Here is a 131,573-nt window from a genome sequence, read left to right as displayed (position 1 = left end):
AGAGAGAGAGAGAGAGAGAGACGAGGCTAGTATTAATATATGTAATGGAATGATGTACGTAAAAAATTGATAATTTTATCTACCAATCTGGAGGAAAGTGAAAACGAGTACCTTTTCTCAATTTTATGTGGGTACGTAGCAGTCAAGATTTTCAAATGGACACCTGTTAGAAAACTAGATATCAACGCGCTATGCTGGATATGTGAACGTTCTCTACTTCGATGCGAGCTTGCGTAACGGGTAGTTTCAGATGTACTACATATGTATATATGTGACAATAGTGAAATCATGTCAAATTTGAGGTGGACAGGGACGAGGTTTGTTTGCTCCATTGTGCCAAAGTCAGTCTGATTTTATGACCAATTTCAATGCCTGATCCCTTGCGGTCGTTGAGTTCTGCTTCGGAATTACTATCACAACGTAACAGTTTTTTGCTGTTGAGCTAGAATCTTAGCAGAGCGACTAATTTTCCTTTTGACTGCCATTATCCTTTACGAAAGTGAGTTTAAGTGCTTAAATTTCAGATATTCCTTCTAAAGTATAGGTCTAACTAACGCAGAACTAAATAGAATTCATTTAAATCGGCTATTTATAATCAGCTCTGAATTCACCTATAGCAACAAAATTTGGACACTAGCATGGGCCTGGGTCAGCTGGAGAGGATAAACAGTGAAAATTAAAAAAGAAAAGAATGGAAAAGTGGGAGCGTGGTTAACTTAAAAACGAAGAGAGCGGATCGAGTCGGTAACTCGAAGACCCAGTTAAATCCGATGCATGCCATTCAGAGGAACAGGTAGAGAGTCTAGTTAAATGGATTTACCAGTCTGTCGAGGGTCCAGCTTACACAACGGGGATAGTATCGAAAAAAACCACGACGAGTTCATACGACAATCGATTACCTAACCATACAAGCAGCCTACAGCAGCGTTACCTGCAAGCACTAAACAAACAGCTCGGGGCAAAGGGCAAGCAAACTAATAGCCTCATCTACGTGCTGGATACAGGTACCACCAAGGATCGAGAAGCAGCTGGTTATCATCAGTAGATTTCTTTGACGCAGGAGTAGCACGATGTATTGCATCTACATATTTTAGTTATGAATTTCCGTCACCGAACATGCATAAGTCGTGCATAATGGATCTCAGTCGGCCGCAGCGTGTCATCTCACCAGCGTTCTGTTGCCGAGAGGAACCATGTATTACGGTGCAAACTGGCCTCTTGGCTAAAGTACCCTCTCTATGGCGCTCGTACAGGACGCCGTACGAAACAAGCCAGAAAAATGTTGCAAAACAAAGTGGAAATGCTCGACATCACTTCACGCTGTACTGCGTTCATGTGACGTTGTTTGCCATGCGTCTCTTCGGATGGATAAGCCGACACTTCTAGCTCCCTAATACCTCCCTTAAGTGAAACTCTTGATGGCTTTCAGTTTGATGAAGAAGGCAAAGCTAAACCCGGAGTTCAAATTGGCCCGAGCTCATATAAAGAGTGTCTAGAGACGGTCACTTGTTTGCACGACATACTCCTATCTATATGTATATGTGTGTATGTGTGTCTCATGCTCATGTATGGGAACACGGAGCGCCTCTAAAGAGATAGTGTCAATTGCTACTTGGAGCAATTACACGATTTGTGTTAACGAGAGCTGGCAACAAACGATATGTGTAGAGGTGGAGTTGTCTGAGCAGCATAATACTAATGGTCATGTTTCGGCAGGTATGGACCTGGCTGAAATCTCGTCGGATGTACGTGGCGGACACGCCTTCTACACTGGATAACACAGAAAGGCACCAAACAGTACAAAACAACTCGGAGTTAGGACGGAAGAAGCTGTGTTTGAAACAAAATAGAAGCGATACAAAGAGCTGGAAAAGGAACGCCAAACATAGATGAACTAAAAGTTTGGAAAAAAGAAGTTAACACACCTGATTACAGATTAATATTACGCACGCGTATAGAGGTTGATATACGTATTAAGGGAGAGCGCAACGGGCGTTAGAAAAGCTAAGCAAAAAGATGAGCTAGAAAGCGAACACAGCCAATCTCCCTTCTCGGCCAAAGTCCGGAAGACTATCCGTGACACATGGCTAGCGTGGGTTGAATGGCCTTGTCCAATCAGTATCATGCAATGAGTTCTGCAAACGGCCCGGGGCCTAGCAACCTATGACGCAAAACAATTCCGACAGGCGTCTGTATAAATATTTAACTTATATATATTGACTAAATTTATCAGTCTATTATATAGTTGTCCACAATACATTCGAATGCTACTCTTGATGTCCAAAATGGTTTGTTATGCACGGTGACCTGCATTGTCATAAGCATTGTCAACGATTAGATGGTTATAACCTCACTGAAATTACCTTGATGCCAGCCACACTGGCAGGCATCAAACTACAACTATTCAGTAACTGTTCTTTCAACGAATCCGCGTTGAGGGGTGATAGATTTAATGAAACAAATTTCATACACGCGGTTAGAGGCAAGCCAATACTTAGCATGAAAAGTTGAAATATTCGTTTAACATAAAGCTATAAATCACTGACAATGCTGTTCTATAACGCAGCGATATTGACACTTGAAGCTTACATCAGCTGGTAAGGCTATTTACATAGCAACCTATACATCTAGCGAGTAGTAACGACGATGCTAAACCTCTGTCGAGCGGTTGCAAACATCACATTCGTAGCTACTATCATACCAAGTAACAACGTCACTTAGTATCGGATGTTTAGATACAAGCCATGAAAAGCCTTCCGGTAGCATTTAAACATTTTTTGCACTCTTCAATGGATGGATGACGACCCCTCGCTGACATCATATCTACAAATCACCAGAGCATCTATCAATAGGACTCAGCTCATGAACGCGTACTCGAGACCTAGTCATGACATGCCATCACTAAGAAACGTCACCCGGTACTGGACTGAAATGAAAAGTATACACCTTAGCTAAATAATGTGAACTAAATGTTTATATAAATCACGAATTAATAATTAAAGCGGTGCTACTAACCTTCAACATTCCAGCCTAGGTCAATCCAATGATCCTTTTAAGTTCTTTTTTCCTTTCAACATTTATAATTCTAACTAAATCCTGCATAGTTTTACGTGCCTGAAGCTGTCGGAACTGAGCTGCGTACGAGCCGGCCAAACACCCTGCCCCTCTCCAAAACGAACCCCCTTCAAGAGTAATCACACGTTTCGCTGGATGAGGAAATCGTTATTAAGTTTTTAACCAGTCGACCAAGTACTCATCATCTGACGCCCCTGCACCCATCTGCAAACGACATCTTTAAAACACCAAATCAATATTTCTGCCTATTGACGAAAAACACATTATACGTATTGAGCGTTCTCCAGCATCTATCGCCTATTGCAGTGGTTGAAGTGACTACATAAGTAGCACAGGTGTATTTGAAGGAAAGGTAACAAACAAATACAGTAGTAACCAAAAACATCGAATAGCACACAGACACACTATACTGCAATAGTCGAATCGTAGACATGTACGTAATCCAGCATTACTTCAATAAAAACAATCATATGGTCTGGTTACGTTTCTCAGCATAGAGATGCAAATACTTGTGTCGAGCTGTTTCTAACAATTGAATGCATACAATTGTCCTATTTGTCGCTCCGGTGACCGAAGGTTCCTCAAAGGACACGTACGATTATATATATCTTCATTGCAATGAGTCATCGTTCACTCTGTACGCCTCACTCAGCCGGTTGTTTTACGTATTTTTTTTTCTAAACCCGCATCAGTATAGTTGTAGCGCTATGTATTACATTGGACAATTTTTTTTTATCTTTCATGTGAGTTAGGACGAAGACATTACAACGGTTTGTCCTGGTGTGCAAACAGCGATAATTCTACAAGTAGCACCTGTGCATAGTAATATTGAACAACAGAGCTAACATATGCCAATAAGTATGTACACGATAATTAAGCAATGGCAACATTGCCTAAGCTGAAATTTTTCCATATGATTGGTCCTCGAAAAATTACAAAAAAACTTATAGGATAATTACAGTTAATTAGTTTTATAATATTATATATATATAATACGGAAAAGGCCCTAGCTAGCTGTAAACTCTAATTTTAATGACGTAACCGATGATGCTTTAATACAGTCAATGTATTAACCATAATTAGCTGAAGCCCAGCAAAGCTATCGATCTGATAGAAAAACCAAATTATGCAAAATGCATATAATATCGATCATCATCATCATCATCACCGATGTTTTTCGTAACGCAAGTTTTCCTTTAAATTTGGGGGGGGGGGCACCATCTGCAAGCCCCGGGGTGTTGTTATATTGTCGTCAAACGTTACTTTCGCAAACGCACATATTCACGTTCGTATAAACAGTCTATCTTGAGTAACTCGTAGATCTAAATAACGCCTCCTACATTTAGCTTTCTAATTCGTACTGTACATAAGGATTCATATTTTCCCCGGAACGATAAACCTATTGTCTTATCGTTCATCGCCCGCCTAATGTTTCTAACGAATTAAAGCTATGTTCTAAGATTTGAGAGAAACCTATATATCTAATGATTGGCTGATGATCTAGCTTTTCTAAACCTCTTTTCTGAAGTGTCATTAGAAAGCGTACCGTTTTGATATTAAAATCGATTTTTTTTAACTTCCGTAAAAATTCGTGCCTCTTCATCAATTGACATGCATAGTGCTGAAACAAAAAAAAAAGGTACATATATGAGAGCTTGAAGATATCAGGAACAACAGCCATCGAAATATGCCGATAACAGCACGTATAATAGCAACAAAGCGGATAGAAAACAGAAATGTGTGATAAAGCAACGATAGCAATAGCACTTGGGGCATCTGCGGACGAAAAATCCCAACAAAGTGTGCAAAACGTTACGATCAAAACGGTCGAGCCACAAAGAACAAACCGGCAGCATCGATAACACAACAAACACATAGAGCTTACGGACGATAACATCGATCCTGAGCTAATCAACAGCACTCCTTTGCTCGGTGATAAAATTATACTATTACCACGTCTATATTTTTTCTGGCTTAATCGAAGTAACCAAGATGTCTCAGCACAATGGACAGTACACCATTAGTAACAGTCGATACCAATCAAGCACAACAGGCCTTTAGAGTGATCGTAATGCCCACGGCAACAACAGTGGACAGCAAACCAACCACCGTATCGTTGGCTAAGAAAACGGTTGAACAGCCATATCCTCATGACAAGGTGAGCTTTCCTCCATGCGTAATCCTTACTCATCGATAACAACACCATTGAGGTGACTTGATAAAAAGTGCACTTGGTACTTAACAGCACCATGCAACTAGCAGTCTCGATCACCGTATAAAGGCCGCTAGCTACCAACGGGTGCGCACCTTGGGCTCCACTACCCCTGCAATAATTGGTGAGCTAGCGTCGCTCGACGAGTCAACCGGATACGGTAGTAATTTTACGACTATTACACATGTAATAGTAATTATCCTGTAAAGAAAACACAGATCGATCACTCGAAGAACATGGATGTCTACCGCGATTTTATTTGCACGCAATATACGTACCTAACATCAGCAACTAGTCGCAAGAATTGCATGAACGTGCATGATTTTATCGTAACATTGCATGATGGAACATAATTACACATAAGCCCGTAAATGCCGACTAGCAGTAAGTGAATTTCGGAACGGAGAACAACGATCCGCACTGTCTTCTCTGAACCGACGTCTGAATACGACCCGGGTAGAAGTACACGACCGTCGACGATGGTCCGAGACGGAAATATAATCGAGACTGCAAATGACAACGGAGATCTTCGCAAAAAGTTTTACAGATATTCATACTCCATATGCAGCAGACTTCGACACTCGTCAATCAGATGAAAATTAACGATACGATAAATTTGTTCTAACTAGCTGGTAGAAGTTTTTGACGCTTGAACCTTTCTTGGCCTCTTCATTTTCTACTTTCCATTTTCTCTCAGCTGTATGGCTAAGTAAAGTGCCAGTGATTGAATCTGTATTTAGTAGATGATGCAACAAACGGCGAGCACGTATCGACACGCAAACACAGTACACAACGACCGTAGAATACCGACAACAACAACGGCGGCAGCGACACCGTTGACGACATCAGTCACATCATTAATTAAGTCAGTCAATCAGGAATCACTGACTAATCGGTACGGCCGCGATGACAGCGATAGACAGTATATGTCTAATGAATAAGACCTACGGACACTAATACGATAACAAGATTGTAATGGATAGATCGATAATGAATGATTTCACTAACCCTTCATATGGAAGTTGCAGCATCCCGCATTTACTCAAATTACACTTTCAATTATCGTGGAAGTGTAGAAGCATCGTAACGACAACAACGTGAAGTGGTCCACTTCCACGCTGAGGATCCGTGATTGCCTGTTAGAAGAGATGCGCAGCTCAAAAACCGTCAAGCAGATGTTATCTTGGACCCACGTGGACCACTAAATTTCGGGTTACGTGTATCATCCTTGAGCGTTTTGGACTCTGTTACCAGCACTATCTGTCATAAACGATAAATAAAAATCCACAGCGCTCGCTACGAAAAGCGAAGGAAAAAGAACTAATGACAGACCCCGAAAGAACAGCGAGTGACGCTAAATGGGAAAGGAACAAGCAAGACTATATACACATCATATATCTTATAGAATTTCATCTACAAACTGTGACGGTATAAAAACATAATATATTCTTCATTGTTGTATTGTTCGTTGTCGTAGGAACTGAACACAGTTTAAAGGCGCTGTTGTTTGCCTTGCAGGACATACAGTAGGAAGCAGTCCTAATTTGCCGTTATTCGGTTTTCGGATACTGAGAAGAAGTGAGTGCCGCTTCTTTACCTCGCTGAATCCGAACTGTTTTCTCGTATTTAACGAGTTCGTCTCCTTAGGGAAGCGCGCATCGAAGCGCGACTGTGACCTGTCTATCACAGAACGCGTGACACTCCATTATGAAACACAAAACCATTAGAAAAGAGCTAATGAATTATTGGACTCATACAGATTCAATAGATCCACGGGGTACGCTCAACAGTACAGAACGTCTACGACAAGCCTTGTCGACAAGCTTGTCGTAGACGTTCTGCACAGTTCGACACAGATGTAGATTCTATTCCAGTTACTCTTGTTAAGGTGCCCTTCTGCAATTACTTCTGGCCGAGCTCAGCCCTTAGCAGATTCATTCGTAACCCGCCAACATACATTTATACATATATGAAAAAGCATACATTTATGACAATACATTTTGGAGAGAATTACGTGAGCATCGTCTAGTAGCGTTCTCTCCCCGACTCTGTCTTCCCTTCTCTAAGCTCTTAAGCTAAATGGCCGCGTAGGAAATTCGGCAAAGGAAATGGGGTACTATGTGAACCAGACCTTACCACCAATCATACAACAACATCGTGATTAAAGCCGATCAGATAAAGGAAGCAGATTTAGCACAAAATTGCCTACTAAAGAATTCAAATTTTATAGAAAATTGTATTAATTATGAAGTATGTCAAGAACGGATTATGAACGTGTTTGGATTATTTTGAGATGACACGGAAAGGCTAAGCTGCAAAATCTGGATAATATAAAGGACAGTCACAAAGCGTACGAGGAGTGTCCGTAGATTGTGATAAGCCGACAGATGCATGCAGACGCTGGGTTGTGGACGTTTTGTGGGCCGTTACATTCATAAAACGCGCTGAAGCCGTATTATGTTCACCGTTTCAATAGGTGCATTAGGTACTGTATGTAATTAATGTAAATAGCTACGAAGCATGTCTAACGTGTACTAGACAATGGATGTGATCCTCGTCTCGTATATTAGTAGCTAACGTCACTAATCCAGTTTGCGATTGTTACGCTGAGTAGTGGAAGTGAAGCTTGAGAACTATTCGACAGTTTATCAACAAAGGCAAGCGATAAAAACCTATGAATCTCTGTCGTGTCTATAAAGACCCATTGAAGTCAGTATTGCTAAATAGTAAAATTAATGCAACGAACTGGCTTTCATTATTGCTCCGGTCAGATTTTTCTTAGGATATTTTATAATCGATTTAAATAGGATCTGAATACCGCGTCGAGTCTTAACATTTACGGCAATTTATAGTTCTCCTATTAAGGCTAACATCCCACACAAGGGATAGGCCAGACCTGGTGTTCGAGTACCGAAGATACCCATCGAGAGTTGGACACATATTTTTGACGGCGTGCTGCACGATCACACCAACATGAATGAGCCCCTAGTCTTCTCGTAGCAACTCTTCACCTTAGAATTAGCTCAGAAATCGATATTAACTCTAAGGTTTAGATGAATCAATCGCTTACAGGGTGGTTACCGAAGCAAAACTTGTCACGAGAACTGGAACTTAATTTCTAAGATCGAAGTTAATGCCCGTTGACGAAAGCGCCGCTCAGAAAGAAAATGCGATACAGATGGTCGTCGAGCCGAAGCTTACCCTAATCGTCACTAAACGTAACTTGAATTACAGGCTTGTCGTCTAAGATGATCATTGTTATGCCTAGCGTTATCAAGCATCAGCATCTATACAGTTTCAATTGTGAAGATGGTATCAGTAAACGAAATAGCGATTAATGATAATCATTTATTTGATAATCACTCACCCTATCTGATCTCGTGACGTCCTCTAATTTATCAGAAATAGACTATTGTAGAGTGCACGGTAGCCACGCTGATATTCTGTTCTATATAATTACGAATATGATATAACTGTATATATAAATTATGCTACCCATCGACAGCAAGACGGCTGGTTTAGGGGCGCGCGCGTAAAGGAATCCGATTTAAGTTGTCCGTAAGTTGGCGATCGCACTTCGTTGTATCACGGTTATATGACTTACTATGTGCCGTTCAGTGGCCGAACCGCTTTTAAGTGGAAGGAAAAGTAAATGATGATCTTCTTTATCTACTCAAAAGAGTTCTCGCTAAGTGACGTTTATCATTGCATAGTCTAGCCTATGTATGTCAGTTCGGCTGGCGTCTTTCTTTGAGCTATACCTGAATTACAATGGACTAGATAATACTACGTTGGTCTCCGCCTGCTGGGTTCAAATCGACGTTCAGACAACCACATATGAGGACGTGGCGATTGATGGCCGGCTTACCCTAACAGCAGCTCGTAAACATGTCGGTCTTGGCAGGTCTGTTGGCTTTGTTGCCAAATTGCTGTTGGGATGGGCTGGCCACTAGCCAAAGTTCAATAGACGTGCGTGAATCCAATCGGCCTCCGTCAGATGTCGAACAGGCCCGCATGGACCTCACTGTTGTGGACGGAAAGAAATCAACAGTGACAATAAATATAATATTAATCGAACACCACAGACCGGAAATCCGCTACGCTTACGCCATGTTCAGCTGGTCCTATGCTCAGCAAATAGGTATGTTCCGCTTGGTAAATACAGAAATAATGGAGCTATGGGAGGAAGAACGTGATTGGAAAGATGACTATTAAGTTATTGTAAATCTGTGCACAACCAAAGTAAGGTACAGCCAATAGGCTCATGCGTTTACTCTACACGTGCAACGTTGTCAAAACAAAAACAAGTACTATGATAAACAATATGACGATCTTTTAAAGTGTTAATGGTAAATGTCAGAGCGAAAAGAACTGGCACACAGCCAAGCTTTACGACATTACGAGCATCAGCAGCAATAGTAGAATTATCTACCATATACCCCCATAAGTTTAACTTATTGGTTGCGCTAAATGTGAGTTGGAGTTATAATACGGTATGCTACTAGCGTGTATAAGATTCTAACAAAATGTATGATGTTGATGTTATTTATCAAATTCAAACGTGAGTAAAAAAAAAACACGAAAAATTATCGAAAAAAAAACGCAGTGAAATTTATCGCAGTGAAGTTGATCGATAATAGCTTACAATGTAATAGTAAGGGCTTCTATACATATATATTCCAATTTTTGACTATGTATCGACTTTCAACTGAAATATAACTATAACATGTGCAGATGAAAACGACAAACAAATATGGCGTTGACAGAATATGGAAAAAAAAAAAAGAACAAACAATGAAACTGAATGGAGAGCATGGATATAGGCTAAGACATACGTAGATACACTTACATACATCTATAAATACATACATATATAGTCTTTTTAACGCAAATTTTGAAATTTATATATATATATATGTTAAACCGAAAAAGCGTTGCGATACAATTGACCATACTGATAATAATGATAATAAAAATAAAAAGTATTATATTAGAGATTAGCAGAAAGGATACAGTAGCTAATGTTGATAGGCAGAAACGGGAAACGAGGTTAACTGAGGGTCCGATGGTCGTCTACACTATGATACTACCCTCTATTATAGAAAAGATGCGTAATTATAAACACTAAAAGTATAGACGATTGATTAGAAGTCTATATATATATATATATAGATATAGATAGTATGCGTTACTATCATAGGTTTCAGTACCTTAATCTTATAATAAGGACAATAACGATTATTATATACTATAAATAATCAACACAATTCTAAATGATGTAAGCAGAAAGAGGCGAAAAATTATAGACCTCTTTGGCAGCTGGTCGTCAATAGTTGGCTAATTCTGATCGAACTCAATGACTGAACACGATACGTACTCCTGTGCGAGGTATCCTTCACTAATGAATTTTTTTTAAGGAAGGAAGTGGCGTTTATCAGTGTTTAATAAAAAATTAGATGCGTTCAACACAAGATTTTTGTGCACTGAGGTTTTTTAATGGCGGATATCTAGATGACGGAGCTCTTCAAGGAAATCTACCTAGGAGATATCGTCCCAGTGGTTCCAGAAACAGACACATCTAAGCAGTTTACTCATCTTAATACTTCAGCATTACATTCAGCTCGTAAGGGCCAGCAATACGGGATTATTCAACGTATTTACCGTTCCGATAGCCCTGTTGATTAGGTCGAATCCTTTCGACATAAGTGTGGTAGGCACAATTGATCCTTCTATTAGGATTATTTTCGTGCTCCATCGGATGCCCAAGTAGATAACACTGAATTAACTGGTCAATCGTTGCGCGGTATCGATTAACTAGCAGCGCCCGAAAAACATCGATAAGGAAACTACGCAGGTAGGTATATAACAAACTATAAACTCGGTGCTCGACCTCGTGCCTATGGTAATAAAAGTAATATTTGTTTCATGATTGACAATCACGTGTAAAAAAATTTCTCACGTTCTTACTAAGGCAGATGGCATTCTATTAATGCTGTTATATAACGTGATCATAATCAACTCTCATATTCATTAGTAACGCTAATACGATAATATATATAGTGTAAAGCAAAACACTACTGCATGACATCTGCCCATGATCTCTAGACAGCGTCCTTCACGGAACGCTTTTAGCCTAAATCGATACCAAGATTATTAGCCCAACGAAGCGGCAGGCCTGCTAAAAATGATGGTCCCTTCTCATTTACATCTACTCTTATTCTCGCCCTTGGGCTACCCAATTTCGCTGTTGAATTCTGAATACGTCATTCTTTCTGTTAGTAAGTGATTATAGGTCAAGCCGTTCTTTTTGGGCAGCGGATGCGACCTAACTGAAGGAAAGTCAGTTAATTGCATACTTATTACTTTTGCAGAACTCTTTAACCCACTCTTTTGTCGATTTGGGAATGTGGCCAGGACCAGAGAGTGTGACCAATGGGTCGTCGGTTAATAAGAACAGTTCCTTATTGTGCCCTTAGCCGTACATGCAAAAGTCAGAATGTTCATCATGTCTTTAACTTTGAAAGAATTTGAAAAGACCAAAAGGTCTATTACTGGCAACACATATTCTTCGGTAGCTAATATGTAATATAGACACTCGATTGCTGATGTTTCGTGTTGAATGAAAGTTTTTGATGAGGTTGAAATCTCTGCTCATCGTAGATCACTACGGGGTAGTCGCCACAGTTACCTCGGCTTTTCCAGTTTCGGAAAAGTTAGTGGAAGTTTTTAGGTAATCACCGCTCAGCTAGGTTCTGCTCTATTATCATGCCTGATCATGATAAGTTCAGAAGCAACTGATTACGGAACAGCAAGATGAAGAACAGAAAGAAGTTCGGCTCTAGAAAGATAATCATAGTAAATTATGCAGAAATCGTTCGCTGAGGTTCCATCAGAAAACAAGGCGTTGAATCTCTTGTTGCTTGTTGGGCTGATGCCTTCATTTCGAACCTGCTGAAATTGTTCGTAACTTTAATTTGTCATTTTGTTCGTTCGTAAAGAGCATCTTGTGCAGATATTGTATACATTAATGAATCAAAGAATAAAGTTCATCGACAGGTAAATTTTATCTAGTACGCTACAGTTTTATTAACCTGTCCCTTTGTCATAACGCCTAGATAGAGCCTAGAAAATTTTGGCCTGTTTAAACAACGTACGGTACAGGTTTTTCATGTCATGCTTAAAAAATACAGTTACAGCGTTTAGGACAGTACTTGAACATCAAGCTAATAAATGACGTCTGTTTATCCAAGTCTAAAATATAATACCATACGCGCTATTTATACATGTACCTATCTGTACATTATACTTACCTGTTAGGTAGCAATGGCGGTAGCCCTACAGGCTGTAAAAGGGGCGCTGGGAGCTGTTCAACGCTTGCCGACCATCGTGTGGCTAAGCCATAACTTCAACAAGTACCGCGAAATTCAAATATTTACAATCAGCTATCGTGCCCATTTAGAAATAAAACAGTATACAAATTTCTGTTCGGTAGAAGACAATTTTTCTATTCGGAAGTTAGTAATTATCGATTCAAATAGCCGCGGTAATTTTTATCCATTGCCTATTCGTCGTATTATATTTAGGTAGTCGTTGTGCAGGCTAGATGGCGCTGAGGCTATACGTGAAAATCACATACGATTATTAAAAACGACGCATGCGATTCACTTACGCAAGCAATTTCTTTGGATTAATCAAATGCTCGATATGAGTATCAATCACATATCAGATTCGGCTCGAACTAAAGTAATATCTTATAAGTAGTAGGATAATTGGTCGGCTCGTTATGTTTTTACAATTATCCTACAATATCTTTTGTCAACGTTGGCAAAAATATTGCTACAGATCATTATCAATACCGGGGATTGTGACGACAGGAAGAGATCGTAAGCTGCACAGTTTCATAGATCTGTTAGAGAGACCACAGATAGACCCTGGCAAAAGCCAGCTCAGCTTGGCCCCTTGTAGTGAGACAAATCTTTCTTCCATCGAGACAAAACCTTCTTACATCGAAAAAAAAATAAGTAAAAAATAAAAAAAAAAAAAAAAAGGCTCTTTCTCAGTAGATCACGTAAAGAGGAGGAATGAGATTGACAAATAGTATCTATAGTTGCTAGCTAGAACGCTGAGTTATTTAATTTTAAATCTACGATAGATGGCAGAATCGTAGATAAACTCACCATTCCGCTACGTCGCCACCAACAGGCAAACAATAATTGCCTGAGGCCTGAACAGATCATACCATAGATCCAATACGTAGTTTGAATGTTTTTGTTTATGTACATGTATTTTATTCGCAAAATGCTTATTGTTATTATCATTGTCTTCTGCACAATGGAACCTTGAAAGTAGCAGCCTCAGTCGTCACTAACTCACCGCGACCTCGCAAATGAAAACCATCTTGAACAGGCTGATGAGCGCTATATGCTTTCGCCCAGTTTTTTTCCTACTAGCACTTTTTTTTTTTATTTAGCGACAGCATTCAATAAGTGAATATCAAACAAACCTAGCCTCTTCGACAGACTTGGAGTCGGCTTTTGCTCGACGCCTCAATGGCGTTTACAGTTTGAGCTAGCCTCTAACAGGCATACGCAGATCTAGATTTTTGCCGGGTAACGCCAAGTGGAATTGGATGACGCACACGATACGTATGCTAGATAGGGACGTAGTTTGTTGAGTTAACTTCAGCCTGCTGTAAGTAGAAATGTCGAACACTTGATACCCAGTTGCTATGTGGTACCGCTCGACAAACAATGACCTTCTACCATACATAAACGACACATCGGCAGGGCACCTGTAAAGGACATGCGTGAATGAGCGCTGGTGCGTATGTTGAATACACATACGCATATAAGAACTAGTGAGCCTCGTTACTGCATTTCAGAGGACTGCTCGGCTCTGTCAGAACATGACGGCTGATGCGTCAAGCGTCAAAATCAGTCTTCTTTAGGCCCTCAATATCGAATACATAATAAAAGTTAGTTATTAAATAAATAAACAAACACTCTAGTAAAGAAGCTCTTCCAGCTAACGCATTCTTGTAAGAGAAATATTGGTCGGACAAAGCACATGATTGTTCGAAGGAAAATAGACACGAAGTGCCATCTAGCCTATGTATAGCTGCTTTTTCTAGAAGTACGATCTATATCGTCTTTTGTGGTGCATTGAATTATTAGTATCGAGCTTCTTTCCATATCCTTCGACCGACCCACATTGATCTTACTTTGTGATATAGCAGAACCGTCCCTTCAAGCTCCAAATGGGCCCGTTCATTGCAGCTTTGAGATTTCTCCATGTTATTGTCTGCACACATTTTTGAGCAGTTCTTTTAAACTTTTCCCTCTAAAATACCTAAAAAAAACGAATATTCACTAATAGACACAAATAAGGTGCATACTGTAAGATGATAAATTGACGCTTCTCTTGCACAGTATCTATAAGAGCCACAAATTTTCAAAACGCAACGATTATCCTATCTTTTGTTGGGATGCAAAGTTTTCTTTCTAGACTAAAATCAATGAAATACCAGCATCAGCTGACATTCTCTTATGTTCAGCCACTCTTTGACAAAAGTTTAGCTTGCCCTTATTGCGCGAGTTCCGTTAACACCTCCGCCTCTAATGCACAGCGTTCCTGTCGACCTAACATTGGACTTCTACAGTAAAATCTGGCATTCATCGGCTCATTTAGATGAGCATCGATGGACTCGGTTGGTGAACTGATCATGTATACCATGACATTTGAATTCTGACAACTCAACCAGAGCGAATATTTTTATAATCGATATTATTATGCCCTTTACACCTATAATAGTTCAGTGAGTCACTGCAAATGCGTCTGTGGGCCTGCCTGATACGGACACGTACGTCCTACCGCTATCGAAGCTCGTGTGTATCTTACCGTCCAGCTACATAGTAATGGACAATCAAAGATCAGAATTGCCCCGGCGGCGGTTGCTAATTCCCATTGAAGCGTTTTGCCAGTTAACTCTCATCACTAATCAAAGCAAAAAGAACTATTTAGTTCGAATAGCGTATCATACTGCCGCGTGATAGTGTACACACACATAGAGATTCAGATGTACCGTTTGCGCTAAATGTCCGATCGCACCTGTAGTACTTACACTACGAGCAGCATTAAGGAATTTACCAACTCCGACTAAAGATTTTTATCGATTGGCGCCGTGTCCTACTAACAATACGCGTCCAGCTTTAGAAAGGCAAGCACGGACATTCTTGTCGTTCAGGACGAGTTTCTCTCATAGCATAGCTTTCATAGTAATCTGTCACAGTTGAATGAGCTACTGGATATGATTGAAATGAAGTAGTCAATATAGATTTAGTATCGATCATTGATACCTGTCAAAAATTGAAACCAATACACGGTGGAAGTGAAAACGGAAGCATACTTGTTTTTTGCGGCATGCGTACGATCGATACTTGCCACAGATGAAAACGCGTATAATTTTCTCGTTGTTACTGTCGCACCTAGATTAGGCCCATTGCCAAGGCTTTAAGTCATATTATTTCAAGAAATGTGCGCCATACGAGAAGCATTCTCTGTCTTTACATCAGTAGTTTTTGGCATCCACTATACCGGTCACAATAGTTCCATTCACCTGCCACTTTACGAGGTCAAGAAGTAGAGCTCATCAATGAGGCTGCAGAACCCCGCGGTCTAACTTACAGACGTGAACCACTCTGGACCAAAAATAAACTATTCCCGTCCTTGCTATGAGCTCGTTACATCAGGTCGCCATTCACAGAAAACTGCTTCCACTGTTCATTCATTCATTACTAACGATCTTACAAAAACTGACAAAAAGCAGGTTTCCTAGCAACATTTAATGCTAATGCTAGGCAGACGGTTCTACTCTACACCAGTATGAATTTCAACATGGAGTAACACGAGTAGCACATGCAAGGCCTACACACAATCGTCGCGAGTTCGCTGTTTACTGCCAGCCGCTAATCGTCTCCGAGCCTTTTGGCGCCTGGAAGTTCAGTATTTAATTACCTTCACTGTGATCGCGACCCGCACCATTGGCGCTGACTTACATCCTTTTATGCCTATGCCATAACCCTATGCTTCTTTACAATACGGATCAACTTTGCTGGGCCCGACGCTGCAGTTTGTTTTAGCCTTTTTCACTTATATATCCAGTCAAATGTTGATAAGTAGAGCCGCACAATTGAATCTAGGTTGACGGTAGTGCAGTTCCTTAACACTCATTCGAGCAGCTCTTCACTCTGTTGAAGAACCCTTCGCTTTTTTGTTTGGCCTTTCCGAATATGTTCTCCTTTTGCTTTGCATAATAATGCATCCACACGCACATACACAGATTTACAAGCAAATTTCGCTTTCGATACTTTTGTGTGTTAAAAACAAGTCATCGACATGCTTGAGAATCAAAATTAAGCGCAAACTATCCCATCGCCTTTAACGCTGCAGAGGCAAGCAACTCATGAACACCGAACGGACGGTATCGTAACCTAAGTGTCGTCCTGAACGAGGGCTGCTGCAGGACCACTTGTCCCCGCTACTGAATCGTACGTAAACTACAGCACAAGAACGAAAACGTCAGGTTGGCGACAAGAACTACAAATCCGCAACCTGCCCGCAGGGCGCAAATCGGCCTGACTGGTTCGGGGTAGAAAATGCGGGGGTTAAGCCCGTGGGAACTGAGGAAAGATCAAAAGCAAGGTGGCTCTTGTTCGCCAGAAATAAATGCGAAAGGAGGCGGTAAGGCTTATCGTTTAACCTGCCGAACCTGACAGCGTACTCCCGTTTTCAAGCGAAACGTGACCGCCGAAACAGCAAATACCTGGGAGCCGTTTGTAAACCAGCTTGTACGACTTAGCTTCCTTTGACGAGGGTTCCTCTGTGGAGCTTCAAGATATCCCTAGTATCTCATTAAGTATTTTAGATGTTTCATCTAAAATAGAAAAAAAAAATAAAAAGTCTCATGATTTTATTGATCATACTATGTAGCCGTAAAAAGTAACTTTTCAGAGGCCCATTTGAAATGAAAAAAAAACCAAGTTACAAAGATGGAAACAATGATTCAACTAAGCGCATTTCTAAGTTTAGAATGAAAAGTGAGTACTTTGAATATATGCATATATTCAAGGTACTAAATTTTCATATATACATATACGTATATGTAATACATATAATTATATGTGAAAAATATATGAAGCTGTCAGTTTTCGGACCTCTACAGTGAAAAAGATTGGCAACAAAATCAAAAGCTATATGGAATGCCATTCTGTATACTAGACGTATTATTCTTTTCATAAGAGCATTGGAATAGTAATTATCTACGTAGTAAGAGATGGATCAGATATCTTCACTGATCCTAAGCTTCTTCGATAATAATCAGGCTAAAGTTAAGTTCACTTAAAACTTCATCAAAAATGGCAACAGCCAAATGATTCTTAAGTACGTATTATATTCTTTCTGCTTTTCCCGATTCTGGCTTTTAGCTTATGAAATGCGCCCATATCCTATGAGACAGAACAACAAGGAGATCACAATTCTGCGTTGTCTGTTACTTACACTTGTGTTAGGATACGCTCATTATCTTCTAGGAGCGCATCTGTAGGTAACAAAATCACCCAAGCGAGAGGCTCACTGAAATAGAGCCTTTTTGATCCTGTTTCTTCATGTATGCTACTGGCTTGGTTATTACTTGATTTTACATACGATCAAAAAGTATCGAGTTAGCCGCTAGTTTTTTTGTGCCGGGATAAATTCGGAAACTTATATTTCTCCGACGATTTGTTTGAGCAAACAGCTCTTTTCTTTGAAACTCGACCCAGTATATCGTTATTCTATCTTATTTTTCCTTATAAAGTAAGCGACCGTACAGCTTGCTCCTCAGGAACCCATACGACGATAAGATACGAGCGTCCGCGTGTCTTAAAAGCACGTATTTACGTACACATAGCTACTGTTATACATACAAGATTTGCGCAAAAAGCATTTTGTACGCCATACATACCTATATGGTAAAAGCGTTAAATACATCTGTTTCTCTTCACTCTGGATAGTTTGATGGATATCTCCGTGGCGCGCCCTGTCGCCATCGTTGTCGACAAGAGTGGGCGAAACGTTCGCTCTTCCGCCACTGTCCTGTTTAGTGACAAGCGACTAGCTATACTCTTGGTCCATGTATCGTATACCACGCAAAAGGTGTCCAAAACAGAGTAATTTGTTGCGTCGTCCAAGGAGGCTGTTCCGTTTCACAAAGCTCTCTTTTGAGAAAAGGGCGGCCCATGACGGGCTACTACGATTCTTCCAGCGTCAAAGGGCTTCCAGCCCATCCTAGCACTAACGCACTGCACACCTGCATGATGGGCAGTGTGCCAATTAGTCCCGCGGCCGGAACTACTTTGCTTCAGGGTGGCCACCATCTACTCGGTGATATTCCTTCTCACGGTAACGAATGGTATACTGTTAACATATCTTGCGTGTTTTCTTTCCGCCAAACTGAATTCGTTTGCCAAGTTCTCCTGTAGGACTCAGTGCTCCTCGAAGCTCTCGTAATTCGCGGTGGTATTTCCGCTTTCGATGATCATAGAAACGGTGACTTTGGCAAAAAAATTTAGTAGCATAAAATTAGCAGTAAAGAAAGTCCAAACAATGGAAAATTTCGATAGATTAGAATTTAGGCGCATAACCCAGACAACTGAATGAATTAAAAAGCATGGAACACATGGCTTTTCACATGGTAATTGTGCAGAAACTAACACTCTATGCCTGTGAGCATAGGACAGTTATAGTTTATTGTTTCTTATTAACAAGATAATAATAATTTAATAATCAATTAAATAATTTTTAATAGGGAACATACTGTGCAGGCAAATTTACCAGTCAACGTAAGCTGATACGCATTTCCCCACGACTGACGACAAACAATTACCTGTTCCAGCAAATTATTCGGTTGAATTAAAATAGATTATAATCAGAGCTCAGTCCGCTATGCCTACCGTTATCATGCCAAGTCAAAATTGTCTTTATTAATTCGAAGAGTAGATGGTAAGAGGGCTAGATCCCATGAAGTTGGCGCAAACGTTTTTCTAATTTCCGCCGGACCGTTAGTAGTTAAAAATAGATTTATTTACCATGTGCCTGAAACCGCCCTGGCATTTGAAACTTTGATATAAGGCATAGCAAAAACCGGGGCGGGCCCATTTTTTGAGCCACATGAAACGAAAACCGCGCAATAGACAGTGGATTCCCATGAAGTGAGCAGTAAATCTGATTTCACAGATCTTATACATAGCAGTAGAATAACAACGTGGGGACGGTAAGGTAGTGTATTAGTGAAAACTTCCAGTACGTATTAACAGCAAAATTATAGTAGTTAGTACTTTCGCGGTAAAAAGACGTATGTAATCGCTTCCGGAAGAAGCACGCCAATCTCAACATTGGCCCGCAACTATCGGTCACACCTTGTCCTATTTGTTGTATCGCCGTTGCCTTCAGGCAATTAAGCACACACAGAAAACTAAGACTGATGTATACGAAGAAAGGATCGACCGTGGGCTATACCAGCAGCGATGCGGAACACCGTGTTTGACTTAACTGAGCGTAAACAAATTATATGAGGAACCGCAATGCGATTTTGCGGCATTTGCAGCGACACACTTAAGGTAAGACAGGTAGTTTCTAATGCTCAATAATAACTTCGCGGGCAGCCGCCTCCAAGGAAGTTCTATAGAAAGTTGAAAAACAGAAAAGCACAAACTAGTACCTAATAAAATGACGCACGTTTAATCTGCTAAACGTAAACTAGACTTTAATTCTTTCAAGCGGAATTTGTATAAGTCATAATAAGCCAGAGAGAAAAGTGGTTCAGCTTATATAGTCAACCGCTAATGGCCTCTGCCTTAGTAAAAGGTCCGTTGTGCATAGCACGAGGGAGTTTGCCATTACCGCCAAAGTGTTCAAATGGCCAATATCTAATTAATGCAATGCTACATTGCCTATAAGGACGTCCTGGACGCTTGCGAGCTGGACAGTGTGCGACCCTTAGTATGTGAGTATTGGCACAGCTATTCTAGTCGCACCGCGAAGAAAACACATACTGCTCTAGAGAAAATACCAGGATGGATTGATGCGCCTGGGCTGTAAATGAGCCCCGAAACGAGTTAAGTAAAAGAGCTTCTACCTGCGAAAAAAAAACCACGCACCTATCTCGCTCTCACTAAATGAAATAGCAATACGAATTAAGTAGTTAGTTTGATATCTAGGCGTTGCAATGAATCCAGGCCTTAAACGAGGCCTTATTGTTGAGAAAAAATAAAACAAATAACGAAAATAGCGACTAACATAGCAAAAATCCTGTTGAGACCGACGAAAGCTACACGGAGCAGAAAAACACTGTGAGCGACAATAGGTGACCTTACCACATTATTCGCGGCATCTACATGGGAACCGATGAGACTGAGGCAACATAAGCTGGAATTCCTGAAGTATAGCAATAAAAGTAAAACGGGCTTATGCAGCCTCAAGATAAAATGCCGCATTCGCCTAAGCACAGTTAATATACCAGCGAACACTTACTGAGGAAGAACCAAGTTAAAAAATAAGCCAGCACGAGCTAAATAAAAAAACAGGGCTGTGAACTATGAAAAGTGGCAGCGCTTGATTCCAGAGGGGGTGGGTTCAGCAACCGATCTCTGACATAGGCCTGTGGTTCAACAAAATCATGGCGACAGTACCCAACACGAGTCCTGGCTGGGCACAGAAGTTCCCAGAACTAACTGTAAAACATAAAGCAGGCTGACAGCTCTCCTTCGCATTGTTTAACATTTGAGCTCATTCGCATGGGATTTTACATTGTCAGAATGACGTATGGGACTACCTGTCGCCTGCATGATCAAGAGCAACCGTATATGAGCCTCGGCAATGGATGTGGGCAATGGATGTGGTAAATGGATAGGGTGATAGGTGACAAAACGAGCTCGAACGAGAAAGGGTAAGGAGAATCGCTTGGGACGTCGATAGGTCCAACGTAAAAAACGACCAATGAGCGTTTTAAGAACGAGCGCTAATGGGGCTTTATGTTTTATCACTGCATATCTATGCACGTGACACCTTTGGACTTGGGCTCAGCTCAAAGGCAGGCATTGAAAACTTGTTAAATATATATATGCATACTACCAATAAATAGTATGGTTAGCGATAGTGCTATTCATTAACGGGTACGATTAAATACGCATCCCTAACATTTAGCAGTTAGCTCAGCTACGTCCATTATATTACTCAAGGTCGAAAATCCTGCAACGTCTTCTTTTTCGTAAGGTAAGCAGGATAAGACGGGCTAGTTTGGGAAGTTAGTGGATTCCTGCTAAATGGCATGCCTCATCTTGTTCTAATCAGCTGAGCCGTACAAGCTTATATGGTTTATAATTTATTTAGATAGGCTAGCTACTTTTGTTCTATTTCTTCGTTGTTTTAAAGACACGAATTACAGTGCTTTTTGCTCGATCAAGGTCCCGTTGTAATTCAAGGTCCTTTGTTAGCTGTTCCACAATGCAATGTCGAATTGCTAGCTATTGTACTATCCACGTCTTGCCTGACCGGGAGTCTAGCTGAAATGTACTGCGTATGGCTAGTTCGGCGAACATACGTGCGGTCCTGATACGCTTTGTTGCTAAGTAACACTGCGTCAGATTCATTAGACACGTGTGGTGAATGTAACGATCCCAATTGAGCCATGACCTCACCAACAAATGCACCCAACTCACCACGCGTTCACATAATGATAAAGTAACTGGCGGTTGATCGTTGGCCGCAGGTTCATGAAAACGTTGCCTGTTTGGTAAAAGTCCTTATAAATATAGCATACGTGGTGGCCAAACATTTTTCTGAATACACAAATGTTAAAAAAAGTAAAATAGCCTCAAAGAATACCTAAAGTCCTGTCAATAGTCATATTGACGCTAAGAAACTCGATTTTCGCAAAAAAAATATTGTTTAATGCTGGCGCGGATCAAAAGCGCAGGCATGATCTCCTGCCAATGTTTTTGGTACAGAGATATCAGCGAACATTAGCGTAGGTCGTGTTCTGCCTGAAATTCACGCGAGTAGGACGTGTTTACTTGTATCTGTTCATTATACTAAATCTCTCATGCAGCCTATTTTTTTGAACGCGCAATGTTGACATGTGGCGCGACGAATTTTGTTATCGGGCTTTTGTTTTCATTAAGTTTCTTTTTCGTTGAAGAATCCTGCTTCATTGAATAGCAGAGCGTACTGTACCATCATGTAGTGGGCGTCATTTTCCATACTTTCTACAGAAAACCACTAAAGTAGGTTCAGTTGCCTATTACTTGCTTCTTCTTTCGTTCTAAATCTACCGTGCAGCTTGACTGTAACTTAGGCAGGTCATCATTAAGTGGAAAACTGTGTCTGACATTCAATCTGTATGTGAATCTGAATTTCATAGCAATGGCACCATTGATTTTCAGTGCAGTGACGACTGGTCGTATCGCCTATGGCACTTATCAAACCCCGCGGGAGGCATGGTTGAAAAGGCAATGAGACTGGCAAGAACACCATGGATCAAGGGATTTGGCACATAAAAGAGTTCCTTCGACCAAGGAACAGAGAAGAATACTGCAGCGACACGAAGCACAACCAAAAAGAGACGCCATTTCCCCAGGGGTTAAAAGGAAGCTGGCAACACCAAGCACACGTAATGCTGGCCGACTACAGCCGGTTGTTCTTGTCGCCAATGATGTAACATACCATGGCATGTACGAACCACAAACTAGACACAAGCTGGTGGACAAAAGAGGTGAGAGTGAAACGTCGTTGAGCTGCAAGGACACCCTTTGTTTTTTCTTGGTGCAAAAGTATTGCAACTCTGTTGCAATAGCCCACGTTTTGGGTTTTGAAAATCCAAGCCTCAATGCCGAAAAACTCTCACCAACGTTATCGTTGGCTAGCCTTCTTATGTCATGTGAATCGGAAGCATGCTTGCGTTTCTGGATTCGCATCGTAGTGCTCAGCTACTAAAAATGGCGATGACAAACCTGAAAGCCTCAGTATCAGTCTGGTACGGAGAATCGTTCCGGTAAAGCGTAAACAAATTTGAGCAGTGTAAAGCAGGGGAACTTATTTACGGGCTGTGGTTTCAGGCTGATGGTTAACTTGTCTGGAAATTCAGATGATGCCTATCAGGAGAAGATCTAATAATTATATCAAAAATATAATCTGTATATTCACTGATGTCTTATATAGAGTTTCGATGATCAATTCGGTTTTGTTCGCGCGATGATTTAGTAACAATAGGTTTCCTTATTAAGCTTAAGGACGCACGAAATGGTCTCGGCTCAAACTATAATGTAAAACATATTTTGCCTCGTACTGGCCTTAATACCTTAACTTTAGCTGACAACCCGGCCTACTGTCAGCGCAATTATGTACTAACTGTTAGGAAACTATGTTCATACGAGCAAGTTCAAAATAACTAAGTGTCATAAACGAAGACCTTCCAGCGTTTGCCGAATTGTTCAATTCTCATTGCTTTGTCTGGCGGGTAAAGACGATTACCACTCGACCGCTGGAAAAATCGTTCGCATAATGATTATACGTAGTTTCTACAGCGATCGCTTCCATGTGCAGTGAATTAGCCCTGTATTGTAAAGCAAATCTTGGCATTGTCCCCGTGAAAGTGTACCGGTAATATTCAAGGACACGTGGCCTGAGTTTCAGGCTTAAGTACATTTCGGTTCGAATCTATAGAAGCCAGTCGTATAAAGCGAGGTGTAATTATGGTCGTATCGGATGCCAAGTAGAAAATGATCCTTTGGACAAGTGCCCAATAGGGAAGAACGAAAACAATGGAGAAGTCTGAAGCGTTCATGGGGGCAATAGGTTCGCTAGCCATTTAGAAAACACTACAGTATCGATGGAGGATATAGAAGTAGCATACTATATTCACAGCCTCATGTTACGATGAAAGGCAGATGCAGTTGATATTTTGTAAGCAAGAACATTTGGCCTCGTAAGTGCTATAAATGGTTGCTTTCCTATACTCTATCGTACAACCATTTTTGACCGGGCCCAACACATAGCGCACTGTAAACGCAGAAGACTAAAACTAATTGATTTCTACTTTTTACCATGGCAAATCGTTAAAACGGTATAGATCGTTTCATAGCATTCACCATAACGTTTAAAATTCTTTGCATGTATGTACGTTTATACGAGACTATTTAAAATAGACAGAAATAGTTGTAGCTCTTTTTTTCAGATCTGGTCGAATATTTTTTTGATAGGCTCGGATTGGTTTAGCCCTGCCTGCGTCGTCTATACCTAAACCTGACCCAAGGGAAAGTTCCAAATCGAGCTGGAGAGTTAAGGTTGCACACAAAGAGTCGTGTATCTGATGCGGACGAAAACAATAAAGCAAATCATGATTAATCGTAGTTTGTCGCTGATATTTCCCTGCCAGCTGCGAATACTGCGGCTATACGGGACGCTAGGCGTTTTAGAACTCAACTGCTTTCAACTAGCATCGAGTAGTTCATCTATACGACGCCTGACGAAGGCTGACGAGTAATAAAGGGGCAATGTTGTGCATAATAATCATCATGTATTTTTTTCGCCCACGTTTTGACTAGGATTACGAATAAAATAATAAATCAAATAGAAAACGTCGTCACGACCATGAAAACATTTCCTCTGGGTATTTACTAAAGAAAACCACTGTTCTCTGAAAATATTCACATCGTTACTAGCTGCATAAGCACCCGCAGCTTTAAAAAACCCTGCCTTCACCCTTATTGTAGTTTTACTCTTATAACGCTCAAAGTTTATCGTTCTGTTTACTAAATACAGGACAAGTTCCGAAGCAGGTCACCGGGCGAGGTTCACAAAACGATGTTAGGCGATTTCGCGTGTAACCTTCTGCGTCATAGTTTAGTTTGAACGTCAAGTTTAGAGACCGCTGAAGTTTTGTGGGCTTTTCTTCTTTCTAATTCTTACGTCATATTATCTTCGGAGAACCACACAGGGCATAAACGCTGTGGTTCGGCACGCGCGTTTCAGCAAAATGAAGACATTTTGTGAGTCAAGCTTGCCCAATAAGCGAAGTACCTGAATGGAAGCCAGCTGAAAACCTGAGTTGAGAATAAGGGAAAAATGAACGGGGTGATTTCACCCAAAAGCTAGAAGTTCGGCATGGGGGAGCATCTCGAGGTGGAGATAAATTTGAGTACCGTGGGTTGGTTAAAAAGCCAGATGCCCGGGCTTTTGATGAGACTGACGTTGCTCAGTTAGCCATTTGAAAAGGGGCTCACGTGAAGGAACGCTATTTTCTAGTTGGATCGTCGTCAGGCTGTATGACCAGCTTTTCGGAACATACTAGGGGAAGAATACAATATAATTATTTGTAAAAAAAGTTTATAACGGTTTTGTCGCAGTAATTAGTCTAGTCATTAAAGCGTCGCAGAAGTAGCTATAGTAAAGTACGTTAACTTGAATTCTCACAATCTAACGAACCTCAAAAATGTGGATTAATATAGCTGACGTAGGCATCTTAAGCGTCTCTGCCTAACAACACTAAAAGATCAACTCTTAAGTTGGATGCCCTGTATGACGGTGAGTTATTAAGGATATTTTTCAAATAAAAAGCTTTGGTACAAAGTTCGTCTTACCATATACGTATATATATATATATATATAAGTTGCACTATATGTTAACTCGATTTCCGTATATGAGACTAAAATAATATTATTCATTATAATAAACAAGTCATTCGAGTATTTACCAATGTGCTATGTCAGCCTGCAGTACTATCTTTTCTGCCAAAGCTTGGACGGAGTCTAACTCAGTGCCCTGCGCTAGTTGGCCGCCTCGATTTGTTTCTATTTAGGACAATAGTTAAGCTTCTCGAAAAGTGAATTAATAACCCGTAGCCGCTGACGCTCTTTTCTTCGGCTTATTGGTTATTGTTATGGGCTAAACGATTTTGCATGGCAGATAACTCCAATAAACGCAAACACGAGAATTGTTAGATGCACCTGGAAGATCACAAGCCCAATTCACCCACTTTTCCCGTGCCAGTGGGGCATCGTGTCGTATCGTTTCATTTCTATCCATTTTATTTGAATCCACGATAATTTTAGATTTTGTGTAATTACGGTTCGGCACTGCGGAAGTTCCCGATTAATTATCGGAGTCAAAGGAAATAATCAAGATGCTATGATCAATATGGGCACGTGAGGCTTTTGCGATAGGTGTGAAAAGTTGATATTAAGAAATAGAAACTTGGTATATAGGCTATTATTGTTCTGAAACACAGAACTGTCCAGTACCATTGTGTCCATTGTGACCTAGCCGTTAGTTACTACTATGTTCCAGAGATGACAGCCCCAACATTGTGAGGCCTGTTTGCCTGAACAGAGGTCGCACAAGAGTCTGCCGAGCAACCGCATTTAACGAAGTGAGGAAAGTATCTTTTTCGCTTATTTCATTTATGAACCCAGTCGTGTTTAGCTCAGTGTGCCTATTATTAAGGATAGGTTTAATAAACGGAAAAGTAAATGAAACAAAATCTATTTCTTTACATTTTACGAAGTTCGCTGTTTAGAAAATCAACTTGCTCCTTTCAAGCTCGTACCGACACAAACCCGGTCCCGATGATGGCTGATAGCAAGGCTCTATCATAGCCTTCTTTGGCTCAATCATAAGCCATTGGCTCGAATTTAGATATCCGCACGAAAGGTATTTCCGAAAGGAATTTTTTCATGAATAAAGAACTGTTAGTAACAAGGCCAGAAGGTCAAATGGAAACTGCGTAACTACAGAGCGCACCCCATGACTTACAATAGTACCCCCAAAACACTTTTGAGTCAAAAAGCTCAAGGCACTGACGCCTGTGGGTCGGCCAGAAAAAAAAAATCTATTTTTAGGCCCACACAAACGTTGATGAAAGGCCTGGATATGGCGACGCACGAGAATTTCGAAACACGAGCGATCATGTGTTGTCAAGTCTCGTTGATGTTTGGGTTGCATTTAGCCCGCTCTATTTTTTGCCACCAGCAGCCGTCACTGTCAATCTATTATAAACCGATTGAAGCAATCTATACTATTTTCAACTATGCCGAGCTCCGTAAAGTGTACACCATTTATATTATAGATTTAGATTATTTGTAACGGATGAGCAATCGTCCTGGGGAGTTCTCTAAGCACTCCAGAAGCTCAGCGCAGGCCTTTCCTTTCTTTGGCTGCACTGAAATTGATATATAAATGATCGTTACGATCGAAAATGAAAAAAATAACTTTGTCGACAATTTGAGGCAATTAATAGTGTCTATACGAGCCCATTATTCAAATGCTTCCCTCGTTAAAGGCTATTACTTTTGTTTTCGATATTTAGTCTTTGTAAGATAGGGTACTGCTAATACCACACCACTAAGTTTCATTTGGAATTCTGTCTCAAACAGCGTAATCAGCGCCTCCGACCTACTATTCTGCGAGTATATAGCAAGTGCATTATGGGCACACAAAAAGACAAAATGTGCGTACCCTATCGACCTGTGTTTAGACATAAACGTTTTTGTGGCGAAACGTTCATGTTAAAAACAAATGGTACCTGATGGCTGGATTGCGAAAAAATAACATAAACAACAGTTAACAGCGACTAACTTCCTGGGCTAGCGGAGACGAACATCAAGAAACGAACAATTTGATTTTTTTTTTTTTTTTTTTTATGAAGGAACGACAATTGGCATGTTAATTGCATACAGTATATATCTTCATAAAAGCAGTTAGCACGCTTTATTTTATGCATTTCCCGTTTTGGTGTATAGTTGTGTCGTATAGATTGTAACTTTAAATTAATAAAAATTTGCTTACTTTCCCATAATTAATTTAAGCTGAAACCCCGTGTCATTTAGACAGACTATTCAACGATAATCTGTAAGCTTGAGAGAATGAAGACAAGCCGCATGAACGATAGATTTACTTATATCCTGATATTACTAGTGTAAGATCGTCGTAAAACGTTAACAACGCCTTCTGTCTTCTACGATCGCCGTACACCTTTCTCGAACCCTATATCAAAATCTGCATGGCACGGTATTACTCACATTAGCCAATGCTTCGAATCCAAACACTTAGCGTTCTCGCAACGTAATGAAATAGATCATCGAAGGTAATATTGCCTTTCAGAGTGTGGCATCAGGATACTAACGGTTCCTTGAGATCTTTTCTGCTGCCATGGCATTATATGAAACAAATCTACAGACGGAGAGTACGACGGCAGTACGTTGCGAAACGGTCACTATCTATTGTTTTCCTCCTTATTCGCAGAATCATACTGGTCTTCTGGCTTTGCAGAAATGTCTCAAAATGTGCACGATGTTCGCTACCGACTTGTAAATAGCATTTGAAGCCTTTGGGAGGCACCGATACACCGAACATAGCAGACTCATACACAGCTTAAAAGGATGCGTCGGTATCGGAGGTGGGAATAGTGGCCGATTTCAGATCTGTTTAGGCCTACCGATATGCTCGAGTATGCCAGCTCGCTAAAATGCTGTTTATCTGTGCCCCCAATACAGATTCTGGAGCAGAGGTTTTCTAGCAATGATAGCGACATCATCCCATCTGCCTCATGCTAGTTATACAAGATACGGCGGTGTGATGTAACAGTCATTTGCTTGTTAACGATTATCAGTAGTAGGCTTGACGTACTCCACATCCCCATGTAAAGAGCCGCAAAAAAATCGATAATTGGTAGAGGTGACACTTAATGATAAACGCGAATGGCATTGGCCGGTGCAGGGTATAAGCACTACGACGTCGAGCGATCGTTCGGGCTCTTTGTTTGTTTGCACGCGCTACTGCGCAATGAGTTTTTCGATCCACGGTGATAATGAAAATTTTAGTACGTTTTGACGCTTAGCTCAAGCGATATGGCTGCATCCTGAAATAGACTCAGCCATGACAATTTGCAGATACCACAAAAGGGCATTAATGTCTGTCGTCGTACCGTTTCAAAAAAAAAAAACGTCGATGTAACCTTTTGATGCACCCTACGGATACTTGTATTCTTCTGCGGTATAATTCTACGACACACTTTCCTGAATACAGGCACCGACATGAAATAGTCTGCCTCGTAATTTGTAAAGTACTTCCCATCACCAAAAAAAGCTTTAAATCCGGCTTGTGAGTTTACACAAGTCTTTCATGCATCGGTTCGTCCAAGCAATCAATTTAAAAATGGGTCCACTGCACCCATTAGATCTGCAAGTGACTAATTCTTGGCGATTCCATAGCGAAGTCTTACATGGCTTCCCTTCAGGGGTGCAATGAAAAATTCGCGTTTCATTTACGGTTATACATTTGCAACAACTTCTTTAAGATTATACAGTAATGGATCCACATAAGAGCTGAAAACGCTATTTCGGCATCGGTTGACCCGTTGTGGACAAGTAGTGCCGTTTTTTATAAGGAGGTCGTTTCACATGGTCTGTGCATCACTGTATATACACATGCATATCCACACGGCCAAATCAATCTTGATACCTTTGCCAACCACTCCATTGTCGATATAGCGTATCGGAGCTGTCGAGTCATACTCTCGCACGTTTCCACTGTGTACGACACATTCAACGGGAGCTTCGTCACCGTCAGCTCGAAGCACTCGACTCCCGATCTCCTCCCGGACTGTTTTCCGCTGTGGAGTCCACTGCTTGCGCCTCGTATTGTTCCACGACGGTGGTTTCTTCAACTCGGCTGTTCAACTCGGGACCCCCTATCATATTCGGTCAGATTTTATTGGATTCAGCGACGATTCGCGGATGGCCCTCCGAGTGCTGCTGATAGTAGTTTGGCCCTTTATGCTTTTGTCAATGTTCGTATTTTTGTCTTTTCTTCCTCCGCGAGAGTGTATAACGAATACTATACAATCAACAATGGCTGTTAGGCTTACTGTAGTAAACGAGCCAGGCTCGTTGGTTGGAAGCTAAAGGGGGCCCAAAATACCTCATGAGAGAGCCTATCGGAATAAGCGTTAGTAGCCGAGCTCTCGTGTGGGTTGGAGTGCGTCTTTCTCCCAGTAGACAGTGCCGAGTGGTGTTTGCAGTACCCAGCAGAGTGTGCGGAAAGCAACCACAAACACACACACACCACACACACACACACACACACACACACACACATAGTAGAAACCATTTATCTTCACACTACTGCGACGATCGTAACACACTTAACGCAGAGCTGTTACCAGCATTCTTCCAGCTGAGCTAACGAGACCCAGATACACAGTAGGCCAACGGCGTATGCTATTGTATAGGAGCATCATTAGATACCAAATGATCATTGGCATTGGGCAGCGCGGCACGTGAGTCGGTGCGTGACGATTGTAGATGCCAAGGAAGCCTGTTAATATACAATTTCTCCCCTTTGTGCGCCCCTAATTTCACCACGCACGGAAGTCTATCTGTACCGAAAAAGATTCTGCAGAGAAATAGTTGCTTCATGAGAAAACAAACAGACAATACATATTAGCAAAGTGTGGGAGGCACGACGAAATCGTTCGTATTGCCTGCTTTCGTAACGTACCTATCGGCAATGTGTCGGATACATGAAAAGTATGCAAAACTGCTAATGTGGTCATACATACATTAGATACTGGATCAACGTCTTCCATGTACCTAGCTGTCCCCACATATTCAACTATGGTCATAATTTTGTGCGTGTGTATAAGTATTAGTGTAATAATGAGGATCTCCCTTTCATTAATCAACAAGTCTTTTGCCGATGCGCGTCGTTGTGATCAGTCACTTTTCATTCTGTCTAATCGCTACGATTAAGTACGGTAACCCTAACGATTGCGGTCAAGGTAAGACGTCGTCGCACTAACAGCAACTGGTCTGGCTTCGTGGCGCCTTACTTTAATGGGAATGCTTAAAAAACCTGCCGCCTTCCGATGGTTCGCGTCACCCTCTTCATCTACGCAGACGAACAGCAGCTGCATTGACCACTAATAACAACCTATTCGTTAGTCCTACTATTTGTAACGGATCGCTGCCACCAGTAGAAACTCATATGAGTTCTGTGCGAACGTTACTGTTCTGTTTTCGAAACCACCTACAAACTACCTCTGTGTCTACTGTACAATATTTATCTCGTGTTTTCAATCGCAGAAAGATGTTGGATTTGTAATGAAGTCGCTCATCACTTCTGCTCTCATGTAGCGGAATTTTTCAGCGTGCCTGGGTAACCTCGCTCACTCCATTGAGAGTTTGCCATTCGAACCGATCGTGAAGGCAACAGCGAAATTCGTTAAAATCTGTCGACACGTGTCGTCGTTTGTTTTGTTCGAAGGGTAAAGAGATTTTTGCTGATCAATGCAGCGGGATTGGATACGGGCCTTGCTTCCTCACAGCCGTTCGTTATAATAACGTCGACATTCGTGGCCCACGTTCAGAACTGTGCATTTTCGAAATTATGCGCACGAAAAACAATGCTATCAATACTATTATACAGTGGCAACAATGGATGAAGCATGAATGAGTCTTACATACATCTCAGGTTTAACATAAGCGCGTTATTGAAAAAGGCAGAAGCTGGGAGACAGGAAAATTATAAACTGCTTCAACGTCCGAATCTGGGGTAACCCTGTAAACTTGTTTTAAGAGAACAGTTAAAAATTCAAACCTAAAAATCCACTGTCTATATTTACCAGGTAAACTTTGCAGGAAGAGCTACTAGAACGTGACGCGTCCGAGCTTGAATCCTCCTCAAACGTGCGAACTACGACGCAAGACAAAGAGGTATACTAAGCATATGGGCAGTTAATTTCCATTAATTCACTCAAAATGTTTAGATAAAATTATGTATATTGCTTTGTAGTCCTAGTAGGACAAAGAGAACACCAACACTTCGATTGTCATTATGATCAAGTTTATCACACCAGCTTTCAGATGTTATCTCGAAATTATCTACACCAATTGAAGCTGAATGGCGAATGCGAAAGAGCCATTCATAGACAAATAAATTGTCACCGATATACCCAAATGTCAGTGGATAAAAAAGAAAGGAAAATTCTCGGCCGGTTCTCAACCCATAGGACCCCCCTTTGACAATGTGAGGAAACGGTCTGCTAGCTTCCTCCCGGAGCCGCTATCTCGTTATTTTACTCTCTATACACACCACTAGCTTAGTATCTACCCGTTATAAAGAAGATTGCTCCGGATTATCGCGCCCGACCACCAGCAGCTATCGACACGCCGGAGCGTCCTCTCGCCCAACAAGCGCTTGGCCGGATGTCGGCTCTCGGCTAACACTTCGTACGCTATCATCGGTTTCACTGGTTTCGTAGCATTGCCTCTGATTGTCGTCTGTATCATGATGAAGCAAAGGCGGTGGCTTCAATGAGCCATACGACGCGACTCAACTACGGCTGACGATTCGGGCTAAGGCGATAAACGTCATTCGTGGATACTCGACTGCTGCCGGCTCGTCTCAGCGTACACTTCGATGACTGCGGCACAGGCGACGCTGTTTCAACAGTCACTGCGAAAAGATGTAATTTAGTCGAATTATCTGTGACGGCAGGCGTCAAGACGAATTTTGGCGTGCTCCTTCGTTTTTCAGTGACTGGGAACTCTAACCTGCAGAGGTATTATCTGACAGAGAAATCATTCTTGCCGTATACGAGTGCAGGTGGTGCGTGATTGATTACAAGTAAATTGCCACTGGACATTTACATCTTTCTGCAGTGAATTCGTCCCGTCAACTTCTGGTGACTGTGCTCTTGATCGTAAGTTCGTTTGCTTTGATAGAGGTCCGAAAAATAGAAGGGTACCTGAAGTACGTTTTTCTGTGACTTCGATAAGCTGCATCGTCAAATTAGTGACATATGAAAGGAAATTGCCTCAGCTGTTGTGATTCGTTACCGTATGAAAACGTATAAACATAAATGTAGTATTGTCATCAATATTCAATAGGTCTTGTTAGGATACTGCATACAGACGTAAATATAACTTATTTGTGCATGTCCATACGGATAAACTTGGAAGCGTCTCCTTGTCTGCTTCATGTCTGCGCGATGCGAACCCTGGACAAACTTTTTTTACAATGTTGTGTGTCGATTGTAGGACTTTGCGTATGCTTCAAGCAAACACGACACGCAGTTATTTATGGTCGTGATTAAAAATAAGCTACAAAAAATAAATGGAAGTAAGGTCTTCTCTTACGGGATAAGAGGGTCTTCGGGCATGCAAGCTAAATGGACTTAAGGTCCTTTCTAATATGGGATTTTAACTACATGTCGATACCGCTCACGATATCATTACTGGTTCCACATTTTGCTAGGCACCTTTTCTTTATCACTCACATTTTCAACAGGTAGTCTACGCTACAATGCGTAATAGAGTAGGAACGTTGTGGAATGTTTTTGCACAGCAGGCGGCACGATAGCCGATTCGATATGGAAGATTAGACCTTCTGTGTGCTACAACAGCACGATAATACGCGGATCGCTATATTCCGTTGTATTCCATTTGTCGAGCTTTGCTTTCTATCTTTTTTACTGGATAATGACTACGATGAGGCCAGTTTGGTCTGCAACCTTGACAGCCTTCAGACACTCGTAGCGTGCGTGTGGGCGGCCTATTTTTTAGAAGACACGAATGTCGTAGCCATTAAAACTTGATGTCACCACGTCCATCAGCTCCTGGCCATGGCTTGCGAATGACGTTGAATCGGAAAAAGGAAGAACCGGCGGCAGCCTCAGTCGAATCATTTCCGTTATGTTCTTTATCAGGAGAAAAAAAAGAAGGCAATAACAAAACCACAGAGACGCAAAAGGTCTTGTGTTGAAGGGCATGTTAAAGATCCCCAACAATCTTTACCTCGATCCTTGTCGCGACTCCCCTCATTCCCATGGGTTTGCCATAAGTGAAAAACAAGATAAGTGTCACGTTAGCGGAAACAGGTGATGTAAATTTAGGTTACCGAATAAAACCAGCTCCGCATCAACTAACCTTCAGTGATCGTTTACTTTTGTTGTGACGGATAAAGAGAAATTATCTATACGGATGGTTGTCTTTGCGGTTTCGCGCCCCTCTAAAGCCTGCGCCGGAAAAGTTCTTAGCCTCTAATTCTGGCACACTTTCGTTTTAATTTGAGTACTTTCGATGACAAAAATGTCCACTACTTTTCGCAAATTGTTGAAGTAGCATTGTGTGAATGACCGACCTTAAAGGTTCCTAGCTTGCGTCGCGCAATCCTCCTGAATTTCTTAAATCCCTTAGAGCGCCTTTCGCACAAACTGCTAAAACGACACGTGTATATATATATGGGTTTTAGGTATTGGGTACAGGCACCCACGCCCTTTGAGGTCAGATGAACCTATCAGTAGTTGTGAAGAAAGAGATCAACTAAGATTTTCTGAAAATGTGACTGATTCGAAGAAGCTCATAAGCTACGATTACACGTTAGTACGTATCAGTTTCGCCGGACGATTTACCATTGGAGAGTGAGTTTGTTTTAATTTTATTGTCGAATGTCTTCGTAAGAAAAGAAAAAAACTCACGTTCACGGCGTTGCGTTCCCGATACGGATGTAAATAACCCGTTATAGTAGTATATTGTATGTGGTCATTATTATCTATACAATTTCAGTGCCGCCTCAAGACGCGTTCGATATCACTGAAACGTTCCTAACAAGTAGCGCTGCTAATGCCACGTAATTAGATGTTTTTATGACCAATTCAAGTCCTCCTACCCCCTGCCTCTTGATGGGTGTGCATAGATAACGCTCAGCTGGAACCGAGTCATTGTTTGTTTACAGTTGTTAACTACCGTATATCTCCATATATAAGGCAATCATCAAACATATGTAATAAATGCGAACTGATGTCGTATGTAATTTAGGAAACCCGTTTCCCTGTCCGTCTGCTAGTTGACAGACTAATACTGTCTATTTCCTTGTACTTCGTAGCAGAGCGTGAAAAGATGAGAGTATATAAACAAAAACACTTTGCACCTACCTTTATGATAAATAACGATATAAGTCAGGTCCATTGCACGAACGGCGCCTGGAGGACAGTTCTAAAAAGGAAATTGTGTCATAAAAAAACTGCTGACGATGAGCTGCGTATTAACTTGTCCAACGTTTTCAATCAATCTGCATCTAACCTTAATAGCAGCAGTTATACATCTGTAATAAATTGAACATATTGACTATTTCACTTATATTCATTATTTAAATGGGTGTTTTTACCGTCTATAAAAGCTATCTGTTTGTGCCGAAATGGGGCATCCGGGTGACACACCTTAAACAACATCCTCGTTTGTTCTATGCAGAAAACAGAAACTGATTTCGGAAACGATCTAACGGTTGCTAGTGTTATATAGACACAAAGAGAAGCTGCAGACAATAGCTGATATATATATATATATATATATATATATATAGCCTTCGCCCGCTCGAATACACGTTGCCACTTTGTTTAGGTAGTAGCTTACTAACCGCGCTGTTCGCCACTGGCCTCTACCGCTGTTTTTTGCTCTTCACGCAAAAAAAGCTGGTACGTAGCTTTGACGTTCGCGAATTTTGGATATCTTCTATAGCTGATAATTAAATAGTAGTGGAAGTCAATGTTAAACGTTCGGGTGCTGTTAGATTGGGTTTCATTGGTTTTTTAGTCGTTAATACGTGTGTCTCATATGTTTTGCAGGCTTGATAATTACAACCTGCCTAGATTGCCTTGATGATTTGGTTAAATAAGTGCGAAGAGGTCTCTGGCGTCAAGCGCTTGCATAGTTGGTTCCTCCTTCCATAAACACACAAGGGTACATAGGGTATCATTCGTTTATTGAAGTGGATCTGATAGGGTTCTTGACTGAGTCCGTACATCTTCACTAATCGAAACAGCTGCATGTAGCCATATTCGTATGGAACACTTTCATTATAGGCGCCACAGCAGCGAATGCGCTTTTAGCTCTATTAAGAGCTTTTACGACGATCAAATCCTATAATCGTTACGTTACCTCTAAAAGATCTAATGACCAGCTAAGAGAAAGATCTCTCTTAAGGTCGATAATAAGAGGTGGTGTAGTTTGAATGACGGCGCGCATAACTCGCCCTAGCAGTTATCAATATGCGGCCATTGCTTGTTCAAATTTCAGCGTGGCCAAATAGTTACTATGGCATATAGTAAACGTGTCTCTTGGAGAAATCCCAAATAAATCCAACACGATTCACCGTGGCTAGGCCTTTTTTTTTTTGATATTATACTGAAGAAATAATTCTGAAAAGTTTGATTTTTGAAAATAAAACTAAATTTGCCATCGGGCGAAAACGTAAGCTGGGCTTATCATGCCCAATGCAAGGTGTCGTTGTTTTTATTAGAAGCTTATACGGCAGGTTAGAGCTTTCGAATATAAAAAGACCTTGCGCCTAAAATAACAGAGTACGTTTATAGGGCGCGAGCCGTATATGACGGTGTGCTATTCACAGTCGTGCCTAAATACCTAGCAAACGGTGAATAAAAAAAAAAACTTATTTGTGGAATCTTCAGGAACCTCGGCGTTTTTTAGCATGAGTACATTGCAGGCCGCAATCTGATTCCAGTAACATCAGACTTATGGAATTTTTCCAGAAGAGCGCAGGAAACAAGATCTTTTTTAATTCCCTTGTCCATTCGGCTCTAGAGATTGAAAGGACAATGTCTGATAGAAGAATGATGTCATGTCATGTCACTGGGAATTAGCACGCAGCCGAAAAACAACGGGAGGCAGTAACATACCGGAAGGTATTATTAGAAAACTAACGATTACTTGCTTCAGTTTGGGGTTCTGTCAGGTACGTAACTTGAAACATGGGTTTTGTTGGAGGTAGTATGTTTTCAACACTTAACTGACATATGTTGATGATATGCTGGCGGTAAAGCGCTCACTTGATGCTCACTGTGATTAGCCGTGTGCTCGAGACATCAGTGCTGTCCTATGCAGCTCTTCATATACGTCCTTTTGGTTACTCACCACGTATACGTTGCAGCCAATAAATAGACGGTTATCCGTCGCCACAAAGGTATTTCTTCGTTTCACTGCCGAGAAATGGAAATGCTCATCTGATGAACTGTCAAATTTTTCTGATTTCATAAAAACGAGATGTCCCTTTTCTTCACACCTGCTACATCCAGCTCTATCTGGCTTAATTACTACCGTGGCATCAGCGGCCTACATGTACAAATTGGAGCTATTCAATAAAGTACAACTGTCATTGAAACTGATTAAACCGGGGTTTCTACTCAACGTATTTTCTAACTTACATAAGAAAAATTGAGCCATTCGCCTTGCACCTATCTGCGACAACACACACCCAGTACAGGCGTCACAACAAATCACCCCAAGAGGAGCCAGGTGCTCAAGTGTTGATTAGATACCTCCACGGTCTGCAGAGGTTCTCACGTACCTCAGTGTAACAACGCTAGGTAGCTACAGTATGGTTCCTGAAGCAATTGGTTTTGGCCTGCTCGTGTGTACTAGCATATGAATATGAGTGAAACCGATGGGTGACGATGGCCAAAATGACTTGTTTGTTAAACAATAGAAACACATTTGTGGCCTACCTGAATAAGTCAACTGTTACATTGAAGTCGCATTCATACATAGAATCTACTTTACTCTAAAAGGCAAATTCTCATTTAAAAATATGTAGACTTTTCAGCGTTGTTGTATGGTGCATGGATGTATTGTACAGTGGATCAACAAACGAAGTTGTTCAAAACTGCTTTGTTTGTTGTAAGCTATTTGATCCGAAACAATTTGTACCTATGATCAATAACTTAACAGGTTAATAACTGAACATTCTGAGAGAACTTCTGCATTACCACCGTCTTTTAGTAATTATGTATGTATGTATGACTCGTGCTATTTGACAGTTTGACCTTATATTTTTCTGAAGATCGGCTAGTTTCTTTTGACATTTTCACCTATATGAGGTTAATACACCCAATGTCTACTTTAAATAAACTCAGTCTTTGGAGCAATCAAACTTAAAATTTGCTGGAAGGCCACTTATGCCTCGTGTAATTCACCTGTTTAACTACTGCGACTCTAAAAATAAATTGAAGCCAATAAGAGACGGAGTAAGATGAGGCGCTCATCAACTTGGCTGCTCGGTACGCGCAGTGCGACGGAATAGAGGGCCCACTTGGGAACCGAGATCAAGAAGAAACGCAGCGATGTCTCATCTAACTTTTTTGAACCAAGGACCGCAAAGAGACCTAAAAATGGTAGGAGTTTAGACATGATAGTCGTCTCATTCAGGAAATGCTTCGCGATGGTACAAGACGCTGCACTATTTCTGGCTCTCGAGGCTTACTGACTGGCTTATAAGACATACCCGCTGCTTCTTGGAGACAAGTGTAGCAACTTAACAAGTAGGGCTTCTGAAGAATCTGTGATGGTGTAAACCTGATGTCTCTTTCAGAACAAGCGGAGTTTAATGGAGAAAAAGCATTACTTGAGATGCCGCCTTTGTTAATGGTCTTCTTGATATTATTCGCTACGCTTCCAGGTGCGAGCGAAAAAAGGCTCCACGAAGTGATGCGGCCAACCACCAACGACCGAGCAGTTGTGTGGGTCAAGATGGTTTCGACACACAGAACCGCCGATGTTGTCAGGGGCTGTGCCCTATTTGCTGCTACAAAAACGTGATAATTAGGACATCAACAATAGCCATTTGTGACATTAGTTGGAATGAATCTATCAGAAAAACATTGAGCGTGACTTGTTTTAGCAGTAAGAGAGTAAAATAGGTGTAAGGCTATAAGAAAAGATTGAATGGCTTGTCACACACATACAGATGGAGCCACATATAGGAAGCCTTTTTAGGTAGTAGTTATTACCTAAACTGGTCAATAAATAGAGAACTTGGTTTTTAATAAACACGCGAGTACCCGCCAGGTATTCGCATCCTAAACGTAGCCATGTTCTTCTTCATATATATGCTCAGCGAGACTATACCTATCTGGCTATCGAAGTCCGTCTAGCCCTAATTTGCTTCATGAGAGGCCGTCTATGCGTTAGGCAAGAAACTGCCAAATCGAACCACCTATCAATCAGACGCATTGATCCGAAACGCCTGAAAGTGTGGTGATAACAGACGCACTTAGCCTAATACAGAGATTATAATGCAAGATTTCTGTATGAAAACCAGTTGACAGTTGGCCTATTGCAAAAGGACTCTGTGACAGCTTTACGAACGAAATGCGAGACGAAATTATATTAGAAACCCTCGTTTGATTGTGGACCGTATAAATATTGATAAATATTTTTTATAAACGTCCATTATAAATAATAATCTAAGTAAAGTTGTGTAGTTCGAGATAATTTAATACTCTGAATAGACGACTCGAGTTTTTGGCAGACTGTATTGGTTTAACGATGCAATATATAATTATTTACATAATATTAACTGATTCTAGCTTAAATGATACATTTCAATGTGGGTCTAAGATCTTACCCTAAGTAAATACATTTTTCACGGGCAGCTCATTTGGTGGCCAGGTACCGTTGACTCGTGAGGCAAAAAAAAAAATAATTATCAACTCTTAGATTATATTGTACGTTCCACTAACCTGATCACGAAATGTCTGTTATAGGTCCTTTAATAAACTACTATTGATAGTTCATGAAGCATAACCCGCAGGCTTAGCTTTCCGACTTCGTGTACGCGTCTTATGGTTGTATGACGCATTAGCCAGTGCTATCGATAAAGGGATACTATCATTAATCGTTTAGGACAAAAGACAATTGGTAATAGGATACGATTGGCCAGTGATCGGTCGCACCTTTATGTAGAATTTATTATTTTCGTTCGTTGTCTGTCTCGTCGTTATTTCACTTTGAAGCCAGCTTGGAGCAGATTTCGGACGGAGCTTTCACCTTGTCAACGCCCATAGCCACTGCCGATGTCAATCTGCGATGCCCGATCTTCCGCAGTTAGACAGCCAATAGCGGCTCAACAGACAATCGTGGCTCAGCATGACAAAGCAACTTGTTGGTAGGGAAAGACTGACCACCGCCCAAGCGGGCGGAGCTTGGCAAACACCCAACAACGAACCCAAGCTGAGGCTGAACATCGGATGAATTCAACTAAACGAGATTAGCTTGACAACAGACGAAATTTGTGATAGCGGTGGCAACTGAGCTAGCGCCGGCGAACTTACTTATCAGCTTGTAGATGGATAGGCGCACTCCTCAGCCTTTAACCAGAGGCAGCGTCCTGTGTACTAAGGGGTCCTACCCGAGCCAAGGCAAACCCGAGAGCGTTACGGCATAGAACTCTCTGCCGCTATGAATGCAAGAATTCTTTGCTTAGAGTTTCCTGTCAGTTTCACGCTGCTGGGAAGTATCGGCAAACGACGAAAGCCCCGGGGAGGGGTGTGCGCAACTATTTTTTATTTAAAATTTGTAGTATGGAAACAGCGCAAAAGGGTAAAACGAAACGTTGTGGACCATAACGACGGCCAGTCAATGGGGTTTGATAGTCTATGCTGTAACCAGCGTGGGCCTGCTTCTATGTATCGAACGTGCCAAGTTGCAACAAAGCTACCACGAACCGGAGCCGGCACAACTGTATTTTACTTAAACGTGACGAGAGGAAAAAGCCGACAAAGCGCCGACTGTCTGGCGTTGAATGTCGAAAGAGAAGTGGATTGTAATCACGTTGTGCTGAACCGTAGTTGAGTCTGGACTTTGTTGATGGCCCTTAGACCACAATGCCCTCAGGCGATGGCCAGCCCCCTGCGTGACTCTGTGGAATTGTAGGGTTCCACGGTCGGTTGTTCCTAAATAACAGTGGTACTAGTCCATTTATTGGGCTTTCACCCTCTTACCATAGATCAACTCGTGCCCTCAGTCTACCAGGTTCTATAGTCTCCTCTAACATTCGCTCACAATCTTCAAAAGCTAGTTGACCTGGCAAAAACCGTCGAAACCTCAATTAACCGCCAGCTTTATCAGAACTCAGAGAAATAGAGTCTCGGTCTTAGTCTCGGCCAAGAATGAAACATCGGAGAAAGCATGTAAATAGTGACAGGTTGTAACTAAGAAAATGATCGCTGTCATCATTGCAAGTTCTCCTTTAAATACGACAAGATACAGTGTTCAAAGAGAACGATGTGAAACTGTAACGGACTTCGTTTTTAAGCAAAATGATGTTTGCTAATGACTACAAAAAAAAAATGGCTCATCAAAAAATGTCGGCTCGATTGCAGGAATCAATAGGGAATATTGAAAAGGGAAAAAATTCTAAAGTATGAAAAAACTTCACAGCGTGATTAACAGTGATTCGCATCAAAAACTCGGTGCGTCAATCAGCCCATTTCCTCATAAAACGAAGGAACGTGACGTTTTCACTTACAGAGTAGGTAATTATCTGTTCATTATTTTGCTTGTTGCTCACACCCAATCACTCTGTAATAATGCATCTGGGGGTACGGGAAATGTCCGCTTGGGAAAAAAATTATATGAAATTAATTTCATTAGCTTTCCTGAATGACGCCTCTAATTATCTAACGTGAACCACTAATTCAGTGTATTGTCGATTGCTATCTATTAAAATATAAATATTTGCTTTCATATAGTGAACTCATAGAGACCTCAACCAATTTGGGTTCTGATAACTAAAATCGCAGTATTAAATAAGTGTACAGATATATAAAAGTCATGGCTCGTTCATCTTATAGAAGCGTTATTTCTACCATGGTATAACGCATACATAATGACGGATGCATCGCACTATCGCGAAACTTTCCATAAACTCAAAAAGTTTACATAATCCTACCGGTTGAAAGTAAGATTTTGGGAAAGGTTACTCGTCAAGCTAAGGACGCTTTGGTGAAGTACGAATTAAGGATGTTGAATCAGCCCAGGTAGTTGCTTGGCCCTTTGCACGTGAGCCGACTGAAGAACTCAGTTTACCAGTGAAGAATTGAGTGCCGGCGGTCTGACTGGCTATGGTCGATCAAGTGCAGAGTGCAAGAAAAAAGCTTCTTGACCACCTTTCTCGCCTGAGCACTCAGTGATTCGTATATGTATTCTACGATGTGCAGACAGCACTACGGAGTGCCTTTGACTATGCTTCTTTTATCCAAAAACTTTTGCTAGGTCTTATACCAAAGAAGGCAGTATGAGAACCGTACCAGAGACTAGCTTGACCGGCAGCAGTAGAAAAAGACAAAAGCTGTCTTTGGAAGCATTTTTAGCTGTCTCTTTTTGTCTTTCTCTCTGTCTCTTTCTCAGTCATATTGTTCCTCACGGGAAGAGGACATGTGTGGAGGCCTTCTTTGGGGAATTACGCGGCTCTATCGACTCCTTCGTTGCATTAGGTAAAAATATCATGCAGATAAATAGGGTAATACTACTGCCCTCAACAACACAAGGAAGGTTGACGAACAAGCGCTAGTTTGTATCTAGAGCTAAGCAGGATATCATTGAGGTCAGCGAAGCAAGTAATGCTCAATTGTTATCTTGGATGCCAGACAATCGAGCATTGCAAAAAGATGCTTCTTCCGTGCGGGCCGTAGAGCAGCGTACCGCGAAAGGCAGTGATGCAAAAGGAGGATGGTTAGCGCTAAATTAAGCTAAATGGAGAAACGAGCAGCTAGCTAGCGTTGTATAATGGTATGAAAATAATCCTTCTGCGTATATATGATAACTATGACGGCTTACTATTTAGTCACAGCAGGATTTTGCTGATTCTAGTTTACAGGTACGCGTTGCAACTTTTACAAGCGCTAAGATTAAAGCCACAATTGACAATTCACATGCTCCACCTTTCGTACGTATCAGAATATGGGCACTAATAAGATATCATTTGGTTCAAAGGACACAGCGTGAACGTTGCTAGTGGTCCATTAACAGGTCCTAACGCAGAACGATTAGTTCCTTCGACGTCGGCCTATTAGGCTCTGTTTTCAGTGGAATCGTTTGGTCGAACTGACAGCTCAACTCTACGACCTTTGTCCCGGAGCCCCAGTTACCTCAGCGACATTGACCCAATGGGCAACGTTGGAGAACTGATTGACCCAGTTGCCAGTAGCTTGGCTCCTGAACGAGCTAATAGCCTTATGGAAACAAAACACACTCTGCTGTAGTTATTTATAGATAATCTCGGCTCGATCTATAATACGGCTGAAGAACATAATGCAAAGGAGTCGATTTTAGTCGATGTAAACGATTGGCTCTGTATCGTTTGTAAACGATAATTTCACAAACGAACATTTCATGGGTCTTGCTCGATGGGCCTGCTTTGGCTTGCTGGTTAGAGGCGGATAGATTACAGAAGATTGATTAGCTTATCGGGCTTACATTGCCATAAAGAAGGGTGTATTTTTTTTACTTATTACGATCTTTCTCATATCTTTTCTCCTCGCAGGCTAAAAAGCTTGTCAGAACATTAGCAAATTAAAGGCTGCGGAATAGAAATACATGTCTACGTATATGATATATGCACGCCAGAATCGGCATGGGTATCTTTGAAAATTAAAGCGGTAATATAACGTGACCATGTGTTGAAAGGGAGATGATTGAATAGACTGCATCGAAGCCGGTAAGCAATAGAGAAGCTGCTGCCGCAGTAGCAGATCTGAATTGAAGATATAGCCATATTTATTTTACTGTTATCTAAAAAACAATATAACATTGCAGTGAAGAAGACATGTCTAGGGAGACAGGTTTGTAATAGTCTAGGCTGAATGGTTTTAAAAATCGCCACAGCCTTTACGGGAAATATGTGTGTTTTGTTATTCTACGGTCTAAGTGAAATGATAAATAAGAAAAAGTCATCTTTGAAAAACTTTTTCCTATAAGCTGGAATTGCTCTCGCACGGTGAGTCATTTTTTTGCGCGAAATAACGCCCTTGCGCCTATTAGGGTGATCATTAGATCTTTGGTATCTTCGCTGAGCTGTTTTTGCTGAATACGAGTCCATAGCATAAAGATCTGGTGTTGTCATGATTTAAGTTACACATAAAATGTCATTCATCAACCAAAAACGCATAGCTTACTGTTGTTTACCAGTCCTTCATCCACTTACGGGACGATGTTGCACTACTTATCATGTCTGAGCAGCCTTTACCGAATTCTGAAGACGCTGAAGTAGGCTCACAAAAAAAAGGAGAAGAAAATCCTTCGAAACATCACGACGCACTGAAACACGAGCCCCCGGGGGTAATGTGCGTTACATATTATCAAAGATTGAATTATCCGAAACAATGGCTAGTTAAGCTGTATGTTCCTCTTAGTAACCAAAAGTCTGCTACGACAAAAATGTACAAGTAAATGATACAAGAATATATAGAATGTATAAACTATTTTTGTCAACACGGCGACTCAAAAGAACATCTTATCGAAAACAGATAATTGGAATCCGGTAGTATAGCTGGCACGAGTATGATAAATAGTAAAATTGTGTCATAAAAATTTTCAAAGCTTCTTTAATAGAAAATAATATATTCAGCGTGTGGTTTATTTGTGTAGATGTTCTTCTTTTACGGTCAACGCCACTGGCGGTAGAACGTTAACGTAGTTATGGGCTATGTTATGAGTATGCTTGTGGTTAAATTCGTCGAAAGGATATTTAGTCAAAAATTATTGACGCTTATTTTGTCTAAGCACCCGTTGTCATTGTTGCAAGAATTTCTGATGTGTACACAGCAAATTGAAGGTTGGAACCTTTATGAGCCACAGACTGCTCGAAAACCCTGAGCCGAATATGCTCACAATTTCGACATGCTTTTGTCCAAAGTTAAGACTTAGCAAGTCTAGCCAGCCGAGCAGCGAACAGAAGGACAATCCAAGAGGGCCTGTGCCGCCTGGCCATATATGTAATTCAAATCAGCTTTGCCACAAACGTATCCTGTACAGGACGACAGCCTCCATCTCCTCACATCACGAATCAATGCCTAATCCAGGGACACGCGCAAACAAGTACGGATATGAGACATGATAGAGTTCAGTTCAGTCGTTTTTATTAACAGCTATATATATTTATAGAATGAATGAGGGCCATCACTCGGCCTGGCGTTAGCATCAGACATTCTGGTACTGGTTACGATGCCAGGCCCTAGAAAGTTTTAGTTCTCTGGTGGAATTAGCCAGAGGTTGGCAACGATATATAGACCTACGATCGTCTTGTTGCTGATTTCAAGGAAAAAACTTGATAGTAGATAGCGGAACCATGCCGATGTCGTCTTCTTCTCCAGTGGCTTCCTGATGCCCCTCGTTTTGCCCTTCAAAGGCTTTAGCATCGTATCATCGGCAGGAAATTAAAAATCTGCTTCTACACTGCTAACGGATGGTTTCCATTTCAGGTTTGTGGTCAAGTCGACTGTCATTGACGAAGAGTGAACAGAAGAAAGTGCCACAACGACGAGGAACACTTCACAGACGATGAATATAAAACCTACAAAAGCTCACATTGGGGGTCTGGTTACCGTCGCGTTGATGACAACAGGTAAGACGCTAAGAAAAATTAGACAACGGAGGCGTGGGGATCTCACGTTTGGAGGAACGGGATAATGACTCAGTATAACAACAAATACGAGTGAACACTGCGTATCTGTGACGTGGGTGCATCAAACGTATGCGTCGTACGAATCAATTATGCGTATAGGGTCTTTAATTAAACTCGTTATACAAGCCATTCGACTCGAGGGTTGGCGCAGGAGTGATCTATATAATAATATATTGCTTAACTTTGATTCGTTCAAATCGTCTAAAGGTATTCAGGCTTAATTACTGCAGCATAAATGAGTGACTGGCAGACGGTCCTGTGCAGCGGAATGAATACGATAAAGCCTTAATAATAATCTCAAAATACAGTAGATACAACATAAAATATAATAGATAATAGAAGATAATCCCAAAATAGGCTCGACGACCTTACACATACGCTCAAAGATGTTAATCAATAATTGCTCACTGGTAATTTTTTTAGTAGCACTTATAGAATTAAACTAATTTCAGCCCTGTCCAATTCATAAGTAAGAAGTTCCGTTTCTTTTTTAATAATAGTAATAATACTTCAACCTAATATATATACCTTCACTCCAAATAATTGCCCTATATGCTAAATGTTCGTTGGAACATTCGTTATTATATCAGTTTCTAAAAAGCCAATTCTAAGTCTGGTACGATCGGGTCACTCCCATTGTGCCCACCCATTACCCTTTGCACGTGTCCACTGCGCATCGAAGTTATCTAAAAGGGCCATACAAAGTTACTCCAGCACCAGTGGACGAATAGACTTGGGTAATTGCTGTCGCTAGCCCTAATAGACCGGTTGTGTGCCTGTTTATATCGAATAAGTGTTCAGATAGCCCTATCCAGGTAACATCTCGCGATCGCCGTCGTTCGCCCTTTATCATCGGACGAACGGATCGTGAAACCATTGAGCCACACTTTTATGCAACGCAGTTTCTTAAAACCCCTTTTAACCTGTTACTAGCGTCGCTAGTTGTTTTCTGTTGCCGCGTCGGGTGACTGCTAGACCCTCCGACCATTGGACCTGTCTCGTCTGCCAAGTCCTAATATCTGTTTAGAAAATAGACGACAGAGCAATAGGACGGGCAACAAGCCGACCGCGTTTCAGTGTCCTAAGCTGTGCTACTGTTAGTCGTTAGCATTTGACGGTGGAAAATACGAAAACGACGTTGTAGAGGAAAGAAAACTGTTACATGAAAACTAGTTATCGTGGGTATCAACTGCGGTTGGAACCGACAAGTCAATCAAAGTTGAGTATGTTTTATTCAAAGTTAGAAGTAGTTGTCGATCATCGGCTGGTGCGCGTCCTTTTCCGCTACAAAAACATTGCTATAATATGACAATACCATTATGCGGGTACGCGCTGTTTAATTATGTTGGTTCTCCTACGGGTATATTTACATAGGGTGCTACATAGGGAAATTGTCTGTTGCAATACGCGCGCCCAGATTAAAGTCTAACCCCTAATTTTTCGTTAAGATTGTCACATACAGATATTTATCGCCTCAGCCGGAACAATTTATCTACGTATAAGTAAATTTCTTATTGTATTGTTTTTGATTTCAACGTTATTATCAACTAAAGCAGCGAACTCTGTAGGCAGATTTTTAACTTAAATATACAAGTACGTGATATTACTGTGTATCTTTGTATCGAAGTTACTGTGTGCCGAAGTTTGTTTAATACATTAACCTAGCCGAAAAACAACAACTACAAGGCCTGTGAGCTCAGAGTGTGACTTTTATGAAACTAACCTATCATTTTTGTTTAGCACGTCATACCACCAAAGCTCATCGTTTTTTTCTAGGTAATGATAGCAGGTTTTTTTTCGGTTAAGTATATGCATCTATGTAACGTAGGAAGTGAACTTAATTAACAGGTAATTGGTTTCTATATCGGGGGCCATAGGTTTTTATCCGCTGAGCGCTACGGGAAGCCCGCATGAGCGGCAGCTTGCTGTCGACCTCTTACAGTACTACAATATCGTCGAGAGGCCAACGAGAAACCTCAGCCAGCCTGTAATCGTCAGAGTAAACGTCAACATACAAAAAATAATGAAATTGGTGCGTTCTATTCACCGGTTCACGAACTGGTTCACTGCAAACGGTTCACGATTGAAATTTTGTTTATAGAGACGACACAGATAGGCTTCTATATGAAGTATATAGGGTACGCTTCTGTATAAAGTAGATTACTTATCTTATAAAAGTGGTAAGTAATACGATTCAAATAATATCACCAATTTCAATGAATTTACGACCATAGGAAGTCCCTTTACCCCCCGCTTGTAATCGACGTATGACAATATTCCGCATATTTCGTATGAAGGTCGTACTATATATTTCGTGATTACTACCTAAATTAATTAGCAGCACTTCTCTCAGTGAATGCCGATCTAAATGAACGTTATGAATAATCTATCATCTAAACAAGTATTTCGCAAACATTACAGGGGCAAAAAAATGCCACGCTCTTTCCTTTTGATACAGTGTCTATCCGCTTATGAAATCGTTACGCTTATTTGTAACACAGGACCCAAACGCGGGTGAACTCACAACTCGGATTTGGCTTTCGCTTCACTGGGAAGATGCAAATCTCGTCTGGGACCCCCTTCGATACAATAACGTGTCTGCGATTCGCTTGCAGTCATCAAGGATTTGGCAGCCCGATGTCCGCTTTTATAATGGGTGAGAGAAAAGGAACAAATGGGGAGCTTAAGCAGAAATCGCTGAAACTATAGCAACGTTCGTGCCTAATCATATACAACTGTAAACGATATCCCTATATAAATATGTGAAAAAAATTGTATAATTTTCTACCCTTCACTACCTTGTTCGAGTCCTGCGCAGTTCTTAGAGATGTGTTGATGTATGATACATGTATAAAAGAGTGGCACTGAGGTAAGTATTATCTATTTATTCAACAAACCTATGGTCATGCGTTAAACTTGCACATATATCAGCATCTTGGCTTTCCTGTTTTAGCGAAATCGGCAAAAGGCGATAGATGGGTATGTCTATTTCTTATCGTTGGAAGTAGTTCGTACGGAAACAGTTCCATAAGCCTTTGTTCGCTTTACCTGCTTAGTATAGTCAGCGTTCAGTCGATGCTGAAACACGCCACCTCAAACCTGACTCCGGAGGGCAAAACGTAAAAAGGGTAAAGAAAGTTCGTCTCCCAAATGAATCATCCGTAATTAATCCTAGCGTTCGCATGTTGCGTGGGAATGGCAAAACTTTGTCTAGTTGCTTTTCACTCAATTCCAACCTTTGCCAAAATCGATGTTCCCCCAGCCAGAAAATCATTGCGCTTAAGATCTATAGCCGTTCCTTCGCCAGTGACCTTCAAATAAGCTTGCGTCTTCTGCTGTGTGTAGTCAAGAAAATTAGGCACTCATTATGTAACTTTTAAGGAAACTGTTCGTAAACGACAAGCTCTCTATTCGGCCAGTGAAAACCTTGTGACGCGCTATATAAAGAAAAAAAGGTAGTCGAAGATGCGCGAAACACTTTCACAGTCCGTTGATAGAATAACGTTCGTTTTACCGTTTAGGTGTACCCGTTATGAGATGTGAGTAAAAGCAACCACAGCTTATCAACGCTAGATTCAAATAAATTTAACGGCTGAGGTACAAAAAGGTTCGATCGCTAAAATGATTAACTCTACCAATCGAGTTTTCTACGTTTTTCCTACGTTAACGTGACCCGGATTTGCTGACGTGTGTATGCCTGACCTATTCAACAGGTTCGAGATGCGCTCTTTTTTGGTATCTGGTGGCGCTGCTGTATCGATTTCGAAAAGCTACATAGAGTTAGTGTAAAATTCATTAATTAAGAAGGAATTAAATAGACAGTAGAAACTAAATTAAAGTGAATTATGACAACAGCTACCTGAAAATGCTACAGTGATAGGTCCAAGAGCTTGTTAAAAATAGAAAATGACCTACTGCCAATAAGCTACTATCGGCGAGAACACATCATTATTTAGAGTGGCTCTCTCGCGCTAAGTAAGCATTTTGTCTACAGATAATTATAGTATATAGTTTTTCTCGGCATCTAATAAGCATCATACCAATACTCCTGCAGTTTATCAGTGAAATTACTACTTGCTATGTGACACAATATCAGCGAAGTAACTATAATCTATGGGACTTTCCTGCTCCTCGTTTAGCAGAATCTCCGAGCAGATCGAGCCGACGCAGGCAATAGTGTTCAGCAGCGGAAAAGTTAAGTTAATTAGCCCGATCACAGTGAAGACCCGATGCGGTGGCCCAATTGAAGGCCTTGGCCGATGGTTCCCGTTCGATCAGTATAGCTGTTCACTGATTATCGGGACATGGACATCTTACAGCGGCAGTGTCGATCTTCACTGGCAGGAAGAAAACGGAGGGACGGTTCGGTTTAATGATCAAGTTGCGGACGACACGGGCGAATGGCAGCTGCTCGGTTAGATGTGACCCAGTGTTTCTGATTATTATTATTATTATTATTATTATTTCGTTTATGAACAAAATTGAAATGATTCAGACCTTAATTTTCGCCAAATTAATACGGCCACATGAAAACGTCGAGACGAGACCAGTTTATGATTGGCTAGATATGGTCAAACAGACCATGAAAGTCTGTCTCTTTTGAGCGTACGTACGATGAGATATTATTTTTCCGTTAGTACAAACAGTATCAATTCTAATGAATTGCGATTATGCCAGCGATTTTCAGAAAGGATTTTTTTCATATTTATCAGCAAAATCTATCAGTTTTTCTTCTGAAAATGGCCACATTTTAACGCAGTGATACGCCGACCTTCATTACTAGGGTAATATGCATTCATAGATTAGATGAAAATGATGCAGAGCACGTCCTGGCGCACCAGGTGCTAAAGACAATTAGACGTAGGGGTTCCCGACACAGGAACCACTGGACCCGTATTTTTAGGTAGCACTTCCTATCCTATCTAACTAGAGCCACCACGATCCTGCACTAGTGTCCTACTGGAATGAATAATGGGCAAATAATTTGGGCTAAGTACAATCCCGAGCCAAGCGATGGTTTGTCGCCTCAAGCTGTAATCAAGCAAACGTTACTAAGTTAGTGAGTGGGCTGTCCAGGGAAACTGTTTGGTTCGCTGCTTCCCATAAAATTCTAAACTGACAAAGACCAACATATTTATTTTTATTCATATCCCGTATTTATTATTATTATTATACAATATTTAGCAATATTTTTGAGTATTGCTAAACTTGCCGATGTTAGTAGACAGCTACGGTGACAACAATAAAGTACAAAGGGGTCCGTGTAGTTTTCGTCGATATCTATTTTTATCGCTCAAAGCGACAACATTCTGACATTTATCAACTTTATTGCATGCTTGTTGTATATACAGGATGAGACAAAAAGTCGTTTGACAGCTTGAAATAAAAAGCGCTAGTTGAAATGTAAAATTAATACCCTATGACTGTCAAAACGTTTTTGCCCCACCCTGTACATGTATTTACTTTTTCTGGGATAGATGTCTGCTACTTTAAATGCTTCGTTGAGCTCTTTCTATTTCAATTTTTGGCCTTGTCTCCGACCCATGACGTACTTTTCCGCTATATAGGTAATCATAAAGGTCGCGCAGAGGTGCAATTTGCCTGCTGTTCTGAAACACATACGTCCATGACTGTACAGTTAAGACTACAACGTCGAGCATTTTCCTACGTGTTCTCGCATTATCTTCCGCTGCTGTGGATGCTCGCCTTAGCATCCAGCACCCTTTTAATACCCAATGACAGAACCGATCTTCGACTGATTGCAGGTAGGACTAAAAAAGCGCGATTATGTCAAGGGCAGGTGCCTTTTTTCATATGAGAGCACAAGTAACCCTATATATATATATTGCTTACTTTCGAGCGAAATGGCGGGATCAATCACAGCAGTGCCACAGAGATGCGTTTAAGGAATTATAGTGAGATAGCATTTTTGTATGATCTTCAGGTACACTTTTGATGATGGGTGTGTTTTGGTGGCCTTCCGGTCAGCATCTTCCGTTCAACGTAATTTCCATCGGACACCTCTTTACCGGACTCATCATCCTCGGGGTTTCCTCATGCTTTGTCTCGCATTGTGTCCAACTGGTGTTAATCTCCTCAAGTATCAACACTACTCGAAGGCAGACCCCATTGGCGGTAAACTATAACAAGAACTACTACAAAGATAAATTATAAAATACTTTAGGATGTGATCACTCACTATTCGCCGTTTGGATAACGAAACACAGTGTCGCATATGGCATAGTTATAGAATTAGCTTGATATACGAAGATATGAAGAGAGTATATGTACTGTTCTTGTGAAGATACCGAGCTTCTCTAGATAGATGGTGCCTAATACATGTTAGGGAGAGACTATCTTATGAAACATGAGCATCGTCTTAAGATCATGGCCTAACACGGTCAAATCTGAAGCGGTAAATTCTTCCAACTAGCCTTCGGTGGGGAGATTGATTATTTGATGATATAATAGCATAGCATAGCAGCCTCATAATGAAAAGTGTTTGCTCTTGTTTTGGTCTTTGATTCAGGAGTACCTTAATCGGTTACTGACTACCTCTACGGCCCTCAAACTAGCACTCATATCGGACAATCGGCCCGAGCATGACAAGGTAAGATTATCCTACATGAGGCAAAAATTTTCATACGTTCGTAAGTGCTCGAGTTTTTAAATTCATAATAATATACAGAAGTTTTCTTGTAGTATTATTAAAGTGTAATGTCTTCTGTTATGACAGGAAAATGAGTTGAACTGGGATTATTCAAGTTGCTTTGGTGCGCTTCATAGTATCTGAGACTTCTACAAATAACGTCTACAGCCAGATGGTGGCCAAGCCTCTGTCGACTTTCTAATCATAGGGGTTCACACTCAGAAAGGGCTTCATCCTCACAAGAGGTCCTTTTTTTGACTTGAGAACATACTGTTGTCTGTTTTCCAACTGCGTCAGAGGCTATTTGTGGTCATTACTATTTTTATCCGTTCTGCACTGCACTGCACCAGCAGCGTTCTAAACCCGTCTAGTTCATACGTTACTTCCAATAATTTCCTCGGTTTAATTCACGCTACTCTTCTCGCTTGCACAGAACTACAAATACACACACATTCGGGAATATCCGAACATATGAAGCGGCGAAGGCTCTCACGCAGGAACACAGTGTCTATTGAAATACCAGATCCTACTGTCGATGCTTGCATGAATATTACTTAATGACGAAATTCATTTACATTAAGGGCAATGAGTTTTCCTTGACCAGAACGAATTAGAGTGCGCTTTACCTGCAGAATCCGTGCGACGTAGATAAATTTAGCCATGGTTTGTTCCGTCATAGTATGCTCGATTAAGTCAGCCTTTCTTCAATGAGGAAAAGCTGTATACCTAACGTTTCTTTAACTCACCGAAGGTATTAATTAATTAGATCTATCTGCACAACATTGGCCTTACGTGTTTCAACAGTTCATAGTATGCTACATCGTCCTTACTGCATACACCAAAATGAACACTATATGATCTAATTAGTGCAAAGTCGAAAAGACTCAATTTTCAAGTTACATCTATTAGGCACGAGTCGTCAATGCGTTTGAGAGCGTACGCAGCCACCAAATGGTATATGTGATTAAATAAGGAAGCAATTTAAATAGTTATCGATGAAATTAGACATTAAGTTAATTCAACTTGTACCGTAGGTCACTGAAGCAGTGCTCAATGGCAGTTATTTTTGCGGAAACGGGTCCAGTGTTAGTTGATCGGCATCGTTGCGGACAACAACATTTTTTGCTTGAGCCCATTGCAAGCGTATTCCTATTCGGCCGAAATTAAGCAAACAGGCAAAACCGAATTTATCGCGGTGGCCACCGAACGTCAAGCGGCTGTAGGCTGGTACAAGCGAGAAGAGTTAAGACAAAGAGATGTCAACGATTTGATGATATTTATCCGCAAAGCTCTCCAAGAAGCTCAGTAAGGTGAAATTCCTGGTGTAATTCTTAGCTTTTTATTTGTTTATGAAATATTATGTATTAGATTGTTAGTTTTCTATTTGATAATAGGAAAAGTTTTTGTTTCGATAATAACGCAGTGAAAATTTCTGCTACACAGTCTCAATTTCGATATGTTCTAAAAATCAAAAATGCTTGATACTGTTTGAAACGTTTTTCAACAAGGCATCAAAGTTCTATGAACGCTCAGTAATGACACAATAATCAAGAAGTGAAGTAGAAATCTTCCTTTTTCTTCTTTGGTTCTCCGCTGTGTCTCTACCTTCTATATACGATCTCTCTCTCTCTCTAGATCCGTTTATGCAGTAAGCGGGATTTTAGGTCGACTTCAGGCCTCAAAATAAATTTTGCAAATGGGAAAGGCATATTTTCGATACCGGCTCTGTTTCACTTTTATGGAGACCAAAAGCAGTCGAAGCAGCTTGTTCTGACGGATTATCATTTTTCCCGATCTCTGACAAATTAGATTCGCAATCGCCTATTTAACAGTGAAGAGTGTCTGAAAGCCCTGAAAAAAAGGCCAATACTGTGCCTAGCAATTTCCGGCTAGAAAGAATGAATAAATCAGTTAATAGATGATAAAAAGTCGTGGACAGTGTTACCGAATACACAATAAGTTAATTTGTTGCTGAAATTCGGATGAGACGTTCCGTTTTCTGTTGCCTGAGAAAACCAAAAATACTTATTTTCCAACTTAACTTATTGTACGAAACTTGTTCTATGAAACAATTGAATTTGAGCGAACACAATCGCAGCAAAAGCTTTTCGTTAAGAGAGATACTGTGATCCAAGCAAAGGAAACTCAAATAGCCTGTATTATTTTTAGAAATAATACAGGCTATTTGAAATAAAATAATGCCAAAAATCTTTTGTATGAAATTATTGATAAAATACTCTTTCTCCATAAGCAAAATGACAGTTGATACAAATAGAACCTCTGTATGAAAGGTCTGATGCCATACGCAGCTGGATTTTAGAATTTCCAAAAATTGTCTGCAGGTATGCGTTTACCAAAACTTCGCTGTCTTTATAATAAACACTCGGGAAATCAGAGTGATTAGGAAAGCAAAAAAATCTGTCACTGATAACTACAGAGTAAAAACGCTTTTCGTCTATATAGAACCCTTTCGTATAGCTGGTTACACACGATAACAGCTATTATACGGTGATTCACTATCGTTAAATTATCCATATGGATTTTTAAATGTTTCGAACCTTGAATCACTGCTTGAGACGGCTCGCGTCCAGCACAAAGCGAAGTATGTCTTGTTTGGTTAGAAAGTTAGGCCACCACGTGTTTCTAAGTTTAGTAGGCGAATAAGTTACCATTGCCCCATTGCGGAGGCTGTGTGTAGAGCTCACGCGACCAGTCAGGTAGGCAGCTTGATTCACCATATGTACGGGATGGACATTTTTGTTTCTCATCGTTACGCGCGATTGCAAAAAAGGACATCTGCTTAAAATCTTCCGGTGTTATTTTCCATTCTTTCAGGATGGCCTACCTGACTGTTCGCGAGTCTTGGATCGCCTTAGCCTTCTTTTATTGGCAGTTATTGCGTGTCTGGCGCTTGTCATCTGCCTGATTCTACCATGCATGGTCGCATAACGGAGTGCCGTAAAAAGTAGCGTGTAGCAATTGCGCAACTCGCTCGCCTTGTCAATGTGTCGCGTTCTGCCCTGTATCTGCAATAAATCGGCAATTGGTCAGCGTCACAAAAATTTGACGCTTGCGACACCGTTTTTAAAGCAAGTCACCGACCACATCATAGCCTTGCCCCCAACCATCGTTTGTTTTGTCTTTCTGCGAGGTAATGCCATCGCAGATAGACGTTATCAGTGCGCATACGAAACGAAAAATTTGCGGTAATGATCGTCAGGGAAATCTACTCCGCTACCGAACCAGCAAAGCCAGAATTATGCCGCAGACGTAACCACGCCCTTGATTAAAAATATGCGTCACCATTGGCGGCGATGGCAGGCCGCTTATAATAACAGAACCAGATAAGCGTTCAATTCCAACACAGTCGCTTTCAAAAACCATGGTTTTCCCTTAAATCCTATAAAAATCATTAAGGTTTTAACTAATCACGCTCACTTTACTCATGTTTTCTTGACGACATCAACGCATATAGCCAGCCCTCGTGTAATTAAGGACAGAAACGCTCCATGAGGTCAAGCGCAACTTCTTTTTCTGTTCTATCGTTCCGGCATACCTGAGCATGTATTAGATGCTTGCAATCAGTAAACCAAGCAAATTTTCCTTGAAGCTTTTCTCATAATTGTTTTTTTTTCATAGACTGAACAACGCCCCATATGGTAGATGAATGAATCTTTTCTCGCTAATCGACACATTAAAACGCTTTCAATATGATTCGCCAAGCCAAATACACATGTTTCAAACGGTTGTCTCGCCCACTGAGTTATAGGGTTTTATGTATATGAGTAGTTCTTGTACCTTTTATAGCTAAATTAATTTTACTCGTTAGTTATATTAGGTTATTGTTTATGGATAGAAAACTGTATGGTTGCTTAACAATGTATGGACCTCTAAATCTCGAGTTTTACATCCGGCACTACCATTAAGCATTCCATCAGACGGCCGATTCCTAGCACGAAACAAAGTGTCTATGCCCAGATTCGAACCCGGATAGGTGCGTCTGTCGAAGATACACGCAAACACATTATTCACTAAGTTATCATGAAGTCATAATATGGGTGTTTCGGCCTAGCTTGCTGTTCTGTTCGAGATACATTTTATCTGCGGATGTCAGAAAAATATATTTATTATATAAATATCACTCATATAAACTCAACGCGAAAATCAACGTGCCATGTATGTTGTTACGGATAGTAGATGGAGTTTTTTTTTATTAACTAACCTGAATGAGAGGAGCTTACAGCTGAAAAAATGTCCGCTAGTTCAAACCGATGCGTCGTCAAAGACCTCAATAAATTGTAGGTAGCGCGAGGTAATAAACGCTGTCAATTTGACTCATTTTTGTCATGAAAGAGACCGATTCTGTAGTGACGAGATTATGTGCCGTATTGCTAGATGCGATTACGGTTAGCCATTTATGGTCAATTTTTTTTTCAAAATTGATATTTTCTTCGCCGGCGATTGTATGAACCTATACGGCGTTTCCTATTCGGGGCCTGATTCGGCGTAGGTCATTGCCGCATATCTGTCGCTCATCGAAATTATATACTGATTTTAGTCGCCTGTTTGCTATTGGCAGCGCTATTCAGTTGTTTTTCCTTTGTCAGGAAATGTTTCCGTTTTGCGAGTTACTTTAAATCGCTGCTACGCAGTTAGCCAAAGATTCTTCTTCACCTTTCTGAGTGTTGTTGGATACTTTCTCACCATCGCCCCGCGACGATCAGCTTATGGTGCGCTCGGTGATGCGCAGAGATCTTTACACGATCCGCGACAACAATTACTGGCAGAAGTATATAGCTAACTTTAGGCTCTATCGCGGAAGCTTATAGCGCTTCAGGGCATTTGATAGGTAGGTCTACCGTGCATTGTACACAATACTGACACAGATAGGTGAAGGAGTACGAAGTAATGAGAACTCGCGTGTATTCGATCGGAACTAGACGTAGCAGGTCCGCATTGTTACATAGCTGCAACTATAAAATAATAAAGAATTTCTACAATAACATTTTACTTATGTTACATGTAGTTTAATTTTTCTATCAGCATTTGATCAACACGCGCATGTTCATGTGCCATGCAGTACGGAAAAAGAGAATGCCAAGAGACAGCTGTACATACTCTGGCGCAACGAACTTTTATTCTTTTTTGTCAGATTCGATCCCCAAATATAATTTTATAATTTCTTCAATTATAGGCCCATTGTATCAGGTCACCGTACAACTGCATGCAGCCAGAATCATGATATATTTAAAATCGGTTCCTACCACACACACACACACTCATCGTTAAGTTACAGTTTGGTTACTAGAACTTTCAGTTCCGACAAAAGGAAAACATCGACTTTTTAGGAAATGATACATGTAGGCATGCGCTTATGAAAGGACATTAACACAAAAAAATGAAATGATATCTCGCTAATTGACGCCAGCTGACCATATGTCCCATGGCAAAACTCTGGATATTTCAAAGCCGCCGTTCGTTTAAACCAGTTTTTTCAGGGGTATCGAAAAGTTCCAGCGGTACAATCACTGGCCGCCTACGTGGTATTGGGATTCCTTTTCGTAGCCTCTAGTTGATTTCTACGCAGCGATAACTAGTCCACGACCAAAACACGCAAAGGTTTCACAAGGCGTAGTTCGTTGATTGACCTCCTGAGTCGCTACACTAGAAACATCAGGAGACAGAAGATTTCTGCAGACAGAAGAGAACTGGCACTAAATAAGATAATGGATGAGAAGAAATATTTGTTTAGTCAGCGGCTGGCAACAACAATATACGTTATCATAATATGCCATAGTTATGTGTGGATCGCATTACAACAAAAAGAAACTTACTGCATCCTATCTTCAGCCTTCAGTCTTCCTATCTTTAACAGATATTTGCTTCAGTGTTGATCAGAGTAACGCTTAGAACGTTTTGAGGTGTCACAAATCAGACAACTGCTTGAAAAATGCCCAGCAGATGAGAAGACTTTGGGCTTAACGATTTTTTTATCAAGATCAAAATTTTGCCTCTGATTTTGTGCAATTTTCAACCGTTGACATTTCATAGCACAATCGTCTCACACTAGTACTGTTGGAAAATATGGCAAATTTACCATTATTGAGCTACCACATGGAGCAGCTATGACAGTCTTCTAGAAACATATTCTAGGTAACAAGCACGTAAACTTCATCTCGAAATGGGCTCGTGTATTGTTTTTCTCGTCACGGAAACGCTATAGCATGTTTCGACAAGAGATGTATGTGAAAACATTATACATGGTATCGAGTGAACAGAAAATTGATATCGTATATTCATTAGGTTGCTACTCGAAACGTTAGCGCACGGTAAAAGGCAAATCTTCGCCGACGCTCACTAACGAAACAATTATTTCGCTAGTCCATATAAATATGGGCCTCAGATAATTGTATTGTCTGAACCTGACAATGTCAGTCAGGCGCGGGGAATCAATTTTATATTTGCGTGATTTACTTGGCCAAGATAGAAACAGAAGATTTTCGTACTGTTCTCCTTAATAAGAGCTCGTTCGTCGACCTTTTATCTAGATCAATCTGCAACGTAACTATTAGTTTGATTGTATACAAATCCTACGTACAGGCGTATAATCTCTTTGATTAATCAGATAGATATCGATTCAAATTTTGTGCCACCAGAGTCACTCCGAGACGCGGACACTCATACCAAGAATCGTTTCCGTTGCACCAAACAAACGAGATGCTTATCGTCCGTATATTTGAATATGCGTCTCGGTGATAATCGTTGAATTGCTGGATAATAATCCATGTGTACGACACGTTCGGGAGTTGAAGTGTTTGACGGCGCCTGTGATGGCATGTTGTCAGGACAGATTTTCCAAAGCTCGTATAAGGTAAGCTAGGCGGATCAGACCTTTGTAGTCGCAACTAAATATTGTAAGAACAGCAACGCCAGACAGGACGCTACAAAGGGGGTCACATGCCATGGATAAGGTTGTCGAACTGATGAACTAGTATGCAAACTTTTACTAGAGATGGGAATGGAAAGGGTAATGAACGCACGGCTGCTGGACGCCTCCTGTACCCCAAAAATAGCACGTACGTCAGGACAAAAATTCGAGACCTTTCCATGTGGCTCTGAGTGAATCCTGTTACATCCATCGATCATTTAGTACAGACGTAAACAAGTTATAAGTATATAAACAAGGCTTATGTCCAATTCTATGTGAGCCGTTAAGAAAGTCGAAATACATTTTGCTACCTTCAAAAGTATAGCCGTGAAAACGACAGATTTATTCTTGTACACCATCATGCACACTATTCGAACAGTTAGCTTCTGCCATTTTTACTGTTACTTTATAATATGCAATCACCTAATGAATAAAACAAATATTCTACCCAAACAAGAGATTTGTTACCCTTGCCAAGCTAAACAAAGGCTGTTACACAATCAAAATCCTTCTAGTTCTAGTTCTCGAATCAGACAAAACTTACAGTCCATCGAAAATAATGCAAAATTATTAAGGACTACAATGAACATCATTGTCTTCAAAATACCTTTGTCGTTTATATGCGCCTTGTTTTTTAATGAATCGATTATAACGCTGCGCATTTACACTAGGTATAGCTATCTACAGACAGCTATAATTGTTCCATAGACTTCGGAGCCTTTTGGATACCTGGCCCTGTTCTTCCTATACAGTCTCCGCAAACTATGCTCCTTTTCTTTTCCACATAAGCGATCATTTTTAGACCTCAGATCAGACGGTAAGATTTTCCCGTGCACCCATAACATCACCCTCAATTCGGAATCGAATTGAATCTCAAATGGAACTTCACATAGGCAGTATCCTGACGATCGGAAATCGCTAGATGTCCTCCGAAGGACACTCTGTCTGGAGAAACTAAGTAGGTAGGTGAGAAAGGATAGCAAAATTGTGTGACGACGGTATTTCGTATTGGCCTATTCGAGAGGATCTACAAAAAATGGAACTGGACCTCAAGAAATCGAAAAACGATCATCGGCCTCACCTCGTTCATTATTTACTAATGACTTACCTGCAGTATAATAGGTGCTCGTACGGAAATGTAATACGATAATTGTAGCGGCGCAAGCTTAACATAAATCAAACAGATGACGCCTATCAGATTTAACGTGACAATTCAAGTTAAAGCAAACTCTCGAGAAAATGTTTAGATCTTATCATATACTTTAGGAACAAAAGGAGTTCAAGTATATTTCATAACTAGATTAACAATTATGTATATATATTTGCTATCTTTCTGTAGTCGCATTATATACTTATTCGAAATTAAATACGTGTAATTAAACAAACTTACACATAAAAAATAGCCACTTCAGAACTTCTACTTCACAGCTATCAATCTGCTAATCAAAGCAGATTTTTACCTAAAGTCGTTGGCTAAATTTAGTTGGATGCGAGACCGAAACAACACGTAAGATATTTTTGTGTTTGTTTTTGATATACATGCCCATTTTGCACTTACAATTGACGTTAATACAGTCTGCAATTTCCACCGGCCTTCGTATACAAAAACACTCGTCCTTCATAAAAAAGTCCATAATACGTTAAGGATGGACCTGATTAATCATGGAAGTTGGCGGCACTGGTCATAACACTATCGTCCTGTTGTTTCGGACATCTACAAGTGTTCCTGAATGATTTCCGTTCGAGTCCTAGCGTGCATAATATAACTGTGTTGTAAAGAACATCGTGCCTTTATGGCAAGAAAGATTATTCTTGACGTGTCTCAGTAATTAGGTGTAGCCCGGAAAGAGAAAGTGTATATTTGCCCAAGCTACATCTAAGAATAACTCTTTGTCAACTCACGCACGAATTGACGCTAAATTACTCGTACTTTGTCTACGATCTATACGGGGCCAAGGTCATAATTCTTGCAAGTTATTAGAATAACTATCATTGTTTTCATCACGGATTTATCAAAGGATATCGTGTGGTTATACGTAAAAGTCCTATTCAACACCTAATGCTAAATCTACTTCTATTATTTAAAACGTTAGATCCAATGCTGATCTGGGCGTCTGCACCTCGTATTACATGACTTACTTATAAGCATACACTGCCTATTAGATTTTGTGTAACTTCAAGTCTAGAGGAAACTAAAATTGACTTCAATCCCGAATTATCGCTAATGTGTGTTAAAATTGACGCCCACGTCACCTTGCCAATATGACCTTTTGCCCTAAGCCCAAAAACTGCATTAGAAAAAATTGGCAGATTCATTAGGAAATTCCCTAGAAAATCTCCAATATACCAACCTAATTGTGAGAGAAGATGCTTTAAATATTTACATATGTACCACTGAAGCAAAGCAAACTTAGAAACACCCGCAACACCTATTTGGTCCCGTCCGTACACATTTTAGTGCTCAGGATCACTTTTGTGCCTACATCGTAATATCTTGTCCTATCTAACATTTTTGACTAAACACGTCTCACCCAAGGTGTAAGTTGAAAGGCTGTTTTACTGCCAAATCTCGCTCGAAACAGCATTTTCCGGAACGGGCGGATTAATTAGACGGACCCCCCAAGCCAGTCATTTCTGCCACTGGAACAGCGTACTGATGTTGTTACTTAGTTCAAGTTTCCAGCGCAGAAACTCTAGAGATTTCTGCGGTGCTTGCATCGTCGGTAGTTTACGGATCAAGCTATTTTATTCAAGCAAGAGGATTATACAGCGAATAGAATTCGTTACAAAAAATAACAAAAATTGAAGATTGAATTAAATATGCGTCCGCGGTTTTATTCGGACGGAATATGAGTTGTCCTATGCGGCCCCCTACTATAGTTCGGATTTAGTCGAATCTCAAATTCAGTAAAAGGACGTTGTGTCCTTGAACATGAACATTAAAGGTATACAGGTGCGAAAATATATAATGAAATTGATTAAAAACATTTTAATTCGCGCACAAATTATTATTCATCTTTGTTTATTATACAGACTACTACAAGCAGAACTGAATTTTAAGAAAGCATAATTTGGATAACTTTTCGTAGTGCGAAGATCCATTTTTCTAGTTCAGTGACATACATCGTTTGGATACAGTGCCCGGAATAATTACTGCCAGAGCGAATATCGTTTTACGTTATACGGCCTACACATAATACATTTGAAATGATCCATACGTAAATCGCCGATGGGAAACCCAAAAAGGAATCGTAAGGGGATAACTTTCTTACCCTTATCCTTAACCTAATAAGATACTATGAAACGATAGGATAAACGAATTATTAAGGAAATGTATGAGACAATACGTTCGGGAAGAGGCAAAAAATAGGAAAAGGCTTAGAGATATCTATTAATGGCCATTCGCAGCGAATTTGACGCATTTTGCAACCCTTATGCAACTGGCACTGCTGCTGGCACCGAAAAGGCGATCGAAATGCTGGTATGTAAAGAGAAAAAACAGATACGGGTGTAAAATAGAGCTATGGATAGTGGCGAAAGGGGACAGCTGGCGGGGAATGTGGGTTAGGGATAAAGGGACCGGTAAAGGTTGTTGAAAGTAAGCCCACATGATGAGGTCGTGCATCACTGTTTAGCCGCAAGGTCAACTTAAGTAACTGTGAGCGTGTGATATGGATGGCGATTGCATTGGCAATGTGGGCGATGATTTAGTTTAACATCGGCTAATACAAAATGGTTTAATTGATTAATCGTGAAGCCCCAGATGGCGATTTAGTGGGTCAAGTTCCTAAAATACATAAAGATGAAGTGTGAGTTGAGTATGCGGACGTGTTTGTGGAAACAAACCGACTTATCATTGGCAGTGAGCAGGGGCGCTGGCTCGGCAGTTGTTGTTCGAATTCCACGTATGTTGATCGAACTCCGCTGAACGATCTCCGCGCTTTCGAAGAGAACGTCGACACAGTATATCTATCCTATCGAAACGATAGTAAAACTACCGCGTGTAACAAGTTACTGCACGCAGTCGAGGATACGGCAGCCCTGCAACGAGGATGCGTTGTCGGCCAATTGTACAGCACCTATGGAGCGCCTTTGTACAGCCTGGATGATTTCAGCATGTGCGTAAATATCATATTAGTGCAAAAACAACGCATCAGGAGTAATTGAAAACGTTGACGACTGGCAGGCCGTATGGTGGTAGGCAGCTATAAACGCACGAGGTATGTTTAGGAAAGTCGAAAGAGATTAGTCATGTGGTCATCTGGCATTCTAAGGAAAACCTAGATTCTAACGAAACTAATTTCAAGTAAGGTGTATTAAAGGGAGACTCTTTTTTTAAACAACGGGTGGTCCGAAATGGCCGCAGTACGTGAGGAGAACAAAGCGTCAGTCTGGAGGGTATATGAAGGCTGTCAGGGGAACTGGATCTAGGGATCACAAGGCTGAGTAGAAATTGGCCGCTGAATGGAATGGAACTGCATCGATTCTGGGGACGGTTCTACAACGGAACGAAGCGGCGAAGGACAATGCGAAGTACTCGCCGAGGATCTCAAGAGGTGCATATTGTTATTATTTGGAAGTCGTAGCGCAACATAAATAAGCGGCGCATCGCACGCGAATAAGACATGAACAGCCAGAACCGGTGCTAGTTAGTGTGAAAGATGTACTGATATTTAAAAAGATGCTGTACCGTCAAAAATGGCTAAATTAGGGTGTATTGTAGTGGTTATTGGCTGGTCCGCGCAGTTTCGAGACAGCTTGTTTTTGTTGCAACATATAGTTGACAGGAAAGTGTCACAATGGCGAATTGATCCTGAACCTGAGACCAGCTCCTTCTCTCCGTATAATATCGCGCTTTCAATTCACGTAGAGCCTGGCAGGCCTTTACCAAAGCTTGAGAACACCAACGGTTCAGTTTGCTGATGAAGTACCGAGCACAATTCTTGTGATTGAAAATTACAGCGCTTACAACTCACAAGCACAGACTAGTCAACTTTCCAACCTTCCTTAGCTACGCTTAGTACCGGCGATCTCTAAAGACTCGTCATTTGATATGCCGTTATCGTCGCCGTAAGAGTGACCTCCATACAAAGGTTCTGAGTTTGCACACACGTCCATATAGATACATGCTGGCATCCTGGTCGGGGTTGATGCGAGAGTCGAAAATCGTTTTTGAAATTACTGTGTTCTAAAATGGCGGTAGCATTTTAGGCCGGGTGAGACTGGTCGCATATTTTGTCAAGCCGAGAGTCAGACCGCCTTGGGGTGTCGGGCCTTTCCAGTAAATAGTCTCAGACTAAGCAGATCTACTCGATGTACGAACTCATTCGTGTTATCGTGACGAACTGGGGAAAAAAATGTAAACTTCGTGATCCGTCGTACATTAGTTAAAAATTGCTTAACATCAAGGTGCCTTTTACCCAACGAATTAATCGATACTTTAACTGCTCGATCAACCTGTTCGGTTTGCTACTACCAAGTCTAAGGGTCTTCCATCAGGCCGCGTACGACATTATCCATTCTACAACAGCGCCAGCGTGTTGCAAGATGCTGAGTACACTTCTGTCCTTATTTATGCAAAACATATTATGTCGAGGTTTACGCTGCGCTCTAATTGATTGGAAACCATTTATTATAATCTAACGTATCTGCTTAAGCGCGTCTCAAAAAATACACATGTATATATTTCATAATAATCCTATGACTATTACGCACTGATATACACAGGATTCACAAAGTGAAACAATACTGTTAAGGTAATTCTTTTACCGGTATGAGTGCTGCAACAGCGTAATTTCAGTAGCAGCTAAGCAAACAGATCGATTCTTACGTCCAGTACTGTTGTTATCTATGACAAAACTTTATGAGAAATGTTAAAACAACTCTGATTCCCAAAATTTGCGTGGCTTTAGGCCCTTGTTTCGAATTAAGAAAACATTTGTTAGTTTCAAAGGTACGTCGGCCAACACGATGTTGAAAGAGGCTCTCTTTTCGAGGTACAGCCAACTGAGATTTTGTTTGACTTGCTGACTAATTCATGCTAGGATGATCAATTTTCGAAACGTACCGGTCTTTTATTCCGTAGTGAACTGTCGCACAACAGCAGATTGAACGCCTGTGCCATTAGAAAGCACGCCATTGTAAGAGCGACATTAACTGCACGAGACGCTTACGGTCAACGTCAAAGAATGCCTACTGAACAGTATCTACCATTACAAAAGAACATCTCTAGCTTCTGCCCCGTATTTAGTTTCATAGAGAAATGTCTTATTAGGATAACTATTGCCTAGAAAATGCGCTATGCCTTAATTTACATTACAGTCTATTTAGAGGTGTTTTATATTGTCAGCGCTAAAATAATTGGAACTCATACAAATTGAAACTTTACCAAAATCCCAAAAATCTAATTTTCACCATGGTCCATCCTCTGCAAGTTTACAAGCAAAAAATGGCAAAAATTGCTAGAATTTTTGCGGGGGTCCTAGATGTGGTGGAAAATCTTTACCTAGCTTAAGAGTTTGTTAGCAAATGGACGACGCGCAAACTCGTATTATACGGTATATTAACGTCCTTCTGTCAAACCTTACGGTATCAAACATAAGCAAAATCCAAGCATTTCTATTCTTGTATAAACACTATTTACTTGGATGGAAAGCTAGGTAGGTGCCATTTAAACGTTGTTAAAAGTATCTATTTTATATATAATACATGATAATGTGCTCACAAAGAACACCAGTAACAGATACTGAGTCAACTCGAACAGAGCAGAAAATGAATTATGTAAGGTGGAGGGGAAGCCTCTTTCGCTGGAAATGTGTGGAGTGATAACATATGGTTTCAGATATAAGTCGATTCCAACGTTACACAAGGTATATTAAGCAAAACCGTAGGTAATAATACAAATGTTTACACTATATATACATATATATATTATGCCAAGGGCTAACAAGCTTATTATTATTAAGGGCAATACTGAGGCTATCTGGACATTATTTATGCATCGACCCTGCTAACTGACAATTTCTGGATTCGCACTGAACAGAAACGGGAGAAGCTCTTTAGGCCTCAACTGATTCCAGCTGCAGTGTCTGTCATCCCGCGTGCCCCTGCGTGAAGCTTGGTCAATTAACGATTGACCACGCGAACATGAATCAGGCGCAACAGGCGGCTTGATCATGCCTGTTGCTTGTGCACTATGCTTGTTTTTTGCGTCTATTTCTGGTTCGTTTTACAAAGTTATTGTATTTTAACATACAAGCCCTAAGGTGGCGTCACTTTAAAGAGACTTAGACCAACAAAGATTTCAAAAGTGGAGGCAGTCTCATGCAACGTATAGCAATAAAATAAGCGTCGACACCAACATACTGCAAACGATGTTTAATGAATCTTGACTCGGAAGGTTAATAAAGCGAACTACTTTATAGCTGTAACTATGAAAAGGCTTTGTGGCTTTTTGTGCAGCGGATATGGAATAGTAAGGGGTTCCAATTATATTTGTCTTGATAAGCCGGTGCTTAGCCAATTGGTCGTTTCTGATAAGACATTTAGAAAGCTGGCAGCGGTGGAGATCAGACACGGTTCATTGATTTGCGCATCAGTCAACAACAATAAAAACTTCACGCTTATTGAAGAAACTTGATGCACGAACAGGTTTCGATAACCCAATGATCGTCCGAATCGCATTACGTTGGATCATAGATACCATATTTAAATGCTGAGAAAATGTTTTGCCCAAACCCAATCGCGTACGGTTTAAGAAGGGGTTTATAAAAATAGTCTGAATCGGAAGTCTATTCCGGGAGGAACTTCTGGTAAGACTAAATAACCTAGTAATGCAAGCATAGAGTTTGGATGTAATTTAAGGAAATGATTAGCCGAAACCAGTTTTTGTCCAACTGTCAAGCCAGCGTACATTGCGAATGAGGTTAATTCAACGACTGTCCCACCAAAATCAAGCGGTGTGGCACGTTGATAAGATATTGATAAGCTTTAAAGAGGATATTCCATTTTGGCAGTGTTTAGTAAAGGGTCAAGTAGGTAGCTATAACGTTGCCTCGTTTACTTTCAAAGTTACAAATGTCTACGTTGGCGGACGAGTTGCGAAAACAAACGCTATATAACGCTAATGCAAATTCACGCGACTTGATGTAGAAAAGCATTCATATATTCATATAAAAAATACAAAGGGGCCTAAAACTGAATTTTACGAAACCCCACGTGTTAACAAATGGACATACGAGACAATATTGCAGTTAAGTAGTCGGTGGAATCAGGTTTGAACCAATCGTAGACCACAGGGAAAAAGACATACTAGCGAATTGTTTCTAAAAAGACGACACAGGACATGGCATCGAAAGCCTTTACAGTATTGATTAAGTGGCCTGTTCCATCGCAAGAACGAGTAATGTAGGTACAAAAGCTACAAACCCCCAGACCACAAAAGCGGGAGCCTAAAAGGTCTGACGAAGAAAATAAGGCTGAACAATTAGTTTGAAGCTGATGTTTAGCGCAAGTTTCGCATTGAAGTGCGTCATAGTGATAGATCTATAGTTGGTTGGATTTTTATGTCTGTCTTCATGTTTACAAATAGGACAGCCAGCATTTGGAAAAACAGCTATGTCAACAAATAAGCTAAACTTATGTTCTGCTCAGCTGAACCTCGTATTTATGCTGTTGGAACTTCGACACAGCTATCTTCAGTGAAACCGAACGTTTTGCATCGATCCACTTTAATATAACGTTTGAAGACATCATCTAAATTTCTACTTTCATGTTCATGACAGGTACCAAGGAGTCGCATACTGTGATAAACTTCGGTAAATGCCGACTCATTTCTATATGAATAATGCATGTCACAGTTTTGAGAACAATTGGCTTAATCTGGTGTACCTCATGAGTAGTGTTAATAACACAAGCAAATTTCTCTAAAACGCTCAATCTTATAATAATAATAAAAAACCTTATATTCGACAGAACTACTAGCGAATGAGCTCCTCTACGTTTTTCAAGTTCGGCTCCGAGCCAATTGCACACAGAAGCAGTGTCCAGCATCTAAAAGGTGAAGGCTAATCATTGCTGAAATTTATTAGTGGCAAAAATGACAGTGACTATAACTATATTTGCAATTACTAGGTCTTCTAAAAGTTGTTTGGAATATTTTTTCGGCAAACTTGCCGCCTCTTCACTACGTCGAAGCTATTTTCACTGGTAATTGGCACGTCAGAGGCGAGGCTAGCCCATTAGGATTCTCAATTTCATCACGTTTTACACCCATGTTGGGCAAAATGCGAGTTTTGGGCAAAAACGGTAGATGATACCGAAGAGTCTGCTAACGCTTTCACCACGAACAGCTGACGAGGACTACGAACCATTCGGCCTCCATTATCAAAAAACATAAACGTTAAGACAAACCTATAAATCAATCAAAAATAAACCAAAAATTATAAATCCAAAAACTAAATTACTAAAATATATAGCAAGCAATGTAATTTGTGTAGAGCAGTTCACCAGTAACCTAACTGACGTTATGTCGAAGAATGGCTTAGGGACGAACAGGAAAATGTTTGTTCAACATTTTGCGACCCAAGAATTCACTGGTCCAAATGTAGGCCCAGAACACAAGCGTGACGGAAGTGCGCTCGGAATATACTAAACCTAGTTGCAGCAGTAATTGCAACAACCAGGATTAAGGCGACTAAATACTAACTTCAGTAAATGGCCTCGTTTCTACAGCAACAATTGTATCGTCACATATGTTATCACTAGAAGGGAAAGCAGGACAGCTTTTACATTTAGAAACCCGCACGCAAATTGTGATCTACCGTGACCACCGAAAGTCAGTATAATCGACAAAAGTTCATACAGTGAATCGCATTGTTAAGCAAAGGTTCTAAATGGACATAGTAAAATTTATTTTCTTCTTCAATATTGCATTTACTCAGGAGGTCATTTGGAGTGAAATTCATTGATTGTTTGCAAATGACAGAAAGAGAACAACGTTTGATTGATTTAGTGCATCTTTAAAACGTTTAGATGAATCATTTTTAGAACTGCGGTATTACAATTGAGGGAAGTACTTCGAACGTTTTTATAGTTTGTTGTGGTTATTTTTGAAGTGAGAACTAATGAAGCCTACCAGTAATTGCTATAGTGGAAAGAACGTAATTATGCTTGTGAGTTCTGACTACAAATAAAATGGAATATGGTACATTAAGAGGTCAGGGGGTATCGCTACCAGTTTCGCACGCTGTTATAAGCTCAGAACGCCGACCATCATCAGAAAGGTAAACATTTACCTAAATAAATATATCGCAAAACACCTTTGACCAAAATGACCATAAGCTTCTTCTAATAATATTTCAAAGTAACTCGGCTGGCTTATTCTACATGTTTATCAAAATCGGGGGGCACTTTTAACCTTGGCTGTCAATACATACCGAAAAACTTCGTAAAACTTAAACGGCTAATTTAATAGAAACCAACATGAAACTGATCTTTTTTCAATTAAAGTACGTGTGAAGCTCGTTAAAATCACGTAAGTTAACTGTGCGGAATCGGCTAGTCTAGCTTGCAACGACCTTTAAATACCTAAACTGAAACCTAAAGAATCGTTCTCAATTCTTATGAAGCTACTTCCCCTACCACATGACAATGCACATTCACTTTAATTATTGCTTACCAACAGATGGCTTTGTTGATTGAATTAGGCTAATAACTCGTCTTCCGCAATGACAGTCTGACTATCTAAAATAAATTTCTTTATTAACACGGCTTTATGTAACTGGCTAAGTCCACATAGAATTTTTAATAATAAAAATTAAATATTTAACAATTTTTTTTGATAAAAACTGTTACACCTGAATAGATCGTAGCATCTTCCTCTCTCTATCTGTCTCTAATGTTGGTCACTGGGTTCATTTTCTTCTGATGGAATCGCGGAAGAGTGGGGCTGAAAATGATAACATATATTTTTATACTTGCTACGTTTTGTACTTAAACTTTTAAGGGACAAACGAAATAAATAATTGGCCTTTAAACTTTTCCTTAAACTGTTACATTAATATTGTTTTACCTTTCTCAAAAAAGATTACGCGCTTGTTTCCTATTCAGTTTATATTGTGTCTTCGTTACTGTTGCAACATCGAGCATGTTATCTTCAGCTGTTCTTGCACATAGTTTACTAACGCTGTCGGCAGAGCCAATATAATAGGCACAAGATACATTCGGCAGCCCGACCTATTATTGACGTTTCCATTTCGTAAAAAAACTTGCCCTCATTCGGAATATGGAGTACATAATTTATACATCTAGGAACAAATTTGCCGTATTGGGGCTCACCTTATTAAGTAACCATGCAAGAAAACAGTCGTAGAGAACGGCCAAATTGCATACGAACAGAAATCGGTATTGCGGCGAAACATAATAGAAGTTGATCGCTTGTAACGGTACGTATCCAAACCAGTCGGCTATGCAGACCAGGTGCAGTTTTTCTTTAAAGTCATGTCCACAGCTCTGTAAATTTTTACCCTGCAGTATGCCATAGGATACAAATGTGTAGCCTATAATAGTGTGAACATTAAAAAGAAAACCTCAGTGAGTTTCCGCTGGTATACCTTAAATAAACCTTAGGCCTTGGGTTGCCACTTGACTTTCTTTATCGCATCACGCATATCTCGCAGTCATAACACCGTCATTACTTTTTGACCTTCGATTAAATATAACAGCGAATCTTTCTCGTATAGTGGGTTAACAAATATGCATTACGATTCTGCTCTACTGATTGTCTGTTTTGCCCAAAAATTAACAATCGGGAATAAAATTATTGAAAGAAATTATTAGAATTATTGAAAAATAGTTGCACCAACTAAATAATCGTTATTTTTATTAAATATTATTTACTTGATGCAACTATTCTTTTTATTAATCAGCAAAAAACTTGTTGTCTATTTACTTCAGGTTATATAATAATAGTAATTGATGATTATAATGAAATGTTACCTTATGTGGTACGGGGTGATTACCTGCAAATGCCGGAGTAGCAGCACATTCTGCTAGAAGTTTTGATCGAATAACGGCCCAAGTTTTTCCTGGAAAACGCCGGTCTAGAAAACTGTACCAGAAATGGCCCAGAACACCGAAGCCAGTTCCCATAATTGCCATATTTTCTGAAACGAATCACAGTTTCCCAGATTCTGTCGTCAGCGATCGATTTATAAAGTAACTGTTGTATCACATACCTTTTTTGTTTATGTTTAAAATTCTGATAGTAGCATACGCATGTTCCTTATACACATGGCACAGCTAAATTTCACAATGAAAGAGAATATTGGCAAGATCGTCCGAGTGGCAAGTAATTATATATTTCGTTTTCGCGTTTTTACTTGCTTCATTTCAAAATTAAAAATTAATACTGCTTACAACAATGTCTAGAAGAAAAGCTTACACGTTTGCAGGTAATTTTATTGCTACATTTTACATAAAATCTTTATTTCGTTGAATATATCTCTACCATTACTTCCGTAACAAAGAAACCCGAATTCGCACCACGACCACCTTGTATTCCTCACGTTTGGAGGTTTTACCCACCAAGCTGTAACGGAGGAGCATCAACTAAGAGTCTATATCTGTTAGCCACTAACTTGTTCTTTTCCAGTTGTGCGCTTCATCGTTCGACGCCCTGGTCACTTTTTGAGCTAGAACATCTCCAGCCAGCATAAAACCTGAACCCAACGTGAGATTTGTCGCTAGCAGGTAGTCTGAAAAGGCCTTTCGAGCAAATTTCCGCATATCCGTATCTAAGGGCTGATTATAAAATCCCAAAGAGCAAAGCTGGAAATTTCCTTCGAAGTTTTATAAAATGAACCGGTTGTTCTGTAAAAACAAAGTACGTGTAACATTCTGTAGGAGGAGCCTCGTAACATATTTCATAATAATAATAAATTACTTTTTACGATAAGCCTCAAAATGTCGCAGAACATCACTCAGAGTCAGTGCTTGATATTTGGTGCTAGATCTCTAAATGGATTCTTTCACATTTTATCCAAATTTGCAAGCTGCTTTCTGCAAGCTGCTTTCTAGAGGCAGAAAGCCTTAAGCTGCTGTCCATTACGATGCCGCTGTCCACTATGAAACACAATAGCAAGTCCACTACTTATTTATTCACAACCTACCGTTCTTTGTCTCGTTGTTAAGCAGTTTTTTTAATATAACTACTTCGTGTTCACTAAAAATTTACACTTGTGGGTTTACACGGGATCAAAGATGACGTCTGCCGGCAAAACAGCTGATCGCGCACCAACCAAAAATAAACGCAACAAAAGCTGTGAGCTGCATGCTACCTTTTATTCAGAATTCAATGCGGTCGCCATACCTTATAGAAGTGTATTTATATACGTATAAAACAATTATCCGGTTAACGTTCGCTCAAAAGTGGCAAATGCCATGATATCTATAAGCTATCGACAACCGCAGGCAAGGGATATGGGTTCTGCCTTGTGTCTTCATCATGCTAAGATGTCAGTATTAAAACATTTTTAATAAACTTTGCCAGTGTATAGCTCTTGCAGCGCTGTTTCCGTATTGAAATCAAATTTACACGAACTTTTCTTTATGTAGTAATTTGTTGTAACGTTCTTCTAGTGGCTGTCTGTTCCTTTTTCATCCGGCCGAGCAACCACACTGACATCAGGTAGAATAATGCGTTCATTAATGGCATTTATGCACAGGTTCGTTCGAAACCGATAAAACTGTGTGATACTGTATATAAATACATAGTGAATAAGTGTACGCCAGCCGTTTTAGGTTCGGCTGTTCTAGAAAAATCTGCTAACAATGAGAGCCTTTTCGCTATTATTTTACTTGTGCTACATATGTTTTGCTTGTTTTGCCAGTCATTAATTTCTATCAGACGTTGGTAACAATCTTGCCGATAGTCTGTCAGGTTGTGTGTTCCACAAAAGAGTTTGATGTGTAGCGTATCTATAAGCAATAGTCATGTCAACAAAAAAAGTCTGTCAACATTTCCTGATGAGCTCGTTTCAGGAAGGTTGTGCAATGTTTTATCTTGCTTAAGTTTACTGTAATCGGTATACCGGGATTGATACTAATGTATCAAGTTTGATTCTTTTAGCAAGGACAAAAGTTATTGGGATGAGCAAATGGGCATGGGCTTCAGTATCATAAGGTATTCTTACCACCGTCCTACAATATCAAGCAGAACTCTTTACTCAAATTTTTATCGAATGAAAAAATAACCCTTATTTAGTCCATCCACTTTTAAAACATACAAACTTTTAAAAGCCATTACAATTAGCACTAAATATTTTTTGGGCCAGCCACCTCAACACCCAAATGACGTACACTAGATAAGCCGATTCTTCTTAGCTAACCCTGTGACTTCCTGCATCATGTTCCTGCTTATGTCTTGTTCCCAGACACACTTGTTCAGCCAAAATTTCAAAATTGCCCGCGCAGCCCACACCTATCGGTCAAATTGCGCGTTAACCGTTCCCTCATCACGTAAATCAGTCGAAAATTGCCCGCTCATTCGAACATCGATTTCTGGCTGGTAATAGATGTCGTACTAGTCGTGATACATGCATCCAGCCGTCTTCGATATGTTCCGCGGGCTTCCTGCTGGTCCCGCTGCTTCCGTTCGTTCTATCTAGATACTGTGTCTCTATATATTTGGGTGTGTATGTATGCGTATTTCGTCAGGTCGGCTGGATGCTCTCCGTGTTGTCGCTTGTTTTGTAAGTTGGGTGCGTGCTATTGCTACTGCTGCTGTTGGTGGTCCGAAAAGGTTTATCATATATTTGATGTCTTGTTCATTTTTATCGTTTTACCGGCTGCCCGTGGTTGCCCGACTGCTGGCTCAGAGTGTTGGTGCCCAATACAGGAACTTCGTTTGCTGACGCTGGTGTTCGGCATTATTGCCAGCCATCGCAGCCTGGAGGAATTCAATGCCAGCAGGAAAGTCAATGTGCAATGTTGGCTACTGTGGCCACTTGTCACCGTTCAAAGTTTGAAATTTGTGAGTGAACCTGTGGCAGGCAAACGCTCGAAGAGTTGGTGTGCCAAGTGTGTGGAGAAGGGCGGAGGAGCCCTTGCAGGCTCTTCGAAACCTAACAACCATGGGTCTCGTTTGGAGCAAGCTGTGGAGTCTCTTCTCCAAGGAAGGTATGTATCGTCCGAACGTATTCCAAACTGAATGGAATTGTTCGCTACCTTTGTACGGTCATAGAAAAGACAAGTCATATTATGGTGCTAAAGACTGGGTGCCATCCGTTATATAACAAATAGAAGCGTTTTTTTTTTTGCAATAACTCGTAATCAAATGAATATTTTTACTGACAACACGAACGAAAAAGAATGGCGGCCGTTTTGTAGCCACACTTGTACTTTGTAGACCTCGAACAATATAGTGGTGTTAAATGAAGATCACTTGAATGACAAACAATACTTGTTAAGTGCTGCGGGACCACATGAATAAATCCGCAAGATACGCACCTATGTTTATGCACTAGCTATTGAAGACGTGGGGTATGTTGTTGACGGCACTGTTAACTGCGGCGTAAGTTTGTGCTTTGTACAATATTTGTCAATCGATATCGCTACAACTGTTATAGTAATAGAAGTAGCGATCAACCCACTAAAAACGGAATAACGTAAATGACGGATACTCAGTACAGATAATTTTTTCTCTCAGCTTACATACCCGACGTAAAGCTAAACTATCTGATGTTAAATTCGTCATATTTTCTCTGCGGTAATAGAGGGAACAGCTATCAATGCTTTATTTAAGCGGCTTTAAATCTCACTTAAAGGCTGCACGGCGAATATGAACCTATAAAGTTCGCTGAAATATACAGCAAAACATGCAAAATTCGTGCAAAAAGTCTGAAATAGAGCTGTGTTAGCAACAGATAGCTCTAGACGCTTATTCTTTCCGGAAAATGTGTTTTTAGGTCACGAACACTTTACTAGCTAGAATTTGCATCCCGCTATGGTAATAATTCTACTCATCGTATGCGCGGTGATCGCGTGATGACAGCCTAACTACTGATGTTAATAAAAGAGTTGCAAAATCCATCATCTTTGCTGTTGCTTTCCCATATTTTTCCATCTCCCCGCGACCCAAATATACGCCACATCTATGCTTTGTTCTTTATCACTTTAAGTTTACTTTTTGTTTGAAAACTAAGCGATGGACGGCGCAACAGGAGCAACAAGCGTTACAACATATACAACGGTCACGATCGTCAAACTCTGCTCGTTTTTCTTCATAGTACCAAAGGCTGGTGCGGTGATGGCACCAGCTGGAGCACAACAAGCCACAATTGTGTCGCCGGTCTTGGAAAGCGAGAGCGGCCACACAAAGGTTTGGTGCGCCAGCAACGCCTGCAGAACGCATAAACTCATTCTCTGCATAGTAAGCACAAAGTCAGACCTTATAACAACGGCGTATACTGCGTTCGATTACATTTGTACTTGTAGTTGTAGCTTCGACTACGTGCAGGTCGATGCGGTGGACCGATAGAACATTGGAGTTACCGATGACGGAACTTCGAGAGCATAACAACTAGTTACATTCAACACGAAAGCTATGATACCTGTAGTCAGCGTGACTAATCATTTAGAATTGTTGTTGCTGATGGAACAGAAATGTGTTCGTCTCGACATCTGTTACTACGGATTGTAATTGATAGGTAGCTATGTTAAGTGTAAGAATTTTATTTCACAGCTTAAGTGTAGATTACTGTGTACAAAGTGGTTCAGACTAAAATTTTAGAGAGAAAAAAATATGTATATGAACTAAATTCTGTGTTGTTTGACGTGACCGCGTGATTTTGGCGGCATATTTTATTCGTATGTGTTTGTTTCTAAACGATAACTAATAAGCATCTTATGCGTAAAATACTTCGTAAAGTATTTTGATATCAAAAAAATATTAGATGTTAACAAAACGTGCTAACTAAATAATCGTCATCTTTATTTTTCAGGAAGAAGTATGTATTATAGTTTTTCATCCGATTGCTATTACTCCATAAAATATTATTAGATAGGTATACTATTTTAGCAAGTGTAGATAAAAACAAAGCTAGGGTTTTTATTCATATACCTGGAAACAGTGAAGTGTTCCTACAGACACTTTATGGCAAAACTCTACTTTTTGCACGGGAAATGATTTATTATACTGTATTTTTTTACTTTCTAATAAACTATGCAAAAATTGCATTCTTTTTTCATGAGAACCCAATTAACAACCTGTTGAAGGTCTCGCAACACAGTGCCTAGGTGTAACTAACTGTATTACGATAGCCGCAACTGTAGATTCTTACAGTCCATTTGAGAGTATGCTTTTGTCCAGCGCAATGTTCCTCAAAATCAAACTTCTGTTTTTTTACCTCGTATTGCAACTGATGATAGTTTTCTCTATAGAGAAAATATTGCTTTGTATTGCCTAATGTGTTTGGCAAACGTGCGCAACGAAATAAAACTGCTCACAGCTGTACTAACGAATTTATTTATAAATTCGTGAGCTGTGAAAGTTGTGAGCAGTTTTATAAATAAAACATTATAAAAAAACGTCCGACAGGTTTAAAATGTTGTCATTAGGCTCACTGAGAGATCATTCCTATCAACAAAAAATAGTAAATAAATTTTCATGATTCTGTAAATCTTCTGATCTGATCATACGTAAAAAGGGTTATCTTCTGTTTTTCTTTGCTTTTCTTATGGGTTCCATTCGTGTAGGAGTGATGTAGTTTAATATCAATATAAGAAACAGATCTATATGAAATGATTCAATGTATTTTCTGTAATTTTGGTTTTTCGACTTTTTTTGGTGAGCTTTTATAATGCTCATAATTGTGACTTGCACGGCCGTAAAGATGCCCATATAATTTGCATCAAACGGATAATAGAGCCAGGTCGTAAGGCATAGTTTAGCCTAGACAATAATTTTGTGTGATTCTTTTTTCCTTTTTATTTTCAAAAAGAGCATAAAGCATAGTTTTTTTTTTAAAAAAAAAAACGAGGGTAGCCAGTACGGCCATTTTTACGCCGAAAAATTATTTTTTCGTTAATCTGATATTTTGTTTTCCACTGGTGGTAGTGTTACGAATATTTATGTATCTCGTATCTCCCATGAAGCCTTTAGTTTGATTCTCGCAAGCTATAACAAGATTACATTTCAGCTATGAATTATATTTTTCAAAAATAAAATGCAATACGATACGTTTTTGACCAGTATTAGTGTGACATGTACCTGTCTAAACTTTCGGATCAGATAAGTACCCCTACTATTTATATCTCAAAGTGCGTGCTGTGGTAGATTTTTCTATCTATAAAAGAAGCTGGAGCTCTGAGAATACGGATTTCTAACTGTAATGATTTCGATAATAAGTTGACTTATCACATTGTACTTTGCTCTGCTGTTACAGAACACAAGGTTGTAATCGTCGGTTTGAATAATGCGGGAAAAACTACAATACTCTATCAATTGTGAGTATATACCATCTAGGCAATGTATGAGCACTTCTTTTCAGTTTACTGACGCTGGAAACGAAGTAAAAAAAATCATGATGTGCTCGGTTTATGCAGTTTTTAGTTAAACATTATACGTAAAAATGGTGCAAAAGTATACGTCTTTGTGACTAATTTCAACAGATGATATACCACTGAGATAAGGCACAACAAAAGCAATACCACAATCTAAATTGTATCTTTCCTGCCTCGGCATAGTTTGATGGGTGAGGTCGTGCACACGTCACCCACGATTGGTTCCAACGTCGAAGAGGTGGTATGGAAAAATATCCATTTTATCATGTGGGACCTCGGCGGACAGGAAAGCCTTCGAGCAACATGGAATACGTACTACACGAACGCGGAGGTGAGATTGTTTTTGTGCTTTATTCATATATCATCTGACTGGCTTTATTTGTCAGAGATGAAGAGCCATAGCGATCGCTTAGTTCATGGAAGGCTTTTCCTTGAAGATATATAGAATCGGACAGATTTGTTCCCTTCAAAAGCGGCTATTAACTGTATCCCTCTTCAGATTGTCGTCAATTGCTCACAAGCGAGGGAAACATGGTCAATTAATTTTGATAACTGAGAAATTTGTTATTCTTATCATAGCTTCGCAATCGCTTTAATGTTATTTCTGTTCAATGATGGGCCCAAACACTTTGCGACAAGTATTTTTACTAAAATGTACATCTTATCCTTGTGGTCATCTACAGTTCTTGATAGTCGTCGTGGACAGCACAGATCGAGAACGAGTCCCTGTGACTCGGGAAGAACTATGGCGAATGCTTGCTCATGAAGATCTAGCCAAAGCTGCCGTATTGGTTTACGCGAATAAGCAGGACGTCAAGGGATGCTTAAGTCCAGCAGAAATCTCGCAGCAGCTCAATTTGACAGCAGTCAAGAAACACCGTTGGCAAATCCAGCCTTGCTGCGCGCTCACAGGCGAAGGGTACGATAACACAACGTGCCCCTTTTCTGCAGTTTTATGTACAATGTTAATAAAGAAACTCATTAGGCCGTGTAGAACTGAATAAACGGCATTTCCGTCGTCCAGTAATAATTTCTTAACCCAGAGTTTCACATGTCTTTTTTTCGCTATTATAACTCTCGTACGCATCGTTTGTCTATTTTCTCCAACTTGTCGTTATCTGAATCGCGCAGAGCAAACTTAAAAAAGAACTGGGTTTAATTGCCATTCGCATAGTAAACACGACAACGAATAAAGCTGCATTCTTCGTTTTTAAGCAAGTACCGAAGCACACATGATGACTGATGCTTTTACTGTGCTTTTCCGTAGTTGTTTTATGATAAGTTCAGTTGTGATTTGGTGCTTTCCGCCGTACGAAACAACTCCATTGTATAGACTGGTCAGGTCAAACCTTCACTAACGGTAGTACTGCCCATTATATGCCTTTTAATTAGCTTTGATTTTAGTCAGCAAAACATTTTTTTATACTGTTGCGCAAACCACATTTAAAAGAATCTTAAATTTGACGTAATACGCTTAGTGGACTAACGCTGTGATCAACGTTAAAATTGAGTGTGTAAATCGCCACGAAAATTCTACAATAGTACGAGAAATTGTACCTTACTGTCTTGCATTACCTACGAGATGACTGAATTCTATCGAGGTACGCAAATGATCTTTCTCTGTATTAACGTATTACTGGCCTAGTTTCATTAATACATATAAATATTATCCACATATGTCTGATATAAGAACTGGCTTTTGTTTGCCGTGACTTCCACTTGTATGCTATTTCTTATTTCAGGCTGACACAAGGACTCGAGTGGATAACTGCGCAGCTAAAGTCCAAATAGAATGCTCATCATCATGTAATTTGAAAGCTTAAAATTATCGAACGATAGCCTTGATCAGGAAAATATGAAGTTAGCCGGAGAAACTCTCTTGAGTCTTAATCTTCCTGCAGCTCATGGTACTCCAGCCGTCAAACAGGGTCAGCTGACCTCTTCGAGTAACCTTAAAATAGCGCATTTTTAAGAAAAGTGCGGGTCGGCTTGAGCATTGCTGGCCAAAAATGTACTAGAAAATTAGCGTAGAGCAATTTCACAGTTCTGCCAGCCCGGATTAGTGTACGAAACGAAACAAAAGCAAATTCACAGTCGCTGCAAGTTGGGAATTATGTGCGGGTAAGACAATAGGGTGACAAACATAAGGTACAGCACAAGTTAATGTTACGAAACAGATAGGCGTCCACTGGGGTAAAAAAAGTGACGACAAATGAAGCCAACGACAAAATGCGCGGGATTAGTTATTAGGGTTGCGAGAAGCGTTGATTTGACACGACAACCCCATTCTTGTGATCTTGTAGGAATAACACAACCATTTGTTAGCTGCATAGAATATATGTAATTATATATACTATAGTATTATTATCACTTCCAGCGTAAATGTAGAAGAATATGCGTCGCGGACATGGGAGACACGAAGAGGGAGAAAGTAAATTAAACTCTGTAGGAGAGTTTTCCTAGAAATTAAGAGTGATGATAGCAGCTGCTGCGATCTTTAGACGTACGTTTTTTTTTATTACCTGTTAATAATAATTTTCTATCATATTTTACTACGGATAGCAATATAAATATTCTAAGTAAATGCAATAAGTTACAACACATAAAAATTTGTATGACACAGTTACAATCAGTCACTACTCGAAAAATTGTCCTGGCATAATTAATCAGAATGGCAGAATTCAATCGTTGTCACCATTAATAGGTTCGGTTTATTCACAATCGCTAATTCTTCTCTAATAATGACAAAAAAAATATCTATTACTGTTTCCGCCTCTTGTATATTCAAATTAACTCTTTTGCCTTCGATCTGTCCTGTAAAAAATATGGACAGACAGACTAACTGCGGAAAAACAATCGTAAATCAACCCCTGAACACATATTGTACCTACAAGATTGTACTTCGACTTAGACAAAAAACGAAATAGACGTGTATCGATATAGAAGCGAAAATGATTGACCATGTTAATGTAATTATAATGCTGATGACGTGATGTTGAATAGGAGTTACGAATTTGGAGTGAAGCTGATATTGCGATATGAAACGAACCGTATGATGTATGAGGAAATTGATGAGATATAGGGGATTATATGAACGCGTATGTATCGTATATTGTATGTCTGTGCCCATGTGTCATCACAGGTGAATCTATGCCAGTGTGCGTTTAGTGGGAAAACATGCCGCTTTAACAAAAGATATTGTACATACATATACAGAAAAGGGTATGAATTATATATTCTTTGTACCGTTAAGAAATGCTGCTATAGTTAGTAATTGCCCTGAACAGAATGATGATAAGCGTATTTTTATTATAAGAGATAATGGCATAATTGTTACAAAGAGATTACGAAGAATGAATTGTGTACAGTCGAGTTGAGCGGGTGAGTAAACGAGTGACTGTTTGGATTACTCAATAACAGATAAGTGTTCATTTACAAATTTTCTATGTTGGACGTGTGTGTGTATGACGAATTTACAATGCATCGTGCCTAAATTAAATTCAAAAATGCACTCGGTGGTAACCAACAACGACCAAAAAAACCTGTCATAGGATTCTGGTTCAGAGTTGATGTTGATTTTGACTGATTTGCGTCGTTGCTTCATTGGTTACTTGTAATGTTTAAGTGAGCATTGTTTAAAACGACACACCAGTATATATTGTATGGATGCATTTTCTTTTTTTTTTTTCCATTTACCCCTTTCTAAACCTTGTAGATGTTGTCTTACAATGTCTTGTTTACGTGCTTAACGCGAAGACTGGAGAACGCCAAGGGGACACATTTTCAACAATGAATGATTGGTCCTTTTGATTATCGGAAGACTCAAAGCTCAAAAACAGTGGTGCGTCTTCATACCTTAAGTAGGTGTAGGATTAATCCTGACTTGTGATTGACACCGCCGGTCAGTTGACCACTTACCTGCTAATGTTGTTCAGCTTTATTCCAGCATTTGATTTCAAAGTAATATAATTAAGGTGAAAGATTATACATTTTTTACATCGGATGGTGTTCATATTGAATGAAGGAAGAGTCGAATGTTTAAGAGGCAAGAGTTGGGGTCTATTAGCGATAAATTCAATATAAAATTATTATTAAACGTTATAGTTTCCTCGCACTGCATAACAGACAGACAATAGAACTGCCCCCAAATAGATAGGGTACACAAAATTAGCCGGCAAACTAGGCAGGCTGTTGGGATTATAGATGTGACCGAAACGGCGGAAAGACCACGGAATATATTACACAACCATTTAAGAAGATCCAGGGTCGCCATGTGGATCATCGTTAGGTGACTGTTAACGTATTGTTTATGGCTGATAGTAACTATTCGCTGTTCAGCAATGGAATCCGTTTCCGATTTACGGACACTTACTCGTTGTTCGGCGCGCAAGACCAAACAACCTTTGTTTAGAAATGATTTCCAATATAATTTTGGTGACAAAATTAGACATTTAGACATTCAAACGATTTCCCAGTTTCTTCTACATACATACTAGATGTTATGCGGGGATGCCGTAGTATTTTGCTTTCTTCTGCGTCTCGATATAAACCTCATACCATTGATTTTATATACGGAAGAACTCAAAAACGCTTTTGGCCTCCAATGAAGGAAACTCTTCGCGGCACGTCGTTTCAAACAGTTATCTCCTGTACGAGAAAAAACCCTGAAAATGTTTACTAAAAAAAGCTAAATTGATAACGTAAAAAATAAAAACGTGATCGTAAAGATAAATTCGTTCACATATTTGGAATGTTATGAACTGACAGCTAAGAGGGAGAAAGGCATGGATAATGTTCAATGAAAACTGAACTTATGTCAATGCCTTGTACTCACATTGTTGTTACGATAGCAATTACATGTTAGTTTGTAAATAAATACAGGAAAATAAATGGTAAAATAATTTGATGAAAGTTACTCTTGCTATTCCTGTCCATCAACGGTTTTGATTATCGTAATTTTTTTGTTCGATATCTCGGCTGTTGTGGTGTCGTCAAGGTTTAGGCTGTGACCAACGGACTTCACTTGGTTGGGACTTCACTTGGACTCACACCTTGGTTCCGGAAAAAAATAGGGCTTATACAATAGTGCAATTTAATACCAAAATGTAGAACGTTTATCTCTATTCCATGTAAAAAGTTGATTTGTTTAAAACTTAATCGAACTCATTTGACGCTTTCTATAGAAGGTCTTCCGAAACGCAGGTCACCCAATTCAGTCATTGTTTTATTTGCCATTAACAACTATATCAACGCTGGCTCAAATTCGTTTAGTATATTTTATCATATCCAGTACTTTTTTATGCTCGAAGCCAGCGAAATATCTGTTGCTATTGAAATTGCATGCTATAACTGGCATATGCTTCACACCTAGGGCTAAAGTAAAGGTAAAGGTTATCACAATAGGATTCAACATGATTGGTGTGGTTTTCGGGAGCTTCCTCACAAACATGAAGGGAAACTCCACCCAGTCCAAATACAAAGTACAGTTAACAGTAATTTTTCGAAATCGTAACATCGGGCATGATGTCACGTCACTATACTGTACAATATCTATAGTATTCTAAATGCCCTTTAACTTTCCGGTTAGATGAACCAAAAATAGGATTGTGTATTATATCGATGCGTGAAACAAGCTTCTATGCAACAATTCATATAAAGGACATCTGTACTTCGTAGAGCAATAAAACACCGTGCCGATTATTTTTTCATTGACAACTCGTGATCTTTCCAACAATGTCTAAACACGATATGCGCTATCGAAGCGGGATTGTTAAGATTAACGAAATTGCTATAATAAGCAAAACGGTGTGAATATTATGGCAGATTGAGCTGCTCAATAGACGAAAATACAAGGACTACCAGGAAACTGATTGAGAAACATTACGAATGGTCTGTGTAAGATCGCCGTACAATGCTGCTGGTGTCAGTAAAAATGCAAAAGGGATTGAGGCGCCCAAAAAAAGATTGCAACTACCTCGAAATGACCTTCATCGGAGTGGTTGACCGCTGGGGTTGACTATATTGCGATTAAATTATCTAATTGTAGTAACAAGCAGAGAGGAACGGCGTATGTAAAAACTGTACATTTGCAACTTTTGTTCTTGCCTTCCTATCACGACATTGTTGTTATCGTATGCGCTTATATATATCTGTAGGATTTGTAGTTTACGTTAGGTACCTTTTAGAATAAGCCCTTGCAGCCAGTAAAACCTATAGAAAGAGTGGCTTCTAACAAACTTGGATATCCTAAAAATTTGGATTGACATATAGCGGGAAAGTCTACGTGTGCCTCTATCGAATATGAGCTTGATTGCTTTACAAAAATCAGATGAAATCCACTAGAATTAGAATAATTAAGTCAAGTAGATTTCTTCCTGGTATTGATCGCATCTTACATATTTAGGTATATTTTACGACGTATGAGAAAGACGATTAGGAGCAAAGTCGATTTAAAAGGAACTGTTTCTTTCGGAGCATATTCTTCATTTGTTAATTTGTTTATTCAGCAATCTTGTATTTTTTTTCACAAAGTAATTATAATTACAGTGGTAGTTTTTGTATGTACATATTAAAGTACAGTTCAATTGCATTAATGGTCATCTACTATCTCTTGTTTTTTTTCGTTGACGTTAATTTTTTAAGCGCTTGGTTAAAATGCCTTGCCTCTACGACCACCTTCTCATTAGAATCCTTCGCTAGTTGTTCAGTGAGCGCGCTTATCGATGCCGTCTTGACTAGTGCAGCCAATTCGGCTCCTGAAAAGCCATTCGTGGCATCGGCAAGCTCGTCGAATGTTACCCCGCTTATTGGTGGCTTAGTTGCGTTTTTAGTAAGCGCTCGAATAATACTGACTCTATCGTCTCTTGACGGAAGGCCGACATGTATGACGTGATCGAGTCTACCAGGTCTCAACATCGCAGGATCAATGATATCTGGTCGATTTGTCGCAGCCAAAATAAATACTTGCTTACGCGGTTCTAGGCCGTCCATTTCGGTAAGCAGTTGGTTTACGACGCGCGATGCGGAGCCCCCACCGTCTGATGCATCTGAGCGTCTTGGACAGAGTGCGTCAAGCTCGTCGAAAAAAATTACGCAAGGTGCCGATGCTCGAGCCCGTTGGAACACTTGACGAATAGCACGTTCGCTCTCCCCCACGTACATATTAAGCAGCTCAGGACCTTTTACTGAGATAAAGTTTATACCACTTTCGTTCGCAACAGCTTTAGCTATCAGAGTCTTGCCACAGCCAGGCGGCCCATGCATGAGGATGCCAGTTGATGTGTTTAACCCGAGAGCGTCGTATTGTTCACGATGTTTAACCGCAGTCATAATATGAACTTGCAATGTTTCCCGGACATCGTTCATCGCTCCTACATCTTCCCACGTTACGTCGGGTATTGTCGCGAAACCCTCCCGTTTTGCTGAAGGCTGCACCAAGGATATCGCTTCGACAAAATCGGCCTGAAGAATACGAAGACTGTCGAGTTCCTCTTCATTCAAATCCCACTCTGCTTTGAGCGTCGAAAGGGCCTGGTCGAGTAAGATCGCAAATTTGTTATCACTACAGTTTACCTGTTCGAGCTTACTTGCTTCCATGGCCTCGGCCAAGCTATCATTTTGCTTCAATGCGTTACGCTTTTCTTCAATTGATAAAATTAACCTCTTGACAGATAAAACGGTCGCTTCTCTAGTGAGCGCTGTAAGATCTGCTCCAACAAATCCGGGTGTTAAATGAGCAATCCTATCAAAATCAAAGTTCTCCTCCAGCCGAAGGCTCCTACAAAGCACACGTAGAATACGCGACCTCGATTTTTCTGAAGGAATCCCTAAGGCAATCTCCCTATCGAATCTGCCCGCTCGTCGTAAAGCAGGATCAAGACTATCCGGTCGATTCGTAGCTCCGATCAGTAGAACCTCCTGCGGCAGTTCTCGTGAGCTCAGGTCATCAACGCACGTGAGAAGTTGGGCTACAATTCGGCGTTCCATTTCGCGTTGTGCAGTTTCACGTTTCGGCGTAACAGCATCAATTTCATCAATGAAGAACACGCATGGAGCGGCAGCGACAGCCTGCGCGAATAGGTCCCGGATGCGTTGTTCTGATTCACCCGATATCTAAAAATACACAAGGACACTCTGTGTTAAATTATAGAGTACAATTAACCAAGCAGCGGAGATTTGCAGCACGTAACTTAAACTCAAATGCGAGCAGTGCTCTACCATCGTTAGGTGGTAAACATATTCGAGTCGAGCATACGTTTAAGTGAGTTGAAAGGAAGTCGGAGCATTTCACTTTATACTATAAAACTTGTAAATTACACCACACTAAATAGATAGTAAATAGGGAATGGAGGGACAATGATATTGTACTTTTCGCCCACTTACCCCTGCTACAATTTCGGGTGCTGCAATTTTTAGTAGTGGTAGCCCAAGCTCTCCTGCGATAGCTCCAGCAAGCATGGTTTTACCACACCCTGGAGGTCCGTGCAGGAGAAACCCTCTAGGTGGTAGAACCCCCAGATGACGATAAAGTTCCGGGTGGGTCATGTGCATTAGCAAATTAACAACCTCGAGCAATTTGTCTTCCATTCCACCTACATCTGCTAACTTCATCTGTAATAAATAATAATGAAATGACCAACAAAGATTAACTGTTTAAGCTTCCGAAAGTTTTCTACGCAATTTGTAAGTAATGAACAAAAACTGAACACAACTTATACTGATTTTCGTCATGCGCTATATACTTTGCAAGTAAGATTAAAGAGATCATGATCTTGAAGTTGGGCTAAAATGCTGGCTAGAACACTTCTATCATAAACATAATATTTGTGACCCCTAATATAGCTTTCAACAGTTCAGTACGTTTGTATGCTAAATAGATGCACTTATGGAGTTGACTCACCGTGGGGTAAGCAAGTTGAACCCCTTTATCATTTCTGCTGCTCTTTTTTTTTTTGATAGCCTGTTCCACTTCACCATCAACATGTCCGTCTCCCTCAGCAAGGCGCTTCTTGGAGTTTAGTGTCTTCGGAATAAGGTCATCTGTAGATCCCTTTGGTGTGGACGACGAATACAATTTTATCAATGAACGATTTGCCATATTACTTTCTAAAATTAAGATATTCCAAAAAAGCAATATTAATTTTATATATACGATATTATATATATATCTTTTATATATAATTTTATATATAAAAGTATATACACGTTCGAGCGTATCTGATCTATTGATTAGTCTCAAAAGGATCTGGTTGGCAACGATGTAAATCATAATTATATGTCACGTAAATCCGACAAGAAAATACCGATTCGAAGAAGGACAAAAATGCTTAGCTGAATGAAACGAAAAAACAGTTGAATTTTTAGGTTGAAACAACTGTAGAAATATACAGTAAGAATAACGTCAGCGCAGTGACGCATTTTATTGAATATACCTGTCCTATTAGCCTCAAGCATTTCTTCATCGACGTTGAGTGCTCGAAAGCAGTCAGTTATCAGATTCTTGAAAGCTGCTCTTTTTCTCCGTTCGTATTCAGGATATTTGCGTCGCAATGCATCTGCGAGGTCATCTGCGTCCAGGATATGCCCACCTGATTCGATCAATGTGGTTTTACAACGGCGTATCAATATGGGATCAACTATAAGGGAAAAGAAAACTATTAGTACGTTTGTTTTGACTGATTTTTTTTTCCGTTACAACCCAGATCTCCCAATGCTAAATATGCATTAACATAATGCGGTTATAGATTTACCAGGGATACAGTCTTCATATCCCTCTTGCAGTATAATTTAAATCATCTTTCTGTTCAATGGCACACGGGTAATACTAGCGTGTCTTATATAAGTGCATAACCTCTAATAGGGGTTAACACATAATGCATTAGTAGATACACAAAAATTACAATCGTTTTGCTGTTTATTACTTTATTAAGCAGTTTCCATTTTACACTTTAAAATATACTACGTTTTTTCTTGTCTGCTTGTCTATAGAACAACTACTGAAAAGTACCATCCCGCAGTTTTTCTTAATACGAAGCTAATTCAATTACGTGTCATTTGCATTCCTCATAATCTAAATAGAGTACCTATTACTACAAATGCTGCAATACAACCATTTTAATGGGTGACCTGATACTTTTTTTTACTTACTCCGTTTAAGCAGCTGAAATCTTTGGGCATCTCGCGCCATTCCACGGCACAATCCCGTTTTCACTTCTAAGGACAGCTCACAAGTTAAGAACTCACAGCCTAAATATTATTTGACCGACTGAGTCCATAAAAGGAATACCCGCACAACGAGGGATAGCGGCTCTAATATCGCCTGCCACTGTATACTGACCATGTAAGAGCTCCACCGCCTCTGCTGCGATGAGCGCGCACGTGCTCAACAGAGACAAACAGGAAAAAGCTTAAGGTTGGTGATCGATATTGACCAGCTGGTCAACGAATGAACGCATTCGCATACTTGATTGTTGTCCTAGGCTGGTCAGATTCTGGAAGCGGAAGCTCTGCGATTGGCATGTATATGTTGACATGCATTGCATATATTATATAGTATGTGTATAATGGTAAACATAGAACCAGGCAGGTGCTGATGATTAAAGTAAAGCGGAAAAAGGTCGCCTTTTTCTTTTGACGCAACACCGAAATTAACCCTTTAACATTCTCATGCTTATTTTATTGTTATGAATAGCTAATTAAGAAGACAAAATAAACAAAACGAAATCGGTGTAATCACTGCTCAATGTATACAGAAATATCTTTTCACTGGATATTCATCAAAGCGCCAGGCAGCAAGTCAGCGAAATTTATTGTGTAAAAACTAACCTTCTTTATTTATGCAAATTGTCTTTGTCAAAGCTGTGATATGGATAGACATACTTACTTAATGCTGCTCAATAAAACTTCACTTATCAACAGTATTTCTACAGATTGCTACAAGTAGCATCATATATATTACGGAACGGGATCATTCGGTTAGGCCTTGAAATCGGCCATTGGATCTTTCTCCCACCATCATATCAGACGATGATGCTACGAACTCTCCACCATCCACCACTTTTAACATTTGCGGATAAGGCAGCATTTAGACAAAATTCGTTTTTGCCGCTTCTGTTCGCTTGTATCTTTCGAAGTAAGCGAGTCCGATATGGATTACTCCGCAGCATTCATGCCAGCGATATAGTGAGCACCCTATGATAGAAATGTTGCCATTCTAGACGTTGTTGTTGTTCTTCCTATAGCCAAACAGTTGGCTGTTGAATGACGAAAAGTGTGGGTGTTATTCTAAGCAAGCCAGCGGTTACTATTTGTCGCCAGCGGCGTTCATCGTTAACGACCGAGGCACACTAAGAGCTCGGCTAACCGTACGTGCCAACAGAAGAACAGCGCATTACTACCGCTGGTTGTAGCGGTCAAGGGCAGCCCTCTGTTCTGATCATATTAATTCTGTGTGGGGTCACAAACTGCAGAGCACTAACAGCGCAATGTAGGGAAAGTAAAGTGTAGGAGCCAACCCTAAATAAATAGTTATAGGTGCCTGTTACCAGAACAGAACCCTGCAGTGGCTTTATGAACTTATCTTTATAAACATTCTAATTGCAATAGGATAGTGGTCACAGCTTAAGGCGATAATGTCTGCTAGCTAGTTGCCGCTACGAGCGGTTTGTTTGGCTGATGTTGATATAAATATGTGGAGCTTGGTAGCTGTAGTAAGCTGAGCTTAATTTGAACACGAGCGTGTCGCTGATCCGCTCACTGAAATCGAATAGTTTGATTAGAAATAAGACCGCGACAGCGGATTGTCGTCGATCAGGTGGCAGAGCGGCATCGAAGGGAATATCGCAACATTAGTCGCTTCCAACTGATTAGAACGACACAATTGGTCGGTCAAACAGGAAAAGATCTTAGAGATAACTGGCAGTGAGAGTAACGATGGAGAACCGAAATAAAAGCTTAATAGTATTGCTCTGGAACAGCGCTATGACGAGAAAAATCATTTAAACATCTCGAGGATTATTGTGTACATTATTGTTTGTGCGTGTATGTGTTTGTGAATGCGCCTTCGATAGGAACGCAAACGAGCGACAACGAAGACCGACGCGATATTACTTGGTAGGTTAACTTACGGAAACATTTAGGGACAGAAAAAAGTTTCGCTCTGTTCGATACCGTTGTATGTCTGAGCGTTCTAATATCTAGTATGTCGAGTTGTTATTGAACGTGAGGTATATGTGTGTATTGACTTGCCAGCCAGTAGCTTGTAAATACAATTCTAAACGAGGAACGAATTTTTACATAGGTAGGAAAAATTATGCTGAAGGGTAGTGAAAATTATTTTTCGACCCCTGTACGAAAAACACTGCATTTATGATCCTATTGATAGGGGGCTGGCTAGCTGACTATGCAGCAGAGGGTCCTAAGTCCTGCTGGCACCTGCTGACCGTACTACACAACCTGTGTGAATAAATAATTCGCTTAAATGGGAAAACTCATTCAAATTTATATTGGATTTATATAATTTATTTAAGTACTCGAAGTGGGTCGCCGAATATCGTAAATTTATGAGTGGCTCAAAGGATCATATTCGACGGACTCCGATCTTCGTCCACGTCATTCTTATCAGTCTTGCGCCATAAAAGAAAGTGCCGCTGTTGGATGGCTCGAAAAAAAAGGCGAGCTTGCAACCGACGACTTATTGAATGGTATTTCTTGCTTGCAAAGTATTGTTCTGAGTCTCTCCTGAGATAGTTGTTGTTGTTCCTAAACCATCATGACCTGTTGTTACATAATCTCGTTTATGAAGCCAACAGGGATGTGTAAATATTAGATACTATGTACATTATTTGGGACGCTATAGGGGCACCGGGCACCACTTTTAGGTTTTTCCAGGATGGTGAGCGCTATTAGGCTGGAATATAAATTGAACTTATATTCTGCTCGTCCTTTGTCCTGGATTAGTGGTTTTTTTTTAATACTAATTTGACTAGAATGCGCAAAAAAGCCGACCCGGTTGGCCTAAGTATTTCAACCCAACAATTGGTTCGACTCACAGCGCCGCCGTTTTCACTTAGTCAGTCCTTTCCCTTTTGTGCAATGCAGTTTCCATTTCATAACACATATATATAATTTCCATATTATTATAACGCGTGCCTTCGCCGCAAATTGATCTTTTTTTTGTGTTTTTGGCGCTAGGTTGAGAGAATTCAGATAAACATACAAGTAGTACTCATGATTCCTTGGACTGGTAGAACGTTGTTCGTAACTTTGAAGATTGACTGAAACTTTTACGTGGCTAGTGCAAAGTTTACCCAGTTTGGTGGACATGCAATTATTTCTCTTTAAAGGTTTGCGTTGCTATTCATTATGTAGATATAAATGGTTTTATAAAACACAGCAGACTCCCAAGTGGCAATTTTCACACAAGTAAGAAAGTTAAGCGCACGTAAGGAAACAGAATCGTGTTTTTGTTCGCACATTTTTTATATTTAAACTTTTGAGTAATGGTTAGGATAGCTATGGTTGTATCCACAAGGGGCGTACAATCTCGCTAACTAACAACTATCCTCTCTGGTTCGGGTTTTATGTCCGCTATCGCCACTAGGCATTTCAGCAAACGGCTGGCTTTCAGCACGAGACGAACTCTACCTATACTCGGGTCGAACCTACGTTAAATACGCTATCCGTTAAGTTACTAAGTTATAGAAAGATTCGCTACCGTTGTTTCATGCCACAGTTCTGGTTGGTACATATATATATATATATATATATATATAGTATAAGTTACACGAGGCAGATTTTCAACTGCTTTGTGCCGGTTTCAGTTGAATTATGATATAGGTACTAGGCTGCTACAAGCGAAATTAACGGGTTTTGAAATGAAATAACTTTCGAACTAAGCGACCTTAGCAGACGGAATTTTGCTGCTAACATGTGAAAACCGCTTGAGTTTGAAAGAAGAGGTTTCAAAGAAAAAATCACCTTATAATCTCGAAAATGGAGGCTCATTATTTAAGCTTTTGTTGTTCGCCGGGAAACTTTGTCGAAGATTGGTGAAGACATTAAGCCCTAAGTGGAGACACACTGAGTGAAGGGCGCAAACGTTTCGAGAGCCGAGATGGAAGTGTTGAGGACCAACAAAAATATGACCAAATATCAGGATCCGAAATATAAGAATGCATTGCTGCAATTGAGGCGGCTCTTTACAGTAATAGAACTTGGAGTATAAAAGGTTTGTCGGACCAAACTGGCATTTTAAGTACTTCAAAGTTACACGCAATATACTGAAAATACCGAAACTCAGTAAAAATGGGTCCCTTGCGAATTGACCGGGCTAGTTAGAAACGTGTGTGGTCTGTTCCATGAGCGAGTTGCGGAAAAAATACGAGAGTATGGCGTCGCCCTCGAAAGAAATCAAATTCGGTGGCATTGTCGGGTATGTTCGGTCATAAGGTGATGTCGGGCCATGCAAGAGATATCATCTTGTTTACGGCCTTTTTTTTTAAATATATATTTTATTTTATTATTATGTATATTATTTTGCATCTTCAGATGTTTAGACTCCTTAAATCGTTAATCTTAATTTAAAAATTTCGAATACGCTATTTTAGTTGCAGTTATCATTTTTTAAATTGCTATCTTTTACTCAGTTTAACTAGGATACGACACACAGTTTAGAATGCCTACGATTCACAACGATTAAAAGATGTGTATATTTTTGCCCTTATATTACAAACAGCATGAAGTAGCAAAAATATAACACGGTTTATACGGCGTCTTACTGTATCATAATCTGAGCTTCGGAAAAAATGACGAGAAGCGACATTATTTGGTAGGTTATAAATCGAGTATAGTGTCTTCAGGCTTTCAAAAGGAAATGAGATTAACGATATCAATGTATAACCAGTAGGCCAAAAGTTTTTCAGATTTGATTAACTTTTCATCTTGTGGGCATATTATAACTACGAGACAGGCAAGTTACTTCCTTGGATACGTTATACATTTGATCTAGTCAAATAAGATTTAGCAGTTGCTTAAAACTTTATTGTAAATGTTATTAACTGATAAACGGGTTCCTTACAACTACAATGTGATGCCTTGAATACTTATCCTAGAAGACATTTTAAATATCATACTGGTCACATTTACTTAGCATATATCTCTTTAGATAAAAGAGTAATGTTTTCATTCCAGTTTTTCCAAATTTTCATTTCAGCATTGGTCGGCTTTCCCGTTCAATGCGGGGGGACAGTGGGGCCGCTGTGATGGTGTTACAGACGTCCGACGTAGATAACGTTAAGAACGAAGACTCCCAGGCGACACCTACCATCAGAGCCCGAACGCTTAGCCTGCGCGGTCTTCAGGGTGCGTCTGACGCTGATAGGGATTTCCGTTTCGCGATTGAGAGCGACCGGGCCGGACCACAGTCGACATCGAGACTTTCGCTCAGGAGATTCCAGAGAACACTTCACCATATGTCTCTACCGCCTGCGCTCTTAATGGACATTCAAGGGTCATTCTGGCGACGTTACGTACCGAAGATTCTTCTCTCACTTGCGTGCATTATCATCTATTGTGAGGTAAACTTATGTAAAAAGGAGCTTAGCGATGAATATTGTATGCATATACATAACAACTCGGGGCAGCGGTTAATTCTGGCTTAAAGTGGCTTAAAGTTAGACTTATCGCTCTGGTATGCAGGCTCTTACTTTTTCCTATATTAGGTGCAATCATTTTCGTAACTATCATAATGAAATCGAGATGGTTTGCTTCTTGTGTCGGTAACAATGATTCCATTTTCATTTGTAGGTTGTAATATACTACCTTGTGCTTCTTCAGTGCACATGGCCTCTGTTAGATTCTGCTACTCAGGAGCACAACATCCGGTCCGATCCCAACGCGGCTCCTCTCAAGGTACAACAATACCAGGACCCACTGTTTATACAGAGATTTTTTGTTTACTCGCACGAATAGAAAACCTCAGTAACTGCTAGCCCTGCTCCTGTCCTAATGCATAGTGATGACAAAAGCATCTTAAAGATTAATTAATTAATTGTTGCCTTTTTTCATCTATTTTGCACTGATTTTTTTCAAAAACGTTAGGTAATGATGGTTGCTGACACCCATTTGCTGGGTCCTTTTCGTGGCCACTGGTTTGATAAACTTCGACGAGAATGGCAGATGAAACGAACCTTCGCTACTGCTATGACTCTACATCAGCCTGAAGTGGTCGTTTTCCTTGGTGAGTATTTGATCTAAGCAGCTTAGGGAATCCTTGCCTATTAGAACAAAATATCGAGGATATTTGATCAAGACACAGACGATTTCATGTAAATTTGTCAGCTTAAATCAATGAAAAGCTGGTTCTAACACCATTACCTGGTGCTCACACAACATAAAAGGTAACACTGTTTGTATTGGTTGATATTGTGAAGCAATAGTCGAATATAATGATTGGAAGAGCTATAATAAATTGCTTGATAGTAAATAGCAAAGATTTTATTCAAGCATTACCAGAGCTATTCAGCATTTTTAATTTTAGTGTCGTAGATACTATGTATGTTTTAGTTATGCTCTACCTAATGAGTTGTACCTACTAGCATGAGCCGAATTATACTATTTCCTGGCATGGCTTTCTTTCAAAGGCGATTTGTTCGATGAGGGTCAATGGATGGACAATGTGCAGTTTAACCGGGACGTTCAACGTTTTAAGCGGATATTTCCTCAGGCGGAGAAGACGAAGTTTATCGTGGCAGCTGGAAACCACGACGTTGGCTTCCATTACAAGTTTGTATTCGGGACGAATTGACTTCAGAGTTAAGGTGGCATATTTAACGATAGTTTTTGGATTAAGACATTAGAGGTACATACACCTGTCGCACCAGCTCAGGCCCGGCATAGTCTACGCAGTTTGTAGGACTAAGCATTTTCTGCTTTGTAGATTTAACGCATTATATAAATGAAAATACATTCACATTACATGAGCTTCCTATTTATCTGTATGCTTTGTAGTATACCCACGTAGTTCGTATGCTCTGCAGTGGAACTTGTCGCGAATTTTAAGATTTAAGACGTAGTGGATTTAGACGTAATGGCGTAGACGCACCAGATACGTCGGATGGGATATGGTGGTCCTCGATTTTATCTAGAAAACAGAAAGATCTGGTTCTACGTGTGATTACTTATCTTTCAGTTGTTCGTAAATATAAAATATCAGTTGACGTCTTACATTTGACCCATCGATCACCGTGGCACTTCTCTAAGGTATAACATTCATTTATTTGTCGAAAGGATGGACGCCGTAAATTGTACGGACAGTATGATGACGGCCAGAGGCTTTACTGTTGTGACCCGGTTGTTACGTTTATTTTCCCACACAGGATGACCAAGGTGCTCGTAGACCGCTTTCAGAGGCTGTTTTCAGAGTCAGATTCAGGCGTGGAACTCATCACGGTCAAAGGAAGTGCATTCGTGTCCCTGAATTCGATAGCACTCGAGGGAGACCACTGTGCGATATGCACTGAAGCTGAAAAGGAGCTCAACAGAATTGAACAAATATTCAACTGCAGTCGAACGGTGGTGTGTATGAGAATAAACCCGACATTATCTTTTTCTGTGGGTTAATGTCCTTTGTTTGTAATGGCAGCCCTTGACTGCCGCAGATTGGCGCCCTGGAGGGGACAGCGTCCTGTAAGGTAGGACTAGTTAAATGATTAATTTAAAATAACTATTATTCTTGTAGAAGTAGGCTGGCTCTAAATCTATTATTTAAACCGGTTCATATATTTATTATTTATTCAGCACGAACGTCGCCCTGTGGATCGTAGCTGCGAAGCGCTTATGGCTCAATTACCTCATTACACTAGACCAATCCTCCTGCAGCATTTTCCGCTCTACCGAGCCAATGATCGAGGGTGTCAGGATCGCGACGGTGGACCAAACTCCGATGGTAATCGGGAACGATGGGAAGTTCTTTCTAAAGGTATAGTTGTACGTCTTGCTACATGAAACTGGGATATTCCTCAAATGGGAGCAGGTCGTAGCTTCGCAGGCTCAAAAAAATTGTGCCGCCTGATGGTCATATATCCGAATTCACTGCTTGCACTAATACGCGTGCCTTAAAACATACACAATAGACTGATCAAGCAGTACCTGTTTCACAAAAAAAAAATTGGACCGAAGATATTTCGATGACTACTAGTACTACTAGCGTACTAGTTAGCGTTATCCGGACTATGCCTTCTCTAAACCTCTTTATGATTTGTTTAGGCATGTCATAATGCTGACACAGGTTATGGAGGTGGGTCAACTAAACAGCATCAAATGAGTCTGCTATACCCTTTATTCGTATTCTTCGAATTTTACATCCGGTTTCGCCCGGTTGGATCTGTCATGGCAGACAGCGTTTTGTTTAGATAGCGATATCTATGTTTTTGCTATAGATCTTTTTTCTAACTTTTTTTTTGTGCTAGAATTGCATGAGAAGAACACTGCATTTTTGACAGATCTCTATCTAATACAAAGTCTTCCTTGTCTATTTCTTCACGCGCTAAAGACATGACTGCGCGTCTTTTGAAGCTCAATCCGCGCGCTGTATTTGATGGCCATTCTCACCATAGCTGCTCCATAGAACATAATGGTCCTCAAGGTCCGGTACCAGAGTGGACCTTGCCGTCGTTCAATTGGCGAAATAAGAATAATCCAGCGTTCGTGCTTGTACGTATATCATGTTTTCATTTAGCATTTGGAAATGTACTGTAGGTTATTTGCAAAGCTTCAACGCGGGGAGCGTTCCCCTACGAACCCTTCTTATTTGACAATCATTATATATATATATGCTGGCTTCAGAATAGGCAAACCATTTGTTTTAGAGTCTTGTATGAGTTACTGAAGTATACGTTACCACATACTCTCTGATGCTATTTAAAACAGATGCGGGAAGTTTTCTGTACGATGTTTTTGAGAAGCAGTAATGTTTTGTTGAAGAAGCTTAATCAGTTTTTGTATTGTAGTCCGTCTTCACGCCTAGCAACTTCGCGGTGTCCCAGTGTCGAATGCCACAAGAATCAACAGTAATGGCGTCCTACTGTGTATGTCTGTTAGCGCTGTGCATCTGGCTAGCGGTGCGTCGTTGTCGGCGGAACCGTTATCAAGGATTCATTAAACTGCCAATGCAGAGATCCTGACAGGAGTTGCTAGATGAACCAATTGTTCAGTATACTTTTCGAAGTAAGTATGCATCATCGTTACATCACAAATAGCGCCACATTTATATTTTTACCAAGCATTATTCTTCTGTAATGCCAGTGAACAAATAACACTGCGTTGGGTGTTGTTTCCCATTTCAGAATTTTTCGGACGTTTGATTGAGGACTTAAAATATAGGAGCCGGGTCTCGACCGAAATATCAACGTATAGTTTTACAATGGTTAACGTTCAAAGCGTTAGACTGAAACATTTTGCCTATGAGCTCGTAGCAAGAGTAATAGCTTTCTTTTCTTCTGGTACTAACGATTGTTTATATCGCTGAGCGAAGGGAAGCTTGGTTGCGCTGGGCGTCGCCAAGTGTACTACGAACCGTGATGAAAAAACGTGCTGATCTTTTTGTGAATACATGGCATATTGAAATTAGAACTGTCGTGGAAGCAATATGACAAGGTCTATGTAGCATAGCATGCTGCACTCCAGTGCCCTGTTCAAAAGGTTTTGTTATCGTCATACAACAAAGTAGCGATACCGCTGCTATATAAGTCATATTGTTAGCATTGCAACCAATAAAAAAATAGGAGTCTATATACTGAATGAGTAATTCTGAGCGGAGTCTAAGGATGGGTTTCATTTAGGGTGAATCTGGCTAAAAAGGCTCGTCAAAAAACTTTGCTAAAATTCAGGATGTTGAAACTTTGAATATTCCGTAAGTTGCGTGACGAATTCAAGTGTCTGAAAAAACAACATGCACTGGTAAATGAAGAAAAAAAGAAGCACTTCAAAGGGGCTGGGTTTTGGCTTCGGCGTATTCATACGAACTTAACGCGAACTGTGCACAGACATGTGCCTCTGTACATCAGTCGAGTTACTACCAATTGCGACCTATTCAGGCCGAGACAGGTAAAGCCGGAAATAGGCTAACAATTTCGTGTCTTCCTAAGATATGTAGCAAACTCACAAAGTAACAAAGCTTTTCATTTGTCTAGTCACTACCGAGGATGGATAAAACGAAACAGGGACATAGCACACATATGTTGTGTTTTTTAAGAAGTATCAAAGCCAATGACCAGTTCGTGCCCTGGGAAGCATGTGGGTACGTGTGCGAGATATTTTTCTATACAATACAGGAACAACATTCGCGTTATATAACAATGTACTGCTTCCGTAGTAGCTTCATAGGCCTTATTAAATTACTACATATGTAGGCGAGTATATGGACACTCTCGCTTCGAAATATTATACTATCTAACCTGCTTTTATTATACTGTGTAGCGAAAATGCCTAAACGCACGAGACCAGTCTACTATGCACTGGCAATATCGATACGCAAAAGTCCATCACTGATGGTATATAGATTAGCAATAAGCTAGGAGAAGTTCGCTTTGCCCAAGAACGCAATTTTTTCTTGTGTGCTTATGCGTTTTGTTTATTCGTTTGTGCTTATGGGCAGAATTTCATGTTCAGTTCATGTAAAATATTTAGGCAAATCTCAAGGGATATTAACATCCCTTAGCAATCTCCGCTAATCACATCGGCATCAGGATTTGTCAGTTGTTATCAATGTTTGCTTCCGTACCAAATTCAGATGGATTCCCCTTCGAATTTTCGGTATCAGTTGGTAAATGAACTTGGGGTGGTTCACGCTCGAGGTTAAATATCGTTTGAATTTTACCTCTACATATCGTGCTTTGTAAGTACATCATGCGCGCATCAGAACCGCGTCTCAATGTGGCGATAGGCGTAGGAAGTCTTTGTACAATAATTAACAGCGTAGCGCAATGATTTAGACCGTCAAGTTATTTACTTCCAAGTTGTCCAAGTAAGTTTCTTCATGTGTTCTCTTAAAAAGTAAAATATTCTAACTGGTTAAAACAAGACGTTGTTCTAACATAAGTGAGAGTTCGTTCATGGGCCTTTTACAAAGATGTAGACCTTGATACCTGTTCATGCTATTTTGTCAATTTGCTTTACATAGTGTTAATAAAAAAACACAGTAAAATACCGGAAACAGTGTGAAATTGCACTATTTTACACTACATTAACATTGTCCATCACCCTGAATATGAGAGAAAGACGAGGTTTGTTTTTGACAAACCCTTATTTGCGATAATCCGTTGACGGAAATTATTTGGGCGAATATGGAAAAGAATCACTTAAAATGACCAGCCCTTTATCTAATATGACACTTTTTTCATACTGTCAGAGATGTTTTGTTCTATGTAAGCAGAATAAGGTGTTTGAAATCAGAATATTGTTTAAACCAAACACATCTTAACATATGCAGATCTTTGTTAAAGCCAAATATACATAAAGCTATCGTCGATTCTTTTTGGTGCGTTTTAATTGTAACACTACATTATACAACTGTTTTTGCGTATACCGAGCATATACGCTTGTGCTGCGCGCTGTTTTTTGAAAAAAATATTATCTTCAAGACTGACGTCCTCGAAACATGTGCTATCTCCTTCAGCTCTTATTTTACCATTAGTACGTGCTTCCTCAATATATATATATATATATATATATATATATATATATATAGAACAAAGTTATATAGATAAAAAGACTAAAAACGAATCGCTGCTTATTGCGCACATCGTGTAAATACTTGATCATATTTTACTACCGTATTTACCATGTACTGAATATGTAAATGTTTATATTTTATTAGATAATAAAACTTATTTAAAAAGGTATTAACACACCTTTTTATATTACACCCTATTATGCGGTGATGTTGGAAAATAACGAATTTAGATGTTTACCTTACTGCACATATTGAGATAAAGGTTTGGTCTCGCTAGAAATAGTAACAAGAAAATTGGGCTCAAAGCTCACAAACGATATCCTCTAAGGATCAATAATCCAGCAGACAGAGTAAGCATTCAACAACAACAACAACAACAACTAGTATGCTCGTCTGTTTGTTAAACATTTCCATGAAAGTTTCTATTAGAGCAAGATGCAGGCAGATCTATGTTGACAGATTGAACTACGTTACTTATTAGGATAATCCATATGAGATAGTATCTGATCACATTTTACGCCTTTCCTGGAGGAGAATCAATAGGACCAAAGCTCAATGCTAAACGGAGCGATAAATCGACTACGATATTGTGAGGAACAAAACAAAAAACACATTTAAGGTAACACTTTTATAAGGTTATACTGCTAATAATATAACAGGACAATGCATTGTCTATGCGTGGATTGGCTACGGCGAAGGCGTTCTGGGGTAGGTACGAAGCGATAGCGCGATGAAGAGACTCCGTATGATCGAACAAAGATGGCCAAGCAATAAAGCGATAATATTGAAGTAACTGCGCTCTTGTTTTTTAAAATCTATTACTTTTTTTTTTAATAGCATTAGTTTCAACTCATGTGTGTTTCCTATGCTAAGGCTAATGGGAATATCTGAAAATCAGCGACGGATCATGGCGGTTCAAGTTGTCAGTTGCCGGAACTGCGTATTGGGGTGCAGAAAGTACCTAGTAAACGAGTTGTCGACAGTAAACCAATTAAATAGCTAAACAACAAAACATTTTCGATATTTTAATGTAACTGAATGCTCCTTATTACAACTTACAACTTATAATTACGTTACTAAATCCAACTGTTCGCCCACACACCTATCGATCACTACAATGTGATTGGACCTAATATAGGACTTTTCGTTCCACAAAAAACAGACAGATCGCCATCAAAGGCACTTGAAATCGATCTCTTCCATATATGTTCAGCTGAAAATTCAGGAAATCTTTTGGGTGACCCAGGACCTAGATCCGGCGATTTTTAATGTCCCCGTCGTCAACGTTCAACTACCTCATCTATTTTCCGTCGATGATGCATTTTGTGTCATTTATTAATTCATCTTTTCACTTAATCACTGGGTTCATTTTAGATTGACTTCACCTAGACAATACACCCAGGGCATTTTCTTTGTACCCTTGTCACAGTTCTCTTGGGCGAATTTGCAATGGTTCAGGTAACGCCTGCCATCAGATCCACACACGGGGTCCATGATAGGCAAGCATTTCTCTGGACATCGTGACGACGCGAAATCGACGCACGTCTTTAGCGGAAGCATTTTCACCTACAGTTGTGTGAACAGATATACATGGTACCGGCATATTAAGCAAAGCATTGTTCTGTCATTTGCTATTAAAGCCAATTGAAGATGTCAAAATCCAGTTCATAGTTAATTGCTGATTTAATTATTACAGAGCGAGCAAATCCGAAAACTTGCTCCTACCAGCCATTGGGCGGGCAAGTTTTAATGACTAATTCTACCGACTGAGTAAAACGAACGTTTATGGTTCCTATTGAACTCAGAAGACTTTCAAGACGACCGAGGTCTGCCGTAGCAACACTATGCGTAGTAGGCCCAAGAATAGGTAATTAGATGCTTCCTCCTATCCCCCATATATACATATGTTCAGAGAAACGCAAGGAAACAATACGACATCGATAATTTCGAAATGTCGTTTTCGCAGGTTACTTACATGCGAGTTGTTCAGGTCGTCACCGCTGGCTTCACAAACCGTCTTACGGAAGAAACATTCGTTGTAATGAATGTCCCCCTGCGAGTCACACACTGGTTCGTAGATTGGAGCGCAGGTTTCCGGACATCCAGCAAGTTTTCGTGCCTTGCGCGCCTCCGACAGACAATATGCAAGCTCGATAATCTTCATGCGTTTACCACAATTTTTGCGTTGCATCGCGCAGTAGTTGAGGTAAAGCACCTTGTCTTCCCCGCAAACCGGATCATATATATCAAGGCACTAAACGTCAAATCGAATTAATTAAAGGATATTTCTTGGGCCGCTGCTACATCTATCTAGGATCTTAATACGGTCACAGGGCCTTTGCATATACTTTCTCATAGGCATGGACAATACAGTGTGGAAAATCTATCGATTGGTATTCTGTTGTTGATAATATCAGTTGTACTAAAATTACACTATACATGCCTTGTCCGGGCAAAGAGACTGTTTGTCCGCACAGAGGTCCCACTCTTGACGTTCAATAGGGGAATTTTGTTCACAGGAGGCTCGTTGAAGGGCACACAACGACGAATAAACATTTGAATCTGTTCCGCATACAGGCTTCGGGTAGCGTTCCTCTTCCATTTCCTTTCCGTTTGCACCTATGCATACCTTAATTTCTTTAACGCAGTTCTCATTCGCAGATAGACCTAACTTCTAATATCGTTGTAAGAAGCCGATTCAAAGTTAAAACGTATAACTAGATTGATTGACTGTACGAACATTCTGAACAAACTTACTGGCTTCATTCACTCACCTTCCGCTCGACCACATATTCCGCAGGTGTTAAACGGCACATCTGTTGAGCCTTTGGCCTCTTGCGGAGAAAAAGTTGATTTGGCATTGCCGCCAGTTACAAAAGACAGCGACGTGAGGAGGAACGTAGCGATCAGTATTAGTGTGAACCGTTGCAACCGAAGCGGCTGGTGCGTCCGTGAGACTAGCATTATTCTAATAACCGAAAACATATATAGCAGGACACAAATTAGATGCTAATGACGTTTCTTACATTGGCCTGAAACTAACTAGTCTCCCAGTGTTAGATCTTATTCTAATAGTAGTTTTCAGCTTATCTCGTTTTCTCTTTAGTAGATTTCGAACGAAGCGACGGGTAACTTAGGCGAACTTCTTTACGGACTATACAAGCATGTACCTAAAAATGGGAACCGGACGTGCTCGCTGGTGACGCCTAACACGCTTTTTCAAGGCACACTATCGACAGTTCGTGTATAAACAGGCTTACAATCTGTTTCCGTTCACTGTTGAGCCGTATCTACGATACTATCGTTATTTTCTTATTAAAGCTTAAATAAAATACACCATTCTCCCACGCGTCTATAACGAGCATCTGCTTTTATGTACGCGCTTTACCCACGTCTCACCATACGTTCCTGTTCTCTAAATATGTATCCTGTTCAAGTTGTAAATGTGGCGTATTGAGAGTTAGCAACATTTTTGCTTTTATTACAGAACTCCACTTTTAAGGATGAACGCGTTAACCCAGGTTTTAGCAGTTTATTCCCAGTTATTTCTAACAAAGAGCTTTTCCCCAAATATTCCCGGCTGGCAAACGAATTTCAGTATTACTCGACACTGCTGGAAATATTTTTTGGCGCGACACACAAGACCAAGTTCATTAGCATCACTAGCACTGCTATTCTACAACAATGCCAAGTTTTACATTGTTACTTTGTAGCAGTAGATTAGGCACAAACTTTTCTTGAGCTACCTTCTAAGGCTAGACGATAAAATGCCGCGCTCCCGAAACTGCTTGCTCCACTAAATGCTCGACAAGAAGCCAGAAATCAATGGGATCTAGTTTTCCTCTTTGTCACTTCAGTCTATAGACGCGATTCGAGCAGGACCACTGCGATCGTCTGACTACTGTCAACTGTCCTTCCACGAGTGGATGTCTGTTGGAAGAGGTTTCACTGGCTCGTAGAAGAGAGATCGCCGAATCGTTGAGAGAAAACGATCCGCAACGGCGATGTAATAGCTGCCGAGGGAGGGAGGCAGGCAAAATTACGCGCTATGTACGGACGACTGCCAAACTGTGTCCAAAATTTTTGTGGGTGGCTGCGCGTGCGTGCGTGCGTGCGTGCGTGCATGTGTGTGTGTGTGTGTGTGTCTCCGCGTCGTGGTAATTGCCCTGGCTTGCTTGAAATTTGCAAAGGGCATAACTACCAGCAGAAATTATAGTAGACAAAGAAGAACCAGATCTCTAGTGCCGCTTCACCAGAAGACTTGATCACCGTAAAGGGTTCGCGAAAGGCGATATGTTTGCAGCGCATTGCGAAATTGTCATCTTTCGTGGATCGGCCATTTGCTTCCATCCAACAACAAAGATGCGACGTTTTCGAAACCGGCGGAGAGGATTCACTCATTTGGGCGTCGCTGAACGTACACAATATTCAGAACTCAGCGGTGCTAATGCTCGATTGGTGTAACCGGTCGTAGACGTTGTGGCGCGAATTTTGCACAGCAGAATAAGACAACGAACGAAGTGACGACTTCGACGAAGAACTAAACAAGCCGTATCCGAAAGGACGAACCCCCTCTCGTCGCAGGATGAGCGGCAATTATGATCGGTAGAGCGATCTTTAAAGCCACTACAACGGCCACCGCCCACAACACCTAGTCCCCGCCACTTGAGGATAATCCCCCTCAGACGACCCGTCATTGCCCTGGACAAATAACCATTTACAGCAGTGCCAGTGGTCCAGCCGACAGCAGCTTAAACAGTAATAGCAAGAACAACAATGACTACACCAATGTTAATGGATTAGAGTCTTGGCTAAAAAAGAAAACGTCAGTCATATGCGTAATTGCCTGCCTGGCATCGTTTGGCTATAAAGACATACTACGGTACATATAGACACAGACTGTCACAACTGCGTATAAATATCTTCTTAGCTCCTATAGATGATTGATTGTGGTCGTGCATGTTCACCCAAATCATAGCGGTTTGGAAGGTGAGTGTGCTAATGTCAGATGTTGCACGTTATGCACGTCTACTGAACTATGAATCGGCAATCCCAATTACTTTACCAATCAATATATGATTGAAGCACGTTTATTGCTTTTGTTTGTATATATATATATATATATATATATATATATATACGTGCAAAAAAGTTTGTTTCGGTCTTAACGAGACGTTTGCTGTTTTGGCCAAATCTAACTAATCGCATTTGACGACAGCTGTTTTCCCTCTACATCGATTGGCTTGTTCCAGAGATGGTTCGAAAGCATCCATCGATCAAAAATCTGTGTAACATCATGAAGCAGAAAAATAAGGCTGATTTTTGCCACACTGGTCTGGCGCATAGATATATTCAATTTGCTGTTAATACAAAAGATCCGATCAGAGATCCAAACCTACTTGTTCCGATAACGATATGCAGGCGTCGGCATAGAGATCTTCTAACCGTTTCATCAGTCCGAATGATAGAGTGAATACAGATTTTATTTACACCATTGTTAATAAAAATATTCACACATCCGTATAGAGGTAATGTGGGCCATGGAATTTCCTCGCAGAATTCAGGGGAGTATCATTGTTTCGTAAAGTGTCTACGTCGATGTGGGAATGAGGTGCGCATGCGTCGTCCAATAATTGAATGCTATTGTATACTTACATTTTCTAAATAATCGTCTTGGGTAACGATTCTAAGAAAACACAACTTGTTTATACCGCTTGTACGGATTGGAGTAGTGGCTGGGGATGTTTGTCTCAGCGATGATCCCAGCTATCGTAATGAAACACACGCTTTCGTGTATATGTACGCTTCGTCTAACCGTACGTGACTAACGTCGCAACAGTAGTTCAGTCAGCAACCTACAATTTTTACCAATGGCTTTAGCGTTCGAGTTCGTTCATACATCGTCATAGAGCTGTGTACACGTATCGTGAAACACTTCTCAGAAGCAGGACTGCGTTGAGGGAAGTACAGTGGATCCGAGCACAAAGGCAATAAGGATTTCCCACTGTTTTCGTGAGCGTCATATCTCACGTCGCTGATCAGAGCTGTTTAAAATGCGCACAACTATAACATCGGGCAGATCAACACGCGCAATTGTCGATGTTCAGATGGGTCTATTATACATAAAAGGCGAAACAATTGCTGGTCTAAAAATGCTATGAGAGTTTTTTTTTTTTTTCCGATAGCAGTTAGCAGTTGGCGTTGCAGGACTAAGCAGATAGTTGCAGGCAGCAAATATGACAGCGGACTTGACGTAACGATAAAAATCACACAACATGGACTGGTAACTGTTATAGAAATTATAATCAACCTCATAAAGATGCACAGTTTATAGCGTTTTCAAGATAAGTAGCTGAGAAGAGAGCGGTGTGCCTGTGTTCACCGCACACGAAGTCAATGGCTGTTGAGGGCTGAACTAGGGGTTCTGCAAGCCTTTAACGTATTACCGACCTAGCTGTTAGCCCAAAAAGTAGCAAATGACTGCCTAGTAACCTTAAAATATTTTTCAAGCGGATTTTTCACACGATTCAGTTAGCCGGATTGTGTCATCAGTTTAGCCGTTACATCAAAGAAGTCCCATCACGGAGAACAACGACACGTCTAATGTGTCGCTCTTGTCTAGCAGAGGAAATAAATAAGGATATTAGAAGCATCCATCTACATCACGTCGATAACAGCTAGTTTGCAGTAACAGCTATTGTTTGCCGAAGGTTGGTTGCATAATAGGACACATTCGTTAGGGCCTGATCACAGGCCACAATAACTCTCTCGCAGCAAAAGTTTTACAATTGTTCCTCTTACGATCAAAATAAGCTGTAAGCGTTGCTTTAAACGCTTTAAATTAAACTGAGTTTGTGGACGCTCCGCCCCAATCCAGCCAAATCCAACAGCATTTGATACTGTCTCGTGTACGAAGGAAGATATAGTGTCTTAAATATTTCTATACTGTCAGAACATGGCTGTGTTTTGACGATTGTCATCGGTTTTGTGTTTGTTTCTCCCATTAACTGACGGTTAGGAGTTTCCGAGCGAAAGTGATGCAGGCCTACGGTTTTTGATGAAAAAATGCAGTTATCTTGGCTGTCAATCGTGGCACAGTTCAGAGGCCATATCTAGCGATGCTACCAAGATTAACCCGGACGCCTTGAAACGCCCTATAAAAGTATTGGTGTTCGTTCTAATGGAATTCTCTGAAGTAACCTTCGTACGATCTCTTCGAATCTTCTAGTCACGTCTCTGATTACTTTCTTAGTAGGACCTTAGAGTAAATTGCAGAGTCAACTACGTGCACTGATCTACACGAACTTCATGAATAGATTGTGATGAGCCTCAAAGATGCTTTTCAAAATATTGAACAAGCCACATGCATGTGTCTCCACATGCACGAAAGCAAAACGTCGTTTTTTCAACTTACTTAGGAAAATAAACATGTACGCTATTTCTATACCATAAACATATCCGGCTATTCCATAAATTTTAAACTCAACAGGAATCTCTATCGGCTCGATTTTCCCTAACAGTTTTCTTCTTCGGACAATCACACCTCAACGTGTGAAGGGAAATTGTCGTCCAAGACACTTGACGAACCCAGTCACAGCTACTCCCGTGCAAAGTATTTTCAAGTTAAGTGGAGCAGTTGAGTTGTTTGCTCAGACACAGTTCGAGGTAATCAGAATTTAGTTCGACATTACGCACCGAATCTGGATGTGACACGATATCAACAGCGGAACTTTAAGCAAATCATTTTATGAGCAACGCTGATTGCTGGTCGAACGAAAGATCACCACAGAAGAACGTAAACAAAAATGGAGAAGCCTCTTTTTACGGAAAGTGACAGCAAATGACGGCAAATACTGTGACATCGCTAAGGTTTGCTGGCGCAAAGAGCCACTAACGACAGCTTCGGAGTGACAAATCTATTCCAAAAATTGACGTTTCTCGAGAGCAGAAACTCTCATTAATGCACACAAATTGGCTTTTCTGATTGTATGTAGAAGCAGAAAACTACAAGATTCAACGAACACAATTTTCAGCGAGTTGGCGCACGAACGACCAATTTTATACAGCGCTACTAAAAATAGGAACTAAATAAATCTCTTCTGTACAATTAATACGTAGTGTCATTTGTGACACGTGTGTGTTTCCAAAGCTTTTCTGTGAAGTCTAGTATTGCAGAGATCCAAGCCCGATTTTACCTGAAGTAGTCAAAGCTCTCGTTTATCGATACACGTTACTTTATTATTATTATTGTTTCTACATCTTCGGCAGCGTTTGGTACTGCCTGGATTCTGCTCATTTACGACACGCCACCGGGCAAACAGTTCCCGGTGTCCATCAAACCTTCCGAGTTGCCACAGATGCAAGCCAACAAAAAATACTCTGTTTTTTTCATATTCACATATTCTCTTACGGTCGACTCGATAGTATAAATAGCTACCTCTAGTAGATACAGGGTTTTCAATGCGAAATAGGCGGAAGTCTTGTCTTCGGTGGATCTGAAGCTCATTGCACACGAGGGGGCGTAACCTGCGCGATCAAATAGACGCCTTTGATAGCGCCTCCTAACCTCAAGCTCGACCATGCCTGTGGCATTAGTTTGCTTTTAATAGGTCTTTGCTTTTATAGTCTTCATAGGCGATATTGTGTGCGCTTTCCATTGCAATTTTCGCACGAGAAAAAATCGCCATAGAGACTGTCATTATTTGTAACCCGATTAAGATATTGACGTTGTGATACTGGTGTTGGCGATAGTGGTTTGATCCTTGCCGGTGTGCGTTGATGGCTGTACCGTTGACACCGTAGAGTACTTTGGCTGGTGAGCTGGCCTCTTTGACTGCGATTGCTGTTGCTGTGGTGATGGTTTAGTTTGTTTTTGTTGGGGTGAATCCAAGGGCCTCTTTGCCTGTGGCGGGGAGTGGCGTTTGCCATACGATGGTGTTTGAGCACGGAACGGTGCCTTTGTAGAAAGCGTACTTTCATCCGAGCCTGATACCACCTAAAGCATGATCATTAAGGGATTATAATCGAATTCATATTTACCTAAGGAACTGGGGAGCATTAATATACTGTACGGTTCAATAAGTTCGACCGAAAGTAAGCAGTCGATGAAGCGTATGTATTTCAAATGTTCTTGGTCAAGCAGAAAGTTCACTTAAACGGATAACACTGCAGTAGTAATAATAATAATTATTATTATTGCTTAACAAATATTGTTTCTATGAAATACGTTTGATTAAATAGTGTTTAAAAAAAAAAAAGGTTGAGATTAAGCAGGACATCTAATAGCATGTACGTGGAAAACTATTGAGTTTATGAGGGTAATAGATTTTAAATTGCTTAGGGTCAGGTGTTTCTTCAACGATCTGTGCCTGTTAGCAAAATGCGCTGAACGAATACAGTTGCCGGATACCTACCCATCGTCAGATTCCTACCTATAGTAAGGGCAATTTCCAAAATCGAAACCCATGAGATTGTAACGGCCGTCCAAGATCCTATTAACGTTCAGAATCTTCTAGATTAGATATCTTGTATTTCACTCTAATCTACATTGTTCTATCCTCTTTACATTTTTTTTAAATAAACGACGTTTTTTACGTTAACGTATCACGATCCGCACTAAGTGGATCAGTTCAGGTAACTGCATCTAGATCAAAAGCAATTCCATTGCATTAGGTGTTTTTTTTGCAAAAGTACGTTTTCTTTTTAAATGTGAAGTAGCAAGATATGACTGATATAATGATTTTTAGCTATATGTGAACGAAAACCTTTACCTCATCGACGGGTGGTTGAGTTGGAGAGGCTTCAGTCTGGGTCGACTGTTGTCCACGAGAAGCCTCGATGAGAGCCATTTTTCTAGCGATATCGTTATCGGTCAGCAGAGGCGCATCCTCAATGCCAAGATTATCATTGAGATAGAAAAATTCCGGCGAGTTGTTACACGGTATTGCGTCATCCTCAAACGCACATGTCATCGAAAACTGATCAAATACTGTCCCGTTACCACAATAAAATGAATATTGTAGCACGTTCACATCTGAAAAATCTCACAGATTATGTCGTACTGTAATTGGTTTACGGTATGTGCAAGCGGAAGCAATGGTTGTTTATTTCTAATCATTACTTCTTTTTAAAAGCTGTACATGTTGAAATCTGTCTATTTGAACGTTTCATATTTTATGTGTCGTTTAGTCATTATTTTATGTTAATTAAGGTACAATTATATAAATGAACTAAAATTTCAATTTGGAGCTCCTTTGCGCCCGTGAAACGAGAGAGGGGCATCTTTGGCCGATTTTTGATTGAAACAGCTCGTCATAACTCGCACATGTTCATCCTTATGTAGATAGTGAAATCGTTATGTTTTTTGTTGATCAAAACGCCCAAAAGAATCGAGCTTTTTGCGTAGTGTAACAGCTAGGGCAACATGCCCGCCTTTGGAAGAAGTCGCATAAACACACCATTAATTTCCGTAAAGAATAACCATTACCATGTTTCATGTCGGAATGTAAGCAATAGTTAAAAAAAAAATGTCAACACCTGTCAATCGTCATATGGTTGGCTGGTTTCTCTGCTTTAAGCCTTATCACGGTATCCTTTCCATTGGCAAAGTTGTCACTTATTGACCTCCTACGGCATTTGCTTTCTTCGAGGTAGACGAACTTCTGCCTTGACTGTTTTAAAGCTGGCTTATGAAACCAATTATTTGTAAAATTATATGAAACTTCAGAGATAAAGGTGGATATCATGTGAGGAAATTAACTAGCTAAACTACACAAAACTGTTACTCTTTTCGGTCATCTTCTAGGAAATATACACTCCGTGTTTAAATTTGGTGTTTACACAGGCACAAGTCAACACACCTGGATACTGTTGTAGGTGCTGCGGGCTCGAGCTGGGGCTTCGTATGGGATTGCAGACATGAAACACTTTGCAGTTGTTATCGACATCGGCGTAATAGCCGTACTTCTGATGTTGCTCGTCTTCACAGCTGAACGTAGTCTGCACGTAATCTCCTACCACAAGCTCCGCTCCTGCTGGCAATTGTAAACCCAGGCCGGTTTCCAGCCCTCCGGGCACAACTTCCTCATCAGGTGCCCGCCCGCTAACATCGTACTCAATAACACGGTTTGTGGCTGCATCGCGGTTGATGCTTGCGGCGTCTGCGGTTGCCACCGCTGTCACTGTAATCACTAGAATAGAACATGAAGGATAAATGACATTACTCCAGGTGTAATTGGAGTGTCCATACAGAAAAGCTTCTCCGGAACGTGGACGAACATGTGGCTCGGGGATGGTTTGGTGGCAGTAAATTGAAACGTCAAAGTTACGTTTCGGTTTATACGGTTACGTAATATTATGGGACTGACAATAAGTAGAGGATTAGCTTAACTAAACACGATGACGATATTACATCTATGTTTCTATATGTAAACAGAAGACATGTATACCTTGCGTTGCAAGTATAACCTACATCAAAGGAGCCAGCTCATAGGTAACTTCTGCGCCATCCTGTAGTGTTGGCGACTTCTTGCTTGCCAAAGTTCATTATCAGTTCAAGGAATAAAAATTCAAAAGAACTATACTTACGCATAAGCGGTGTCCTAAAACTGATAAGCATCTTCATAAGCAGAAGTATTCCAAAATTCGAAGGATATCGGATGACGTGGACTTGCCGCGCTACTAACTTTTGTTTTTCAACAAGCTTCTCTCTTTGGTGTGCGTTTTTACGTTTCTATACACATACAACGTTCACTGCTTTTCTCCCACCTGTATAACCAAAGGCCCAATCAAGGTTTGATCGTTGAAGCTCTCCAGAATTTCGCCGGAAGGCTTCTGTGCAGGAAAACGTGGTGCAGGTGTAAAAGAATCCCAAAGTACTCTATGCGCCTCGCAACAACTGAGGTGGCGTTGGAGCTCCAGCCTTATAAGTAATTTTCTTTACCCTTTCCCATGGTTTTCTTCAAATTTTACTAAGTCTCAGAACTCGGCCGAGTCTTCATTACATTATACAAATGCTACCGAATGGATTGGAAGGCACACGTATAAGCATGAGAATTACGGAATTAGTTATGACCATCTCCTGCAGGCAAGCCGCGCGAAATTCAAATGTCGGTCAAATGATTGCGTTTACTTATCGTGCTTCTGCGCATTAAAGAGTTGGTCCGTAAACCGAGCTGTCGTATGTGGCTCGCATATTAGCAACCAAACCCTCTGTTACGGCGATATTTTGTGATTTAATGAGAATACCGTTATGTTATGTCATCGAGTTCTGCACAAACGTGAAGGCATGCATACCGCTAAAATTATGTGGGATGTGCAGGTATTTTTGACAATATTCTATACTACATACTAACACAGTGATCAATCGTTGGGGTACAGACTGAGCTATTATACCTTATGGACAGGAAAACTTGAGATAAAATGACTCCTACCAGAAGACCACATTATTAGACTGCAATCAACCACCAGAGTACTGCATACAGTCTGCCGTTTGAACCCTTATAAAATAGTTTAGCTGCTTTCGCTTTTAGACTTTTATTAGCAACCCTATTGTATGTTTAGGTTGCTGGCAGACTTAATTTGAAACTCGTTCTTCATTTTCGATCTTTCAGTTATGTATGTATATTCCCTACTATATTATAGCTCATATTAAAGCTCTTAATTTTTTCTAACAAGTGTACTCAATGAATTTGTTTCGCGTAACGTAATGCCCTCCGCACAGATGTAGAAAAAAAACGTCCCAATGTGTCATGATCTAACAGCTAGCCTGGATTTAGTCCAGTACACTCACGAGCTGGCGTTCTCGTGAACTAATGAGCAATAGAATATGGCGACGGGCCAATTTTAGCCATTATGCTCCCCAGTGATGTATTCATAGCGACCGACCGAAATGGAGAAGGAATATATTTGAATTACTTCAAAATGAGGAACTGTCGACGACTTTGACGAAGTGAGCGTCGCCTTTGAGACTTACCTGCTGCTGCTATGGCTCGATGCTACCTGTGATGGGTGTACCGAAGCTAGTGCCAAAGCAATATCTCTCTTGTGACTTCTGAAAGCTCCTTGTAAAAGTCATTGACATTGATCCACGCAATATTGCCGCTGAAAGAGATTACCTACTTGGTCATACTGAGTCTATTTCATGTGACACACAGATGAAACACGTCGGTAGATAAGTCATTGCGCTGCAGTAGGAATATTTTTACTTACCTTCGCAAATTTAAAATCGTACACGATCTTGTACACGATATGGAGCCCAATTAGTTCCATCGTTGATCTATAAAATTTCCTCTGAAAGCATATATTCGTTATATCACTTATAACTACAGCTGAAAATTAATTAAAACGTACAGAAAACCTCTACTATTGTCTGAGGAATAACTACGCTTATAACTAGTACTCTATAGCTTAATAAAAATATTTTACTGTCTAGAGCGATCCTTTGACGCTTATAGAGTAATGTCTAATGTCTGTTTTCACAGCTCTGCGGGTCCGTATCTATAGAAACAGTAAAAAAAACGTTTTTACGTGGCTGTAATATTACTTGCATTGAGCTAAAGTATTGCGAGTTGTATATATACCGCATAACACTTATTAATGATAACATTACGATGTGCTGATCTATGAACCTCTATATTCATTAGCGAAACGACTGCAGTGTATAAGCTCTTCAAAGTCTCCCTAGAAAAAGGTAAATTTTTTGAAAACTCCTGTGAATTGCCGTTTTTTGTCACAATGGGCAACGGCTTCAAAACGATCAAATATCATTACATTGTTTGAGTTCAAGTGAATCTGTATGGGTGGTTTTTAAACAAACGAAACCGTCTAATTTATTGGGATGTTCTATGCTATGGGCAATCCTATGAGATGTTCAGACAGACGGTCACTGGGCGTAACGTTACTTGCCATGCTGATTTCCCCGAGTAGTTTATAGACACACCAAATTGCGTGGGTGCGGAGCTAATCACTAAGTTCAGTTAATTGTTAACTTCATAAAAATTAACATCAACTGAAATGGTAATTAAATGTTTTTCTATACAAGAGGCTGCTGTTACGCACGAAAAGCAATTCCTTTCCAAACCACGACGGCAACCGTGTGCAAAATCGAAAATAGATTTCAGGAGACGTTTTACACGAACGCAATTCGTACTTCGAGCATGTGGCGTATTTTTATGCAGGCTATCATGATCCAGATACTTAATTTGAATAGCCATTATACAATATATTGAACCTTTATCAAACATAGAATAAAGCTTAAGATCTTAGAGTGGACAGTGGCACAAATTGACTTCATCTCCATAGGTGGCACGTTCGAAAAGACCAGGCCACTCACTCAAGGCCGGCAATAGGTCTGATTAGCAGCCCCTATAATAGGTTCGTTAGATTTAAACGACGGACGAATAATCACTTAGAATACACCGCTCACACTCCACTAGTTCAACGACTCGAAACGAGCTCTACAGACCCTAAGGAATATGTCCTTTTTCTAGGCCGCCTAAATTCGCTATCTAACCAACTGTAGGGATCCAAACGGCCTGCAATACTGAAGCGCTCGAAGATTCACTCTGTTGTCGGCATTGCCCGTCCGAAGCCGAAAACCGCTGTAGAGAAACGACGTTTACTATGGAGAAGGCAATCAGATACATTCTGTTAGGACCTCCTTAGTATGTGACACCTAGCGCAACTTAGATAACTTTTAAATTCAGTTCGAATGTTACCTATTTGTGCATTTCTAGATTCGTTCTAACTGAAAAAAAGAACACACGCATAAAGAACTCATATAACTAAGCAGGTTCAATTAAAGAAATGCGGTAAATCTGGAACGACTTCTCTAAGCCATATGGCGAATATACTAGATAAACATTCGGTTTTTTTGTAAATTAAATAATTATTTCTTATTATGACGCAAACGGTTGTTTCTTACGAGCTGATTTGTAATTGTTCTTATACTCTAAGCATACTTTCTACAGCCCAACGGGCGCGATCCATACTTACTAGGTGTACATGGGTTTTTCAGCAGAGCTCCATGTGAGGAAGTTCATTTCGGCCATACCTGAATATCTACAATTCTCAATAACCATTTTTACGTTACAGACGAGAACAGCGCTAAGCTTTCTAATATTTCGGTTGCTCTTCATGGTGGTTCAAAGTACGCGCTGGGCCAGCATGTAGCCAAACTTAAGAAGTGAACGGGTTCTCAGACCCATTTTCCACTATATTTGACTATATATAGTTAAGCGTTTCTGTTCATATCTTTATGACGACAAGTTACCATCGAACAAAACACATCTGAGTTCCTTTCATCGCCAGCCATCACCACGGCCTTACAGTATATAATTATATATCATATTTTAGGACATGTCTGGTCGTTGTGCATCATACCAACACGTATGGAAGGACTACCAATAAAGAGAGCCTTTTTCAATTGTAACGCACAGGGTGAGATACGGACACAATGTAACGACAAACATGTTTAAACTAGCTTATTAGTGAGCTCTGCAACATTATCGTACGCGCAGAGTATAAACCAATGCTACATGGTTTCGATCAAGCGTTTCTTCAACGACCTGTGCTAGTCACTTGTAGAAAATTTCGCGCTCATCGGGACTTCATCTGAATGCAACGTCATATAAAGGCTCCGTTGTGTTCATGCTCGCGTCCGTAAAGGACATTATGTTATAACGAGGAACAGCCGCACCATTTTCGACAGATGTCCAGACCCTGTCTACTAGAATAACACTCAGCCCTAACTTTTGTATGTAAATTAATAGGACAAAAGGAAAATAAATTAAAAAAAATGAAACCGGGTCTTCTTTTTCCAGAGTTCAGTAAAATAGGCACTTCACCTTGAATGTCAATTCAAAAAAAAACTACAGACCAATCAAATTTTCGTAGCGCAGATACGTGAGGTTCCTGCAATTGATAAACCTTTTACGAAATGATCGACAATGGCCGGCAAATGGCCTTTGGTGTCCACCCACTCAGGGGATGCGGTATCACGTCATTGAAGGGTTCATATTTTTAATTCCTGCGGGAAACGTGTCCGTCCCGGCGCTATGTTGGAAACGAGTTGCATCGCTTTCATCTGACAGTTGACAGAGTACGGTGGCATGTTACGTTAGACAGGTACGCATTATTATTAGTACTAATTTTGTATGGCTCTGATCTGCGCGGATGTGAAGTAGCATCCGCTTCACAACGTAGCACTGCGACAATAAGCTGTAATAGCGCTAGTAACAGTTACGTGAAACATATGTGGGAGCTTAAAGGAAAATTATGTCTAAATCAAATACATAAAGATCATGTCATAATCAAAAACAATAGGTAGCTTTTAACGTATGTCAATGGATAAATTATCCTTGCTCTTAACTATCCGAAGTCTCCGAACTGTTACGAACGCGGCACTCACAAGATTTCCACAGTTCAGCAGCTCATTTAAGCTAGAGCTTATTTTGATATTAGGTAGTAAAATTATATCAAATAGAACATAATGTGTATACATAATAAGTATTATAGCGGAGGGCTGGGAAGATTCGCGCCTAAATATGTAAACCCAGCCAACGTGTCTCTCGTGCAAAAGTGCACGTACGCAAGATTCGGTTATGGGTTTGTTCGAAACATTCATGTCGCAATGTTTCTCATTCCACATTGTCATCATACTGAATAATATAATAACTCAATTTTTAGTCAAAGTCTCTTTATTTGTTTTTTGTTTAAAGTATGGAGTTGATGAAACAAGCCGAGCATTTTTAGGCCTTGGGCTAATTTGATTGCCATATGATGAACTTTAGCTGATCTTGCTATGCGCGTCATAGATACAATTACATGTCGTAAAGACCAGTGCGCTATATGGTTATACTTATGTGCGTATTCCGAGTGCAAAATTACTGTTTTTTTTATCGTTTTAAATATCGGGACATGCATGCACAAGCACTTATTTTTACATTAGCGTATCTATAAAATAATGTTACCCTCAGTCCTTCTTATCGCCGCTGGCCGTACAGTTCATTAACAGAGACAGACGGATCACCTCCTGTACCTGCGTGTTACTTCCTGAAGGGAAGGGGGGCAGCCCGCGCGACGATTAGTAGAACTTGATAGGGAGACTCGTCAACTTAAAAAAAGCACAGACAAGGCTAGCCAAGCACAAACTGAGGCCTATCTCTGGAAAGCTGACAATCATTTTGGCATCTATACCAGACTCTCTTAAAGACGGTTCTGGGCAAATCCTGAGGCATTTCAGGTTGTCGCCGGCAAAAAGGAACGCACAGTTGACAGCGTCAATGCCATTCGTTTTACAGACAGAGGATAATCAGTAAGTATCAAGAGATTATCGAAATAAGGAAATTATCGTGGCATTATATGTGCAAAGTCCGGATACCAGTGTATCTCAGTGTAGGAGAGTATAGATATTATAAGAAGGTGGACGATCCTTGCGTGTTCCTTTCTAAAGGCGTTATTGGCTGATGAAAACCCTTACTCCGGAGAAATCATTTGATAATACCGGTAGATTCGAGACGCGTTAAACTGAGTACAGCCAGCATGTGTGCTGCTACACGTTAGGCTGATTAACATTAGAGGTTTACGCGCATGGAAATAATTGCCCAATTAGGCAAGGTACAACCGAACCTTCTCGATGGTGGTGTCTGACAGGTAGGCCACTGCAAAATGGCCGCTAGTTAGATCGACTTCTGAAGCGTTTTGAATGTTAAAAACAAATTCCTTTCAACGCTATTGTCAGTGAATGAACAAGGTTATTCGTTGAATCGTTGTCGGCTGAACGCACTGAGAAGTTTCCTCGATTGTATTCAAAACTGGGTCCTGCCCATATTCGGCCCCAGTTTAGAACAAGTAGCATAGAAGCTGTACTCGTTTGATTTGCTAGGTCGACTTATCGTCATGGCATGATGGTATTTAGTTACTATGCATTACTTTTGTTCGATAGCTTTGCTTATTGATTCTAGGTCTAGCATATGCCTGAAAACGACAGTGGTAGAATAGCGTCTTGTGCCTTCTTATTTCAGTTATGCGAGCTTGTATTTTTAGTCATCTGTTCTATGCCTTGATCGTAGACATACCGTGTATATTTTATTATATGCACTATAAAAAGCAGTATATTTACTAAAGAACGAACTATATGAATGAATCGAACATAGTGGCTACAGTTACTGCTACGCAGTGATGACTGCAGTTTCAGCAGAAAGTTACAAGTTTGTAAATTCCATATCATAAACGAGTTAATCATCTAAAAAATCATGCAGAGTAGAGACAGCTGTGATGCGAATGAACGCTCCATTAGCAGGAATCGGTAAAGTATGGCTAGCCAATTCGAGAAGCACCGTTGCATGAGGGCAAAATAAGTGTCGCTCAAACTAATGTAGGTACCTCGGGTAATAGTTTCGTGTTGTGAACGTAGCACACAGGGAAAACCGTGTTATTGGAGAATAGCAAATATTTTTGGGTTGAAATTATTAACACTATTATCTCGAGTTAAGATCGACCCTCGTTCTATTTTATAGGCGTTGTACGAGATATGGGCATCGCCTGTGAGTCACATAACACACAGTAGATTTCAAAAATATTAGTAACCTTTTTTTTTTTTTTTTTTATCTATATAGGTAATACCTATCGCTCCTAGATAGATGTCTCAATGGATGCTGACTAGGAGAAAATGGACGACTTCTATTTGCGTTAAATATGAATAAGTCCTAACTTATTAAACGCACGGCCCGACGACAGAGTGCCGTCCAAGTGGCATTAAGCAATATCTAGAAAAGGCTCATATAGATATATACTAGTAAGTTGGAGAAAACTGTTCCTGTTTCAAGATTCATAACTAAATAAACTTAAGTAGGATGCGGCCGAACCATGTCAATATAGTATAACCGGATATAGGAACTTTGTTCGTCAGAACCTTTTTTAGTTAGTATCGGACACATCAACACAGGACTGCTTTTTGGATTGCTAACCCAATTTAATCATTTTTATAGTTCGCATTATGTTGAGACAATGCAATACGTTCATCACGTAACCCTGCGATGGAGTAGGTACACGACTATTAAACATTTCCAGTGTCACCTCTAGTTCTACCACTATTTATAGCTGATTGTCGGTTCAAGAGTATCCCTATTACTAATGCTACTTATTTTCCAATGAAGAGAGCGGTTACGCAGCGCCCCGTATATACGTGAAATGTTTCATAGGGCATCGTGATCGAAATCTATGTTTATATCCACCTATAAGGTCATCTACCGGTATCTAAAGAACACCACTAAGTTGAGGGTGTGGTGGAGACTAGTCAACTAGGATAGCCATAGTAATAACAATAACAACACGAAGGAGAAGAGGAATAAACAATGGTCGTATCATGATACAATACATCAAACAATCGATGACATCTTAAAAATCATGGTTTATCGGCATGGTTCGAACATGATCAGTCATCATAACCATCTATGATTGTCTTCAGCTGTTGGATACGTTATCGAAAAAAAGCGTAAGATAATTAAAGTAGGGGAATTACGTTTATTTACAACTAAATATACATCAGCTAAGCCTTTTCAAGCAACAAATTCATTACTATTTTATTTTTTAGAAGCCAACATCAAATCTTTGAGCTGTCTAGTATATTTGTCACTGTTATTAATACTAATAACGTTCCATTTTCGGCAGTAATTTAATCGTTTATATATAACGCATGTGTCTAAATTAGAGCTATTAGAATTCTATATGTTCGTTAATACCTACTGTTTTTTTATCTTCGTTTATTTAAAATAATAGTATAATAATCAATTTTCTAAACAAAATTAAGTTCACTTACGCTATGACCAGTGAACTAATACTTTAAATCCGATCCTGAATGTTTTTACTTTGAGTGTATCCTTAAGGAGAAACCGAAAAGAGTCGGCTATCGATTTCCTTCAAATCTTATCGGCATTACGTTTAACGGGGCGTTATATTCATCATCGCTTCAGTCGCTTTAATGATATCTTCTTTCTGAACTCGTTCTCCGAATGCAAGCGTCGTGACAGAATTCATCTGGAGAGTGCTCAGACTGATTAATCAACAATGCCTTGTCAAAACGCAAATTTCTTACAAAAATACAAACCGTGATTAACAAAAGCTGTGCTAATCAGCTACTACTCAAACTTTTTTCTTTTATTTCGACATTTTGACAAGCGAATTAAATATTGTATGTAAGCCCTAAAAATATCTTCTCAGACGTGCGTAAATGCAAAAGGATCAGCAGTATAGCATAACGAGAAACTCAAGTTTTGCAATACGATCAAGTGTAGGGGGTTCCTTCACTACATTAGTAACGAAATGCTGAGTTTAATAAATTTCGCCGGTTTTCAGTGTTATTAGGTTTTAGCTGAAGGTCATGACTTGGGGCTGTAACTGTCGAGCGACTTAACATTTATCCAGAGCCCAACAAATAACTCTGAGATTGTGGCTTGTTACATAAGGATTAAGAATCGCGTTACAATTCTTGTAATAAATGCAGGCCCAACATCACTGGGCATTCATGTCACACATTCTTCAAAGTGTTATTATAATCCAGAATGCGAGACCTAAAATCGTAAATCCCAACGAATAGTACCCATTTGTAAAACGCTATACCAGAATTTGGTATTTACACGTCATTCGTTCAGGTTGCATCGTACATGATCGTAGCCATACTTGATGGCGGCCACGGATATTCCGTTACCCTGACAAGGTACTCCGCATTGATCCCGTTAACCAGTAGTTATTTTGATGAATGGTTTATTTTTTACTTGTTCTCAATGAAACCGATGCCAACCATACGCCAAAACGTATACTGTAATACGTAATACTGTAAAAAAATAATACTGTAAACGTATACTGCTCGCCACGCAGACGGTCCATTCCGGAGGTTCCGATACTGACATTTTATTTATGGTGTCCAAATGGGCATTCAGGGTAGTGCCTTGTGTATAATCCTTGCGCGGCTCCCGCATGTATTGATCGAATGATCATTGCCCCTCTGATGGGCTTTGAGATAATACGCACCATAGTGAATTTTTTCCCAGCTTCTTTTCTGGTGACGATCGCAAAAACGCTACGGTGAATTGGCAGATACTCACTGGCGCCGCTTGAAAAACTAGAGATGTAGATAGCGTGAATTAACAAAAGCTTTTGAGGATTATAGTAGAACAATAATTATAATCTTACGAATTTTTCTACAACTACAGAAGTATGATAGCGATATTTATTTCTAAAAGCTAATACATTTAGAAATATGTTTGGGTTTATGTAACGCTATTCTGGCATTTCATTAGGATTCTAAATGAAATTGATATATGGAAAATTTGAAGGCTTTTTTCCCCTAAGTTTCACCTTCATTCCTGCCTTCAATAATTTTTACGTGCTTAACGCCACTATCGGTCGTAGACCGATTTATTGTAACTTATGCGCGTATGCTGCATCCCGTTGCTACATTCACTACACATTCGACGTATTTCTATGGCGGTGATCCGAGATACATATCAGACTATATTTAGACTCATTTTTGGCATTCACTTATCTCAGACTATACAACAAAGTTGGCTAACTTGAAAGCAGCAAATCTAGAAGTCCGTCATAAGTATGGCAGCGCCATGACATTAAATTTATTCTTCGATTATGATGCTTAGCGCGATCCGATTTATCATACGTCTTCGCCCAGTTCTCAATTGATGTATGCTGACGTATCGGAGCTTCCCCTATTGCGCTGTTACAACATGAAGATCTATTATAGTTTTCTTTTTTTTTTTTTTTTTTTTTTTTTTTATTAAGGAGTACGAAAATAAGCCGAGCGGTTCAGGGTCGTACTTAGCTTGAGTGGTGTTGTTACTAGAACATATCGATCTAATCACTTATTAACCAAATATAGATCGACAGTCCATTGATGATTCAACTATGACTTCATATGTATATCACTGAATCATATCAAACGCGGTATTCGTAAATTTACTAGCATGAATTAGCGACAGATCGATCGATCAATCTACATGTAACAGCGAATCGTGACTTGAAATAAGGTCTTCCACTATCTGATCACAATGATATGTTCGGATCTGGTGTGAGCAGTTTCAGGGCTTCTATTGCACAGTCCGCACATTCTGATCCATATAGGTAGACTGAATATTTTTTTAGAAAAAACACCCTGTCCTTTATGCCGTACAGTAGAAGACAGTCCCTATGACAATTGTCTCCGAGGGTGTTTACAGAACATTCTAATTCAGGCATTTCCTACATTTTTGAGATTTGGAAACAAGATAGAAGAGCCATTATTCAAGAACTCGATTATACAACTAGAAGATCTTTATGGCTGTATCACCGTAGCCTTAAGACGGCATTTGGGTCGTCAGAACAACAATCATCGGTGAATCCGTGATAAGGCGAACGTATGGTTGTTAAGATACAGTAATGTCACGAAGGGCATTTATTAAACTCATAGCGTCGTTCGGTCGATTTTGTTGTAACTGTAATAAGTTAACTTTGACTAATTGTTAAAAACGCAGAGTGATTAGCTTGGTTCAGCTCTTTTAGTCAGCCAGTACTGATTCGATAATAATGATCAGAGATTTACTGATCAGTCTGTAACCAGTGAGATGGTATTACGTTAGCTTATAAATTGTTTGTTTAGTGAAAGGCTAACGATATACTCTAGATCTTTAGAAGTGGATTCTGTGTTCCCTGTTTCCCTAACTAATGGAGCTATCCTAATGCTTTTCCTCGTGTCATGATACGTAAACAAGCAAGGCTATAAATTAAAACGAATGGAAAACCATCTGTGTCTTTATTGTGTTAAGATTTATATAACTTTCTCGATTATTTTTTACTTTCATGTTTTAATTAGGTCTTCGTTATAAACGCAGTTTGCAAATTTAACGGGGAAGCTAATTTACTGTCTGTCTTCTATCCTAGTCGAGAATCGATCTTGCCCTAACGTCACTGGTATATTCTATAATAATAATAATATAATATAATAATAAAATAAGACATAGAATCTCAAGCTATACCTTTGATATTTTTTTAGAAAAATCAGAATTTATGTCAGTTCATTAATGTGAGATAGATAGAATTGAATATAATGTTTCCTAGGGGAAAAGGAACCGCGCGAACTAGCAAAGTACTCGTGGAGCTGTGTGTGTTTTTTTTTATGTAGCAGGTACATATAATGCTGGATCGCGCGACTGGTTTACAACTAAAGTTACCGTGTCGTTTGTAGAAGGAAAACGAATGCTATCACAAGCGAAACTGGACCCAGCAAAATCAAGCATCTATCGCAGCTTTCTTATTGATTTTTATTGCTGTTTTTGTATCATGGGCAACAGTGATAAAAACGGCGTAATTCGCTGTTGATTATAATGGTTTGCTGGTCACCAGCCGATTGCTGACGGTTTTTGTTTGCATGTAACTAATGACTCAGGGTCACCAGCGCTCCGACGTGCCGTTGCATCGGCCTGGACTGACCTTTGATGCTATGTGACATCAGGAAAATCCAAAGAAGAATAGAGAAACTCTGAATATCTCAAAAACGACTTTAGATGAATCTTTATAGGACATATTGTTAGACTTATAAATTGATCGTTCAAACCATTAGGATGGTACCTAATAGCCGCAATATACGAAGTCAGCAATAGGGATATAAGTTAAAGTTTTGAATGTTTGCCCTTAGTTCTCTTTCTGCTGTATTCCAATACCTATGCACAGAAAACTGAGACACTGACAAAAAATTGTCAAGATATTCGAGCTACTACAATAGCAGTAACACCCAGTGAATCGCTTGGATTACTGTTTTTGTAATTACGTTTGCTACCATATTCTCGTTAACACCTTCTATTTCTGGCGTCAGTTTTTACTGACTAACTCGCATACCCGGCGCATTTCTAGTCGTCGTTTGTTTGCGGTAGGAGTTTCAGCGCTCTCTTCGTTGTAATCTATGAAATTCTGATAAATATGTGAAATCATTATATTTTTTAAGCGATGTGAAGAACCCACATTACATGCCAGGATAATATCGCATGGTAATGGCTTGTATTAGGCTCTTCGAATCCTTTGCATCACATTTTATTTATCCGCCTTTGTCGGTAGTAATAAAAAAACTTCATAAGTACAGGTAAGCAACACAATGTCTCAGTATCAAAGAGAGTATATAGAACCATTTGAGGCAGTCTGCGATATACGAGTCTTGCTGACCTTATAAGGCCAGTCTGGGAAGTTGGCCAGATATGGTACTAAAGGATAACGGACGGCATGATATCTACCACAATTTCGTCTGCAACAGGAGCATCTACATGTATCGTCAGACCCGTAGAAGCCTCGATTCATTGCTAATGCACGGCAAAGCGAGTGACAAAATATCTGTTTAGTCAGTTCATCCCTTTACAATCGCTGTTTCTCATCGCACCCAAAGCAACGAAACTCTCGTTAATTGTGAATTTTATTTTGAGTTCTTAAGCTTCTTCTTGAAAGGTTACGCTGCTGGGAGCTTAGGGTGACGGCATGGGCCGTGGACAGTAGGGGCAAGTCAGCTAGGAGGTACGTGAAGCGATTTCGGGTCAGTACGTGTAGTACTTGCACTCATTTTAAGGAAGGAGGCGGTGATGCGATTCAGATGCTCAAGGTTCTTCGCTATAAGATCTTCTCAAATAGCACGCATCCTATATGCTGCGATTGATCGCCCCCGACCACAGCGGCCAACATTACCGGACCGGCATCCTTCGGTGGCGTGCTGTACTGCCGTTCGCAGAGATCACCGACCTCAAATACGAGAACCGATTTACCTAAGCAACACGCTACCTGGTGAAGTATAAGGTGTCAGTGCCTACTGGCCTACCGCCTCTTCTAAACTTCATCGGCTCTGACTTGCTCAGGCTTGCGGCCACTCTGCGACTACTACGTGGAGCTCCGCTAGAGCTCGCTGCACTTGGAACTTGTTCGACCCATCTATGCCAGCAGAAGTCGTCTGTATACAGGATGACTTCACCCGATTTGCTTAGCCCTCTTCTTTGATGAAAGAGGCTTTTCAGCAAAATGGAAAATAAGGGTAGGCTTGGGCTATCTCCCCAGTTGTGTGCCTAAAAAGAAAAGTTCGGCCACCCTGTCATTGATGGTTTTTTATGTTTTTGAAGAATCGCAGGGAGAAAGCTAAGCTCATTCATAGAAACACCCACCTCGACCAGTGTGAGCATAACCTCGCGCCGAGTCAGAGATTACCTTGAAGTTACCGAGCACCATGTATAGCAGACCGCGCGTCGTGGCTTGTGTTCTAATATTGGCCATCTGGATCTCGCACCCCGTTTCTGTGAAACGTTCTCTCTCAAACCCACATTGCTCTGCTGGAATGATATGTGCATCTTCTAAGTAGCTGTTCAGTCTCTTGGTTAGCAAGCCGGAAAGCAACAAAAACAGAAAATGTATGCCGCTATTCTCCGCCATGCTAATAGCACAGTTGGATCGCCCCTTCTTTTAAGGATAACATAGCCTTTCACTAATAGGATAGCATCTCTTCACTGGGCTCGCTGGAAGCATGCCTTTCCCACGTTGCCGCAAAAAAACAGCGCGTATGGCAGTGCACCCCCTGCTGCAAATATCAATAAATTATTTTCAAAGCACGAGAAGGTAATTGGGTAAGTCACCAAATTACCGTAGTGCGTTAACTGCTTGTACGGTAATGTCCTAAATCGGCGATCAAACCCAAAAGTGATATTTTTACCGTCGTAACGTATACGTTCTTCGCCATATGGTATTAAAAAGGGAGGTTACTAACCTAAAGGTCATCTAAGGCCTCCGGGTAAGGCCGCAAGTACAGCTGAATCACGGCCTACGCTTTCGGAGAGGATGGAAAGAATTTGCATCAGATACTGCGCGTAAATTTCGTAATTCACCCCATCAAATACAGAAGGAACTTTGTGGCCGCGTTCCAACTGCTTGTCTACGTCCAGGTATCACGACGGAGCTTGGCGTGTAGCAACACCCCAGAGATGCTACCTACATTGTAAAGTCTATTACCATTCGCATGTAAGCACGAATGTTTGTGTTCTCTAATAAGGGATGATTTTTCCTTCTTTAATTTATCCTTCTTCAGGTTACGTTTGTCGCAAATATGTCGATGATATAGCTCTAGTGTGTCCTACGAAAGTTGATGTCAAGGTGGGATCGACTACCTGGCAACCAAATTTGCGAGTGTGTTTAAAAAGGCCACAGTAGGGCTCGGCCTTGGCTGTTCGAGGCAGGTGTGGAGGTCGCCAGCAACCGTCAAGCAAGAAGCAGGAATGGGAAGACAGTGCTTTTAGTCGATTAACGAACTTCTCTACCATTACATGCTTTGGACGTACTAGTAAGTACGTACTGGTAACGAAACACGTCACAAGTTGTATTATGGTCAGGGTAACGACTCGATAAGATTTGCACATATGCTAGCGACAAGGCTAAATAATTATATAACATTTACGCTTGATCTGTGGCATACGGCTGTAAAAGTATGTTCTTCTTCCACTCCAGCTAGATCAGGTTGATGATTTTTCTCATTTTCTTATTTTTGAAAAACGCGGGTGGTGACTATTCGACACTGGACGAATACTCGTTTTACTTATTCTCTAGCGAAGTTATTCGAAAGTGATTGTGCTTAATTTTGTCAAGTTTGGCCAGGTATTCTATCGACAACTGAAAATACAAAGAACAAAACTCCCTGGGAAAGGTTAATTCGAAAAACGCCCTTATTTACCATTTATGATTTGTGATAGTTTGCCTTCGATTCGACCACCCGTCTAGGAAGTTTATATTGTTTACCACTAAACAGAAAAGAAAACTAACTAAATGAAAAAGACCAGCAAAACAGATCCAAACGAACGATGAAATGCCAAGATCCCAACAGAATCTATAAGAGCCACGGATTATAAAAGTACAGTTGAATCGCTTGATCAGTTGTACTAATTCTAATCAATTGAATCAATGCGGCGAAATAGAAAAAAATACTTTAAGACTGATTGTTTTATTTAGCGTTCAATTAACTTTTTCATTTATTTTCCTAAACTAAGATTATTAATTCAGCGTTCAGATTAAGAATCTAGGTTAGCGATGGATTGGGGTTTGCCGTATCATCAAATTGTCGTTGTTTACGTAGTAAGCTTTAGCGTGTTCAATAAATTTTTGAAAATGAGCAAAAATATTGCATTTGCTGAGGTCATCGTGCCGTGCTGAAACAGCAATATTGTCCAGATACAAACTAAATCTTGTCTAAAAATACAAAGCTTGTTATTTTCGGTAACATGCAGCTGCGGCAACTGATGAAATCTTGCGCTTTTCTCCCCTTATATTTTCGTTAATCACAAGTATACGCTTCTATATCTTCAACGTGCAGTAGTTCCTGTCTTTGTTTGGAGCTTCCTATCAGGCAAGATATTATGGAACTTGATAGCAGCAAGGCTCTTAATAGAGTCCGGTCTTCGGTTCGATCATCTTCGCGCTAATTTATCACCTTAATTGCCTATTTTTGCAATACGCAACATAACGTCTGTATGTCGATCAAAGTAGTAGGTGATGTTTTATGAGTTTGAATTGATCTTTTTTTATTTAAGCTTAATATTATTATTATTGTTATTAATTAAATTAAGTTAATAAATAAAGTTAATTTAAGCCGTCTGTGTAACAGACATGTCAAACAGATGGCTGTCTTCGCCACGAAAGTAGATCGCGCGCCTCTGCCTCAAAAGCATGGAATCCAAGCAGTACTCCCTTTTCCCTCACCACGGCGGTTCCGGGAGAGGATTCCCTTAAGTATGCCATGGTGCACGATATCGTATCTGAAAGTAACAGCTATTTGGAAATTTGCGCTCTCTAGAATAATCTGATCATAAATGCTTCGTCTTTTTGCGTCGTCTCTGTGAACGCGATCTGCGCTCTTCATATCACGCTCAATACGGGAATCTAGGAAGTGAGCATGCTTCGTTAGTGCTCAAAATACTTCGAAAACGCAGTAGTGCTCGTGAATGTATATTGGCAAGCATTATATTGCTCTGCCATACAAACGAACCCAATATTTTTCTTCCATAGATCGAGAAGTCGATTACCCACTCTAGAGAGGTCGCGTTCTCCTATATAGATTATTTAATCAACGCTTACCCAGCTAACCCCTGAAAAGGTTCACCTGTTCAACTCGGACAGTGGGCGTAAAAAAGATCTGAATTCGTCGGACACAAAAAGACGTTCACAGCCAGGTTTGCTATTGTTGTTGACGAAAAACGTTGGCGCTTATGGAGACAACCTCGTGATGTTTGTGCTCCTGTTACTTGCTAAGTTTGACGAGAAGCATCAAAGCTTTGTTAGTGCGCCTCTAATTATGGCAAACGAAGTTGACCACAAAGGATAATCTATTGCGTTCGCTGCAGAACTAAGGTATTGCCGAGTCGCCGTTGTTGTAAATACGCACCGGCTGGAGAATTTTTTCCAAGTTCAACCTCTTACAAATCATCTTATATTCAGTGAGGGAACATAATTCACTGGTGAACTCAATCGACTTACTGAAGAAATCGACCCGGTGCACTCAAGGATCCTGTTGCTGCTTTCTCTAACCTCGTTTCAGGAATTTCGGTCAAGGAGTAGCCAGCTCCGTGTTCAAATCTTGCAATGCCAGCAATCATATGTACTAATATTACAAACGGTGAGTTGTCCTTTGGTGCTGCAGATTTGCTGGAATGGCTCCGCGAGCAGTCGCTTCCATACCGCGCACTCTGGTATCTAGTCTCTCCGGAAGAGGCATTTATGACGAACGATGGCAGTGAATACATCGATATGGCTAATATCGTAAGTATATGATACGATTTACAATGACAGCGTAAAAGATGCAACAAACCGAATGTTTTCTGCACACCGTATGAAACACAAATTACTCTCAAGCGGAATGGTCTCGTCTACATTGACTTGATCAGGACGAAAAGTAGGTAAACATTGTTGTCATCTGTAGTCCAATATAATTCTGCTTTTTTTTTGTCAAACGATCTGCGGATTAGGCTCATAGTCTAAATTATGGCATTGGCGTCGATTTTATCTCTAACACGTGATGACCGAACTGATTTGCTCTGATTCCTCTTTTATTTAAACTGGGACTAACAGGTATTTCTAAGAAGGACAACTAAAGGCTCGATCTTTATGATATCGAATATATCCCACAGTTTTCAACACCTGCTTAATCTATCCTGTTTCGTTGAGCCCGATGACCTTAATTCCGTTCTTTATCACGCAATAGAATTAAAGCTCAAAATATGCTATCATGCATTAATATACAGTGATTTCCAAACGAGATTTCTGTCGCGTTAATTGTAAATTGACAGTCAGGAAAAGTGAGCGGCTAATTATCTATTAAGTTTGCTGGGCTTTCTTTTTTCAAATCCTTTTGCTTGTATCTTGTTGGGCTGTAGGTGTTTTTCTGGTTTCCCACATTGAACAACACAGAGATGCCCAGTTGAACTTTCGATGCCTATTACATTCTTTTTGCGTCGTTTTGTTGTCCATCTGTTACGGTGCATAATAATTTGAAACTCACTTTGACACCGCGTTGTTCTGCTGAGAAAGAGGGCAAGTTCGTGCTTTGCGATCGCACCCTCTTTGCTAGAGTAATTAAGCAGCTAGTCACCGCTACCCTTATTTAAACCCAGTAGTTCGCGATTGTCAACAATAGTTGCATACGCTTGTCTTAAAGCAAATTGTGTAAACTAGGGTCAATAGTTATTGATTACTAACTGAATCAGGCCTTACGCCCTATTATTATGCACAAACAGTCTTTGTTAGGCAACCTAGGCCAGTGTATGCACGAGCGTTTTTTCAGAACGTTATGCTTGAGGAAAAATCAGCTTTGTCTTGTCACAGCTAGAATCACTCACCGTAATCCACCTGTGATGCCATTGACACGCCCCTTTTTCTTCCACTAGATGGCACTGCGCGCAACGAATGAAACGGCGTTTCATCTCTTACGTACCTACGCGGTAAGCCAGTATTGAGCTAACTTCTAATTTTGAAACAAGCGCCACTTAGCTTTGGCTATATATAAAATTTTCAGCTTCCGTCTATAGCGGAGCTCTTGTCTATGGAAGACCCGACGCCGTATCTATCCTGCTAAACGAATCAAACTGTCAAATATCCGAAGCGTTAGATCCTATTGTTCATCTGCCTTTCTGCCTCAGTGTAAGATATCAATAAATACCTAAACAGGTAAATTCAACGCAACACAGCTTGACAACACGTGGTACGATAGCGTCATACGCCTTAGCTATGACAGCCTTTATATTAGCGCAAAAAATCATTTGCATCGCAGAATCGGAAACAATCAGCTGTGCCTGGATTTCCGCGACCGGTGTAAAAATATTTTTTGCGAATATTTCCGAAAGAAGACGTTAAGTCAATGATACTCGTTAGTCGGTCAAGATAGTGCAATGATTTATCTGTGTTTGCGCAGTGCCGTTAGGGGAGATACAGGAAAACTTCGATAACTTAGTTCCCGATAACTGATACGGTAAATAATAGCTAAACGTAAGCCTTAACTTTGACATAGCGTTCTCACACGATGGACGCTAAATGCTTAATGGCGAGGCAGGTTCTGTAACACTCAGATGGAATATTTACAGATAAACTGAGCAATTTTCAACCTGGTTAATCTACATTGCCGTACTACTCCATATGATTTATTTACAACAATACTTCTATAGCTTTTTAATTTTTTTAAAAGTCTAGTTTTGCAATCAAATGTTCATCGAGCTCTGAAGTCAGGCGACAGCAGCAGAAAGTGCCGATGCTAAGTAATACATCCTGGCTTTGCCTGAACTCGCTCGACGCGCTAATACCTAAACGTAAATAAATCTAGTAATGCAAAAGCAGACATCTGTCAACAAATGTCACTGTCAAAATGTCTCAGACATGCTAAAGTCTGATTGCGCGTCTTCAGCCGCCGCTAGTAACGAACGTTTTTCAGAGATACAACAAGCCGCGAGAAACCGCATCTTTTTCCAGCAGCCTAACATTTTGATGGCTGTGTTAATACATTCGTTCAAAATTTTTATTTAAGGAGGGCATACTTTTGGCGGATGATATATACAGATGAATGGTTTTAGATAGCTAGGCGACGAAGCCACTGGATAGCCATCACGGCTATGTTCTAGAAGTACGCGACAATGATCTATATTTAAATAGGTTCCTCAGTCATCCCGTTTCCGGCCTGTCGCTGGTGGCGTAATAAAATTAGCGATGCGAATCCTTTACATAAATCAACGTTGACTCTGTGACATGTTTAAACCCAACATTATTCCAATAAAAGGTCCGCGAAAACGAAAGAACATAGAACAAGCCAGTAGCCTTGGCTCCATTTCACCGCTGAATCACGTGATTTAAATTGTCGCGCACAAAAATGCGATAGAAGCAACGGTGGCTTGGTCGGCCACCAGCGTATTTGTTGTCATCACCACTGTGCCTGCGAATGTTACGATATTTCAAGCTAATGCTATGTTTCTACAAAGCCGTAACGGGTGAAGACTTTAAAAAATTTGTATTCAAGTAAATTTGCTCGCCCCGCCCAGCGGCGCACTCACAGGAGAATATATGAGGCATTGCTGATCGCGGAAGCTGCAAATGAAAGTAAGGATTCAGTGGTTGACATGCTGTATATCATCGCCCGCCCAGGGGGTCGATTTTGTAACGGCACGATTTACTCTTGGAAATGCATACTTGCTTCCCTGTCTCGCGCGACGAACGAAATTTAAGCGCCATCACAGCACGGCAGCAAGATGAGCTTCAACGGAACGTGTCTGTTTGTAGTGTTTTTTTCATTATCCTGGCCTGTCAACTAGAACAGAGACT

At 40.3% G+C, this 131,573-nt stretch overlaps 8 protein-coding genes and 1 long non-coding RNA gene across 41 annotated transcripts in view; 4 read left to right on the top strand and 5 right to left on the bottom strand.

Annotated features, from left to right (window-relative positions):
* The window catches only part of LOC111265140 (uncharacterized), a 17,194-nt gene extending 5,822 nt beyond the window's left edge, over positions 1-11,372 (bottom strand). For 2 of the 18 annotated variants that reach the window (XR_015312940.1, XR_015312943.1), the window contains exons 1-5: positions 6,296-6,872; positions 5,645-5,794; positions 5,182-5,488; positions 4,622-4,696; positions 3,115-3,292 (exon numbers count right to left, since the gene is read on the bottom strand). This is a non-coding gene — a long non-coding RNA (uncharacterized LOC111265140). The other 16 variants (XR_015312939.1, XR_015312942.1, XR_015312949.1 and 13 more) reach the window with 16 other exon arrangements.
* Positions 11,373-32,570: 21,198 nt separating this feature from the next.
* Positions 32,571-66,867, top strand: LOC111265136 (neuronal acetylcholine receptor subunit alpha-7). 6 transcript variants are annotated; one of them, XM_022841552.2, is made up of 9 exons: positions 32,571-33,078; positions 45,649-45,791; positions 47,729-47,883; positions 48,353-48,507; positions 49,991-50,265; positions 51,419-51,616; positions 51,796-51,986; positions 52,381-52,461; positions 66,471-66,867. In XM_022841552.2, exons 2-9 carry the CDS (start codon positions 45,728-45,730, stop codon positions 66,540-66,542), a joined length of 1,191 nt encoding a protein of 396 aa, XP_022697287.1. In that variant the 5' UTR covers positions 32,571-33,078; positions 45,649-45,727; the 3' UTR covers positions 66,543-66,867. The 6 variants fall into 6 exon arrangements, with proteins under 6 accessions (XP_022697287.1, XP_022697286.1, XP_022697288.1 ...); XM_022841551.2 differs by lacking the exon at positions 66,471-66,867 and adding an exon at positions 57,990-58,329; XM_022841553.2 differs by lacking the exon at positions 66,471-66,867 and adding an exon at positions 53,535-54,195.
* A 3,301-nt stretch (positions 66,868-70,168) lies between these two features.
* LOC111265147 (mpv17-like protein 2) lies at positions 70,169-73,152 on the bottom strand. Of its 4 annotated transcripts, XM_022841568.2 has the most exons (6): positions 73,029-73,102; positions 72,598-72,710; positions 72,067-72,298; positions 71,449-71,592; positions 70,766-70,986; positions 70,169-70,376 (listed from the first exon to the last, which is right to left on the bottom strand). In XM_022841568.2, exons 3-6 carry the CDS (start codon positions 72,212-72,214, stop codon positions 70,323-70,325), a joined length of 567 nt encoding a protein of 188 aa, XP_022697303.1. In that variant the 5' UTR covers positions 72,215-72,298; positions 72,598-72,710; positions 73,029-73,102; the 3' UTR covers positions 70,169-70,322. The 4 variants fall into 4 exon arrangements, with proteins under 4 accessions (XP_022697303.1, XP_022697304.1, XP_022697305.1 ...); XM_022841569.2 differs by lacking the exon at positions 72,598-72,710 and having other exon boundaries at positions 73,029-73,152; XM_022841570.2 differs by lacking the exons at positions 72,598-72,710; positions 73,029-73,102 and adding an exon at positions 72,798-72,820.
* An 837-nt stretch (positions 73,153-73,989) lies between these two features.
* Positions 73,990-82,900, top strand: Arl5 (ADP-ribosylation factor-like 5). Of its 3 annotated transcripts, XM_022841566.2 has the most exons (5): positions 73,990-74,605; positions 77,872-77,932; positions 78,173-78,320; positions 78,673-78,908; positions 79,732-82,900. In XM_022841566.2, the coding sequence occupies exons 1-5, from the start codon at positions 74,560-74,562 to the stop codon at positions 79,778-79,780; spliced, it is 540 nt and encodes a 179-aa protein (XP_022697301.1). In that variant the 5' UTR covers positions 73,990-74,559; the 3' UTR covers positions 79,781-82,900. The 3 variants fall into 3 exon arrangements, with proteins under 3 accessions (XP_022697301.1, XP_022697300.1, XP_086826489.1); XM_022841565.2 differs by lacking the exon at positions 79,732-82,900 and having other exon boundaries at positions 73,992-74,605; positions 78,673-79,033; XM_086970363.1 differs by lacking the exons at positions 73,990-74,605; positions 79,732-82,900 and adding an exon at positions 75,878-76,134 and having other exon boundaries at positions 78,673-79,033.
* Positions 82,901-84,451: 1,551 nt separating this feature from the next.
* Positions 84,452-88,429, bottom strand: LOC111265142 (nuclear valosin-containing protein-like). The gene is made up of 5 exons (XM_022841557.2): positions 88,136-88,429; positions 87,421-87,624; positions 86,889-87,094; positions 86,372-86,599; positions 84,452-86,101 (listed from the first exon to the last, which is right to left on the bottom strand). Exons 1-5 carry the CDS (start codon positions 88,173-88,175, stop codon positions 84,593-84,595), a joined length of 2,187 nt encoding a protein of 728 aa, XP_022697292.1. The 5' UTR covers positions 88,176-88,429; the 3' UTR covers positions 84,452-84,592.
* Positions 88,430-89,219: 790 nt separating this feature from the next.
* Positions 89,220-99,520, top strand: LOC111265143 (metallophosphoesterase 1). Of its 3 annotated transcripts, none has more exons than XM_022841560.2 (10): positions 89,220-90,100; positions 93,201-93,564; positions 93,794-93,898; positions 94,088-94,226; positions 94,630-94,771; positions 95,365-95,563; positions 95,786-95,966; positions 96,540-96,700; positions 96,997-97,213; positions 97,333-99,520. In XM_022841560.2, exons 2-9 carry the CDS (start codon positions 93,223-93,225, stop codon positions 97,168-97,170), a joined length of 1,443 nt encoding a protein of 480 aa, XP_022697295.1. In that variant the 5' UTR covers positions 89,220-90,100; positions 93,201-93,222; the 3' UTR covers positions 97,171-97,213; positions 97,333-99,520. The 3 variants fall into 3 exon arrangements, with proteins under 3 accessions (XP_022697295.1, XP_022697294.1, XP_022697293.1); XM_022841559.2 differs by lacking the exon at positions 89,220-90,100 and adding an exon at positions 90,563-90,690; XM_022841558.2 differs by lacking the exon at positions 89,220-90,100 and adding an exon at positions 92,097-92,420.
* On the bottom strand, positions 94,165-103,625 carry LOC111265145 (uncharacterized). Of its 2 annotated transcripts, none has more exons than XM_086970362.1 (5): positions 103,466-103,625; positions 102,494-102,687; positions 102,163-102,338; positions 101,695-101,973; positions 94,165-94,263 (listed from the first exon to the last, which is right to left on the bottom strand). In XM_086970362.1, exons 2-5 carry the CDS (start codon positions 102,681-102,683, stop codon positions 94,249-94,251), a joined length of 660 nt encoding a protein of 219 aa, XP_086826488.1. In that variant the 5' UTR covers positions 102,684-102,687; positions 103,466-103,625; the 3' UTR covers positions 94,165-94,248. The 2 variants fall into 2 exon arrangements, with proteins under 2 accessions (XP_086826488.1, XP_022697299.1); XM_022841564.2 differs by lacking the exon at positions 94,165-94,263 and adding an exon at positions 100,329-101,285 and having other exon boundaries at positions 103,466-103,622.
* Positions 103,626-107,930: 4,305 nt separating this feature from the next.
* LOC111265144 (uncharacterized) lies at positions 107,931-111,628 on the bottom strand. Its single transcript, XM_022841562.2, has 4 exons — positions 111,306-111,628; positions 110,579-110,908; positions 109,490-109,752; positions 107,931-108,714 (listed from the first exon to the last, which is right to left on the bottom strand). Exons 1-4 carry the CDS (start codon positions 111,340-111,342, stop codon positions 108,433-108,435), a joined length of 912 nt encoding a protein of 303 aa, XP_022697297.1. The 5' UTR covers positions 111,343-111,628; the 3' UTR covers positions 107,931-108,432.
* Positions 111,629-127,565: 15,937 nt separating this feature from the next.
* LOC111265131 (alkylglycerol monooxygenase) overlaps positions 127,566-131,573 on the top strand; it is a 15,640-nt gene continuing 11,632 nt past the window's right edge. The window contains exons 1-2 of one of the 3 annotated variants that reach the window (XM_022841538.2): positions 127,573-128,123; positions 128,311-128,531. In XM_022841538.2, the coding sequence (XP_022697273.1) occupies positions 128,355-128,531 (177 nt within the window). In that variant the 5' untranslated portion in view covers positions 127,573-128,123; positions 128,311-128,354. Of the gene's footprint in view, positions 128,532-131,573 lie in introns of all 3 variants that reach the window. The other 2 variants (XM_022841539.2, XM_022841537.2) reach the window with 2 other exon arrangements.

Source organism: Varroa jacobsoni, unplaced genomic scaffold, assembly GCF_002532875.2.
Source record: "Varroa jacobsoni isolate VJ856 unplaced genomic scaffold, vjacob_1.0 scaffold_936, whole genome shotgun sequence".
Lineage (NCBI taxonomy): Eukaryota > Metazoa > Arthropoda > Arachnida > Mesostigmata > Varroidae > Varroa > Varroa jacobsoni.
This window is presented reverse-complemented; position numbering and strand designations above follow the sequence as displayed.

What these genes read in the sequence shown, in the direction of transcription:
- LOC111265136 (XM_022841549.2), top strand. Translation starts at nt 45,728, where the DNA reads ATGAATATAAAACCTACAAAAGCTCACATTGGGGGTCTGGTTACCGTC. An exon ending in TACAAAAAATAATGAAATTG is followed by an intron (nt 47,884 to 48,352) that starts GTGCGTTCTATT and finishes TTTGTAACACAG; the next exon opens with GACCCAAACGCGGGTGAACT. An exon ending in ATCGGCCCGAGCATGACAAG is followed by an intron (nt 52,462 to 55,335) that starts GTAAGATTATCC and finishes CCATTCTTTCAG; the next exon opens with GATGGCCTACCTGACTGTTC.
- LOC111265147 (XM_022841569.2), bottom strand. Translation starts at nt 72,214, where the DNA reads ATGCGGAAATTTGCTCGAAAGGCCTTTTCAGACTACCTGCTAGCGACA. An exon ending in GCACAACTGGAAAAGAACAA is followed by an intron (nt 71,593 to 72,066) that starts GTTAGTGGCTAA and finishes GATTCGTTTCAG; the next exon opens with AAAATATGGCAATTATGGGA. An exon ending in TTGCATGGTTACTTAATAAG is followed by an intron (nt 70,377 to 70,765) that starts GTGAGCCCCAAT and finishes TATCATTTTCAG; the next exon opens with CCCCACTCTTCCGCGATTCC.
- Arl5 (XM_022841565.2), top strand. Translation starts at nt 74,560, where the DNA reads ATGGGTCTCGTTTGGAGCAAGCTGTGGAGTCTCTTCTCCAAGGAAG. An exon ending in ACTACAATACTCTATCAATT is followed by an intron (nt 77,933 to 78,172) that starts GTGAGTATATAC and finishes GCCTCGGCATAG; the next exon opens with TTTGATGGGTGAGGTCGTGC. An exon ending in CGTACTACACGAACGCGGAG is followed by an intron (nt 78,321 to 78,672) that starts GTGAGATTGTTT and finishes GGTCATCTACAG; the next exon opens with TTCTTGATAGTCGTCGTGGA.
- LOC111265142 (XM_022841557.2), bottom strand. Translation starts at nt 88,175, where the DNA reads ATGGCGCGAGATGCCCAAAGATTTCAGCTGCTTAAACGGA. An exon ending in GCTTGAGGCTAATAGGACAG is followed by an intron (nt 87,095 to 87,420) that starts GTATATTCAATA and finishes TCTTAATTTTAG; the next exon opens with AAAGTAATATGGCAAATCGT. An exon ending in TTCAACTTGCTTACCCCACG is followed by an intron (nt 86,600 to 86,888) that starts GTGAGTCAACTC and finishes TATTTATTACAG; the next exon opens with ATGAAGTTAGCAGATGTAGG.
- LOC111265143 (XM_022841558.2), top strand. Translation starts at nt 92,347, where the DNA reads ATGAGCGAGTTGCGGAAAAAATACGAGAGTATGGCGTCGCCCTCGAAA. An exon ending in GACGTTGGCTTCCATTACAA is followed by an intron (nt 94,772 to 95,364) that starts GTTTGTATTCGG and finishes TTTCCCACACAG; the next exon opens with GATGACCAAGGTGCTCGTAG. An exon ending in TCAACTGCAGTCGAACGGTG is followed by an intron (nt 95,564 to 95,785) that starts GTGTGTATGAGA and finishes TTATTTATTCAG; the next exon opens with CACGAACGTCGCCCTGTGGA.
- LOC111265145 (XM_022841564.2), bottom strand. Translation starts at nt 102,683, where the DNA reads ATGCTAGTCTCACGGACGCACCAGCCGCTTCGGTTGCAACGGTTCACA. An exon ending in AATATGTGGTCGAGCGGAAG is followed by an intron (nt 102,339 to 102,493) that starts GTGAGTGAATGA and finishes AGGTATGCATAG; the next exon opens with GTGCAAACGGAAAGGAAATG. An exon ending in AGTCTCTTTGCCCGGACAAG is followed by an intron (nt 101,974 to 102,162) that starts GCATGTATAGTG and finishes TTTGACGTTTAG; the next exon opens with TGCCTTGATATATATGATCC.
- LOC111265144 (XM_022841562.2), bottom strand. Translation starts at nt 111,342, where the DNA reads ATGAAGATGCTTATCAGTTTTAGGACACCGCTTATGC. An exon ending in TTTTAGGACACCGCTTATGC is followed by an intron (nt 110,909 to 111,305) that starts GTAAGTATAGTT and finishes GTTCTATTCTAG; the next exon opens with TGATTACAGTGACAGCGGTG. An exon ending in CTCAACCACCCGTCGATGAG is followed by an intron (nt 108,715 to 109,489) that starts GTAAAGGTTTTC and finishes ATCATGCTTTAG; the next exon opens with GTGGTATCAGGCTCGGATGA.